Genomic DNA, 144,179 nt, shown 5'->3' with positions numbered 1-144,179 from the left:
ATTCTCCAGATCTGGCCCCAGCGACTGTTTCCTGTTCTCACGAAGAGGTGATCGCTGAAACTGAGGCCTACTTTGAAGCAAAGAATAAATCATACTACAGAAATGGTATCGAAAAGTTGAAGAGTCGCTATTTAATCAGTGTATTACCCTTGAGGGGAATTATGTTGAATACAAAAAACTAATTTTGCCAAAAAAATGTGTTTTACTGTGGTAGGCCGGGGACTTTTCAATTGACCTGTTAAGCAGCGATTTACAATTAATAAAAACAAGCAAAGCGTTAAAACAATGTTTGCCCGTTTATAACTTGTATTTATAATAACTATTTGGAAGAATTTTGTAAATTTTGTAACTGAACTACTTTTGTAAGCTAATTCGCTCTTTTTAAATAGAATAAAATGAGAACATTAAACATTAAACAATATATATATATATATATATATATATATATATATATATATATATATATATATATATATATATATGTGTGTGTGTGTGTGTGTGTGTGTATGTATGTATATAATAGAAAATAAATGAAGGAACTTATTTGTGTGCATTTTGAAATACGTAATTTAGCAGTTCCAGTAAATCGTCAAGACAAGAAAAATCCGAAACGACCGTAGAAGAGCGAGAGACGCGGAGAGGGAGGTAGAAGAAGCGGACAAGAAAAAAGAAGCGGTTCGAGAATCCGCAATGGACTTGTCGATAGAGACATAATGCAACGCACAAACCGAACGAATGCCTTTGATTTTTCCTTGGCCATAATTGATCGGTAATTATTTAGTTGTCAAGATGAAACAATGCCCTACGGAATGCGCGCGACATTTATAAATAATTTTATGCGGCAAAACATCGGCGTTCGCCGACGTGAGACTAATATCAACATTTCGGGGGCAATAATTAAAGCGGTTCGCTCGATAAGCTCGAAGCTCGAGCTTGGACCACTTAATAAAAATTCTTTTCGGAAGCTGTGGACCGGTCCCCTCGTTTTTTCCCTCGGCCGTGTAAATGATGGGGGGACGCAAGACGCCGAGTTCGTAGATCTTCTTTTTGTGAGTTATTTGGCCATTTGTATCATCAATCTCGTGCATCGGGCTGCAGTCACGCTGATAATTGACGTTTTTTTTGGCCTGAACCTCTGCGAATGTTCGCTTGTCGTGATAGCGTTGGCAGTACTTGACCATTCGATGATGAAAAAGATCTTGATTAAACCTGATTTAGTATTACAGTCACTATTTAAGAAAACCTACTGTAGTGTTGTAACGTAGTCTATATAAAATCTGAGATTCCTTAATCTAACATCGTGTAAGACGGGTGAGAGATAAATACGTCACTATGCACTTTCCAAATTAAAATAAAATTATATTTTACGCGAGTTAGAGTGACTTATTTCTCTACAATCCTAGTGTGCGCTGTCCAATGGTTTTAGTGCTTATATTTTAATTAATTTTTTAAAAGTTAAAATATGAAATAACTTAATGGATGCATTTAATTTTAAGGTTACCATATAGTTCTTCATTACTTACGTAGTGATAAGCACTGGTAATTAATCGATGAGTTCTGTTCTAACAGTGTAGGTTTACTAGTCAATTGGATGAGTTAGTACAGGAGGAAAACACTAATCCTGTACCAGAAATAAAACCATTATTATTCCCTGTTGAATACCTGCAATAAGTTATTAACAAGTATTATGATCAACAAAACCTAATCAAATGTAATTGTAACTTTTACCTTTTCCCATCAATTTTTGTCGTCTTTATACTTTTTTTGTTACTGTCTTGCTGTGTCCCGATGAACCATTTTGAAATACCCAAGTTTCATCAACATATACAAATTCAAATAATTTATCTTCATTGATCTTATCGTATGCCTTAAAAATTGAATTATATTAATGCAATGTCTGGAAGACCTCTTCGACTGTTATCTTTACACCTTTTAAATCCTATGCCCTATAAGACTGTATGGAGGGATGTCTCCTCATATCCCTCAAAAAGCTGCATGTCCCTAACTCTTTTATGTATACTTTCTAACTGTTTTATGAAATAATTTTATTAAATTATGTTAATATCTATAAAATAGTTTTTGTACTCATTGTTCTTATACATTTCGTATATTTGATCTGGAATAGAGCCAATATCAAGATGGTCCAGGTTTCTTGGTTGAATCTAAAGTACTGTTATTCATTTTGTAAGTGATATTATTCACAGTACCTACACTAATATTCAGCTCAGAAGCACCATGCTAAAAAACATATTCAATAAAATTGTAGCAACTTATAATATTAAATATCTTCAATAATTACCTCTCTAGTTGTATTTACGGGCAAAATAACCTATTAAAGGCGCAATCAGTTTGTGGCAATGATTATCTATTGTTTTCCGCGCTTTCAAACAAAGTGATATGATACATTACGGAGCAATTTAAAATTTATCAAAATAATCAAATCGCTTAAATAACGTTTGACGGTTTATAACCCATACTAATTATAACTAATATTCATCGTCCAGTTGTCATACGTATGAAAAATTCTTGAAAACAATAGTGATAAGAGGATATAACTCTAACCTATAAACTATTGGGGCAGTATAATTAACTGTAGTTCTTCGATGTAGTATAATGTTAACTCAGAACTAAAACTCAGAGTTGATGCGGCAACATTGCGACGTTTTCACAAATTTCGATGACGCATATAAAAATAAACTTTAAATAGACTAATATATATTGGTATCTAAAACAAGAATAAATTCGTTTCGAAAAACATCAAAAAATCGAAAACTACTTTTTCCCCAACCCATTGTGTAAATGTGTAATTTGTCCCATATTTCAGAATTTTTGATTTTTTTTTGTGGTAATCCGTGATGTCGTACATTTAATCACATATAGCTAAATCAGCTGGTCATAATCGACGCGTATAACAATTAGCCATCTGCATGAATATTATCGTGACCCATATTTGATCAGGTGCTGGCTACGCCGTCGCCGTACCACCAAGAGAATCTGGCTCAGTTACGTAATACGGTCGGAAGGGAGAACGAAAAAAGTAAAAATAAACGCGGCATTTAATAAAACTTTTTTAATTGGTAATTTTTCATATATATATTTTGCCCGGTGGTGTGGCGGCCATGTGTCGCTTTACGAGATTTTAATTACTGAATGGGAAATGTGCCGAGACGTGTAAAATTCTTATCTCATCAACAGCTGATAGGTAACATTTGCATAAAATCTGATATTGGTCTTCAGAACGTTGTAGTAAGGACATAGCGAGGAATCGTTCCAATTTATATTTTTTTGTCATAGTATTCGTTAAACTGTAGACCCTGTGAATTGAATATTAACCGAATTTGCTTAAAAACACGTTCATAAACGTTAAAATTAGCTTTGAAAACTATCGACTGAAAATAGTCGAAATAGTCGATAGTTGTAAAACAGACGAAACAGTCCATAGTCAAAGAACTAGCCACTGAAAATAGTAATTGCGCTTCGACTGTTGTTTCAATACGTGATATTAAACGAAGATGTACGAATTCCTGCCATTATAAATTTTGAGAAAGGAATGGACGGGGCTAATAACTTGGATCCGGTAACTTTAAATTAAATTAAATAAGCAGTGTTAATTAATATTATAATTTAGTCTTACTATGAATTTATGAAAAAAGAAAGGAATGATTATCCCAAATACGTTTCATGGTATTTAATTTTAATATTTGGAAAGTAATGAAGACATTATAAATGTAATTGTCTGTTATATTTTATAGAATGAGGATATTTGTTCCAACCGTACCATGAATGAGACGGAGATGTATGTATTCCTTCTCTTACTTATTTATTATTTTCTTGTATTTTTAATGGCCATGGAAATAAATTGTCAAATGTTAAAAAAGAGTTTTCCTATCAGAAAATTAATTTATTAGAAATATTTAATATGTTGAAGGTTCTCAGATCAAAATTCAAAATCTCGCTCGGGCAACCTTCGACAATTAACGCAAAACTAATTGAGGTCGGAAAAAATACGAAACAAAACCAGAGGCAAAAAAAACTGACGAGAGTTAAATTAGGGCTTCTAGCAAAGAGACGCGTATAAATCAGGCTGCAAGTCGACATGTAGGACGAAAATTAATTAGTCAGGAACGGAGGAATTGGCCGCCGGCCGCAGAATAGATCATACCAAGTGCGAGTTTTAATTACCGAATTACAAAACGACTGGCTTCTTGGTGCGTGGGTTTCAACGCGCGCCCGGCTACACCAAAACGACGTATCTGGTTCGGCCTTCTCGAATAAATCACCACGCTTTTTACAAAGGAACGACCTGCGTCTATTGTAGAAGATTATTCCGTATCGTTACATTTAAAATTACTTTGTTTCGCCTTTTATCTATGGTCTAATTTAAGGTGACACTGATTCAAGCAAAGTTGTTTCGCTTATTCTCTTACTAGCTCTAAAGTCTATTTTATTTTATTTCCTGGCGTGATATCACAACTAATCAGAATATATTGTCAATTAAATTTAACATGGTCCCTTCTTTTTTAAAATTGGTACGTGGTACAACTGCTTCGATTTGGCAATAAATGTATATACCAAAAACAAAAGCAACAATATTTGGAATAGCTGCTGACGATGTAGTTATTATGGTCAATGATATACTTCCACCTAGCACTACAGCAAAAGTTTATTTGGCAGTTAACAAATCTGGATCAAAAATGGATTTGAAACCGGAAAATAGAGCTTGATTGCTCGAAATCGCTCCATGTTAACGAAATGCCTTTGCATTCGTCGAAATGGTATGCAACGGACTATTATCTCTGGAAAGTAACAAAAAAAATTAAAAACCTCAACAACATAATCCACCCATTGAAACTGACAACAATACCTGGGCTAGGAATAGTACCCGTACCCGTCTGAAATATCCGTAACACAAGAATATAACTTAGTTGACGTTCTTAACGCTCCCTTTCAAATGGATCTGCCACATGAGAAATTTACTGTTAAGGAAGTAAAGCAAACAATACATAAAAAATCTATTCTAAAAGAGGTCCTGGTTTTGAAGTAATAACTGGAGAATCTTAAAAGAGCCATCAGAAAAGTGCATCAAATTAATAGCATTCATATTTAATGTCATATTAAGACTTAATTACTTTCCTAGCACTTGGAAAGTGGCTCAAATCATGATGATTCTTAAACCTGGAAAAATCGGAAGCCGTCTCCTTTTATCGTCCTATAAGCCTGTTACCTGAGACTCGAGATAATGGCAGAGGAGAAAAATATTATTCCAGACCAACAATTTGGCTTCCGTAATAAATACTTAACAATAAAATAAATACATAGATCTGTCAAGTAAATTAACAAAATCTTGAACAATAAAAAATATTGCTCCACTTCTTAATATCTCTCAGGATTTCAACAAGGTGTGGCACACTCGACTGCATGTTAAATTTAAAAAGTTTTTGCCCCATACGCACGTTCAACTGCTGAAATTGTACCTCACAGATCGACATTTTATTGTCAAACAGGGTGACGAATACACTGACCTACACCTAATATATTCGGAAGTTCCGCAGGGCAGTGTTCTTGGCCCATTGCTATATCTATTGTATACATCATACGAGCATCCAATATCAGCCACAAGAAACCTCCAACTTCATCTTAACAAACTCGAATTGTGGTTGAAAATGTGGCGTATCAAAGCAAATGAGACATAATCTACCTATGAGACATTCACCCTTTGTAGAAGAACATGTCCCTTAAACTAAACTAAGCCAAATATATTGGCTGCTAGGGCGTAAAACTAAATTATCACTAGATAACAATTGGACTTATGGTATTGAACTGTGGGGTACTACTAGCAAATCTAACATAGATATCCTCCAGAGGTTTCAGAATAAGGTGTTGCGAGTCATCGTCGATGCCCCATATTTCGTGTCCAACAAACTGATTCAGCGCGATATCTCCATTGAACCCAGAATGAGTGTGATTCGAAGTGTTAGCGCGAAGTGCTCTGAAAGACTATCCAATGCATCCCAATGCGCTCGCCAAACAGTTAAATGTACGCGATGACAGTGAAGTGCGCAGCCTTAAACGCAAACTACCGAATAAACTAGAATAGTTATTAGAATAAGTTAGGATGTACTTTAAAATAAGTTGGAATGGTATCTAGAATAAGATTTAGATTACAATAGATCACTTACTGAAGTGTCTTTCTACATGCCAGAATAGTAGTGCCAGAAAGTAACCAACGAATCGCCAGGACCTCGTAATGTAGTGGATTTATGAAGTTGTTCAAGATTTCAAGTTGGTATTAAAAATGAAGGGCTCCAAAATGTATTTATATAATAACAATTTGTTGTGTCTAATTTGAAATTCTATCATCGTGGTATCTAAGAATAGGAGAATAATGATGGTATGAATCGGTAGGAGATGAATAGGAGTACAAAATAGTTCTTCAGTCAAACATAAAATGCTTTTATGGGGTAATAACTCCTAGAGAATATGATAGAGTAAGGTTTGTTTAGCAATTTTCCCATATTTGTGTAACAACAAAAATCTTCTTCAAATGGAATTATAAAGTTTGTCTTTATATGTACTTAAAAAAATACGCTACCAGTTAATTACAGTTTTTAAAATTATGGAGACAGTTCCACAGCATTAACAAAAAGGAACAAGTGATCCACCCTACATAACTCTCATGTCTTACTAGATTAGTTAATTTATGATATATCGGACTATATATTATTTCTACACAAACTTGTTTCAAGTGAAAGAAAGAAAGTTTAACACTTGCTACCTCTATGATATTTTCACTTTCACCGGTAAGTCGAATAAGATAAAATATACTCGCGTAACGTTGAGAAAATGTTAAACATAGAATGTATCTGGACCGAGGCTTAACCTGAAAGAGACAGATACTAATAAGCGTAATTAACTTGGGCATCAACTGAACCATATGTTTTTGGCTTATGGGGCGTAAATCTAAAATCACCTTATCTAACAAAATATAGCTTTCAGTCAATACGTCAATTCTTAGGCCTATATGGAACAAATCCAACATAGCCATCAAACAGAGACTTCAAAATTAAGTGATACTGGCCATCGTTGATGTCCTATAATACGCTAGTAACTAACTAATTGAGATTCAAAGAGCCAGCGTAAAGTATTGTCATTTTATAATTAACTTTTATATATTTTATAATTATAACATTGGGCAGATTGTGGAAAGCTAAGGGAATGATAAAAACTTTCACTTTTTATATCCAAATTAATTGAAATATAAGTTATAGTTATAAGTTATAGTTTTTATACAAATTGTTCTATTATCTGTGTCTGAAACCTATAAAAAAATATTTATCTCTAAATTTACCCGAAATTTACCTAATTTATTATACCAAAGAATAAAATCGAAGTAAAAAAATCCGTCGTTCGTGTAGCAAGGCCAAAAAAAACGCTCGAAGTAATTAGCATGTGTTCAATTACCTCGGTACAGCAGCAGATGTCGTTGAACAAGTAAACATTTCCTCGATATGTTGCAGGAGCATGGTGGACGCAGGGGGGCGGTAGTACTTTCGGTAATAATGTTATAATTTTAAATGAGAATTTTTTTCCTTGATTCACTTTAAAGGTACAGGTGCACTTTGAGCGTATCGACAAGGCGAATTTTGATTTTTTGCCGCTGATAAATTATTGCGTGCGATGGCGGCGTATGATTCCGCCGATTTCTTTATTGACCATCTGCCGGTCCCGGCTTACCTATGGTATTTCTTGACCTATGCTACGACGTCTGGCGACGTGTTCAACGACTACACGGGAGGACGGACGGCTTTCCGTTAAAAGCGAATCTGATTCTTATGCAAATGGGATTTAAATATAACTTTGGGTGTCGTTGCTGTTTGTTGTTGTTCGATATTTAGCCAGGACATTTTCCTGTTCTCTCCAAGGGGTTTTATTAAATATTATATGATCTGGTGGACTTCGTATCACCTATAGTTTGTCCAATAAAATAGTGAACTCACGTCATTTAAATTCATGACGTCAAAATGTCCCAAAGTTTTGATAATTTCGGCTCTGATATGGCAAAGTTCTAATATAACTAAAATAATGGAACCAAAATGTTATCAATAATAATTTATTTTAATTATTATTGATAACATTATTATATATTCACTTTAACCTTTTTAATCAACTACTGAAATGGCTGATATGTGATTGGGTGAGTACTGTATAATCCCCAAATATTTTTGTATTTATTATTTCTCAGAATGAACTTTTTTGTATTTGGTGGAGTTCCGGTATTGCTAGATTATTTTGACCACAATTATGATAAGAGTTCCACATACATTGAAGACAAAGACCTGGTGAAACTTGACCAATTGCCTCCCGAGCTTATGTGTTTTCTTAATTTTTGTAATAATATAGTTTTTTCTTTTTTTAAGACCTAAGTTAATGAAGCAATTTAAAGTTATGTAATTATTTGCCTTTATCAATTAATCCCGTTCCTCCCAGATTTCGACGCAAACTTGCTCTTAAGCTATGCTGCGTCGTGTGACGACGTTTCCACGAAGTACATCGTAGGATGAATCTGATTCTTATGCAAATGGGATTTAAATATAACTTTGGGTGTCGTTGCTGTATGTTGTTGTTCGATATTTAGCCAGGACATTTTCCTGTTCTCTCCAAGGGGTTTTATTAACTATTATATGATCCAGTGGACTTCGTATCACCTATAGTTTGTAAAATAAAATAGTGAACTCACGTCATCCAAATTCATGACGTCAAAATGTCCCAAAGTTTTGATAATTTCGGCTCTGATATGGCAAAGTTCTAATATAACTAAAATAATGGAACCAAAATGTTATCAATAATAATTTATTTTAATTATTATTGATAACATTATTGTATATTCTCTTTAACCTTTTTAATCAGCTACTAAAATGGTTGATACGTGATTGGGTGAGCACTGTATAATCCCCAAATATTTTTGTATTTATTATTTCTCAGAATGAACTTTTTCGTATTTGGTGGAGTTCCAGTATTGCTAGATTATTTTGACCACAATTATGATAAGAGTTCCACATACATTGAAGCTACACTGTTGACAAAGTCCTTGTGAAACTTGACCAATTGCCTCCCAAGCTTATGTGTTTTCTTAATTTTTGTAATAATATAGTTTTTTCGTTTTTTTTAAGACCTAAGTTAATGGAGCAATTTAAAGTTATGAAATTATTTGCCTTTATCAATGAATCCCGTTCCTCCCAGATTTCAAGGTAAACTTGCTCTTAAGATATGCTGCGTCGTGTGACGACGTTTCCAAGAAGTACATCGTAGGATGAATCTGATTCTTATGCAAATGGTAATTAAATATAACTTTGGGTGTCGTTGCTGTATGTTGTTGTTCGATATTTAGCCAGGACATTTTCCTGTTCTCTGCAAGGGGTTTTATTAAATATTATATGATCTGGTGGACTTCGTATCACCTATAGTTTGTCCAATAAAATAGTGAACTTATGTCATCTAAGTTCATGACGTCAAAATGTCCCAAAGTTTTGATAATTTCGGCTCTGATATGGTAAAGTTCTAATATAACTAAAATAATGGAACCAAAATGTTATCAATAATAATTTATTTTAATTATTATTGATAACATTATTATATATTCACTTTAACCTTTTTAATCAACTACTGAAATGGCTGATATGTGATTGGGTGAGCACTGTATAATCCCCAAATATTTTTGTATTTATTATTTCTCAGAATGAACTTTTTCGTATTTGGTGGAGTTCCAGTATTGCTAGATTATTTTGACCATAATTTTGATAAGAGTTCCACATACATTGAAGCTACACTGTTGACAAAGTCCTGGTGAAACGACCAATTGCCTCGCAAGCTTATGTGTTTTCTTAATTTTTGTAATAATATAGTTTTTTCGGTTTTTTTTAAGACCTAAGTTAATGACGCAATTTAAAGTTAAGAAATTATTTGCCTTTATCAATTAATCCCGTCCCTCCCAGATTTCGAGGCAAACTTGCTCTTAAGCTATGCTGCGTCGTGTGACGACGTTTCCAAGAAGTACATCGTAGGATTTCCGTTAAAAGCGAATCTGATTCTTATGCAAATGGTAATTAAATATAACTTTGGGTGTCGTTGCTGTTTGTTGTTGTTCGATATTTAGCCAGGATATTTTTCTGTTCTCTCCAAGGGGTTTTATTAAATATTATATGATATGGTGGACTTGGTATCACCTATAGTTTGTCCAATAAAATAGTGAACTCACGTCATTTAAATTCATGACGTCAAAATGTCCCAAAGTTTTGATAATTTCGGCTCTGATATGGCAAAGTTCTAATATAACTAAAATAATGGAACCAAAATGTTATCAATAATAATTTATTTTAATTATTATTGATAACATTATTATATATTCTCTTTAACCTTTTTAATCAGCTACTAAAATGGTTGATATGTGATTGGGTGAGCACTGTATAATCCCCAAATATTTTTGTGTTTATTATTTTTCAGAATGAACTTTTTGTATTTGGTGGGGTTGCAGTATCCGTATATTCTTGCTAGATTATTTTGACCCCAATTATAATAAGATGTCCACATTCATTGAAGACAAAGTCCTGGTGAAACTTGACCAATTGCCTCTCAAGCTTATGTGTTTTCTCAATTTTTGTGATAATATAGTTTTTTCGTTTTTGTTAGACCTAAGTTAGTGAAGCAATTTAAAGTTATGAAATTATTTGCCTTTATCAATTAATTCCGTTCCTCCCAGATTTCGAGGCAAACTTGTTCTTAAGCTATGCTGCGTCGCTTGACGACGTTTCCAGCAAGTACACCGCAGGACGAATCTAATTCTTATGCAAATCGGATTTAAATTTAACTTTATTTGTCATTGCTATTTATTATTATTAGCATTATTATTATTATTGTTATAGATGTCGTTAGAGCTGAAAGAACATCGACTAAAGTGCACGCAAATAGGCGATTTATATTTTATTTACACCTAAGGAAATCGACAGACGGGAAGGAGAGTAGATTCGTTTTGGTACGCTGGCGAATAAACGGTGGCATTTCGAATAAAAATCTCGATATTTTATAAAAACTAGAGAGGTGGCGTGAGAATATTTCACATCGGGGCCTTATCGAACCGCGTATATATAAGAATTTCACGGATAATTAACTGTGATTGGATTTGAAACGGCAATTTCCAAAGCCATTGTTTGTTTCAGAATCGTCCATTGAACCAATATATTTCAGTTTCGACTGAAATGAATATTCTCAAAATACAAAACGTTTCCTTCTTCTGATTTTCTGCGGGTTATCCAGTGGCTTTTTGGCGTCCATGTTGCTGTGATTTAATAAAATTATTCAGTTTCCTCCCACCCTAATTCCAATATTGTGTCGAGCGCGCGTTATCCTGGACAATAATCGCACGTCGTGCTGGAATGCTCCTCCGTTTCGAGCGATAAGCGTGTTTCACGTGTGTTTTCAGAAGGTTAGGAAGGTAGTATGCATCATTAATGGTATGTTGGGTGCGCAGGTAATCGGCGTACAGCACGCCCCGCCGGTCCCAGAACATCGTACACAGAACCTTACCCCCGGACCTGGTTGTATTCGCTTTGACTGGCGCCCCTTCCTCCTTCTTCCTCCTCTCTTTAGACGACATATTGCTTTCGGGATTGTAATATTGTACCCATGTCTCGTTTGTAGCGAAGATTCCCGTTAAAAAACCGCCCCACTCCACCTCGTATCGCATCAGCAAGCGGCGACACACTTTCAACCGCGTAAATATTTGCACGAAGTTCAACAGTAACCCATCGCGCCGTTATTTTGCTATATTGAAGGTGTTCGTGGATGGCAGACCCTACACTTCCAATACTGGTGCCGAGTTCAGCCGAAATGTCTTGAAAATTCATCCTACGGTCCTCCAAAATGAGTTGTTTTACGCAACGAATGTTGTCTGGTATGATGCTGGTTCGCGATCATCCTTGACGGTTTCGCAGCCATCCTTGACTGAATTGACCCATTTAAACACGGCATCACTCAATACTGAACTGATTTCGCAAGCGCAGAAAATGTTCCGTCTTTTTAACGCCTTTCCACAATAAGAAACGAACAACAATAGGTGGCGCTTCGGCGATTGGCACTTGACGCTCAGTTATGGGCGTAGCACGCGCGTAAAACATGCGCTTCCAACGAAAACTATGCCAGACTATTCGTAAGGGACCCAGCTATCACATACCGAAACCACGAGCTTCAAAACATACATGCGCGCCATCTACAGCGTTTGTCTTCATCATATTTGAACCACCCTCGTATATGATGATAGAAAGTATTAATAATATTTTTTCAGATTTTCGAGACTACTGTACTACCTTAATTTAGGTAATGTTTTAGTTAATTATTATTTAATATAGCAATACAAAAAAGTGACACTAATAAGTTATTTATTTTTATTCTATTTTGCAACGGTTTTAAACTTTGGTTTCTACTATGGTTTCTACTTATTCTACGGTAAACACTAACATCTGTGTCGTTGTTTCTAATGTATACCAGGTTTTACTAATAACTTCACTGAACTAGGTCAAAAAGTTTTACTTCCTTCTGACTAAGCCATCGTTATCTAGAAGCTAGAGAATCTCAATATTGATATGATAATCGACGTTTCGTTCATGTCTTTGAGTATAGTCTTTGATAATGTGTTTGAGAGTGTCTACCTTCAGGCTCTTAAGCAGATTATCGTTAGGAATGTACCTAGTGTCGACAATACCTCGCAAAAGCTTGTTTTGGAATGGTTTATACGATAATTCTATTGCTTTGGATGGTATAACGCCAGGGTTGAACACCATAAGTCCACACTTGCTTGAAAACTTGTTGGTACAGCAAAAGCTTATTAAATACTAACTGAATGTCCTAGTTCTGAATACCTAATAACCACTACATTTCTTTACACGTCAGCTTGAAATTGTTGACAACATGTGTAGTTGAGTTTAACTTCAAAGGCTATGTCAAGATATTTTGATGTATTTCTGGTATACTGGCAATTTTGCTTTAAACATTTTTCTGTCCAACATTGTATTTTGGCAATAGCTGTTTGTAACTTGGACGAATATTGAACCACAAAATGAGACATAACAGGTTAATTGAAAAGTCTTCGGCCTGGCACATAGATGGTGCTACTAGAATTAAATCCATATGTTTTCAGTTAGCCCTAACCCTCAAAAGATACCTGTATAGATTTGACAGCTGTGATCATTAGTTTGTGAATTATAGCAAATTTATAAAAAGGAATGTCGCGTGTTGATAAAATATTGCTTTCTGAAGGGAAAAAATACAATTGAAGCAAAAAACCAGACACTGTCCCAGGAAAACCAACCACAAAATGATATTGAATGACCGTAAATTGAAATTGAACAAAATAGCAGACACTCTATAGATATCAACTGAACGTGTACATCATGTCATTCACGAATATTTGGGTATGAGATTTCAATTTACGGTCATTCAAAATCATTTTATGGATTTTTTAAATGTTTTCGTCGGTAACAACATCTTTTGGGCATCCACAGCGTTCACCGTCTTCGGTGCTCATTTCACCACGTCTAAACTTGGCATACCAATAGTTGATGATCATTTTTACTGGGGCAGTGTCCGGAAACTCGGCATCTAGCCAAGTTTTTGTTTCAACTGTATTTTTTCCACCAAAAAGTAATATTTTATCAACACGCGAAATTCCTGTTTATCCATTTTTTCACGATAACAAAAGTTGCTTCACTCAAAATGCTACAGTTCACAAACTAATGATGCGACAGCTGTCAAACGTATACACGTATCTTTTGAGGGTTAGGGCTAACTAAAAATTTATGGATTTAATTCTAGTAGCGCCATCTATGTATCAGGCCGGGGACATATCAGATGACCTGTTACTTATTGTAGATTAATAAAAAAAAATATTGGTGTTTCGAATATGTTTCAATAAACATTTTCTTCTAAATAATTGCAAATAAATATAAAACAAAACAATATTTATGAAAACTATGGGAGCTGAATAGCGATGTTTAGCATAAAAGAAGCATTAAGCTGAAGGTCCGTGAGAGATTATAGACGTTCGAGTCGACCAACTGAAGACGAACAGAAATTAAGTCGTCCGCATATCGACGAAAATCGCACTAAAACTCTCGAAATGAAGTAAAATCATCTTTAGAATCCCACACGAGCTATGTAAAACACGACTGGGAGTGGTATTGTCTGATTCCAAAGGCGTATAGTAGCTGGATTTACTACGACACTGAATACCTGTAGGAAGATAACACTAAATGTACAAGAATGAATCGCTTTGGCTATAAAATACGCTGTCTACGGATATGGATCGGTCACTAGGTACTGTCTTGTGACTTAATAAGAACATTTTCGCGACTGAAGAATTATTGGAGGCGAATATATTTCATTATACGCGGACGTGCGTACATGATCATACAGTAACATTAAATATTGTCTCTAGCTTAGCAGGTCTAGTTATTAAGGTGGTCTAAAATTTTAATTTGCTATTATTTGTAATTAGTCCCATGGCTGTTTTTAACTTTTTAAACCTAATTTAAATCATTACAATTTTTAATTATATACATATTTTTTCATACCTCGGTCGAAAGTACGTACTTTCGTTTCTAATAACAGGGAAGAAAGTTAAACATTTACTCCCTGTGAGAAGTAACCCCGCGCCCTTTATAACGACGGGTGGAAAGAATTTTTTATGCATTAAAAATCATCGTGGTCCGGAGATTCGGCTAATTTTGGAACTATTCGTATATTCGTCGGCGCAAGCAGAAATGTTAAAAGTCGATGTTGTCAAATTTACAGCTAGGCTATTTGCTTTATGAATGCATTTTATCTTAGAAAAATAATATATTTAACAAGACTTTCTGACATTAACTTTTATATTATGTTTTGAAATAATAATAATAATAATAGAATAGATACGTTTGTTTTAGTATTTAGTAAAATATATAGTATTTCCCTTAGATTTGGCAATACTGCATGGTATTGCAAGCCAAGCGTTTCTCAAAAGAAATGGCGATGTACGATGTATTGCTTTGATTAAACGTTGGGCATTTATTTGTTTTACTATTAAAGCTTTTGATATGGCATTTTTAAAACTATATTATGATGTTCTTTTTTACATAAAAAGAAGGCCTTTTAGTTTAACATTTCAGCGTTTTAATTGGATTAAAAATATGGAGGGTCGAAGGTAGGTTTAGTTTCAGTTGTTACAAATAGACTAAATTTATTAAATAATTTAAATTTTGCAGCGAAAGTAAATTAATATGTCAAGTTTGTAATATGACATACTTAGTAGCAAGAGAAAGAAAGATTTCACCATGAGCTTGCTGCACAACTAAAGCCGATAATAAGAAGGATCATCTGCCTTTTCTGTGTCTCCAGTTTAATGATTTTAGTATCCATACATACTGAATTTCGGCAGCATCTTCGTCGGATCCATAATATAGATGTTAAATAATCTAATCTATATTTTAAGAATTTGTAAGGTTTTGATAGTTGGGAGCCACAGGACGATAAAGAACAAAAATATTGCTTAAAGTATTTCTTAGAAAGCAAGAAGTCAAGAAGGTTATATACCACTGTATAAGAAGTTATCATCAAGGTAGTATTTTTCATAAAACTATTGATATGATTATTATCTTACAAATAAATTTTAGGTAGGGTACGATAAGTCAAGAAGTTTTACAGGTAAGAAATTAATTTAAGTTTATCTATAAAAGTTTTTTTTGTTAAGAATGTTATAATATTCAATATTGAAGCAAATACAATTATCCAATATGAATCCCAGAATAATATTCAACAATTAAATTTTGACAAGGTAATGGGGAATTATATATTTAAGTAATTTCAATTAATCATCCAGTTTATAGGCTTTGCAGAAGTGCAGGAAAATATTGCATACCATTAATCCTGAAATGGTAGCTATTTAGAAAAGAATTATACTTGTTACAGCTGTATGATTTGTTGATAAGGGAAAGCAATCTGCCAAAATATCAAAGAAGAGAAAATCAGGTTTAATCAGAAATAAAAGAAAATAGTTGTGTATATATATATATACTGAAACAAAACACAAAATAATAACATCATTGTGTTTTTAGGTACTTGAGTCATTGATTTCATTAATTATGGTGATGTTGGACTTTGAAAAACCGTGCAGAGACACCTGAGTTCGAGTTTTTTTTCTATTATTCTATGGGTTAAACCGAAGTTATTACATTTCAAATCGCTTTCTCATCCGCCTGTTCTCTAGATCTGATCACCAAAGATTATTGCAATTTTACAGGCCTGGAAAACATGGTCAATTCAAAGTTTTTTAAGTAATGCGTCATGGATATTTGTGACGTCGAAACATTGTAATGTTGCCGCATCAATTTCTGAGTTTTAGTTCAGCTTGGCTTTGAGATAGAAGAAAATTCTAAACTAAATACAATAATTGAACAAAAGTGTTATCAAATATAATTTATTTTAACATTATAGTATATCTAAGAACTGCAGTTAATTATAAACCCAAAATAATTTATACGTAAGAGTTAAACCTCTTTTCACCATTGCTTTCAAGAATTTTGCATACGTCTGACAGCTGGTTGCCGTCCGGTTGTCAGATGTACGCTAAATTATTCAAAATATTAATTATAATTACTCAATGTTATAAACCGGCAAACATTATTTTAGCCCTTTGATTATTTTGATAAATTCCGTCGTTTTTTGATAAATAAATAAGTCGCTCCGTAATATATCATATTACTTTGTTTGAAAATGCCGAAAACAATAGATATTCAGGGTCACAAATTGATTGCTTTAATAGGTTATTTTGAAAAGGAACGAGATAATGGAGGTCCCCTTTTGCCAATAAATTCCGTTAGAGAGGTAATTATTGATGATAGTAAATAATATAAGTCCATACAATTTTATTGAAACTGTTTTTAGCGGGTTGCTGCTGCGCTAAATATTTGTGTGGGTACTGTCAATAACATCGCTTACAAAATGAAGAATAATACGTTAGATTTACCTAAGAAAACCGGTCTACATACAAAGTGGTTAACGAATCTTGACCATCCTCATATTGGCTTTATTCGAGACCAAATGTACGAAATGTATAAGAGCAGTAAGTATACAAATTGTTTTAACGATATAAACATAATTTTATAAAATTATTTTAGAGAAAATGTCTGTCTGAAAAGTGTAAATAAAAGAATTAGGGACGTGCAGCTTTTTGAGGGATGTAAGATATCCTTTCATACACTTACAGGGCATAGGATGTAAAGATAACTCTGGGAGAGGTTTAATGGAACTTCCAAACATTACCTTAAACAGAATTCGTTTTTCAAAGGCATAAAATAAGACGAAGGAAGATTTGAAGAAACGGTATTTGAATTTGTGTATCTTGATGAAACTTGAATACAACATTATTTGAAAATGGTTCATTGTGGTTCTTTTGGCATGACAGTAACAAAAAGAGTGTAAAGACAACAAAAATTGATAGAAAAAGGTTAAAATTATTACAGCATTCGATTAGGTTTTGTTGGTCATTATATTTATCAATTATTAATTGCAGATATATTGCTGGTCGAGAAGGATATTCCATCAAAAACTGTTATGGTGGTGTGTTATGGATTAAGTGTTAAACTAGATATGTGGAAGGAAGCATTGTAAACCATAACACCTTCGGTTTGTACCTACCCGATAAAACATACAGAGGAAATAATTGATAAATGTTGGAATCGTGAATATGTTTTAGACATATTAGAAATTAACAGTTTAGTGATTAAATAGGACAGTGAGTCGGAAAGTGAAAATTACTGAAGGAAACTTTCAGGATCTGTGATAATGCTGAGAAATGCTTGAAATTCCTGAGACAGGGTGATGAGAGTGGAAACAACTAAAGGTATGCACATAATTAATTGAATATAACTGTAGAAAATGGTATTGTAGGGCCTGAAAAATGTGTTGCACAGATATGATTGTAATTGTTCAAAATTAAAACATGGGAATTAGATTAGAACGTATGAGAAGAGAACGAGTATCGTTTTGTAGATATGGTTGATGCCTTACATATATTTCAGTGATTAATTTTATGAAGAATGGTGTACACAGATAGGAGCAGGAGAAATAAAATATATAGTGATACCAAGATGACTTGACAAGTAAACACACCGTCGAAGGAAACGAGAACTAAACGTATAAAGGTACTCAATATATATATGTAAACAAAACAAATCTAACATAGAAACTATTATACAGGTGTTCTTAATTGTAGTTTTAAGTCCTTCGATAATATATGTATTAGATGTACTATAATGTTAAAATAACTATAACGTTTTATAACACTTTTGTTCAATTATTTTATTTATATTAGAATTTTCTTGTATGTCAAAGCCAAACTGAACTAAAACTCAGAGTTGATGCGGCAACATTGCAATGTTTCGACGTCATAAATATTCATGACGCTGTACAAAAAAAAATCTAAATAAACTATATTTTTGGGGTTCAAAAACAAATTATTTTACAAAATTAAGTTCGAATGAATGCAGCATCACTGTTTGTATATAACTTGTTGAACTGAAAATGTCTTATTAAGTTGTAAGTTAAATTAAAACATTATCAACGTGTTAGGGTTATTTATGCACCCAATAACACCCGAGCAGATAATAAGATAAATCTTAATAGGGCGAGTTCGAAAAATCGACATCGGCCATTATATAGTTAAACCCAAGTTAAACATCGATACCCTTAAGAGAGAATCGACGGTTAAACTGAAATATGTTGTCCGAGAATGCCGAGAAAAAGTGATAAAAACCCGTCGAAAAACAATATATAAAGGAGCTTTTAATTTAGATAAAAATCTGTCGTCGCGCCGTATCGAAAGTCGAACGCCACCCGAGCTCACTCTCTCTCTCTCTCGCTCCCCGGCCGATCATCGCGCTCGCTCCGTCGCGTTCGTTGCTCCATCGCAGGCTATTCCAAATAAATTAGGAAACGGATCTCATTATAGAGCGGTATAATGGGCGTTGGTAGCGATTCGAAAAAAGCAGAAACGGTCTCCTGTACTGACCCCCATAAACGATAAATCTTTTTATGTAGATTATCCGGTTTTTTTTCTCTCCCGTTCCGAACCTTTTTATTATCGGACATTAAGGGCTTTAGGTGTGTGTGTTACTAAAATACGTTTTGTTTGGATGCGATTTAAATTGGAATTGTTAATTCATCGACGACAGTTTTGTGTCTCTATTATCGATTTAATACGGCTTGTTTATGTCGCTGGCTTTCGGAGGGTCGTTCTTGGAGGATGGGTAATCGAGGTGTTGAAGTCTCTGTCGCTTCCCATTCATTCTCGTCTTTTTTAATTTCTATTTTTTCTTTTATTGGTATGAGCATAAATCCAATTTGTACACGTACCAAATATAAATCATCGGCTCATTTTATTTTGTGTTTTTATCAAGAAGGAAATTGCTACAAGAAAGTTCTGCGGAATATTATTTTGCCATATTGCCAAATCAGGTACATATATATTTGTTTTGTATAAATTAATATACATATATGTATATGGCATGTAAAAATCACTTCATTAAGTGATTCTGTATAAAATACTATCTTAATTAATTAGTCTTATTTTAAAGCTTATTCTAAAGTCTATATATGTTAAATAATCAGATCAGATAGTATAGACGTTTTAGTCTATGCACTTCACTCATATTTAGCTTACATTAGATTACATTGGGTTGAATTTTACTCGTTATAGATTCTAAAGGTATCATTTCATTTGAAACATAGTACGTACCCCATCATCGCGGTACCCCATAGTTGGATTCCATATGGCCAAATAGGCTTACCTTGTTATCTAATGATAACTAGGGTTTACACCCGATGAGCCAATACATCACTACATAGTATAAAACAAAGTCGCCTTTTCTGTCCCTATATCCCTATGTGCGCTTAAATCTTTAAAACTACGCAACGGATTTTGATGAGGTTTTTTTTCAATAGAGTGATTCAAGAGGAAGGTTTATATGTATAATACATGCATAATATACTAAGGCACCATTGTTAATTTTAGAGGTTTCTAATGTGATGTCGTAAATTAACCTATTTTTTTAGGATTATTTAGCAATTAGCAAATACGCTGCCTAACCCTACGAGTTAGATCAAATTAATGTACTACAGTATTGTACACCATAAAAAGGTCTACAAAAAAGTCCGCGATGGTATATGTTTATCTTTTAGGGATAACCCACATTAACCATTTTTATTGTTTACTTTTTACGTGAGAAAATGGCTTATTTACGAAGCTATTTTAAGCAATACGGCATTAATCCTTATCGAATTAAGTACCTTAAATACAGTGTGCAATTAATATAGATCAATATGGTTCCTTACAGCATGTAAATCAAACAAATATTTCCGGTGATATTACAAATTTAAAATTTGCGTTTAAAAATGTGTAATGTAATAAAAATTGTATGAATTTAGATATTCCAAAGATAGCAGGAAATCTTCATAGTAAGTATAGGGGAAGAGGAATTGTTTTACTCCAAATTTAATGCGTGCAGGCCAAGGGCAGTAATGAATGAACCAAAAATACTGGATCGATTTTAATCATGTTTTCATTGAGTGACATAGGCATATATATTTTATGCCCGTGCAAAGTCGGGGCGGGCCGCTATGTTTTTATATACAACGTTCATATTTTTTCTGTAGTGTATTTAATTTAGTATCAGCATTGCACCCGTGCGAAGCCGGGGCGGGTCGCTAGTTTAATATAATTTAAATTCAAGTTGTTTTCGTTTAGCGAGCATGTGCTTGTTCTAGGTTAGGCGTCCACTTAAATGCGTACCAAGATGTTTAACATCCTATGCTTGGGGGAGTTGACAATGGCCGATGTCGATTTTTATTGGTATGAGCATAAATTCAATTTGTACACGTACCAAATATGAATCATCGGCTCATTTTATTTTGTGTTTTTATCAAGAAGGAAATTGCTACATGAGAGTTCTGCCGAATATTATTTTGCCATATTGCCACATATGTATATATGTATTTGTTATGTATAAATTATATACATATATATATATATATATATATATATATATATATATATATATATATAATTATGGCATGTAAAAATCACTTCATTAAGTGATTCTGTATTAAATACTGTCTTAATTAATTAGTCTTATTTTAAAGCTTATTCTAAAGTCTATATATGTCAAATAATCAGATCAGATAGTATAGACGTTTTAGTCTATGCACTTCACTCATATTTAGCTTACATTAGATTACATTGGGTTGAATTTTACTCGTTATAGATTCTAGAGGTATCATTTCATTTGAAACATAGTACGTACCCCATCATCGCGGTACCCCATAGTTGGATTCCATATGACCAAATAGGCTTACCTTGTTATCTAATGATTACTAGGATTTGCGCCCGATGAGCCAATATATTTGATATAATTTAAGTCCAAGTTGTTTTCGTTTAGCGAGTATTTGCTTCTTTCAGGTAAGGCGTCCGCTTAAATGCGTAACAAGATATTTAACATCCTATGCTTGGGGGTGTTGACAGTGATCGATATTCACTTTTAGACATGTCCTTCTCCGCAGAGTGAAAGTTATATGGGTGGATTTTGTTTCATTAGCTTTAATGCATCATGTTTTCAACCATAGTTTTATCTGCTCCAGGTGGGTTTGTAGGTTCATTGATGCTGGGACTGGATCTTCATAAGATACTAACATTGCTGTACCACATACTACCACACTAGTTATTAGGACGCCTATAGCGTATGGGCAATACGGGGCATGTTATGAATATTCTAAGAATAAGTGATAAAATATCCTCTGGACCCAAAAAAGAGAACCTGGGATGAATATATCAGAGAGATGCTGCAGAAAAGGGGAAAACAATTGATGGAGTTTGAAAGAAAAATGAAACAATATTTCAAGAGTAATATTTTAGTTTTATTTATTGTAATACAGCTACACTTAATGTATGTACCATATATTAACGAAAATGTTTATTCAATATATTATATTTTAATACCACGAAGTACATATATAACAACAACATTTTATTAAAATTGAAAAAAATATTTAGTTTTAACTAGTTTTTACTATAAAAAAACTAGTTGTATTATGAGAACTGTAATTTATGTACATTCAAGCCAATATATAATACATAATATTTATTGTTTTAAATTTATAATAATATAATTTAATACTGATATTATGACTTAAGTAAGAACATAAAATCCTGCATTAATTATGTGGAATTTAACATATTTGCTTAATGATTATTTACGAACTAATAGATATAATCATTCCAAATTACTACTGACTATATTGCCTTATATGAACCTATTCTTGTTTGATTTCAATATAAATAACTTACCTGAGTAAATTTGACATCCTATATATGTTTTAATGTATTTTCATATTCTCTTCTCTTCTGTGTCAAGATTACCAGAAGGATGAAGATTTAATTTCATTTCATTTTCATGATTACTTCCTTCAAAATCTCCAATTGTCCCAAATATCAATATCAATTTTAATGTTATGGAATGCGTGTAACCAATAATTATGTATGCCAATATAAAGCACCTCGAGTGATATATACCCGCACTCCTACTTCAAGAAGCTCACTTTTATCTAAAATAGAATGAATGATGACCTGAATGAAATATGACCAAATGCTTGTTCAAATTGCATTGACAATATTTACAATTAAGTAACTATTTAAAAATTAAATTACGCAAATTCCTATTATATCCCCATTGTTAAATTTTCTTGTTATTTATAAATGTTGGTTTACTTAGTCAAATTAATATTAATATTATTTATTATTGGTCATTCAATGTAATAATAGTAGGCCAAATTGGCCCTCTAGGCCAAAAAAAACCTAAAAGTATTCTATCAATATGTTGCCATGTATTATTTACTCAAGTTCTAATGTAAAGAAATGGCACAGCACTAGTTCTAAATCTCATAATGTAGACTTAACTTAATGATAAATTAAGTTAGCTTGCGCAGTACCCTCTTTACATAGAGCTTTATCATACCCAAATATTCGTGAATGATATGATGTACACGTTCAGTTGATATCTTTAGGGTGTCTTCTATTTCATTCAGTTTCAATTTACGGTGGTTCAAAATCATTTTCTGGATTTTTTTAACGTTTTCGTCGGTAACAACCTGTTTTGGGCTTCCAATGTGTTCACCGTCTTCGGTGCTCATTTCACCACGTCTAAACTTAGCATACCAATCCTTGATAGTTGATTTTCCTGGGGAAATGTCCGGAAACTCGACGTCAAGCCAAGTTTTTGCGTTAACTGTCAACTGTATTCTTTTCCTTCAAAAAGCGATATTTGATGAACACGCGAAATACTTTTTTATCCATTTTTTACAATAACAAAAGTTGCCTCACTGAAAATGCTATAATTTACAATATAATGATTCAACAGCTGTCAAATGTATACACGAATCTTTTGAAGGCTAGTACTATCTAAAAAACATATGGATTGAATTTTAGTAGCGCCATCTATGTGACTTTTCAATTGACTCAATAAAATAAAACACATTAATCATTTCAGTTTGGTTTATTTTCAATAATCATTGCGTAACATTTCATTTCCTAATACTTAAACCTAAACTTAAAATATACAAAAATTTACGGATTCTCCAATAAAGAGGGGGACAGGGAGGGATCAATAAATATCAAGGACGCGTCCGAAACAAGGAAAAGAATGTAATAAATTAAATAAATCTACCTAACGCTTTATCATGCAGTATACGTATAAACAAAAGTACGGTAAAATTCTCCCTTTTCTTTTATCTAACACAAGACCCTTGAAAGTAAATGATAACGCTTAAAGAGCAAACAGTACACAACAGAACAGACAGGTACTATAGTAAGCATCGTAGACTTTTAACAGAAACATAAGGAACGAGTTTAGAACATGTACAAGTTAATTTACATCGATATCGCCAAGTACTTCGCGCACCTTTGTTTAAACTGTCCGGTAACAACGACGCGAAACACTCATTAAACACTTGAAAACGACAAAGACAACGAGGTTCTGACGCTACACTATTCCCTATCGTGCATTGTCAGCTGCAAGGGCTGCGTGTTCTCTCTGGGACTGGCATCGACGACCTCCACAGGGCTGCAGGAACGTCTCAGTTGGTCCTCGTCAACGTCCGACTCGTCGTTGACGTTAATCTCTTCGTCCGAATCGGAATCGTACTCGTGTAGCTTATGCAGATGGTCATGGTTGAGGAGTGAGTTCGGTACCAAGGCTTTAAAAGCACTGTAACATAAAAAAACGTTAATTAATAATTGACGTGACGATAAAAACACTCGACAACTCACCTATTTTCTCCTCCCATTTGGAGCAAGAGTTGGGAAGCCGTCGGACCTCCGGTTAATGGCGAAGTAAGGGGAGATCCAGGGTCGGAACCTTTGTAATGAGGCGAGGGCGTCAGTCGAGCCCCGAACAACGAGCTGCCGCCGGCCCCCTGATGTGGGGGAGGTCCGTTGGGAGACGACTGTTTCAGCAGGTTCATCCGCTGGTGGCGACGCCATTTTGCCCGTCTGTTGGAAAACCAAACCTGTATTAATAACACGAACGAAATTAGTCTAGGTATCTGGAAAAAGTCGGTTTTAATTTGTGTAAATGTTTATCAATATTTCCAGATGTTCAGTCAAAACATTTATTTATAACATGCTTTATTTAGATTATGTTACATTGAGTGCGTTATATAATAATTAAAAGGCGCCTGTGATATTGCTACGTTATTTTATATGAAACTCTGTTCATTTTGCTTTGCGGCGAAATGACGAAAACATAATTATATCACTTGACGGATGCCTAATTCCTCAAACAGAAATAGCCTAATACCTCGGAATATACCTCGGTAAAAAGCAAAGTATATGAGGCTCAAAGACAAGCAACTGGACTGGTCAGTCGGTTTATCAGGTCAGTCAAAGAGAGTGGTTTATCAGTCAATCATAAAGCCAATTTGGACACATGCGTTGCAAATATGGGATTGCACCAAGGCATCAAACCAACTAGTAATCCAACGTACCCAAAACAAAGTTCTACGATTAATTATCCATGCTTATTATCGCTACGTAACCAACGAAGAGCTGCACGATAACCTAGAAATCAAATGGATACACGAAGTGATCCAAGATTTCGCCTTAAGTCATGAAATAAGGTTGCTAAATCACAGCGACATGGAAGCAATAGAGCGAACCAAACTACACGAACTTGTTTAGTGTCTTAACTTTAGCTTAAGGAGATTAATTTTATTATAATTTCGGATCTACATACTGATATTATAATCCCGTACTCGTCTTGCTTGTATATTAGCGCAAGTACAACAGAACAGTAGTAATAAATTAATTGGTGAATTAAGATTGTACTAATCATATCTAATGTACGATGTAATTAATAAAAAAAATATAAGTAAGTTGTTGACAATGTACAATGCAATTTCTTATTACAATTGGTAAAAAATATAGCTGTAAATTTTTTTCTATATCATCTGATGATTATATCATCATCATCATCAACCAATAGCCAGCGTTCAGGGAGACTACTACTTATCACTACTACTTCACTCTATTTCCCAATCATTACTCTGCTGTTAGTACCGCAGGACGAATATTCTGCACTCAATATCATTACAGCTAGCTGAACCCGAGCTGTTCTAGCTTGAGGAATTGTCAGTTTCCTATTTTTAGATCGCTCGCCTTGATTTGGATCCTTGGCTTTTTCGGAACTCTTTGCTGGGTCTTCGCTAAAAGTTCGTCAACTTCTGTGAGGAATTCGTTCACCATTCGTTCGACGGACATAACCAAATTATTGTAATCTATGTCTCTGGATTTGCTCCTGAATTGTGTACTGATTGTGAGATCTTAAATGAAAGACTTTATTTCTAAAACGATATCGAAGTAAAACATGTTAAATTTACCTTCAGAAATGCATATAAAAACTTCAACCTTACAGATATCAGACTCTAAGATTGTCCAAGACTCGTGGCCATACATAATTGGATTGGCAGGTGTTCGAAAGAGAGGATTTTAGTTTTGTCTAGTAATATTTCCTCTCTTCTACATGCAAAAAATCCTACAGATTGGTCCATTTGGGTTATTAATACTGATTTATCTTTATCTTTACTGATCCCAAGTACTTGAGCTTCTGCGCTTGTATTAACTAATTCTCCTATTGAGATTTACAAGAACTGGTGATAAATTAGTTGTCAATACTTTGATTATGACTCTATAGTGTGAATTATATTAAGAGAAATGTTAGTCAGTGAACATGAGATCTGTCAAGCAGTTTATAATACGACATTGAACGCTCTGTCTGATTTTAAAGCTTTTCGCTTAATTTCATTCTCTAATATGCTGAAAGATAGTGAAGAGACATCTCTTTTATGAACACCGGCTTGGATGTCAAATGAATTCTCTCACTTTATATCCCCTATACATTTTTATATACTTTATATTTACCATATATAACTATACTTTATTCTATCATTTTGTCTATTAAGATCTGATAATAAGAGGCTGAATTAATATGATTCTCATTAGTTCCTATTAATGGTCTAACCGAACTAGATTTGACCTTTTAGGAACTGGACATAAACTTGGATTTACCCGATGTTTTGGAATTTAGGTACTGAATATTTCTGAAACTGAATCTCACCAACTATAAAAGTAAACACAATATCATATAATGCAATACAATGCTATAGGATGTTCGCTCAATCTATAAATATTATCTACAATAGACAAAAACTGAAATTATTAACCTAACGCACTTTTTCTGAGTGGTGAAATGTTCAGCAATGCTTAAATAAATAATGAAGGTATAAAGAATAATGGAAAAATATAATTGCAACTTTAGCAACATAAAATCGTAGAAACTGATACCTACTAAAGAATGTCATTATTTTGGTTTTACTTGACTGTTATATAACAAATTAAAAAATAACATATATAAAAAATATAACAAATTATATAACACACATACATCAAATGTTTGATATATTAACTTTTCATAATAATATCTTATTAATGTCATATCAATTACATAACATTAATTTTGATAAATAGTTTGAAATCAACAAGTTTATCTTTAATGTTGAGAAGAATAAGTTCAACAACAAGACTCGCCGAGTCAAATCCTGCGGTAGAGCGACGAATAATAGTTTGAAGAATTCGGAGTCAATGTTTTCACAGATTTTTAAAGTTACAACATAGATCATCACAAGCTTCAAGGTTAGTTCATGTCTATTACAACTCACTTTATTGCTCATGGATATATATCTAGTTATGTTAACACTGTCGAATAGCAGTAGATCTACTAAACTCAGTAGTAAGTAGCAGTTAGCCCATTATCGATTAGTCTATAACCAGAACTGTATATCTGTCATTACACAAAAATTACAATTGCCATATGTGTATTGCCACAAAACTTAAATTTTATTCTGTGTCAATTTACCATTCACTACTCAATTATCTTTGAAAAGAAAAGGCACAAAAATTTTGATTTAAAATACCACCGACACTTATTGCCACTGTTGGAATTTAAACTTATTATTGTTGTAATAGAAAAATGTCTTTTATGTTACTTGTTCCCACATTTTTAAACCTTTGATATATTATGTTATTGAATAAGAGTGTATATATAGTATGAATTACTTTATAGTATAGTCATATTTATGCACTCTAATTTTGATTGACAGCTGCTTCTTAGCCTCTTATATTTATTCGGGTTCACATTAGGATACTCATACATCATCATATTGATATGAATTGTTACGCAAAACTCATATAATAATTTTCCAATATCACAAAAAATCTGTCTTTCATGCACACAACAGTTCTTCGTACATGAATTTGATATTCAAAACACAAAGAACCAATAAGCAGACTGAAATAAAAATTTTCATTTAAATTCTTCGAACATATCGTATATTGCAATAGCAATTAAGAATAGCGAATAGCTTGAATGAATTAGCGAATAGTTTATAGCAAATTGTTTATGTTTAGTTCAATTCTGCTACAAATATTTGGATTCATTTATTTTCTAATTGTATCTTAACCTTTCCTTGGCTAATCCATGATTCTATTTATTGAAGGCTATTGAAACAAAATCAAATCATTTCCTGGTTAATTTTATAATAGCCAAAAATAATTGACAATAGAATTAAATTTAATTAGAAGGTCTTAAAAAATAATCTAGATCGTCTTTTTTTTTGGTATATTGATGTACATTAGCAAAACTATTTATCAATCAATACGTTAAAGTAACAACTGCCAACTGTTAAGTTACATTCAAAATTTTAAAACAAATATTATTTTTTCTTCAATTCTTATTTTGGTCCAAACAAAATTCTACAATGAATAGCAATTTCAAAATAAAAGACACAAAAGTCTTGAATTTAAATATGATTTACTTACCTTTAGTTCTAACTACTAATATGCCTATTTGTTGTTCCTTGTGTTATGTCGAAATTATTATCGAAACATAATAGTTCCCTATTTTATGTTATATTATGTTGTTTAATAAGTACGCGAAATGAAATAGATATGAAATTTATTAATTTAATAGTTTGAAAATAATTTATAAACAATATAATTTTCTCGTCACTTGAAACTTTACTTTTTTAAAGAATTATACACTCTAATTTACATCTAATTTTGAATTCGAAATTCGAGTCATTTGAATCATGATCGTATACTCAAATACTATATGATAATGTTAAAATGTTAGTATATAAATACTATAGTTAAAACAAAAGTTCTGTTTCGAACGCTTATTTTGTAAGCTATGAGCATATTTGTAGGCCTGATGTCTTTTGAATGCGATGCTTAGACAAATTTCACAGGTTTCTCCGTAAGATCGCTTTAGAAATGAATAGAGCCTCAGATTATCGGTCAAATGAAAGGTGAACGAATCCCTTCCAAGCTTTGGTGAAAACGAACTTTTGGTGTAAGACGAAGAGGAGAGCTCCGAAAAAGACATCGACACCTGGTGCGAGATTTAGTGAAAAATATGCGAAATCCTGCTGCAACAACATTGTATTGGTTGAGATGAAGAGACACTTCTCGAGGACTGGCTATCGAATGATGATGATAATGATATGATAGACATTTCTAACATTTCTAATATCTGTTGTCACAATCACAAACAAACTAATTTTTTTCTTAACCTAATGAAAGGTGAAATACTAAAATGTCATTGAATTTGTATTTCTACTATTGGCGAAGAGGTGAGAGGTAAATTTCATATTTGGTTTCATTTGTTTCTAGAATGTATCTTTGACCAACTCTTGGCTGATCCATGATTACAATTATTCACAGGAATTGTAACGAAACTAAATTATTTCCTGGTTAACATTATAATAACAAAAAAAATATAAAAAGAGAATTAAATTAGTTTGAAGGTCTTAAAAAATAATCTAAATTGTCTTTTTTCTTCGCTACATTGATGGGTTCTTTTGAATAAAATAAGCTTCACTCCATTACAGCACGTAGCACATTGTAGATTAATTAGTTCATCAAAAAAAAAAAGTGTATCTAAGCAATATACCAAAGTAACAATTGTCATCTATCAAGTTACTTTACTAACGCTTATTACGATTGTCTGAAATCATATATTTTAGTTGAATTTAAAAGTTGTCGTTTCTATGTCTTGGAAATATACTTTTTTATATATTTTTAACCATTTTGTATAATTTCAAAGTACCGAAACATAACGTTTTCTTATACTATGTGGTACAGTAACTACGTGTGGAAGATAGTAACCTATTAATTTGTTAATTTGGAGGTAATTCTTCAACACACTTATTTTCGCGTCATTAAATACTGATGTCAACAAGTTCTTTATCAATTTATATATTTTTTTTTTTACTTCTTGGCGTCTTATTTTGATTCAGAGTCATGATAGTACACCCAAATACTATAATTAAGCAAAAGTCTGCCTGTTTCAAGACACTATCTTAGTAATCCTGTAAGTTGTAGGCATATATCTAAGCTTGTTGTTTTCAAATGCGACATTAAACGCAAATTCTACAAGCTTCTCTAAAAGTTCGAATTAAAAATCAAGTCATTCGTTAAAATGGGATAATAAATGTATAGTTGAGGAACGGGTTTCGAGACTCTAATAATTTGTTGAATCAAAGTTGAACGAATTACTTACGAAAATTACGAAGACTCTTACGAAAATTACCTTTTTTGTGTAATACGCAGTCAAAAGCTCCGAAACGGACATGAATCATGAACATAGAAAGCAATTTGAAAGAGAGGAGACTAATATTGTCCTCCGAAACGGACATGAATCAAGAACATAGAAAGCAATTTGAAAGAGAGGAGACTAATATTGTCCAAGGCCAATCGACAACTGTGGCGAGATTTGACGAAGAATGTTCGAAATCCTGCGGCAGCAAGAACATCGTGTTGGTTGAGATGAAGACAATCTTCTCGAGAGCCGGCTTTTATTAATGACGATGATGACATGATAGAATTTTGATGTTGAATGTCGTTGATAAAGTACAATCAATTATTCACATATTATATATTCTGCTACCATCTACAACCATCAAAAAACGAATAAACCTTAACATCAGTGAAAGTTACTAATACTAAAATGGAATCAAATTTCATATTATTTAATGTATTCACATCTATTCATTGTTTATGTAGTTATATTTGGAATCGTTTATTTCTAGAATGTATATGTGACAAACTCTTAACTGATCCATGATTTTAATTATTCAAGGGCATTGTAACGAAACTAAACTATTTCCTGGTTAATTTTATAATAGTAAATTTTATCGGAAATCGATTTCTCGTAGAAATCCGAGGAGTTATTCTATATTTTCTCTTGTTAAGGCATTTCTAAAATTTTAGAGCCCATACATAGCTCTAATCTGGGTAAGCCGTGGACAATCCTTCTATATGTGGTAGATTGGAGTGAGCAGGTGGTCTCGAAATCATCAAGTGACCGTGCGTTTGATTCGTGACGATGATGATATGATAGAATTTCGATGTTGAATATCGTTGGTAAAGTACGATCCATTATTCACATATTATATATTCTGTTACCATATACAAAACTTTAATAACAAATAAACCGAAAATCAGTGAAAGTTAAAATACTAAAAATTTCTATTATATTAGTATAAGTAATAGTAACTTCTAATAATATTCATTTCTTTCATATTAATTAATTTCTTCACATTCATTCATTGTTTTCGTATTTACAGTTGGCATCATTTGTTTCTAGAATGTATATGTGTATCCATGATTTTAATTATTCAAAGGAATTTCCAGGAATTGTAAGGAATTTCCTGGTTCATTTTATGATAGTAAATTTTATCGAAAATCGATTTCTCGTAGAAATCCGAGTAGTTATTCTATATTTTCTCTTGTTAAGGCATTTCTAAAATTTTAGAGCCCATACATAGCTCTAATCTGAGTAAGCCGTGGACAATCCTTCTATATGTGGTAGATTGGAGTGAGCAGGTGGTCTCGAAATCATCAAGTGACCGTGCGTTTGATTCATGACTATGATGATATGATAGAATTTCGATGTTGAATGTCGTTGGTAAAGTACGATACATTATTCACATATTATATATTCTGTTACCATATACAAACCTTTAATAACAAATAAACCGAAAATCAGTGAAAGTTAAAATACTAAAAATTTCTATTATATTAGTATAAGTAATAGTAACTTCTAATAATATTCATTTCTTTCATATTAATTAATTTCTTCACATTCATTCATTGTTTTCGTATTTACAGTTGGAATCATTTGTTTCTAGAATGTATATGTGTACCCATGATTTTAATTATTCAAAGGAATTTCCAGGAAGTGTAAGGAATTTCCTGGTTCATTTTATAATAACGAAAAAAGTTGACAATAGAATTAAATTAAGTTAAAAGGTCTTAAAAAATAATCAAAATCGTCTTTTTTCTTCGCCACATTGATGGGTTCTTTTGTATAAAATCTGCAACACTCGGTTACGGGAACTAACACGCATAGCAACATCCGTTAAATTGCAGGGAATTGTTCGGGCAAAGTTCCCAATTATAGACCAGGGTTTTTTCCTTGGTGCGCCGGTACAAAGATTAATTGCATTAAACAAATGAAAGCGCAGGGTTCATTGAAAATTCGTTCCAATAAACAAACAAAAAATCGACGCTAAACAATGGCTTCCGCCCGTCCCCCATTACGATTCCTCGAACTTTTGTGTTTGTGTGTGTGTGTGTGTGTGTGTCTAGGCAATTAATCGATTCATTAAACCCATATCGCGTTTTTAGCTGCATCATTCGGCTTTAAAATGGCGCCGGCTTCGCGATCTCAAGGTGATTTCTGATTGATGCTCGAACACGTACCTGAACTCTAGCCTCCGACAGCGAAGTTTTCGACGCCAGCCGTTCCCTGGTCGAGACGCAGGGATAGTGACTCTTCTCAAACTCCTTCTCCAGCTCCTCCAGTTGATCGGGACTGAAGGTGGTCCTGTTTCTTCTGCAAACATAAGTAATAAATGAGAATAGTTGAGATTTAAGGATAAACAATGATGATTTACCTAAATTTTGGTTGTTCCGAGCTATCCAAACTGGAATCGTCTTTGTCCAGACCGCCAGGAGGCGAGTTTAGTACACTGGGGTCGGGGTGCGGGGAGGTGCTTGAAGAGGGGCTACCACCTATAACAGAGGGATTTGTAGAACTGGCTGGTTGAAAGCCTAAAGGACCTGGAAAACAAACAGTTCGGTCGATGATTTTCGAGATTTGTCGGTGATGGTGAACTTACCGTTCGGCCACAAGGGGGAGTGCCAGGGGAAAGCTGCCGCCGCCGCGTAGGGATGAGGAGGATACAGTCCGTATCCTGCCGCTCGAGCGAATTCAGCCGCCGCTCTTTCCGCCGCTCTATTCCTCAGGATTCGATTAATACTACTCACTGAAGGCGCCGTAGCATTCGTGCATACTCCTGCAACAATATTTCGTTCATCGTAACCAACAACAGCGAGAATTTCATTTTAAATACGAGAAAATATTTTCGTTAACATGCTTCATGTCTTATACGATATGCGAAGGAAAAAAAATAATTAAATTTAATATAAATCCAATTTACTGACACTAAATCGCATTTTGCAACGAGCTAGGCTCACGACACATACAACAAACGCAAACCAATGAACTTCATGGCAAATACGGCTTCAAGAACACACTTTTTGTTTCAGGCTTTTTTTTTAAATAAACATATATAAAATTTGATTATAATTTAATCGAATATTTAAGAGTCCAGCTTGTGGAAAATTGAGGAAGTAAATAGGATATTAAATCCTGAGATACTACTACTTAAAAAAATCATCACGGCAGTCAATATCTTTATGGCTTACAAAATTAAAACCTTTTGCTGCGTATAAAATTAAATATTTTTATTAAGACATAAGGGTCTATCAAAATAGATGAATAATGTAATTTAAAAAAAAATGCAAGGTTATTTACAAAAAATAATTATATATAATATAATAAATAATTTATATATATTTATATAGAGTAAAATAAATTAGTCTACCATAGTGTTATTACATTAAGTTGATGCTATATTTTCCATATGTTTGAGATATATTCGTACAATGTTGCATTAAATGAAGTACTGAGTTTGCGAAATTGTACAGAAATATATTTAGTATTTTCAATTTTCCTAAAGTAAACTTAAAAAATTTTGTTATGATATAACTATAACTTTGTTATGATAAAAATAGACACAAATACAAGGCTCTATCTAGACAGCACATATTAGCACCCATACCGAATTGGTAATGGTTATTTGGTCAGTAACACTTATCTTAGCATAGGCTAGATTATCTCTTACACAAGCTTATCTTAGATAGGCTAGAGTCTGTCTATATTTTCTCTTTTTAAGGGAGTTATAAAATTTTACAGCCCACACATAGCTCTAACCTGGGTGATCCGTGGATCGTCATTCGGTATGTGATTGTCACAGTGAGCAAGCGGGCTCGAAGTCATCAAGTGATCGTGCGATATACGAAGTGACCCAATCTCAGTCGATTGAGAGCTACGGCCTGGTGATGAAGGGAAGGAACGCGAAGAGAGGAGAAAAAATCATCTTTAATCTCAAAGAGCCTGTTTTGATTGGCCTCCTGGGTCCAACGACGCTGTACGTTCTGGATGCAATTGAGGTGGGGAAGGGGAGTCTTATTTCCCGGTATGCCAACATGAGAATGGATCGTCAGTAAACTTGTCCTGTAGCCATTCAAATAGAGGGTACGGACGATTAACAGTGAGGTAGCGACCAGGGGATTGCTGAAGGATTAGCAACTCCTTGAAGGATTGTCTTGTGATATAAGATAAAGCTTTATCATTTATCGCGAAGAATTCAGCTGTCAATATTGAACCATGTTCAAGGAGTTTAACACGTAATGACCACACCACCAATACACCAATGACGCCAGGGTAAGAGTGGAGAAGTTCACAGAATTTGGACCGACTAAGGTAAGGACAGTGTAAAAAAGATTCTTATTATATTAAACTTACAAAATTTCCTACAAAATATGTTATATGAATTTTAAAATATACGAAATATAGTATTAAGTTATTAAGGGTATTTTATAAATGTCGTTAATAGTAATGGAGCCGGTATAAAGTTAAAATATTTATTATCATGTAACTACTGCGATGATCAATTTCTTTTATTACATATCACATTAGATATGTTTAGTAAAGTCTTAATACACAAATTATTTTATTACTCTTGTTCTGTTTTACTTGAATCAGTAAACAAAACGCATGCAAAATAAGTGCAAGATAGAAACATCATACCGAATTTCGTATACCCGAAGAAATACCAATTTTTCTCCAATACATCTATTAGCTCATAACACTATAATGGTATAAGAAGAATAAAGAAGAACTCAATATTAAATTTAGTGTAATATATTAGCATTTGAAATTCTGCCATGTCAACATTCAATAAAGTATTGTTGTATAAACAAATTCTTAAACCCAAATGGGCACATGGTCTCCTGGTAGTTCCAAGGAGAGCAATATGAACATAATCCAGTGATTTCAGAGCAAGTATTGGAAAGTAGTACTTCAGAAGCAGTATACAAATTTGAAAATGTACACTATTAATCAGATCATTAAAAAACTAGCCCAGAGTGATGATCAAAATGATATGATGTTTGAACCAAAGCAGAGTACAGTGCTAGTATATACGTCAATAGTAATACAAGTAAGTGAACCTAAGAAATATCAATGTAAAAATCTATACTTTTATAGTAATTTCGAATTATATAATATTGCTCATTGAACAAAAATACGTTCAGACTGTAATTTTCACTAATATCAGTGATATAATCACTGATAATATTAAAAAGTTGCGTCTAAATACATTTTACAAAAACAAGTTAATTTGATTATATTATGTAGAAATACGGATCATTGAATTTCGTCAATTGCTTTTTGAAGCTTGCTGTAGGAAAATTCTATTGATTTTGATTTTTAGATAATTCAATATTGGAAAATAATGGAGATCTAAAACTGTAGATAGGAGATCAGTATAAATTGATTTAGTTATTGACCAAAAGTAAATTAATATCAGTATTTTATTAATTATTAACCAAGACGAGAGAGTTACATTTGACTTCTTATCTACAACGAACTTGCATATAAAAAAAAATAGCAACAATGTGACGATGATATTTGTTGAGCCCGATTGAGAGAAAGGTAGACAGACGTTCAGTATCAACGTTTGCATATATTTAAAGTATCCACTTGTATGTATCACTTGTCGGTGGCAAAGAATAAATTTACAAAGACGTATAGTTCTTTGAGAGCTCTTCAGTGCAAGAACACTCTACCATTTACTTTGTTGGAAATAACGCTTATTTTTTTTACAACTCAGTGGGTACAAAAATTACGTAAAAAACTTGTTATCATGGATAGATTTTATCATGGAAATATATTAATAGATAAATAAGACCGAAACTAATGTCATTTAATGGTTTATATATTGTTGACGATATGAAGATATATTAGTAATGTCTTGAAATATCACCTATTAAAAATAATTTAAATTTTTGAATAAGGATCAAAGCTCAATTAATTTTTTTGGAAATATTTATGATATTTCATCCATTTACAATTTATATTTTTACATTTTTTGCTTAAAATCTGCTACTGTATAAAAACGAATAATTCTATATTAAAATGTTCATCTATGATATAAAACATTGCCTCCATGTTTTAGATACCCTTTAATTTTTTGCTGTTATTATTAACCAACGATGATAAATTAAAGTTCTTCGATCAATTACCAATGTTTATCGCTTCATACCATCGAAGTATTCCAAATCAAATTAATTTATGAAGTTATCCACGATTTCGTCTTAAAACATGGATTAAGAGGTAGAAGATAGCTACTGAAAAAAAAAGATTGAAGGGAACAAAATCACATGAACTTGTATACTTTAGTCTTAACCTTAGCTTCAGTAGATTAATTTAATTTTAATTTGGAAAATACATACTGACTTATTTATCACGCATTCATCTTTATTTTATATAGCAGAAAATACGAGAGAATAGCAATAAATTTATTGTATTGAATGATCGTAAGATGTATACGAAAAAAGACTCAACAAACAAAAGTAACAATATTCCATTCTAATTTTTTCTTAATATCCAAGATATATTTGGAAAGGATCTACATCTCAATCACCAAGTTGAGATTCGTAGCATACTAAGCTCAATCATATTTCTGATTGTTACCAGTTGATTCTAAGCTCATCAATAATTACTAGTTAGATCCACACTTCCAGAGCTAAATAAGAGTTATCTAATAAAATATCCCTTCTTGGAAAAAAGCACATACTTTGAATAATATTTCCCCATTGCAGATATAAGCATCGCACTAAATCTAATAACTATAAATGTATCATGTGTTCATCATTATCAAGGATCCCGTATATGGCCAAAATATTTTTATTGTGAAAAATGTATCTCAAGAATTATGGAACCTATTAGATTTATCTGTGATGGCTACCATCAAAATAGCAACAAACTGTGGAATAAACTAGCGCATATTTAAATCTGTTTTGAATTCTTCAAGTATGATAAAACAAATAATCATTTTTATGCGTTAAATCTTACTGTTAAATTTGATGGTCTGAAAAATCAGTTTTCAATATACATTGCTTCTGACCTCTTGTTTTAAAAAATTTGCTGCCGAATCATATCAAAACTTATGGTGATGCATATACATGACATCCAAATTGTCGGTTTTGGTTTCAGTGAGTTTTTTAAATGCACGTCACTATAGTAGATAAAGTGGTTTAATTCTTTTTAGTTTATGACCTTTTCTAGTTTTATTCAAGAATTGTATTACTTCGATATTGACATGACAATGAGTTCAGTTTCTTCATGTTTCTTTGCAATTCTCTTAATATCCTGAGTTACAGTCAGTACTTAAAGGTCTCGGTGTAAGTAATCAGTTTTGTAGTATATATAGATATGTATATGTATATATATATATATATATATATATATATATATATATATATTGTTATATTATTTATTATTTATTATGTTGAATATTATTTATTGTTATTGGTGCTCGTACGGTCTGATTATAAGTGAACTGCACATGCACAGCAAATGAAGCATGGTAATATTTTCTATTCGCCCTATATCAAATGTGTAGAGAAGCTTTAGCTTGCTTTATTATAGAGCAGGATTTCTCTTGTTTAACTCTAAACATTCTAGCTCTGCTGTAAGATTTTAATAGTCCAGTGTGTTGTTTCGGTAACATTTTCTATAGTTTTTAAACATGGCCATCGTGACATTACTTATCAAAGTTTGTGATACATCTAGGAATATAGTGTTGACAAAATATTGATATTTGAAGTGAAACAATACAGTAGAAGCAAAAATTTGGCTTGATGCCGAGTTTCCGGGCACTGCCCCAGGAAAATCCACCATCAAGAATTGGTATACTAAGTTTAGACGTGGTGAAATGAGCACCGAAGACGGCGAATGCAGTGGACGCCCAAAAGAAGTTGTTACCGACGAAAACATTAAAAAAATTATCAAAATGGTTTTGAATGACCGCAAATTGAAATTGAATAAAATAGCAGACACTGTAAAAATATTGACTGAACCTGTACATCATATCATTCACGAATATTTGGGTATGAGAAAACTCTGTGTAAAATGGGTGCCGCGCGAGCTCACTTTTGACCAAAAACAACGGAGTGTTGATGATTCGGAGCAGTGTTTGAATATGATCAAGCGTAATAAACCTGAGTTTTTGCATTGCTATGTGACAGTGGTTGAAACATGGCTCCATCATTTCACTCCGAAGTCCAATCGACAGTCATCCGAGTCGAATGCACACGATGAACCCGCTCCAAAGCGTGGAACAGTCACTGGCAAGGTTATGGCGTCTATATTTTGGGATGCGCATGGAATAATTTTCATTGACTACCTTGAAAAATGAAGGACCGTCAACAGCGACTATTACATAGCGTTATTGGACCGTTTGAAGGCCGTAACCGCCGCATTTGTAGAGAAAGAAAGTGCTGCTTCACCAAGACAATGCACCGTGTTACAAGTCAGTGAAGACGATAGCAAAAGTCCATAAATTGGGCTTCTAATAGCTTCCTCATTCACCGTATTATTCAGATCTGTCCCCCATAGACTATTTCCTGTTCTCAGATCTCGAGAGAATGCTCGCTGGGAAGAAATGTTCGTCGAATGAAGATGGTGATCGCCGAAACTGAGGCCTATTTTGATGCAAAGCACAAATCGTACTACCAAAATGGTATCGAAAATTTGGAGGGTCGCTATAATCAGTGTATCAACCTTGAACGGAATTATGTTGAATAAAAAAAAGTAATTTTGCCAAAAAAATGTGTACTTATGGTAGGTTTTACTATGGTAGACTATCAAATCTTTTATTTTCTTGATTTTTAATAGTTGGCCATCCTGTACATAAGGCGCCTGTCGTATCACCACCGTACAGTGGTCGATATTAGACCAAACGAGTAAAACGCGAAACAAGAACGTGAATTCCTTGATGGTAAATGTCGAAACGAACAGCCGGATAAAGAATTATAATTATAAATCCGACGTCGGCTGAAAAATGGTCGATTTTTTCCCCCGTTGAGTCTGTCGTCTTGATATTTAAGCAAATTTAATTAGTGCGAATGTTGGCGAACGCTGCGGAGCCGGTAAAAAGGCTGAAATTTACGAGGGATACAAATTGAGCACGTCGCCATTAAATGCCGGCGAATGTTTAATAAAATCGAAATAAACTGACCGGTTAACGCACCTAAATGGTCGAGAAACGACTGGTTCAATTAGACAAATCGACGTCAATTATACGGATATGTAGCGCGTACAAATGACTGCGTTTCTTCGAATTAACTTATTTACGTATCGATATTTAATTTGGGTACTCGTAGCGGTGCCGAAAGTTCGCCGCGACGGATTAACCGTTGGCGGTCTCGAAATGCGTACCCCCGCCGTTACCGATGGAGGAAACGTTCCCTAATAGACGACCATTACGAGGAAATTGTTCGTATCGGGTTGATCGGAGCGGACCTCTTCGGATAATGACCGAAATTGGTCGGGTAATCGGTCGAGCGACGGATCCTTGCGTGTGGAGACACCTTCAGGTCCGTTTTAAAGACGGTGGCGTTGCCGATGGCGTAAACCCCCATGTCCGTCTTTCGGAGCCATAGTGGCACGGTTGTTTGTTGTCGGTATAAGATTTTGGTTAAATTTCAATTCTCCAAATCTGTTATAACATCGTTTTACATAATTTTTTATCCATAATATTTTTTCCATAACAGGCCAATTGAAAAGTCCCCGGCCTACCATAGTAAAACACATTTTTTTGGCAAAATTAGTCTTTTTATTCAATATAATTCCCTTCAAGGGTGATACACTGATTATAGCGACCCTCTAACTTTTCGTATCGTAACATAATCTAAAGACTGTTCTGACTTATTCTAGAGATTACTATGTCTCACTCAATGTCCGTTAACCAATTCGTATGGTAGTCTACGTTTGAGCCTACGCACTTCACTGTCATCGCGCACGTTTAACTGCTTGGTCTTTCAGAGCACTTTGCACTCACACTTCATATCACACTCGTTATGGGTTCTAAGGTGATATCGCGCTGAATAAGTTTGTTGGAGACGTAACATGAGGTATTGACGATGACTCGCAACACTTTATTCTGGAACCACTCCAGGGTATCAATTTTTCAGATTTTCGAGTAGTACCCCACAGTTTATAGGTTTAAGTATTGACTTATACAACCTTATTATCTAAGGATAATTTAGATTTACGTCCTATCAGCCAATACATTTGATTTAGTTTAAACCCAAGCTGCTTACGTTTTGACCCTATATAACTTTTCCGTGTTAAATGTCGATCAAAATGCGTTCCCAGATATTTAACTTGAGCGACAAGGTCTTCGACAAAGGGTGGATGTTGCAAGATGTTTTCAACTACAGCTTGATTTTGTTAAGATGAGAGGTTTCTTGGGGCTGATATTGGATCCTTGTATGATGATAATACTGCTGTATCGTCAGCATATCTTGCAACAGTAGCTTTTTTTTGAAGCTGTATAAAAGAGCTATAACAATGGATCGAGGATTCTGCCTTGCGGAAGACCTGAATATTGGATGTAGTTCAGTGTATTCGTCGCCCTGTTTCGCAATAAAATGTCTGTCTGTGTGGTGTGATTTGAGTAATTGACAGTGCGTATTGATCAAAAGGTTTCTCAATTTAACATGCAGTCCATTGTACCGCACCTTTTCGAAGGCTTGAGGCATATCGAGAGTACAATTGCCTAATCTATATATTTGAATCTATATCTAAGTTGATGATCTGGGATAATATCTCTCTCTACTTTGATTATTTTAAGTCTTTTATGAATAGTTTTTCAAAAATTTTAGATATCTCTAAACATTGAGTGTAGTTAAATATAATTTATATTTTAAACTTTTTGAGAAAAAATTAGTGAAGAGAGCAAGAGAATTATTTGTTGCCAACGTAACATAATACTACGTACTGCTAAATAATTGAAACGACTCCGACCAAGTAATGAAAACCGGACTGGGTTTAACCGAAAGGGAGTAGTTACAATAGCCCGGCGTTTTGGGGCAGGAATGGTCGAAAATTGTTCAATAATATGCGGGGAGAAGACCGGTCATCCCTGACAATAAGCGGCCGACTTAAACATTGTCATTTGGGCGTCGATTCTCCAAACTCTGCGGTTTATTACGGGTCGCAAAAAGTGTTTCTGTTCACACGATGCGGTTTTTCGGGCGCACATGGCTCAGTCACGATCGGACCCCTTTTACATTCCACGTCAAATTGCTGAAATTGTTGGGTTACGACACGTATATCGAAATGCAACTGAAAAAAACTGCCTTTAAGAACGCATAATGGGCTCGCGCAGTCCCTCGTTATTCGTACTTGGAAGTTGTTGAACTTTCAACAATAATTGTATGAAAAAATAGTTTCGAAATAAAAGTTACAACCATCGCAAAGCTTTAAGGATATAATATACAGAATTTCGTAAAACATAAAATGGTGAGACAACTTTTTTTTGATAGCATCTTTATTAGATATGCTTAGTGCTATATTTCATTTGTACTTGGATTAATTCACAAGCAAGACGAGTGCGATATAAATACATCAATATGTATTCCGTAATTATAAAATTATAATTACTTAAGCTATAGTTTACACTAATGGTATGCACTTTATATAAGTTGGTGTAGTTTGGTTCGCTTCAATCTTCTGATATCCTGCGCATTGTCCAGTAGTTGTATTGCTTCCACGTTACTATGATTTAGTAATATTATTTCGTGTTTTAAGGCGAAATCTTGGATAAGTTCGCAAATCCATTTGATTTCCAGGTCATCGTGCAGTTCTTCGTTGGTTACGTAGCGATATATATTGGTAATTAATCGAAGAACTTTGTTTTGACAGCATTGAATGACTAGTTGATTTGAATTTTTAGTACAAATCAATATCTTTGATTTTAGTTGAAAGTATCTTCCGACTAACCAGTATAGTTGTTTTATTTTGGTTTTTATTTAACATGCTATTATGGCGAGGCAATAACTAACTAATAAATATAAGGAAAATTACACAGGGTGAGGTATGTGTTAGATTTTTTTAACAATAGTATTGTAATTAATATATCCAAAGTTTTAAAAATATTTTGTTACAGTCGCTTCCATCATCATTTCACAACAGTGTGGAATAAATATACTGACAAATATTTCGTTTAATGTTAAGTTTATTAATTGATGTTGAGATATTAATTTAAACGAAAATTAATAGTAATTCTTGTATACCTCATACAAGTTAGTATGGTTTGGTTTGTTTCAATCTTCTGATCTCCTGCAAGTTTTCCAATAGTTGTATTGATGCTGTGATTTATTAGTCTTCGCTCATGTTTTAGGATGAAATCTTCGATAACATTATAAATGCGTTTGATTTCTGAGCCATCGTGCAGTTCGAATCGAACTATTTTTTTGTATTGACCCATATTTGGACTCCATAGGTCCAAATGGTTTTATTATTGACTTATAAATAAATCTTAATAAAATTTCTGTGTTTTTGCCAAAACTCAAAATTGACATGGAAAGATTGCAAACAATTAAATTGTTGTATATTCCAATCACCAGTCCATTTATGGATCTTCTTCATTGTCTTTTGTAGTTTTACTCTGATGTAAATTGTAAATATTCCAAGTACTGTTTCTTCTGTTTTTAGGATAACGGCAAAGTAGGGCTAATGCAGGAATGGTCTCAAAACATTGTTCTATGGAACTACAAGCAAAAAATAGGCTTGACTGTAAGAATGCCCTTTTATGCGACAATTGGCTCAAATTGGCTGTATGTCAGTCACAAATGCCATATCAGATCAAGCGAATTTAAAACGTCCAAGAATATCACAGGCTAGTATTCCTTTTATTCTAGCACTTTTTACAGCTCTTACTCTAGAAATCTGTTATAATTTTATTTACATTTTTACGTTTTGATAGTAATTTCTTATATAATTTATTGTTTGCAATTTTTATTGTTATACTCAAAATATAATTTCCGGTTATCCAGGCGATAACTAGCTAACTGTTACATTTAAATTATTTACATACATTAAATACATTATATAAATACATAATTTACATATCACTAATCACTAATTATGAATTGTACATTACGAAACATATTATGTTATATGAATTAAATGCAAGTCTATCAAAAAACACAAACACATTTTATATACTTCAGATTTGGTCTTGTTATGGCTAAACACCTAAGGAACCTAATAACATATTTCATATGATCCTTTACACTGACAACCCTACAAATTCCATGGAAGGCAAAGCGACTCAAAACTGAGAATTACCGATATTAATTTTGTGCAAATGGTTAAGAACCAGAACCTCTCTGTAAGCAATCATTGTGTGGATAAATAACTTTTTAATGAACTAAATTAAATGAATAATTTGTTCGGTATCTAATATGAACTTAAAGTTTTGTTTCATAAAATAGCTGTTTCCTATAATTGAATTTTATTTTTAATAAAGTATATTCATTCTGTCATATATGTGCAAATATGGAGGGTGATACAAATAGAAATGAAAAGCTGCAGTTAATTAACTTATATTAAAAATTGTGCTTAATAAAAGATGCTATCGTAAATGAATTACAGTACTTTATATGATCATTATCAAATTATATCGACGATGTACTGATAGTATTATATATTGAAATAATCAAAAAATTACTCTAAGAAAAGTTCAAAGTTTGGAATTATTGAGGGCCAAATAATATGAAATCCATGCAATATAGAACATGTTGCTGCATGAACAGCAACACGGCTTCCGTGTTAATAACGCAATGTTCAATGTATTACACGGTTATACAGGAGCAATTAGTGAAAAGTGTACGCAGGGTGAACTTTTCAGTTTTGATCATTTCAGAACAGTTCAGAACAGACAGATCATGTAAAAAGAAGTAGAACAAAAGGAAGGAAAACCTGAAGATAGTAGATAAGATTCTGCCGAAACGTCGTCAAAATATGAAAGATCCATTTCAGATACAAACACAGATAGAAGCCCAGAATACTACTTCAAAAACATTTAACACATACACAGATAAATATATATATATATATATATATATATATATATATATATATATATATATATATATATATTACCACATCGAACAAAAAGCCGTAACGTATGTTTTGATTGTTTCGGAATACGGACGGTCATCTATCTTTGACGTCCCAATGTGGGCAAGCTTTAATATGATTGAAAACCAATATTTATCACCATGAAACATTCCTAATTATAAGCGGCGGGATTTATGAGCTCTCTGTCAATGCGGAGGTCTTCTTATAAATTTTCGTTGATTAATGATACGAGTTTATATAGCAAATTAATGGTATTTAGGATGGATTCCACACAATACACCTTTGTAACGTTCGGACGATATATGGAGCTTCATTCTTCAGCGCGCCCAAATGGCTTTTGATTTTTCAACAGGGCATACGCCGTGGGTCGTTCGATTTCGACTGAATTTGTCATTTTTGTTTAATCATTTTCTCGAGAGCGCTTGATATTATACTAATGGCGTCATTATTACGTCTGTTCGGGAATCATTCACCTTTTATGATGATGTTTCATCCGTCCAGATGTTATGGCCATCATACAACACTACTTCACAAACAAAAAAAGACAAAATATATTTTAGTGACTCATAATATTAAATTTAATAACACAAACTGATCATGAAAAAACATTTAATTTAATTTAATATACGCGTAATAGTGGAATTTGCATTTTAACTGTTAATTTTGATAACTAATTGGAATTATTGGGTGATAATTTGGGAATTAAATCTGATAATTAAAAAATAATTCACCAATTAATTATTTAAATATGTCTGAATTCAACTTTATAGTAAATTAATTTACCGAAGTTATCAGTTAGTTTATTATATATCTTATTAGTTATAGTTAATTATAACAGAAGTAAAGTTAGGTAATAAACTGGGGTTGTTCTTCGTTGTAATGTTTGATATTCTTATATAGAGACAACTATAAACTGCTGAAGTTTTTGTTATCTTACCCATTACGCTAACAAACCGAGTGAACTGATTTATAGAAATTCCTTTTGTCATGGTGCGTAAAGATTAGTTCCTCATGTCATGATAAATCACATGATATTTTTTGGAATTAATTCAGGTCTCAATATTTAAAATTAAAAGTACTAGTTGTACGTACACATCTGTATGTGACTTTTATATCATGCTCAAGTGAAAGCTGGGATACTATGAGAATGAAAATTCATGGCGAATTGAATGATGTTATATTGTAACCTGAAAAAATGAATGGTAGCGTAGGATTTTGCTATTTAGGATGACAAAAAATGACTAATTTATCTTTGTACATATTTATTCATTGTTGGATTGACAATATCTAATCACTGGAGAAATCCAACCATAAATTATATTTAAGTATTTCTAACAAATTGTCTTTATATCTAAACAATAGGGCTTTCAGTTATAATTGTTGTTAAAGCAATAATATTTATATACATTTCCAATATTAAATACTAATTATAGTATATGTTTGAGACTTTAAATACATCAAAAGAATATGTTAGAAATATTTTGAGAAATTGGTGCATTAGAAAGACTTGTTCATATATAAAATTGATGAAGGTCTTGCTAAAGCACAATAAAGAGAAATACAGGTACGATAACTTTACTCACCTCGACACTCCAGAAGAAAAATGACAAACTATATCAGAAGAGTTGAGATACTTCTTTATGGTATTCTTAATTACTGTTTTGTTGGATGTGTGATGGATACGGGATGTTTTTTATTAAACATTGTTGTTAAAGTTATTGCATTGCATATGTTATTGTATTATTGCACATTGGATGCTGATATTAAATTGAAAACTTTGTTGTTTCTTCTTAGAAACTTATTTTTCTTAACATCTTAACGTCATGTTCAATTAGTGTATTAGATAACAAAATTGCAGCATTTATAGCCGTATAGTTTAAAGAATAGAGATACGGCAAAGGCCACTTAAACTACAGCTCCATAAAAAACGCAGAGAAAGAAAAAATGTTAGAATATTGTTTTAAAAATAGTAAATAAACTGAATTTATTGGTCTAAATTTTGACCTAAGATCAAATATATTGGCTTAAAAGTTAATTGCAAAGCCCATTTGGTTTTATGAGGTGTAAATATTAAGTTGCACTTAAACGTCAAAGGTGCTGGTAATCAATGTGACGCTGCTAAAACTGCCTTCCTGCTAATTCGTTATCAAAAGGATCCACGATATTATCCAAAATTTCGCCATAAAACATGAGATATTTTTTTTGTTTTGTCCTAAATCCAAGCAGTGGGATGTATGATACATACTTGGTCGCGGGGACTTGCCCTAGAGTGACAAGTTGAACAGGATTATGTGGGACTGACTCTGGACTTACCAATACACTAAGGCGCCCCATAGCTACTACATTAAATTTGGGGATATGGCACCCGTTAATCGGGCAGCCGTTATTGGGCTGGAAGACCCGGCGTAATAAGCGATAATGAAACTAACTATTGATTCGCGAACTTGAGTTAACAAACGACTGGATACTATCGTATGGGGGTAAAAGTTATGACTGCAGCGACGGATGTTTCAGTCTGGTAAAAGGGGGAGGTTAGAGTTGTTGTTTGTGGAATGATTGAGATATGAAGTGATTTATTTCTGGAGTGTCAGTTTCCCTATGAATTTGATTATTTTTGACAAACCATGGAGCGTTTTTTGGAAAACTTGAAGCCGTCACCTGGTTGGGTGTAACAAAATTTAGGTAGACATTAGATCTGTAGAGGAGTACGAGCCGAATTAACATCTTACAAAATAATCATTTGATGGATATGGGAAGTCTGGTAGAAAGGCAGATCAGAGAAGATAGCAGGTTTGCTATCTCCGAACCTTTCTGGATTGCTTTATGGATTTGGGAATGCTAACCGAACCGTGGGTAAAATATAAAAAAGTTTACTAAAGCTCAACAACGTGGAAGACAGCACAAAAGGAAATCCGAAGATTGAAGCTAACCAATTCACAAGAAATTGTGTAAAGTGTATAAATATTTCTATGGTCTTCAGCTTAAGTTACACTAGTGTAATTTTAATTAGAAAAATACATACTGATATATTTATCCCGCACTAGCCTTGCTGTTGTATTGATGCAAGTACAATAGAATAATTAGAAGTAAATTAATTTTTAAATTAAAGTTATGCTAAATATATCTAACAAAAAGCGTAATTTTTTTAAATACTGTTAGAAGATTTATTCGTACCGTTTAACTTCCAAATGAATGGTCAAACTATTGCAGTAGGACTCTTTTTCTATTTTCAGTTACCTAGCGTCTTCATTTAATATTCAGGTGAGAGCATTACTTGATACACCAAATTTTAATTTATTCGGACGAATAAATGAATACCAGTATTGCATCTCCAACATTATATATTCAGAAATATATTTTTTTTAATGAAATATTAATTTTTATAACATTAAAAATTAAATAATACAATGTGATTAAAAAATAACTTTTTTATCGCATCAGTTACAGTAAAAAGAAAGTCTTACCTTCTGATATCAGTCTCTCTCGAATCTCCCAGGCGAATATTGTCGGATTTTCTCTTTTGTATTGCTCGATTTTCGATACTACAGCAGGCGTAGCCACCTTCGGTTTGCTACCCCCTATCAGGCCAGGTGGTCTTAACGTTCCTGCAACAAAATGTACGAATTCATGTCCGATCGCAATACATTCGACGTAAAACTACACTAATTAAGTTAGCGGAAACAAGACGTAAATACGCCTAATTATTATTAAAATATGTACCGTGTTTTCAAAATTCCAGCCCTAGTCTAATTTTTTCCATGTTACTACTTTACAAGTGACGAGATATATTGCCCAATTACCACAAACACTGACAGGAAACTGTCGTTTAACAACTGCCACTCACCTAACAAGACGCGAGATCGTAACACAGTCGTTAATTAAGCTAAAAAGATATTTATTTGTTTCATTTTTGTTCGCCGGCTAGAGGACACAATATGTCCGAGATGGTAACGATAAAGGTTCGATTTCAAGCCGAGGATTCATATCTCGAATAGTTTGTATTTAACGGAGATAATTTCGAATCATTAACGGGCTTTTATTGGATAAAGGTATCCGCCATCTTAAATTATACGCTGTATAACAGGAAATTAATACATTTTTGTGTGAAACAGATTGCGATAGGTCCGTTAGGCAACAATTCATCGAGTATACAGAGTACGTTAATATAATACAACAATAATGGAGCCGATCATTCAGAAAACCGTCGGTATTTAACTTGAAACTAAATGTGTGATTAAGAAATAATGAGACGTATATAAAATATAATGCTTTTTCGCTCACAGCATTGATTTTTAGCTCATCCAGAATTCAACTCATACATATTTATGTGATATAACAGGTCTTTTGAAAAATCCCCGACCTGACATATAGATGGCGCTACTACAATTAAATCCATATGTTTTTAGTTAGCTCTAACCGTGAAAAGATGGGTGTATAAATTTGACAGCAGTCGGATCACTAGTTTGCGAATTATAGCATTTCGGGTTAAGCAACTGTTGTTATTGTGAAAAAAATGGTTAAAAAGGAATTTCGCGTATTTATAAAATATTTCTTTCTAAAGGGAAGAAATACAGTTGAAGCAAATAATTGGCTTGATGCCGAGTTTCCGGACACTGCCCCAGGAAAATCAACCATCAAGGATTGGTATGCTAAGTTTAGACGTGGCGAAATGAGCACCGAAGACGGTGAACGCAGTGGACGCACAAAAGAGGTTGTTACCGACGAAGACATTTAAAAAATACACAAAATGATTTTGAGTGACCGTAAATTGAAACTGAATGAAGTAGCAGAAACTCTCAAGATATGAACTGAACGTGTCCATGATGTACACGAATGTATCATTCACGAAGTATTTGGGTATGAGAAAGCTCTGTGCAAAAGTGGGTGCCGCGTGGACTCACTTTTGACCAAAAACAACGACGAGTTGATGATTCCGGGCAGTGTTTGTAGATTATCAAACGTGATAAACCAGAGTTCTTGCATCGATATGTGACAACGGATGAAACATGGCTCCATCATTTCCCCTGAAGTCCAATTGACAGTCATCCGAGTGGACTGCACACGATGAACCCGCTCCAAAGCGTGGGAAAAAGCAACAATCGGCTGGCAAGGTTATGGCATCTGTATTTTGGGATGCGCATGTAATAATTTTCATTGACTACCTTGAAAAAGGAAGGAGCATCAACGGCGACAATTACATAGCGTTATTGGACCGTTTGAAGGACGAAATCGCTGAAAAACGGCTACATTTGAAGAAAAAGAAAGTGCTGCTTCACCAAGACAATGCACCGTGTCATAAGTATTCTCCAGATCTGGCCCCCTGTGTCTATTTCCTGTTTTCAGATCTTAAAAGAATGCTCGTCGGGAACAAATTTTCGTCGAATCAAGAGGTGATCTCCGAAACTCAGGCCTATTTTGAAGCAAAGGACATATCGTACTACAAAAATGATATCGAAAATTTGGAGGGTCGTTATAATCAGTGTAACACTCTTGAAGGGAATTATGTTGAATAAAAAAAAATTGCCAATAAAAATGTGTTTTACTATTCCGGCCGGAGACTTTTCAATTGTCTTGTTAGTTCTGTCGGATTACTGACAACGCTCTAATTTCAAAAAACAGCTATGTGGAGTTGGTCTTTAAGATAAAAGATAAAGACTTAATCAAAGAAAGCTTTAATGCAGCTACAGAAATAGAATTCATTAACTGTTTCGAATATAGAAGCATATTTATTCTATCTAATTTAAGGAAATGAAAGTAATTAAGAATAATAACTATTATATATTTTTTACAGAGTTATAATATTAGGCTTCAAATAAATAATGTTCTTATTTATAGATCATTTTCGCCATTTTTGCTTATATGTATTCTGATAATTGTATTGTCTCTTTAAAAAATGCGTTTTTTGAAAAATTGGTATAATTTATATTAAATAAAACATTTTTCATTTTCTACAATTTTTTTCCTTATTTCAGGAATTATGTTGCTTTGACCAATCACCGTTTCGTTTTGGCACTTCCTCAATATTTTGTAGCCATGTAAAAGACACTATATCTGGCCGGATTTGTGGTACTTCTCACTTTCCCTGCAATATGTGACCAAGCGTTCCCATACAAATGATGACTTTGTGTCCGAATTCAAGTTGTTCCATTAAAGTAGATAGACTTCATTAGTACTTTCAATGGGTTCATCATACATACCATATGCACAACAAGATTTTGTGTCTATGAATATTCAGGTTCGGTGTCTATGTAGATATTGGAATCATCCATAACGCTTTACGTTTGGAGTTGTCTTTACCGAGAAATTTGGCTGTCTTTCTGGTTAACCCTGGTGGTAGCTCTATTTTTTTCTTCTTTTTGAGTCTTATTTCAACCATACTTAATAGAAAATGTTATTTTATACAGATATTGTCAAAACTATCATATTTGACAGTTGTTTACATCCATACCTCGCAAACACTTGCTCATAATACACGTAAATATCGTGTAAGTACCATGTATCAATTAACGCAAAAAGTCTTTCTTGAAATGGTAATTTTAATAGAATAAAATCAAATATATAAGGTCATTCGAGATGGTAAAAATATATTGATGAACGATTGCTCCTTTAAAATCAATCGTGAACCTGTTGTATTCCAAACCCAAAATACAAGCTGTACTGTGATGGCTCCACTTCAGCTTATTTTTGTTAATTTTTCATGACAAAACAAATCGGCTCCAACCTATCGAGCTTCTTTTAATGCTCCACGCTAGTGCTGGAAGTTTATAGGTTAGAGTTATAATCTCCTATCACTATTGTTTTCACGAATTTTGCATACGTCTGACACCCGGACGACTTTAACAGGCTCATTCGTTTACTTGTTGGAACTAATCAGACAGCATTCTCTCTCTTTTCAATTAGAATATATATTTCTATAAACGATATAATAAGTTTAGAGAAACAGCATTTCAAATAGTTAAATAATAATAATTTTCAACTATTAAATTTATTATTCGATTAAACAAATCATTTATAATTATACCCATCAAAATATATCAAACAAATTTCAATTACATAATTCAAAATTAAACAACAGTACTTTATGAAATTCATACGTCTATTTTAATAGTAGTAAGAATTTAATTTTAAAAATATTTAAGTAGCTCCCGATTTGGAATAACGGAATACATTAGAGATAATCAATATTCGTTTAATTAATAACTCAATTCAATTAATTAGTCATGGGCTATTTATTGTTGAAAAGTAAATAATTACTTTAAATTTAATAAATAAAAAAATAATAGCTTTTTGGCGCAAGGTACACTACAAGGCTAAATTGAAAGGTGAAGATAAGACGATCTAAATTAAAAAGACATATCAATAAAAGCAGAATGCGTTTAGCGTCACAATAAATCTAATTTAATTCATTTTCAGTTACTATTTTACATATAAATAATTGGTAATATATAAACGATACACATGCCAAGAAACTGATAAATATGTAGTGGCTTATATGTAACCAGTTGCCCCCTATATTGTTATATATTATATTATATTATATATATATATATATATATATATATATATATATATATATATATATATATATATATATATATATATATATATATATATATATATATATATATATATATATATTTAAAACACGTAGCACACATTTTGGCTCTTCGGGTTTGGAATACCAACATATATTGTTATATATTGGTGTAAACTTGGTGTACCACGATGATCCTGAATCAAAACAAAAGATTAATAACTAGTATGAACCTTATACCTACCGGGGTCGAAGTACTCCGGTCCAGAAAGAGACCCAAAAGGTTTTAGCATCAATTTTCTGAGACCTTTTTTTGATAGTGGGTTACTAGCGGCCTGATAAATAATAAAATCAGATTACTTCTGAAATAAGGAATCACCAGACAGAAAAATGTGTCGGTTGTAGTTGAAGATGTGATGTCATTAATAAATATTGATTAAATAATGAATGAAATTGAATTATTTAAAAGAAATCAAATCATTATAAAATTATTTATAGGAAAAAAATAAGTTAAATCAAGAAAAAAGCCCTTGTCGACATTACACAACTGGGGTTCCTTAATTCTCGATGGTATCGGTGACAAAATTAACTTGTCGCCTTCACAGGGCATGAATTATAACAAATTAAAGTAATTTTAACATGCTTGTAACCTTTAAGCTTGCCGCTCGCTCCGTGTGTTCAACATTCAACGTCAGGTGCGACATAGTTGATAACATCTTAGAAAGGGTACGGGTTAATTATAAACGCAAAAGGTTTGTCAGTTTTTTATTTAATTCCTGTTAATTTTACGCGAATTTTTTTTTGATTATATAACTACCGTTTAGTGATACTATCGGTATGTGGAATTTTGTACACTTTTAAGAGAAAATCTCAGGAATCGAATGTGTTCAAGTTAATAATTGTTAATTTAAAATTAGTGGGTATATATCTCTTCATACATTTAAGACTGAACGTTTTGTTAACGGTTGGTTACTGCTCTCGTTTATTTATCAATCATGCAATGAAACAGCTTTGAATCGAATGCTTATTTACAGCTGAGATGAAATTATCACCGCACTCACATTACCATTTTCGATTATCACTTATTTGCACCAATTATTAATATTCTAAGAACTGAGGCGACTCAGTTTGAAAGTACGTGTTATTTTTCCAATATGCGATTTAAATACTGCCAAAGTAAAACAAACATTAAGAGCCTATTTTCTCATATTGAATATTTGAACGCTTATCACACTGTATTGGTACACACCAGCTCGGATCTTCTATGAATTTGACAAATCATTTCTTCCAGTTAATAATTACGATTTGTATTAGATAAACACTATATGCGATGAATGATACCGGCGGGGACAATAACTTTTTGTTGTTGTTTAGTTAGATCATTTATCAAAAATCACCTAGGCTAGTTAGCGGACGCTGAGGACTGAAGCGCTTCTTATTTTCAATCAAATTTTTATTTCTTTATTCCTGTATTTCCTCATGCACCTTTACTTGGCCTACCCGTTGTAATATTAAATAAAATAACTGCGTAATTTATTGACCAAAAAGGGGAAAATAATATATTGTTAACAAAAAAATTGAACCGATTTAAATAAATAAGTAAATCACTAAAAATTAAAAAATAATCAAAGTTAGATTTTTAACACAAAAAAAACATTTTTAAAATAAAATGTGTACATAGTAATAGCTGTAATAACTAAATAAAAATAATCAAAACCTTATTTAACTTACCTATTACACGTATACAAAATAATAATATAATTTTGAGACATATACAAAATATTAAATTACCAACAATAGAAATTTAAATTAATATAAATGTTTGGGTTCGGCACCGACTTCAAAGTAGTCAATTGATAGTAGTTAAAATAATACTGTAAATAGGTTTAGGTAGGTATTTAGCTAAATTTTGTGTATATAGTAGAATATAAAATACGTGTAATAGGTAAGTTAAATAAGGTTTTTGATTAGTTAAATTTTTTTATTAAAAATATTTTTTATTGAAAGGAAAAATGTTCATTAATAATATAAACATTTAAAGTGAAAATAGTTTGGCTTAATATTTAGTTTTTTGTTGGGGTAGATGTTTGATTATTCTATTTTAAAGACATTTCCGTAAACAACTTTATAGCTTGTTTTCTGATATATCTTTAAGATCCGATGACAGTTCTTAGTAGTTAAACATAGGTAATGGTAATAAGTATTAGTCATAAGATGCCGTAATAAGCTTTAGTCTGACGATAAGCATGCAGCAGACACTACCACGTGCTATTAGGAATTAGTATCTTCCTATCTGCTTTAAATCGTAGTATAACGCGCATTTAGAAAATGCATTTTTTACAATTAAGTAAATTACAATTATATTCAGATTAAAATATGTTGTCATTAAAGGCCACATATTCTGTAAATTAATTAAATGTTATGGGTCTCAAAAAAGGCACACCCTCATTGACATCATCGCAACGGTGCTAGTAATCTGAATCAAAAAAATTAAAAAACTGATATCGCACAAAAGTTTTTTGCCAAACTGCGGCTATACATTTCTTATATTTTTTTTTATATTTCCGTACTATTAAAAACATTTGTTGTAGCTTTACTTTGTACGAGAGAAGAATATAAGAAATAGAGAAGGCTCACACCTAATTTCAAATAAATCGGTTCAAAATCCTCTTAAGAGCATATTCTTCAAGGGTTAAGCTTTGAACGTATGATTTTTTTTTAATTTGTTGAATAAAACACCCCCTTAATAAATCAGTATTGTTCTTCTAGATTGAATGATGTGAGAATGCTGAAGATAACGTTGAAATCTGTCAGTGTTAAAACCAGTGAATGGCAGCGCAGAAGAATGTCGTCTCTGTTAAAGTCTAACAAGAACACTTCAGGAGATATAATTGGTAAATAATACCAGAGAAAACCAGTGAAGATTAAGTTTCTGTTAGGGCGAAGACTTTTTTAGAAAATTTGTCACGCTAGCCATGAAAGAACCAGTTAGTGAATCGAACGGGACGGTCGAGCGTCTCTCTCTGTCGGTACCGCGACGCCTCCGACCAATCCGCCCGAGACGGACAAGGAGACGCTGAAGCAATCTTATTTGAGCAGCGATTTTGAATGGTAGACTGTGCCGGTGGACGTAACAAAAATGCATGTCGTGCCATGTTACGGATATCACACCAAACAGACAATAAATTAAATTGTCCGACGCTATTATGGTTCTTGTTTTACCTGATTGATTTTTTTCGGGGCTACGACTTCGATATAACGAAACGATTTTGGTATTTACAGTTCCCGATTCGGAAGCTAATTAATTCGTTCTCTTTCTCTAATACTCTAATAATAGTTTTGGGATCACAAAAAACTTTAAATTCGACTAGAACGCGGTTTACATTTATTTAATGAGATGTATTGTTACGTATACGTATTAATAATGATGAAAAATGTGTAAAAGTGAGTTAGCAGAAGAATTTTTGATTTGGTGAGGTTATGCATGATTTTACTCCCGTGTAAATAAAATAATGTTTCTAGCCCATAAATTATTATTGATTAAGAACCAACATGAAATCAGTTGTAGAAAGTTAGCGGTTAACTTTGCCCATAAAATTAAAAAAGAGATGTTAATAGTTGTAAACAACAATTGTAAACTATTAACATTGACGAAAATGTTTGAACATTAGTATCGATGTATTAGAAGCGGCCACTTATTATTGTCAACGAAGAGTTTAGCGAACCACAAAAAGATTAAGATTAAACGTAAGGAACGTTTACTTAAGTGTGATAATTCTTCTTTAAGCTGCAGCGAATGGATAAAATAATATAAACACCTAATATATGCAAAATATTTATATATTAATAAGATGTTAAGTCACTATTTGTTGGTCTGAACATTGTGCTCACACAGGAAGATATTTGACATGGTCCTTTAACCAAGACTACTTCTTTTGGCTGTATGTATGGAAGGATTATCACCTTGGAATATGACATGAGAACTTCATCATTGAGAAAGTTGAGATATTCATTCGCAGTAGTCCGGCTAGTGATGTGAATGAATGAAGGGCTGATTGACCTCCCACATGCTTTACTCCCCCACGCCTCATTGTTTACGAGCGTAGTCTTTAGGTGGTGTTTTATGTGTAGATTGATCTTCATTTTACATAATGTTTATGTAATTATTTGTTTCTTAATAAAGAAAATCAGCAGCGAAGACATTACGTGTCTGAGGTATGAATTATAAGTAAAATATTATAATTTAGTAATAGTAATTTTGTATATTGCTATAAGCCAAAAGAATGTTTATATCAAATAATATGAAAAAGAGTTTATCTGAAAAATATAGTAAAGGTAGGAATGAAAAATGGTCATATTTATACACGTTTATAGTTAGAAATTTATTATAAAAGTATAAACAATAGATAAATGTTAGATCCTATATGTTATTTTAGGTTATTTTATGTTTACATTAGTTTTCAGTGAGTTTATAAACATATTTATTAATTAGTAGAGAAAATCAGCAGTAGATAATATGAAAATACGTCTATAAGGTATGAATTATTAGAAATGCATACGTGTCGTATTGTTTCCAAGGAAGCAATGTTGCCAACATGCAACAAGATGTACTGGTGTTTATACCATGTACGTTACATGGTGTTAATATTATTTAGCATATACCCTGTAGTACAATTCACCACAATCATTTATAAATCTACAAAAAATTATGCTATACCTTCTCATTATAATCAGCAAGTAAATATTTCTAAATTATATGAAATAAATCTAATATAATTCAATTTAATTTAACAATATATGGTATAAACTAAATAAGTTATTAATTTTTAATAAGATGTTTATATTATTTTTATTAGCCTCTTATTCGTTAATAATAATATGTGAGGACAATATACAGAAAGCTTAATTATGAAAAATGGGATGTATTTTATGGATTGTATATTAGAAAAACGTTTTTGATGGAATTTGAGCATTGTCTCTTTTTTTCAATAATGTTTACTTTCGCAAATTTTTGGATTATAATACTAATGTGAATTTATTATTTTGCTAGCTCGGAGGTTATCTACAAAATTTATTTAGGATCATTATAATGGTGACTATGATAAACCAAACTCTTTCTTATTATCCATTTATTCATTAGTGTGAATATATAGAAAAATCTCTTAAGTACTAAAATACATGTTTAATATTAAAAGCTGTATAAGGTTTACGACAACTATTATAAATAAAATGTATGGTTGTGTTATTAGATAAAACATTTATTAGCATAAATTAATTATAATAATATAAGTTATTGTTATTAAAATGATAATGATTATCCTCTTTCTCTGATATTAAATGATAAATAATTATTGATAATTAATTACATAATAGAGCTCATGAATATTAATATCACAAATATGTATAGCTATTTAATATTAAATATTGATAGCATAAAAGATTTAAACAATTTTTGAATTAAGATTTACTATTTCAATAAGTTTTGTGCGAGAAAATTGAGAATTTACAAAAATTAACTAAAATTATAAAATTAATGGTTTCAATATAATTATTTTTCAAATTTCATGCTTTTCAGTCTTCAAACATTCTAAATATCTTATCAAAATAATGAAATCAAAATAATAGCTTTGAGCAATATTTTTGGGTTTGGGGAACAGCCAACACAAGACGAAGCAAATAGAAATAATCTCAAAGAACCAGTAGTGTGTGGAAAAGCATATTATTGCCATGAAAACGCCATGATTTATAGGATCATAACTCCGGCTTATAGAAACGAGCAGCTTCACGATCACACTGAAATAATATTATTCTTGTATGCACAATTAAATAGCTATTTTCTTTGATTTGAAAACCGAGAAGACTAACCGAAGATCGTCGATGAGTTTAAAGTACACCGTCGGTAATTAGGTATGGTAATAACAAATATGGAACTGAAAACGTATCACTCGGTAGAAAAGAAGAGACAGGCGCTGCTCTACATGTTCGGATGGAGAACAAACAGCGGAAATCGCAGCTAAAACGTTGCAAAGCGGTATATAATCGCCATAATAACCGGTTATTACTTGTAATAATTCATACTCGGATCTGTGAAACGATCTGATATCGTTTTGCATTTTTTAAGGCACTGATGACTGTGGCCGTTCAGTTCTTTGTCTTGATTATCGTTCAGCACACATATACATACACACACAAGCGCGAAACGTACCGTTCTTCCTTTAACCAAACCCCGGTCCTCCTTCATCGCCGAGTCTATATCGGATCTACCTGGGGCCACTCTAAAAGTTCCAACCTCAAATATGACTTCAATTGTATTGACTTATTTTATTTTACGTTTTGTATGCTCTTAATTTTAAGCTCTAATTTTATCAATTTATATATTCTTGTTCTTGGATGGAATACACTGGTATGGTGTAACATCTAGTATGATGCAGTTGTTTCAATTTACGAGGTTATTTCAGAAAAAAAAATTTTTGAAAAATACTGCAATATATTTCTGAATATAGCTGAACGATGACAATCTGATGAACATTTTATTTTGTTATTACTGATTACTTCTTTACTATCTTAATCTTCAAGTTTTAAAGAAAAATAAATTATTGAGTAATGTGTATGCCAAATATCAGTATATACTGACATATATATTTCTATATTCATATATATATATGTATTCTCTCTTCATTTTTTACAATATATTTTTTTTCTTGATTTGTAGTACCTGATCTAAGATACTATTTGATTTTAAATTTTTTAAAGTTACATTTTACATTAATTATAAATCTAATTTATTACCGTTGGTCTGTTGTACTTGCAGAGATATACAAGCACGACGAATGGAATAGATACATGAGTATGTATTCCCAAACTTAAAATTAAATTAGACTACTTTAGCTAAAGTTAAGAATAAGCATTTCTACAATATAAAAGTCCATATGGTTTAGGTCACTTCAATCTTTTGATTTCCTGCGTTTTGTCCAGTAACTGTATTGCTTCTACGTTGCTGTGATTTAGCAATATTATTTCATGTTCTCATTTATTCATTATTCCATTTGATTTCGGAATCATAGAGCTTCGTTGGTTACGATAATCATTGGTAATTAATCTAACAACTATATTTTGCCACCGTTGGATTATTAGTTGGTTTGATGTTTTAGTGCAACCCCATGTTATATCACATAAGTCCAAATTGAATTTAGGGAGACAATAATGCAGCTGCAATCACAATATGTTGCATTACATAAATTGCAAACATCATAAAATAATCGCCATTTAATTTTTTAGGGTTAATTACGGAAATACATTTGTTATTTGTTAACAATGGGATTTCAAATATATAAGCATATTATCTGATATATTCAACTACATCAGGAATAAATCAATACTTACAAAATTACCATCGATTTCACTACAATTCAATTTCACTCCAATATTTTGACTGTTTCTGTATTTCTCGTATACAGTGATGGACCAACGTGTAATCCATAGGTATGATGACCAGATTTGGCTTCCTTATATCACGAAATCTATAACTGAACACCCGTAATATCGCTCCATTGAAATATTCGACTAAAACACAATGTACAACATACATGTTTCAATGTCTCTTAACTTCAATTCGTTCAAGACTCATGTTTTGATTAAACTATTGATGGATGGGAAATTTTTGGAAAAATTGGAAATTGTTGCTTGTATTATTCCAATAATTGCGCATATTCTTCTTGCGTTTGGCACACTGATTATCATCGATTAATGAGTTCAAATCTTCTCTTTAATTTTTTATTGAATGTCCAGAACGCCCTTTGTCTTCGGTGTCTTCAGCCTTTCAAACACTGAAACTTGTATTCACGTGTTGAAATCGATGAGTTGTGATTACCATAAGCTTCAGAAGGCTCAATGACCTTCAGCCACTTTTTTCTTTAAAATGAAGCAAAGACATAAAACACTTCCACAAATGGGATTAACTGGATTCGAAACTTGGAGAAACTCTGAGAAGCTAAGGCATGAGTGTCTTACAAAAGTACTCAATATGATTTACTACATTGTATCGCCATCTGTTACAAATTTTTTGAATTAATTTATTGGTCTAATGTTGCGAAGCTATTCGATGGGTCATCCACCCGAAAGGGTCACAGCCACAAAAGTTTGTGAGGAGCCACCATGTCAAATGTTAAAGAGTTTTTCTTTCAAATAATACGATTAAATTATTCAATTTGTTTGGATGGAACCATTCTTTGAAGTTTGTAGTTAATCACTGGGGAATATTGTCCTCGAATTACCTTCAACCAATCATTGTTCTACAAACAGGAGTTAAAAATAATTTCGTTAATTGAGATCCAGTGGAGTACGAGTCAATTTATCGGAAAGAAACGCAGCAAAGCAATTATTACCGAGAAAGTATTATAAACAATTTACGAGGACAAAAATATCCAGCCGTAGAAAATATTTAGTCGAAAATTGCGGCTCGGTTACTCCGCGGGAAATTATAGAGGATCCTAGAGTGGCTATCGATCGATTGAATTACAAATCCCAATAGCATTTTAATGTGATATGATAATTCCAGTTATTAGCAGGCGAGCACGGCGGCCATTTTGTCCGCCGCGAACCTTGGAGATATCGTTTCAAATGGTAGGGCGGCCTTTTGTTTGACCATCGGATATAATATCGAAGTATTAACGCTTTTGTCCGTCTATTGATCAGTACCGTGTTGAATTTTTAACGGGCCGGTTTCAGGTGGCAGTTCTAAATTGAACTGGGAAACGCCATTACCTCGTACACATGTCTCGTTTATTATCGTTGTTTTTATCTTTATAACGTCCTATCAATTACGTGTCGACGTAATACGTTTCATCTTCAACACGGACACGGTATAAAACGCGTCTGAATCAATTGGATTATATCACGCTAATTTATAACCTCACTTTTAATACATGGATTCGGTAGGCAAAAGGGAAAAATAGTTTTAAAAAATAAACGAAATAAATATTATATTAAATTCATTTTGTCAAAATTATATACTACTGTTAGAGAATATAATAATCCTATTGAAGTACGACGCAAAAAAGGGTTTTTATTTTACCGTTTTTATTTCAAATTATTATTCAAATATTCAACATATTCAAAAACTAGTCTCCTTTAGGTACAAAACATAAGGTAATTAGTATTAGAGATTCAAATAATTTACTTCGTTTTTATGGTATTGAGTTATTTGTTATAAGTTGATCACAATAACCTTACATATAACAGGTCAATTGAAAAGCCCCGGCCTACCATAGTAAAATACATTTTTTTGGCAAAATTAGTTTTTTTTATTCAACATAATTCCCTTCAAGGGTGATGCACTGATTATAGCGACCCTCCTACTTTTCGATACCATTTTTGTAGTACGATTTGTTCTTTGCTTCAAAATAGGCCTCAGTTTCGATGATCACCTATTCATTCGACGAAAATTTCTTCCCAGCGAACATTCTTTCGAGATCTGAGAACAGGAAATAGTTGCTGGGGCCAGACCTGGAGAATACGGTGGATGAGGAAGCAATTAGAAGCCCATTTCATGGATTTTTGTTACGGAGCATAGTCTTGGTGAAGCAACACGTTTTTTTTTTCTTCAAATACAGACGTTTTTCGGCAATTTCGTCCTTCAAACGGTCCAATAACGCTATGTAATAGTCGCTTTTGATGGTCCTTTCTTTCCAAGGTAGTCAATGAAAATTATTGCCAGCCGACTGTTGCGCTGTCCCACGCTTTGGAGCGGGTTTATCGTGTGCAGTCCACTCGGATGACTGTCGATTGGGCTTCGGAGTGAAATGATGGAGCCATGGTTCATCCATTGTCATATATCGACGCAAAAACTCGGGTTTATTACGCTGGATTATCTTCAAACAATGCTCGAAATCTTCAAGCCGTCGTTGCACAGAGCTTTCTCATACCCAAATATTTCATTCAATTTCAATTTACGGTCATTCAAAATAATTTTGTGGATTTTTTAATGATTTCCTCGGTAACAACCTCTTTTGGGCGTCCACTGCATTCACCGTCTTCGGTGGTCATTTCACCACGTCTAAATTTAGAATACCAATCTTTAATGGTTGATTTTCCAGGGGCAGTGTCCGGAAACTCTGCAACAAGCCAAGTTTTTGCTTCAACTGTATTTTTTCCCTTCAAAAAGCAATATTTTATCAATACGCGAAATTCCTTTTTAACCATTTTTTTCACAATAACAAAAGTTGCTTCACTCAAAATGCTATAATTCACAAACTAATGAGTATGACGATTTCACAAATAAAAGAGTCAAGGACAAGCCACTATATATAAAACAGTAAGTAGTCCCGTATGGAAATACAGCTAAATATCTTGGCAAGACCCTCGATGTTAAACTGAGTTGAAAGCCACTATGTTAATAATTCTGAAGCTAAAGAACAAAAATTTTTTGGTTATTAGGTAGATATTTATCTTGTCGTATATAATCATATTTTGCTTTATCAACTAAGTCTTGAATTTAGGGTGAACTTCAGGCGTTCAACATTGGGGTTGTACCACCTATTGCTTATACGAATATTCCAAAACAAGGTACTGAGTACATTCGTAGCGGCAATCGTTATAAGGACCGGATAATAGAAACTGTCGATAACATTATCAAGAAGTATGCCTAAGGATATGAACAGAGGCTTCATAAGCACACAAAGTTGAGGTACCATAGCTCCTAGAAGATGATGGCTTAATCATAAGATTAAAGGGAGAATCCTTTCATTTAGTTCAGTGAAGTTATAAGTAAAATTCAGTGCATATTCAAAACAGTTACATAGGTGTTAAGCCCATAGTGTCTGTCGTAGAATAAACACTTTTTAATTTTAAAATCGTAGCAAATTGGAATAACAACAAATAGCTTATTAGTGTAAATTTACTCGATTGATATAATAAATTTTATATTTTTTATTTTAAATACAATTAATCAAAGCAAAGCATATATTTAGCTCTGATTGGTTCTAACATCATTAACTTTAGTATGATAATATAAGGTAACAATTGATAATTTTCCCTTAAACAACGGTTTGATAGATTATCATCGGGCGACAGTATATCGTCCGAAAACAAAAGACTCCTATCGAACACGTGGCCGGACATCTGCTCCTCCTTGCATTATTCAAAAAGTCGATTTTTTTCGCGGTGGTACGATCGACGGTGGTCCCGATCGATGCGAATCGAATAGACCGCCACGGCAAGCTGTTCGATACGTACGGATACGTGTAAAAGAACCGTATTTGATGGCGATAAGATCGACGATTGAAACTGCCGCGAGCCGTGGCCTGATTTAAAATTATGATTCACTACGTCGAGGGTGTGGAAACGCCAATTTCTTTAATAATGGTTGCTTTTTTCTCGACCGGGTATCGGGTTCGGATCGATTTCCGTTTCGCACAACAGGTGAAGTGCTGGCGCATATTATTTGAATCATCATTATTTGTTATATTCATAGTTCTTTAATAGAGCGCGGAATGTTGATGTTATAATAACCGATATCATTACTATTTCCATATTTGTTATAATATTTCATTTCTATATATAATAATACTTACTATAAATAGCTAGATTAATTTGTAGATGAAATTAATATGTACTGATAATTAATAAGCATTCTAATTCAGCATTAACTGATTGTAGCTTTTCAGCTGATTCAGTATTGTTATCTCCAATGGTTAGGATTGAACTGTTTTATGCATATGTAGTAACAATATTTTCATTAAATACAACGAGGGCCAAAGTGTAGAGTACCATTTTGATTACCTCCAACTTGGCTCAAAGGAAAGATAAGTAAGTTTGATTTTCATAAAAGGTTTATTTGGTTTTTACGTTTTTTCGTTGTGATTGAAAAACTAGGTGCTAAATGGTCACCGCGATTCGCTATGCAACTTTCGGCTCTTTTTAAGGCCTTTTTCATGACATCCTGCAACATCTGAGGCTGAATTTCTTTCAATTTCCTGACGAATATTGTCTTTAAGATGTTGAATTTGGGGCCTATTAACATAAGCTTTTGATTTCAAAAAAAAACCCATAAGAAAAAGACTGTTGCTGTTGAATCCGGAGATCTGGCTGGCGATGCTAAATCGCCATTTCGCGAAATTAGCCTTCGTGGAAAACGTCATTCAATAATTCAATTGTTGAACCAGCTGTGTGCGCTGTGGCCCGTAGTCTTGCTGAAACCATATGTCCTCTAGTCCTTGCTCTTCTATTTCAGGCACAATATTTCGAATCATGTCTTGGTACTGTTCAGGAATAACAGTAACTGCAACACCTTTGGTCATTTAAAAAGAATTCGGGACCAATGATGTTTTCAGTATACACCACACCACACACCATATACACCCACACCATACAGTGGTTTTTAGTGGATGCAATGATGTTTCATGAATTAATTGACCATTCTGTGTTCACCAAAACCAACTGTTCTGTTTATTAACGTGGCCACTGAGGAGAAACTGGGCTTCATCGCTCATTATAAATGTAAACGAAAAATCTTCACCAGGTAGCCTTAGGATTGCATTACTGTAATTAACTCGTTGATCAGGATGTCTCGGTGGCAATATCTGGACTAATTGAATATGGTACGGAAACATTTTTAAATCAGTTTTCGAAATTCGCCTTAAACCATGCAGAAATATGTAACTAAGCATTACTAACATTAACTCAGCGTTACGAAGCGTCCGTTGTTTTGGTGGTAATAACTGTGTTTTGTGAGGCACTGGACAATTTGGATTTTCTTACGCAATTTTCGCTGAGTGGCAATAATGGAACGATTATTTTCAATAAATATTGTCACTATTTCTGCTCATTATTATGTCGTATATTTATTCATAATAAAATTTAAACGTCTACACAACACAATGGTTAAAGCAACACTGAGCTAAACGTCACAGCGGAACTTTTGCCCCATGTGTTATAAGGAAGTTTCGAGTGTAAAACACATAAAGAATTTGTCTTAATACACTTCCCGTTGGCAGACCTGCTTATATTTCCGTTAACTCTGAACAGGCAACGTCTTGTTTAACGCTAAAGTATTGGTCAGTTATATATGCCTTTTTGAATATTTGTCAGTAGGGAATATTTCAATATTATGCTTTAAATACTTATACTAAACTTTATCGAGAGCTTGAGCAACATCTAAAAATATTGCAGAACGAATTTAATTTTCTTCTAGTGACTTTGCTATGCCATTGATGCTTCTGTTAATCAGAACAAGGGTGGAATGTTACTTCCTGAAACCAAATTGATAATCCGGAATAAGATGATGATGATGTTTCCTCAACTGTTGATTTTATACTATTCAATAGGATTTGTTAAAATAATTTGGACACTGTTGGCAATAGTGATATTGATCGGCATAACGGTATCCAAATGATATACAGAACACAATATTTTAACTGTTTAGTAATTGAAAATAGTAAATAGTCATATAATAGTCTATTTAAAATATAAATTACAAAATGCACCTAGGTGTTAAGTCATTTATATAGAATAGAACTAATCTAGCCCTGGAAATGTCTATATTAACACTTGAGTTTTAAATATAATATCAGAGAAATAGACCCTTATTGGGGGATAAATAAAACCTGCTAAAAGACCTTCTACAATTCTTGATGAGTACAAATTTATATTGTATTGCATGAACGCAATTTATATTTGGATGTCGATCAAGAATAGCAAACCATTTGGTTTTATCGTTTAGTCAACTTTAAAGTTTGATATACTTAAGGCTCGGCATTTTGCTTATGAAAGCTATCGAGTGTTTTTCAGAATGCACCCATTAATAACATCACGAAATGTATTTATATTCAAATGTATTTTGAATCCATAAATATTTGAAATACAAACTAGAAAATAATTCACGTCAAGTAGTTGAAATTCCAACTACAAGTAACATTTTTAAGGAGTAATTTTAATAATTTAAATTTTAAATCATTGAAACAGCATTAGAGTCATGATGGGACGGCACCAACATAAGATCCATAAGTGTTTCATCGTGACTAAGTGACTATGTTCACGTTGGAACCATCAAAGGGCTGGAGGCATAAAAGAGAAAGAAACATTATTTATTTAAATGTAAAAACGAAACAAAAGTGTAGTTTTACAGGATGTGGGAGTTCAAATATATTATATTATTTTCCAAGGAACCTGCTTTAGCACAGAAGTGGTTTTTAAAAGTAAAAAATGATAAACTTAAGGAAGGAAGCAGAACATTTTTTTCAAATGAAGTAAATTGAGATTTTAAAACTGAAAATGATGATATTTTTCTCCACAAATTCTTTTGAAACAGCTGAATCTGTACCTTCAACTTCAGACAAGTAGGAACCAGGTAGGAAAACACCAAAATATCCAAGAACTGAGTGTATTGTGGCTATTGAGAATAATTATGTGTGGTTTGTGTTAGGAGAGGAATTACTAGAAGCTTCAAGAGGCTATTTTTCATATATGTTCATACCAAATGCAGTAGAAATTGTTTACATATATTATACTTAATGTTTTAAAGAATAAAAATGTCAGTATTTTCCCTTTTAAAAATATATTACTGGCCTAATGAAACATTTTCCATATTTGCTAAATGCCATGTTATTTAATTGTTTTTAATTCATTTTGTATTCAAATGTCAAATAGTGTTTATAAAGTTCTTTTATTGAAATAAAAAATTTGAATTTCCCGCTATAAATATTTCCGCTTGACACGCTCTCTGGTGTACCCTGAATGAAAAGTTTTTATATAGGGAATCCAATATTAAAGCATCGAATTTAACTATTTGGTGTGCGTGTTTTGTTTGTTTGATTTGTTTATTTGATGCTTTATCACTACTAGCAGGTATCGCCGATCAAAACCAAATATAAACAATTAAAAAGTGGAAATCAAAAATAAAAAGTATCAATAATTCTGTTAAATAATCAATGAGATAAGCTTATATTAATAATTATATCCAAAAAACAATTTGAAGAATGAAAAATGCATAAAATTTCAATGAACATAAGTAGTGAATCATTTAAATTAAACAAATAAGAATTCCAACTAATTTTAAGTTGAGAACTAAACACTAAAAAACTCTATATAATTAAAAAAATCAATTAATCAAAATAAACAATCATTATATAGAGTTACGGGGCGAATACCATCAACCTCAACACAAAATCGCACTTGCTGCGAAGAAACAATAACACACCACACAAAAAGTATGAACAATCGGGTTCAAATCAATTTTTAAAACTTATTCAAGCCAATTCCTTCCTACTATTGGTCGGCCGCATAGTCGACCTGTCATCAAGCCGTCCATAAATCATTACACAGGCCTAATAAATTAGCTAGGAAGCAGTTTTTTACCTTCAAAGGCCACGGAATACAATTCATTTTACTCCCATTTCGGTGCGTTATATATTTAGTGAGGGGAAAAGCGACCGACACACTTGGTTTTCTTTCGGGTTAGTTGGTAGAAAATGGCCGCCATTCAACGGCGGTTTATTCAATATTTGCCAGTCGAAAGGGAATAGATTTCCTGTCGATTTTCTTTTAAAACGTGGGCCTTTGTCCTTGGATCAATATTATTTTTATCGTTGGTAATGTACACAGAAATGTGTGTTAAACGATTAACAGTTTCTGAAAAAGGACGATCAACTTTGGTCTAACAAAAATTGTAAGATACAGTTCAAGATAAGTTTAATTTCGATACTGACAATGCCTCTTCATTTAACACACAGATATTTTTTTCTGAATTACTTCTTACATTCGATATGCTTAGTACAATCTTAATACACAAATATATTTATTACTACTGTTGTCTTATACTTGCATTAATATACAAACAATTAAAATAAAACTAATCTACTTAAGCTAAACTTAAAAATACACTTCAAAAATACACTACATTTCGTGTGGTTTGGTTCGCTTCATTCTTCTGATTTCTTGCGTTTGTCTAGTAATGCTTCCGTGATGCTGTGATTTAGCAATATTATTTCATGCTTTAGGCCGAAATCTTGGATCACTTCGTGTATTCATTTTATTCCGAGATCATGCTGCAATTCTTCGTTGGTTACGTAGCTATAAGCCTTGGTAATTATTCGTAGCACTTTGTTTTGGGTGCGTTGGATTACTAGTTGGTTTGATGTTTTAGTACGACCCCATATTTGCACCTCATAGGTCCAAATAGGCTTTAAGATTGACTGATAAAGCAATCTCTTTGATTTTAGATCAAGTTGATAACATCTTTCGACTAACCAGTACAGTTGCTTGACTTTGAGTCTAATTAGCTCTGCTTCTTGTCTCACATGATGTTTCTAGTTTAATCTACCATCGAGATATATTCCGAGCTGATTTTGCTTGAAGACTCGGGCAACCATCAAGTGATATAATTAAGTTTTTGTCATTTCGCCGCAACACAAAATTAACATGTACAGATTTGAAACTATTACGCTGTATTTTCCAGTCTCTAGTCCATTTGTAGATCATGTCGACCGCTACTTGTACTTGTTCTATAGCCTTAGATAAAGATACATCTTTTGCTGTTATAAATGTGTCAACTGACAGATAATAATGGATGATATCCGTTATGAATCTCAAAACCATAGCATCAATAGCTATAAGGATTCTCTTGCATATGTACAATAAACCTATTTATTCATTAATTATTCAATATTTAACATGAATTGAAACATTTTTCAAAAAATTTTACTTAATGGTGATATTCTATCCTGAGCAAGTATTTTTGATTGGTATAAATGGTCTAAAGAAGGTAGAAAATGATCGGGTTGTTCTTCAAATTCTATCTATAATAATAATGCCTATCAAGGATTTGGTGCCTAAGAATTGGAGCCCTCTTATTTTCTGGCAATAGCATTCAACTTTTGCGATAAAAATAATTCTATTAGTACCCATTAAAATATAATTTCTAACGTAAAGTCATCAAATACACCATTAAGAGAGTTGAGAGATGAATTTACAACCAATCCGGAAACTGGCGAGCAATTAAGAAATCGCTAATTCCAGAGAAGAGTCATTGATATTGACATCTTATCAGAATATTTATGGCCATAAAATCTTGCTGTGCACATGGTGGAACTAGTAAAGTGTAGTTTATTAAGAGCTGCTATAATCCAGCACTAACGAGCAACAGGCGCAAAGTCTTCCTCTTGCATGGCAATGCTCAGGCAGACATTACCTAATTCTAACCACACTACCCGGATATACCAGAACATCGGATTGTTGAGATCGATCCAGCATTGCTTGGCCAGTACAGGATTTCGAAAAGCTGAATAAAGCTAACATTGATCGAAAATTGGATCGCTGACAACTGCTGCTTTCAGAATATGCTAGAAGAATTGTTAAAAGAAACTGCAGGTGATAATGGGCAAAAAGGAATCCAAATGTTACGAAGAGTTCAGAACATAAACTCAGATTATTAAAGAAAATTAAGGCTAGAAATTATGAATCAAAAGAGATGGACAATTTAAAACAGATTATATCTATGGATAATTTGATCAGAAAATAGAAATAAAGAGATGGGATATACATACGTAATAAATAACATACCAATAAGACAATAACATCAGGCCCATAACTTGACTTAAAGCTTTACAACAGATGGTACTACCACAGAAGGAACCTCATTTACAGGCAACAGCAACACTTTTCAGTGTGTGCCAACAAAGTGCTAATAAAAAAAAATTTCAGAGCCTTGAAAATATCTGAATCTGCACTGAGTAAATCGCATTTGCGGGAATTTTCACTTTTTTGCTTTAATTTAAAGAAAAAAGCAGCTGAAGTTCATCGAATGTCGTGAACATGCGCAAGAAATAGCCAGAATACGAGCAAACGCACAACAATGTTATTCCTCAGCATGACAACCACTTGTTACAACACCGACGAAAACATACTTGGAAACATTAAAATGGCAATTGCTGCTCCACCTGCCATATTTTCCAGAGTTTGGTCATTCTGATACCAAAAAGTCAATTAATGGATAACCTCAAAATATACATGGTCCTTTCGAGATGATATCTATGAACTGCCTGAAAGTTAGGAAAATGTAGCAGTTATCGATGAAAAATACTTTGAATAATATATATAATTATAAATAAATAAAGAAAATAGTTATATAACCTATATACTACACGTATCTTATTTTCTACTATATACATACCATTTAACTTAATTTTTACCTACCATTTAGCTTATATTTTACTTACTTTTTGCTTATTTAACCTATATACTACGTGTATTTTATTTTCTACTATATACACACCATTAAGCTTAATTTTTACCTACCATTTAGCTTATTTTTTACTTACTTTTTGCTTATTTAAGCTATATACTACGTGTATTTTATTTTCTACTATATACACACCATTTAGGTTAATTTTTACTTACCATTTAGCTTAATTTTTACCTACCATTTAGCTTATTTTTTACTAACTACTAATTTAAAACTATTAATTTAAACGAACAATTTAAAAGTCGGGACAGTTCCTAAATAATACATAAATAATAATAAAATTGAGTGACGTATACACAAAAATAAAAAAATTACTATTTTATATATTTACTATAAATTTAAATTGTTGCTTGGCATTGCAAAAAAATCTTTAACGCTCACTTGAAGGCCAATAGTACGTGGTAACAAAAAGTGTCAGAAAACTTAGAAACAGTACTAAGAACAATACTGAAGAATCTTAAAACACACGCTAGAACCAAGGATATACTCCAGAAATAATTCCAAATTAGAATGTGTTATGAAATAGAGATAATGAGAAAATATACATAATAAGAAATATCAAACAGCAGATAATAAAAGGGTTCTGGACTTGTGTTGAGAAACATTGTAATTAAAACAACACGATAAATGCCAAAAGAAAAATGAAAAAAAGTTCAAAATCGAGATATGAATAAGCGAAAATCAATTGCGGAAGAAAGTTAAAGAAAGGAAAATGTTAAACTGAAAAATGCATCAGAATGAAAATGTTTCACTTCAAAATATCTAAAAAGTTTTTTTCAAAGTAGTACCTGTTAATGGGGTAATAGCCATTCATTCATTTATTTCCTCCTACAGTGCAACAATCAAACAATTAACAAGGAAAAGCCAGCGAAGGTGCCATAAAGTTATCAGAAATGCACCTTAAATGTATATGTTGTAATTATTTGGTGCTAGCGGTGTAAATATTTCAAGGTTTCTTCTGTAATAAGAACACGAAAACACATTTATACTATTAAAGCAGAACGTACAACATAATTGTGAAGATAATAAGTTAATTTTTTTCCTGTAATGTCGCGTGTGTGCTAAAAAAATCTCCTTTTTCCTTTAGGACAATTAACGTTAATTTGGTCGTGTTACAAACATCCAATGCAGACTGCATAAAATTCCATTGAAATGCGCTTGTTCGTCTTTATTTGTTTTCGCCGCTGTTTTTTTTTTGTTTCACTGATAATTTATATAAATACACGTTTTCGTTCAACCTGCCATTGTACGGAGACCGTTAATATCAGGACAAACCGCTTTTGTCACGAATTTAATTCATTTAAATCGATTCGAGTGGATGATTTTGAGTGATTATATCAAACGGTTGGTAAAAAACAGTTGGTTTGATGTCGAGCTACTGTTATTTCGACTGTTCGGTGCCATTGTAATTGTTCAATTTATGTTTAGTGGCTTTCGAAATCAGAGAGATCAACGAAATAATGGTAGTTTGAATAAATTCTTGCTGGTTTCCGAAATAGCATAGCTGTATTTAAGATCATAATATATCTGTAGTTCAGTTTTAAAAATAAGATTTGACCTTTTATCCTGTGTACTGAGAAAGACAGGATGTAAATTTGTCTCAAAAGAAGTTAATTAAAAGGTTTTAATACTAAAAAAAAAGAAGAACTGAGCGTATATCTGATAATATTGCAAACAAGAATCGTTATATACTAGTTTATGTTTATTTATATGATATTGTTATTAGACAATATAATCTAAATTTAACGTGACTATGTCAAGAATCTCTTTTAATTAATTATACAATCATAATCATGTTTCATATCAAAAAGGCGTCAGCAAACGAAATAAAAGCCTATAGACCTAAATCACTGCTACCAGTAATATCAAAGGTTTCTGAAAAACTTCTGTTGAAAAGAATAAAACCGATCATACAGAGAAAAAACCTAATACCAACACACCAGTTTGGGTTTATTAACAGGCAATCAACAATTAACCAGGTCCACAGAATAACAAATGTTATTGAAAAAGCCTACGCAAGTAAAAAAGTATGCTCAGCTATATTTTTAGATGTAGCACAAGCTTTCGATAAGGCTTGGCATGAAGGCCTCATTCATAAACTACAGAAAATGCTACCAAAACAACACATGGAACTATTAAAATCATACATTATAACCAGAATGTTTAGAATCAAACAAGAAGAAGCTTACTCTACAATAAAAGAATCTAAAGCAGGTTTACCAAGGAAGTGCACTGGGACCAATGCTTTATCTACTCTACACTTGCGATATACCACAAACGGAAAATATTACGATGGCTACTGCTGATGATACTGCGATTATAGCTGTCGGAGATAATAGTGAAGAAGCCTCACGAAAATTACAACAGGCAAGTGACAATATAAATAATTGGACACAAGCTTGGAAAATAAGAATTAATGTAAGTAAATCTGTACATGTGCAGTTCACCTATAAACAGACCGTACAAGCACCAATAACTATAAATAATAATACTATCATTCGATATAGCAACAAAGCTAAATATCTCGGAATGAATCTCGATGCATAACTTCGCTGGAAGGAACATATAAAGAAGAAAAGAAAAGAACTGGAATTGAAATATAGAAAAATGTACTGGCTAATTGGAAGAAAAACACAATAATCAGTACATAATAAATTGCTATTATATAAGCAAATATTGAAACCTATATCGACATACGGAGCTCAATTATGGGAATGTTCTGCAAAGAGTAACATAAATAAAATCCAAATTTTTCAGAACAAAGTCCTGAGAGGTATTGTGGGTGCACCCAAATACTATAGGACTGATTATCTACATCGAGACTTTCAGATATCCACAGTCAGTCAAGAAATCAAGAGTATTGCAAGGGGGCATGAGGAAACACTCCATTCTCACACGAACGTTGAAATATTACAACTATTGGATACAACCAGAACAGGACACAGACTCAAAAGAATCAAACCATCTGATCTTGTGTAGTGTTATGTAGTGAGGTGCATATATTAAAAAATTCAGCGGTGACATGTATAGATATTATTTCACCAGAGATTGAGATAGGGCCGATGGGGCCTCCTAGTTATATACCTAGATTTAAGTTATCATAAAGACAAATTGTAGGTTAGACGGAAACGATATTAATTAAATAAAAATAATAAAAAAAAACATGATATCTGGTGAAGTCGAAATAGGTCACAAAAATTGTTTTTGCCCAAAAACTGGTAGTAATGTATAATAAGGATGCCGAACCTCAGAGATGTTCTATATCATTATATTAGAGATAATTGTAAGATTTATTAAAATTTTTATATAACTTTTTTCTAAATATATTTTAGTCTCCTTTTACCAACTATGGGTTTATCTGGACTGAACCTACAGTTTAACGCCGGTTCCGAAGTTATTAAGCCAACCGACTGGCGAGTGACTAACTTTATAAATCATCTCAGAAGACATCCGGTCTTACCCAGTCTGGTTACTTGTGTGACTGGGATCATTTTCCTTGTCGGATGTTACACTCTTGCTTAGGACAATCACAAATATAAATTTACGACTGTTCCCCAGTAGGATTCGAACCTGCGGCTATCGCGACAGTAGGAAGACCGTCCTATAGCCTCTACCACTGCGCCACCAAGCCGGCTTATATAACTTTTGGTATTTCAACTCCAGTTTTTTCCTCCTTTCTCCTTCAGTGAAATTTTATACCTAGTTTCATTGCGAGATATTTAGCGTTGTTACCACCATATGTGCGATGATGAGGAATTGATGAAGAATTGTTCGTTGTTGTTGATATTTGTGCGGCCATCACCTCTTCATTCGACGAAAATGTCTTCCCATCGAGCATTCTTTTGAGATCTGAAAACGGAAAATAGCGGTGCTGGCAGATTTGGAGAATACGGCGGATGAGGAAGTAATTCGAAGCCCAAATCATGGTTCATTGCTGTTGATAGTCGTTGCTTTATCAAGCTAGTTAATGAAAATTATTCCATGCGCATGCCAAAATACAGACGCCATAACCTTGCCAGCCGACTCTTGCGTTTTCCCACGCTTTAGAGCGGGTTCATCGTGTGCAGTTGACTCAGATGACTATCGATTGGACTTCGGAGAACTCGGGTCTATTACGCTTGATAATCTTCAAACACTGCTCCGAATCATCAACTCGTCGTTATTTTTGGTTAAAAGTGAGCTCGCGTGCCACCCACTTTGCACAGAGCTTTCTCATACCCAAATATTCGTGAATGATTTGATGTACACGTTCAGTTGATATCTTTAGAGTATCTGTTGTTTCATTCAATTTCAATTTACGGTCATTAAAAATCATTTTGTGGATTTTTTAAATGTTTTCGTCGATACAACCTCTTTTGGGCGACCACTGCGTTCACTATCTTCGGTGCTCATTTCACCACGTCTAAACTTAGCATATCAATTCTTGATGGTTGATTTTCCTGGTACATTCGCCGAAAACTCGGCATCAAAACAAGCTTCAACTGTATTTTTTCCCTTCAAAAAGCAATATTTTATCAACACTTGAAATTCCTTTTTATCCATTTTTTTTCACAAAAGTTGCTTCACTCCAAATTCTATAATTTAAAAGCTAATGATCCCTCAGCTGCCAAATTTATACATGCATCTTTAGAGGATTAGGGCTAAGTAAAAAACATATAGTTTTAATTCTGGCGGCGCCATCTATGTGGCAGACCGGGGAATTTTCAATTGACCTCTTAAAAGTCATAGATTTATTGTAACTTTCGAATTATTTCCTCGCTGTTGTGTTAGAGCAAGAACTTGTCAATAGTCAGCAAATGTAGCGACCGTTATATTTTCCATTTGTAGTATAACAAGTAAGTAAAGAACGCACACCAATCACTTAAATGGTCAGCGAATGCTTCCACATTTTATTAACTATTGAGTGTCCAATTTCCACGTATGCCTCTTATAGTTTGATTGTATGGACATGATCGGTATATTCGATATAGACGTATCGCTTCCTTGTTAACCAGTATATATGGTTAATTTTCAATATTTCTCAGTCTTTATCTCAGTCTTTGCATCAGATTGTTTAAAATATTTTTATATTCTGGTGTTATTTCTAATGTTTAAAATTTAATGGTTCAGCTGTCCTAAAGCGTACATTTAGTTGAATTCAATTATTCAATTTTTAATCAAGCTTCATGATCCCAATTAAAAGAATAACAAAAATGGTATAACAGTGAGGGATATTTTTAAAATTGAGATTTAACTAAATTAAGACCTACGCCGTAAGATAGATTGACCGTTCCCCGTAGATGATGCCGTGACATACTAGGACTGCCGGTCGAAGAAAAAAGGCCTCCAAAGGCCGGTAGTCTCGAGTCCGACAAGTTTAACGCAACAATAAAAATCAGTCAAAGTGATTTGTTTCTGATTCGGTATTAAGGCAAAGTAGTAAAACGTACCCGGACGGTCTTTGGGCCTTTTAGGGAAAATTTCTCGAGCGCACCGATGAATATTTAGTGGCACTGAGGCGGCCTTTTTTCCGGCTGCGACTCGGCCGACGTGCGCCGCTACCGTCTTACCAAAATCTCCTGAGTACGCGCGGCATCGCCGCGATTCGAAACGTCGCCGGTGTCGTTTTTTCCTGTAGTTTTACTGCGTCGACGATCGTTGGTTCTTTCGTTGTCCGTTCGAGTAATTAGATGTCGATTTAAGGAATTTACAATAAACGGCAATGGAACGGGAGTTTCTTATTCTCGTACTCGTACGTAGGACGGTAACACGAGAGATGAAGCTTACATACAGCCAAAGCTTATTTAATTAACCCCTTAACATTAAACAGTAGAAAAAAAGATGTTCAGTTCAAAAAATTCAGTAATACATCTTTACAAACACAAATTTATAACTAACCAAACGAATTAAAAAAATTCGTAAAGAACGACAATATTAAGGTAATAACATCGATGATTTTTTTATGTTTCGACAACATATATTTAACATTTATAAGAAGAAACATCGGGTTAGACAAAAAGCACAACAGATCAGACTCAAAATCAAAGAACTCTACTGGTAAGTCGGAACATATTCCCACCTTGACCTCAAAAGAGATTCGTTTATCAGTCTGTCATGAAGCCTATTTGGACTTCTTCTTTCAGGAGGTCAAATATGGGGTTGCACTAAATTATCAAATTTTACTTGATATTAATTTAATTTTTTTTCGATTAATTACTAATGTTTATCGAGGAACGTTTACCAACGAGGAACTACACGATGCGCTCGAATTAATATAGCTAATGGACCACACACAATAAATCAGAAAAATTAAGCAAACCACACCACAGTGTGTAAGTAGTTTAATTTACTTTTAATTTAGGAATTACACTTATTTATCTATACCGCATTTGTCCAGCTCGCATATTGATGCAAATTCAACTGATCAATAGTAATAAATTAACTCTATAATTTAAGATTGTATTAAGCATACCTAATGTAGATCGTAATTTTAAAAAATATTACATAAAATAAAACATCGATAAATAGAAAACAAAATAATATACTGATAATATTGAAGAATATCGACATCCAAATCATTAACGGAGAATCTTTTGGTTCATATAAAAATATATTTTATAAATTAACTAACATTTAAATAAATTTCAAACGGTTTTGCACTACTTTCTCATCTTTGAATAATCAGGAAAATATTGAAAGAGATGAGAGAAATATGTCTATACAGATTGGCAAATAATATGGAATAATGTAGTAAGATGCAGTAACATAATTTAAATGCTTAAATGTATTCAAACAGGTGCAATCCATCTTTTTTCATATTGTAAAACATCAGGCAAATTTTCATTGGTTCTTCACCCTCAAAATTTAGTCTAGGCCTGTTCAGGGTCATCAACTTAGCTAATAAAAATATTCCTTTTCTATAACTGAACTCCAAACATCCACTTTTAGAGAAATAAGTTTTTACATATATCGGTTCTTCTCAATAATGGTTCTTTTTTTTACTTCATAATTTCAAGAGTCTAATTCATTGTTCTTATATCTTCATATAAATGATAGATAAACCAAGGTTGAAATAAAACTAGTTAGAAAATATTTTTCCATAAAAATATTAAACAAACTATAAATCAGTTTACATTTAAATAATTCTTGTTGTTTTGTTTTAATAAATTTGCTGGCCAAGCTCATTAAAAGTAAAAATATCATATCAAATCATTTCAACATCACAGTTTCATTGTCTTTCAAGCAAAATAGAGCTTTCTGTAGCATACAGTGATTGACAACGGTAAGTGAACCTCAATAATCCCAAATACAAAAATCATGGATTAGTCCATGGGAACCATCCACCTCGAAATCACACAATATATAATGAAATCATCAAGGTATAGTATATTACAAGCTGTTAATATCAAATGAAACTGTTGATGCAGTTGTTGGTATATACAAATTAAATATATTGCTTATGAAGTAAAGAGGTATGTTCAGCTATATTCTTAGATGTAGCACAAGCCTTCGATAAAGTATGACATGACGACCTTGTTCATAAGCTACAGAAAATGTTACCGAAACAACACACTAAACTATTAAAGTCTTACATTACAACCAGAATGTTTAGCCATTGCCATTCTCGGTTTCGGAAACAATTGCAAAAAGTCAGAAGTGGAGTTAGAATATTGGAAAATGTATTGCTTAATTGGAATAAAATCAGAGTTATTAGTGCATAATAAATTGCAATTGTATAAGCAAGAATTGCACCTATATGGACATGCGGATTTGAATTATGGGGATGTTCTTTTAAAAATAAAATAAATTCAATGAAGCTACCTGGAAAAAAATCCTGAGAGGTGTTGTAGATGTATTGATATACTATTCTACATCCAGACCTTCAGATACCTCTTGTCACCTAGGAAATCAAGAGGATTGCAAGGAGATATGAGGAAAGACTCCATTCTTATGTCAATATCGAAGTAATATAACTATTGGATAATACCAGAACAGGACCATTGGATCTTGTGTAGTATAACGTAGTGATGTGCATATAAAAGTCCTCTTAGATATGTATCTAGATTTAAATTATTATAAAGACAAATTGTAAGATAGCTCTTGTATGACCATGGCCATACGTTCTAAAAATTTTTAAGGATAGTACAGTTTCGAAATTCTGAAGAAGTCTGAACATAGACCTGTCGATGAATTCGTGTCAAATTAATATCATCCTTTCGACACGGTATTGTCATGTTCCAAAAATATGAGGGAAAGTTACTGAAACTGTTAGAATATATTCTTAATAAAAAGCTCTTTAAAGGGAAAATAATCATAATTCCTGCAAACACCTAAAAAACAAAGCTGTCATCTAACATTAACTTCTAACATGGCGTAAGTAGTATTAAATATATTACCATCCCTGTCTCTGTCAACTTTCCCTTACTGTATATGTTACGAATTGTGGCTATACAAATAGAAACAATAAATTAAGTAGTTAAACAACAAGCAGATCTAATTTAAATCATATTCTTAAAAAATTTGCTCCGTACGTGTGTGCTTGTAACACGCGTTTATTTTCATGTCTCCCAGATAGAGAATGTGGGCTATTTGCAAATAATACGCCCGTCGAACCATTCTCTCGTGTTATGCGCGAGCAACTGTAACCAATTCGCCTTCAGGTCGACATGTAACGACGAATAACGAAAATCGCGAGACAATAAAAAAATCCTAGTAGGAAAGTGACGGATAAGTGAGTGAGAGGAGGCGGCGGAGGGTCGTCGGGTTCTGGAGCTAACCGGAGCTATGGCGACGACTCCTTCGGTCTCACGCAACATCGCTGGGCGCCCATGGGCAGGCCAATTTTCCTAATACGACTAATTTAGTTGTGAGCGGTTATTTTGACCGTTGTCAATATCGTGTGGATTGTTATATACGCAGTGAAGCCTGCGGTTAAAATACTACAACACGCTACATGAAACTCGGACGATAATCGGCTTCCTAACAACGTACGGCACTCAAAGAAAACACAACAAATATATACAATAAAACAACAAGCTAAAATAAAATAGTAGTACGAATAGAATATCTCGTTCATATAAATTATAACAATGCAACTCATCTAACCAAATTTGTGATTGCGCCTAAGAATAATTATATATGATTAGTAAAAACTAAGCTTACAAATAAGTTTATTTCTATATTTCTGTTTTAGAGCGGGTTAATCATGTGCATTTCACTCGGATGACTATCGGTTGGACTTCGGAGTGAAATGATGGAGCCATGTTTCATCCATTGTCACATGTCGACGTATAAACTCGGATTTATTACGCTTGATTATCTTTAAACACTGCTCCGAATCATCAACTCGTCGTTGTTTTGGTCAAACGTGAGCTCACGCGGCACCAAACTTTGTACAGAGCTTTCTCATACCCAAATATTCGTGAATGATATAATGTACACGGTGAGTTGATATCTTTAGAGTGTCTGCTATTTCATTCAATTTCAATTTACGGTCATTCAAAATAATTTTGTGGATTTTTAAAATGTTTTCGTCGCTCCTTTGAGTGTCCACTGCGTTAACCGTTTTCGGTGCTCATTTTTCCAGTATACCAATCCTTGATGGTTGATTTTCCTGGGGCAGAGTCCCGAAACTCGGCATCGACCCAAGTTTTTGCTTCAACTTTATTTTTTCCCTTTAAAAAGCAACATTTTATCAACACTGAAAATTCCTTTTCATCAATTTTTTTCACAATTTAAAGATTGCTTCACTCAAAATGCTATAATTCACAAACTAATAATCCGACACCTGTCAAATTTATACACGCATCTTTTGAGGGTTGAGGGCAACTAAAAAACTTTTATTTTAGCATGGATTTAATTTTAGTAGCGCCATCTATGTATTAGGCCGGTGACTTTTCAATTGCCCTGTTATATGATGGTCACTATTTATATTTCAGGGACAAAAAAAAAAACAAATAGTTAAGCTGCGAATGAATTTTTATTGTTTTTCAAAGTACTCGCCACAATGATCGATACACTTTTGCATACGATTAAACCAATTTTCAAAGCATTTATTACAGATTAGTTTATTCTTCACGGATGGGAAAAAAAGAAGTCATTGGGTGCCAAATCCGGGCTGTACGACAGATGACCCATCAATTCGATATTTTGAGTGCTCAAATAGTCTCTTGTTTGAGCCGAATTGTGAGAGCTCCTATTGTCATGATGAAGAATAATCCGGCGTCTCTTGTTTGTTTTCCTTATTTCACCGAAGACTTCTAGCAAACAAATGGTTGTGTACCAATCAGTATTTACTTTTCTACGATCCTCTAGAGGCACTTTTGCAATATGACAATTTTTCCCAAAGAATTTTTTTGGCCACCATTTTTTTTGAATTTCTTCGTGCGCAAACAGTTTTGTTGGATTTGGTTCATTTTGGAATACCCATACAGTCGACTGCTAATTACTTTTGGGTTCATACGAATATATTCATGATTCCTCACCTGTCACTGTTTTATAAACGTCTTTCGAAGCAGCGCGATTAGATTTCTTAAGCATTTCTTTGCACCAATCGACACTAGCCTTTTTTGAGCGATTGTCAAATTGTGTGGGATCCAACGCGAATATAACTTTCGCACAGATAATTGTTCATGTAAAATCTCATATATGATGGTAAGACTAATGCTTAGGAATGCCTCAATCTTACAATAGGTGACATGACGGTCTTGCTTAACCATTTCGCACACAGCATCGATGTTTTCTGGCACAACAACCGATTATGGACGACCTTCACGAAGCTCGTCGGACAGCGAATTACGATCACGATTGAATTCGCTAAACCAGCGTTACATGCTAGTTTTTGATGGAGCTTCATCACCAAAAGTCAAACTAAGTTGCTTGATGCACTCTTGTTGCACGAAAATCGTAAAAAATCATCGCACGAAAATGTTGATTCAGTTCCATTTTTTGGCGAGACGAAACTTTCAACTAAATATAAAATAAACAAATAGCGTCCGTGCGACAAAATGTTCGTCAAATCGTCAAAAATGTCAAACTTTACGATGGAACCGTCAGACAACAGTATTGCCGATTTCCGAAATATAAATGGTGACCCTCGTATACCTAGATTTAAGTTATGGTAAAGATACATTGTAGGTCGGTAACAATGTTATAAATACATAAAAACAACTTTGATTTTAAAGAGATTTATTTTTTAGTGTGCCTTAGTGTATGCGCTAACGAACTGACTTAGAACCGTGCAAATCATCGTATGTGTGTGTGTACGACACGCAAATATGAAACGATTTTATTCGACGGTATTCCGATTTAAAGCCCGTAAAGAACGAAAAGATTCGAGCGAGAGGGGAAAAAAGCGCCGCATAAATCGTCATCGGATCGCGTTCGTCCACCGACCGCAAGATGCCGTATTTGGTTGTGCGAGCGCCGAACTTTATGGCATAAAGGCCGACGCGAAATAAAACGAACGATAATCGATCGTCGTCGGATTTAATATCGATCTGTATCAGAGCGCGCCCGAGATATTAATCTACCATCGCCGATAGCTAATTAGCGGCGGCCACAAATCGAAGGATTACGTCCAAATCCTATCATTTATGACGATTTATCGTCGTAAATTCCCGCAACTGGGACCGTGGCTTTTCACCAACAATTAGCCGCCGATTTATGGTACCTTTTTTCGGGTGCCGTGCCGTGGACGATAGCAGCGCGCGTACGTCCGAACCACGGTCCGCGGCATTTACATATCGATACCGGGCATACCGGATCCCTATCGCCCGGTTTATTAGCGCTCAAACTCAAACCAACTCAACTGCCACGGGCGGGTCCCGAACGCCGTTCGCATAAAAACCAGTCGATTTGTCTTGTTTCTTTTTCATTTTTTCGATAGAATATTTCTTAAAACTTAAACTTAGTAAGTATTTCTCATTAGATAATATATACCTTTTCTTCCGTATAGGTCCAATAGATATATTTGGAGAAAATATTGGCTAGACTCCCTAGAAAATATTATACTTTCATAAAACCTTTGACTATTAAAATTTCATTATATTTTGCACATAATTTCGTTTCATATCCTTTATTTTTTTTCAGAACAAAGTCCTGAGAGGTATTGTGGGTGCACCCAAATACTATAGGACTGATTACCTATATCGAGACCTTCAGATACCCACAGTCAGTCAAGAAATCAAGAGAATTGCAAGGGGGCATGAGGAAAGACACCATTCTCATACTAAAATTGAAATATTGCAACTTTTGGATACCACCAAAACAGGACACAGTCACAAAAGAAACAAACCATCTGATCCTGTGTAGTGTTGTGTAGTGAGGTGCATATATTAAAAAATTCAGCAGTGACATGTATAAACATTATTTCACCAGAGACTGAGATAGGGCCCATGGGTCCTCCTAGTTATATACCTAGATTTAAGTTTGAATAAGGACAAATTGTAGATTAGACGGAAACGACTAGTAACAATGTGTTAATTAAATAATAAAAAAAATATGCTTTATTTTTGCTTTTCCCTATTTTAAGCCTCTTTATATTTGTTTACTGGTCTCTATGAATACATTAAAGTTATAATTCATGACTCAGTAATTTAATTATTTTTAAGATTAATTGTTTCGGATAAACCCTAAATTATTATTCTATAAATATCTTTAATTTTGAAATAACATTTTATACTATTACTGACCATAATTGTGATTGCGCTAATGAACTAAATATGCTATAAGTGCTCAAGAGTGATAAGAAATTTGGCTTATCAAAGTGTCTCCTCTTTTGTTCTGTGATATATAAAAAACCAAGTTAAGTATTTTTCATTAGATACCGTTTTCCTTTTTTTCCGCATAGGCCCAATGGATATATTTGGAGAAAATATTGACTCGACTCCCTAGAAAATATTATACTGCCATAAAATCTTTAACTATTAAAATTGTATTGTATTTTGCACATAATTTCGTTTTATATCCCTTACTTTTGCTTTTCCTTACATACTCCCTATTTTAAGCCTCTTTACATTTATTTGACATCATGACTCAGTGATATATTAATAATATCAGTGATACTATTCTATAAATCTCTTTAATTTTGAAATAACATTTTATGCTATTAGGTTTTGAAGAAACATTTCCGACCATAATTGTGAGGAAATGTTGAAAACAAAAAGATGTGATGTGAGAAAAACAGTGACGGATGTCTTTATAATGTAAACTACAGTAGACAATTCATTTTTTTAACAAAGTGTTGAAAAACCTGTCGAATTGTCTCGATTCTCTTTAATTTTTCAGCAGAATATTTCTTAAAAGTGAGTTGCTTGTCGTCCGTAAACATTAAGATAGAAATGATGGTGATGAAAACATGGTTGCCAAACATTGTTCGCAATAATTAAATTACAGTCAATTGATTTTTTGTGGTTTTTGCTTTTGGCTTTTAAATGAAATATGTTCATGGTGTTGGTAAATAGAAAGTTTATAAAATATGTAGTAAAAAATACTACATTTAGCAAAATGAATATATATATATATATATATATATATATATATATATATATATATATATATGGTGTCATTAGGTCGTTCTATCTTAATGTTTACGGACGCTTTATATATGCTGTCATTAGGCTCTGTTTATTGAATTTCTCAGTATGTTAACAGAAAAAAGAGAAGGAGGCAAGCTATCAGAGAAAAGAGAAAATTAAAGGAAAACGGCAGTTTTATCCAACAACATACCTTCTTCTAACTTTCCTTATTTTGTTCCTTTTAGGACGACCTATTTATGTCCACTTTCTACAGTAACTTTCAGCTGATGCTGTCCATCCAACAGTCGATCGTTCTGATTCAAGCATACAGTAGTACATCTATGTATTTTCTATTCTCATATTATTTTTATGAAACTGGAACAATTACCGACTTGAGTGCCTCAGCCTGCAGAATCATCAATATTTTTAGGTTAGATAACTTGGCTTCACCTACATATTAATAAACGATATTGTTTTGAACACAAATATAGTTCTCATAAAACATAAATTAATTCAATTTACATAATATGTTAACTGAAAATATGAAAAACATCATACAGTTAATATGAAAAATGTTAATAAATTAGGATTATAATTATTAAACCGAATATAAGATGTATTTAAAAAATATATAAGGATTTTGTTGAATTCAATTTCTAAAATTCTCTTTAAAAAACTTTTACAATTCAGTCATATCAATTAGCTCAAAACGATGTACTGAGTTTATGAAAAACTACAAATTTGATCAGTTAAACAGCTATGAGATAATATTAGTTTAAATCTTGATGAAAAAGTCTCCATTAACGTCTCGTTGTTGCTATTTCCCCCTCACAATGTTTTTTAGACAAAATCACGATAGATCAAAGAGTGAGAGAAACCTAGGAAAAAATAAGAGACGGTAGACGATCGACTACATAATAGGGTACGAGAGAAAGAAAGAGAGAGGCGAAAAAAATCCATCGGATGTCCATAAAACGAAATTCAATACTTCTTAAATGCTGCCAGTTTTTATCGGAGACCGTTCGGGCCGCGGCCAATTTAAAAAGAGGCATTTTAAAGTGTGTTTTGAATTTATAAACACGCAGGGAGACAGCAGGCCGTCCTGAATGAACCTGAGGCCGCTCGTCGATATTTATTGTCGTTTAGACGTCTTTGCGATCCGGGAAAAAAGCTCCTCGTGTGTTTTCGTCGACGTATTTTAACCGATAGGTATCGATGTTGAATTCTGACGAAGAAGTGTCCAGTTGTCAGTTAAAAAACGATATTATTCATCGTATGTTTATTTAGTTAAAAATAACAAAGGATATAAAAATTAATCTGCTTTAACCCCACCTGAAAAGACCACTTAATAGCTGATGCTTGATACTGATGCAGAGTTTTATATAGAGAGTAAAATTTAGAGACGTTGAATTAGGGGAAGTTAAATAGGCACAATCGTAACTATGTTCTTACTACGCGTCTTGGTCACCAGAGGGTCGGTGATATAAAAGATACAAAATTATTGTGTACCTAAAAGTGAATAAAAATCCAGCGCTAGTCCAGAAATGGTTTTTAAAAGTAATGATAAACTTAAAGAAAATTGTTATGGTGGCCTATAAGTACAGGAAGGTTTGTTCTTTATATTTCCAATTTTATTGTAATGTAATTCTAATACCAAGACATGATTCGAAATTTTCTTGTATCTGAAATGGAAGAGCAAGGACTAGAGGACATGTGATTTAAGCAAGATGGGGCCACAGCACACACAGCTCGTTTAATAAGTCAATTATTGAACGATGTTCTCAACGAAAACTAATTTCGCGAATTGGCGATTTAGCAAATCAGCCAGATCTCCGGATTTAACAGCACCAGACTTTTTCTTATGGGGTTTTTCAAAATCAAAAGTTTATGTGAATAAGTCCAAACGATTCAACATCTTAAAGACAATATTCGTCAAGAAATGGAAGAAATTCAGCCACACATGTTTCAGGATGTCATGAAAAATGTCAGCATTTAGCCTAAATAATTTTTCAATCATAACGAAAAAAATATGTAAAGATCAAATAAACTTTATGTGAAACCAAACTTACTTTATCTTTTCTTTGAGCAAAGTTATAGGCAATCAAAATGGTAGCTGGGCTTTTGCCGCACGTTCTCTTTAAATATTTTATTAAAATTCTTTTTTAAAACTCTATAAACACTATAAATATCTCTCTTTTGAACACTCTAAATGTCTCTGTTGTGCCGTGATTTTTGTTAGTTCAGATATGTTTAACGATTCTCTCAAAGATTAGAAACATCGAACAGAACATTTGTTTTATATCTTGCATTGTAAGTTTCGTGTACCAACTGGTCGAAATTATTACAGAAGTTTTACGAAAACTAGATTAAATGAAAAACATATTCATATAAGTGCTATAATGCGTTCAAAATAGATTAAAATGTGCTGGAAAATGTACCTTGATTTTAATATTTTGCGCTTAAGGCTTTGATTAAAATTCAGATGGTAAATAAAGTATATTATGTGAACAAAATGCGGATACTTCAACATTCCATCGCCAGTGGTATAATTAGGAATGAATTTTAGACCAAAAATTTAAATAAAACCACTGAACAACTGTTGTATTTACATGATATTGGTTCCTACCGTCTAGTTTCTCCCTCCAAAACTCAAATATCCACTTCGAGAAATCTGTTTCAATTACGAAACATCTGAACTCCCAATAGTGAAAAAAGTTAATTAGAATTGAACTTTTATGAAGAGCAGTCATCCTTACAATAAAATAATAAAGTAATAAAAATAACGAATGATAATTTTCAATATACTTGAAAGATGAAGACGAGAAGATATAGTGACAAACGATGACCAATATATTCAATAAAACAGAAAGTTCCGCTCTTTCGTAACATATGCCCAATTTTTTCGGATACACAAGAAGGAATATAAAAAATTTCTACCCCCCTACCAGACTACTGGAAAAAAGTATAATTAAAACCTTGAATTTTGAAAAAATAAATGGCTTCTAAACTAATTCGCGAACTTTACAATATAATATCGTAAATTTATGATAGGCAAACATGATCACTCATTTAAAAGCTTTCATAACTTTTTTGGAATTCCGTGGAAACAAGTAGAAAAAAATTAAAGCACCAACCAAAACCACTAAAAGCGTATACTATGCGGAATCGATGAGAAAAAAATATTTGGTTGAAGTAGAACGTCATTTTTATATCGACGATTTCCACGAATCAACCACAAAAAGAACTACTGCCTTGTGACTGTTAAATTTTACGCAAGATTGCCCCACACTGTTCCTGGTCTGTTATCGAATAATCATACACCAGTCAACTATTGAAAAGGAAACTTAAATGTTACCTGCCCCGGTAAAGAGTCTTTTACATTAGGATTTGAACATTAACGAGCGAAATGACTGTGATAAGGCTAACGAAGCATCAAGCCGTCTTTGCCATTGCCAATTGTCGTACGTCTAACCCATGATTTATATGGTAACCTCATCAGTGCTCATAGTTTAATTTCCAAGAAGCGTTTAATCGTTGGTGGTTCGTGATGTCCTCATTCTAATATTTAGAGAACGTGTATCCTCGTATTTATTTTTTATTTTTTTATGAAATTGTCACAGTCATTAGAAAGGGTTTTTTTAATTCAATATTAAATATACAAAAGCGCTATGTTGATAGTTTAAGATAGTTGATGATAACCAAATCACATTTTATTAACCAACTAATCAAAACAAAAAAAATATCTCTATCGACCGACAACTGTTCACTGGGAGCTACCACATGTAATTAAAGGCTCTCCCGGTGATTTATCAGACATACAAATGGTATTTCGGTGCGCGTATGGAAGACAGGACAACACAAAAAAACTCACCCAGTAATTTGGTGACGGCGCCCTGTTGGGTCAGCATGTGTTGGGCCAAGTCGTAGTGCCGCAGGCCGAACCGGGACAACTCCAGGAAACGTTGCTGCGTAACGAGGGAGGCGAGGGGATGGCCGGGTGGTACGGTAGCGCCGCCGTAGAGCTCGCGTAGTGCCGCCGGTCCCAGGGACGACTGTATCGTTGCGGAAACGTTGGGACCCGCGGGAGTAGGCACCGAATTTTGGCTGGGTAATGATGCAGATGTTGCCACTGAAATATAAAAGAAGTAATTAAATAATCATTAAATATTAATCTGCAAGTTTAATTTTCTTAAACAAGTGTGACAATACCGCTGTAGTCAAATTTGGATAGTATTTGCATTACTTGCAACTAAAATACGTAATTGAAACACATATACATATTTGTATTTGTAAGTTACTGACTTATTAAAAATATAATTTATAATTCGTATTTCAAATACCTGACACTGATGTATTTTGTAATTAGTTTTTTAAATACTTATGGCTTCCAAATAATTCCAGTTGAATATAAATACACTTAGGGAACTTACTAAAGGGTTAATTCTACAGAAAATAATGTTCGATAGCTTTCATAAGTAAAATAGTAACCGCAAATTAAGAGGTCAATTGAAAAGTCTCCGGTCCCAGGAAAAGTTAAATGCATATGTTTTTTGGTTAGTCCAAACCCTCAAAAGATGCGTGTATAAATTTAACAGGTGTCGGATCACTAGTTTGTGAATTATATCATTTTGAGTAAAGCAACTTTTCTTATTGTGAAAAAAATGGATAAAAAGGAAATTCGCGTGTTGATAAAATATTGCTTTTTGAAGGGAAAAACAGTTGAAGCAAAAACTTGGCTTGATGCCGAGTTTCCGGGCACTGCCCCACGAAAACCAACCATCAAGGATTGGTATTCTAAGTTTAGGCGTGATGAAATGAGCACCGAAGACGGTGAACGCAGTTGACGATCAAAAGAGGTTGTTACGGACGAAAACATTTAAAAAATCCGAGTGGATTGCACACGATCCGTCTGCTCCAAAGCGTGGGAAAACGCAACAGTCGGCTAGCAAGATTTTGGCGTCTATATTTTGGGATGCACGTGGAAAAATTTTCATTGACTACCTTGAAAAAGGAAGCACCATCAACAGCGTTATTTGACCGTTCGAAGGACGAAATCGCCGAAAAACGGCCACATTTGAAGAAAAAGAAAGTGCGGCTTCACCAAGATAAACGGTGCATTATCACAAGTCAGTGAAAACGATGGCAAAATTCGTGAATTGGGCTTCGAATTGCTTCTTCATCTGCCGTATTCTCCAGATCTGGCCCCCAGCGACTATTTCCTGTTCTCAGATCTGAAAAGAATACTTGCTGGGAAGAAGTTTTCGTCGAATGAAGTCAAATCGTACTACAGAAATGGTATCAAAAAGTTGGAGGGTCTCTGTAATCAGTGTATTACCCTTGAAGAGAATTATGTTGAATAAAAAAAACTAATTTTGCCAAAAAAATATGTTTTACTATGGTAGGCCGGGGACTTTTCAATTGACCTGTTATGTCAATCTTTGTGCCGACGTTTTTTGTTAAATGGCCATGTTTTATTGTTTGCTTTTTATACGTCTGAATATTTACCTTTATTTAAGACAGCGTTATAATCTACGGAAATTATCCTTTGATAACAAGGTTTTGCTGTATAAGTCAATACTAAGGTCCATTTGGAACTATGGTATTGAACTGTGCGATACTACTAGGAAATCTAACATAGTTATTCTTCAAATGTTTCAGAATAAAGTGTTTCAGGCCACCATCGATGTGCCATATTACCTCCCCAACAATGTAATTCTGCGCGATTCCTTTGGAACTCATAACCAGTGTGGTTTAAAGTGATAGTGCAAAGTACTCTAAAATGGGGATGCAGAAACTTATATTAACTTATATATATTTTCAAAAAACAAATGTTTTTTTAACATTATAAAAAACCTTGTAATTATTACTACTGAATCTTTTAAAATGGTACTTCAGCTTTGACGGTTTATTAAAAATAACTCTATTTTTTTAAATATGTAGAGAATATTAATATATTTTGGGCCGATATATCGATATTTTTAAGCTATCTAGAAGACTTGCTAAACAGTTAACATACTGCCATTCTAAGTGATTAATAGACCCATGGGGTGAGATATAATAAACTCTATAATAAGTTAGAATAGTCTCTAGAATAAGATTTAGATTGTAAGTTTGTGCAGCAGGTCACTTACTGAAGCGATCTTCTAGATATCAGCATGGCTATATTGTATAACCGAAATCATAAAAATTACTTTTTTCCCACGGTCAGATTGTTGACGTTCTAAAAGATTAACAACAAAAGCAATATAATCTATTAGCCTACATACAAGTTACATTTAGGGACTATTTATTAAACCACAGAAAAGGGCTTGTAGGAAAGCACATTTGTTCATCTCGAAATCAATCGGTCAAATCCCCGTTCATTTACGAGAAAAAGATTCAAATAACGTTAGAGTTCGAACTTGATAACAATACAAATTTTAACTAAATGGTCATATACTAAAAAAACGTCAATGTGGCTGCGTTAGAATACCGTGAAAATTTTACATTTTTATTTACTAGCACGCGTCTCTGTCTGAGAAAGAAATTCACAATTAGGTGTCTTTCTTTCTCCAACAATATTAACGAATCGGGCTGTCGAAAAAGGTAGTAGATCCAACCTTCCGAATCATCAGACCCTGGGTAAGATTAACACTTTCTCAACCATTAGCTAGAATGTCTGAAGAAACCCTTTGAGGCATTTATACTAATTCCTACAACTATAGATTACATTCAAGTCACTAATTGTAACTATGAAAAACACCTGTTACAGCTGTTAATCCTACCAAATACAGAAATTGCGTAGGCTTTCTTGCCAGTTCTTGTAATGAATCTGCTTTATGTAGCTTTGTAGTTATTTAATTGAGTTCGTACGGCATCCAGCATTACCGCTGAACTATTTATAACATTGTCTAAAAGTCGTGAAACTTGCTGTACAGTAAGTTTTTATTTGTTATTATTTTTTGGTTTTCAGGTTTAATCCCTATTGATCTAAATATCTCAAATACAATGTTCGATGAAAATTATAATCTTTTCGACATTTTGCATTGTCGAATGAAAGGTGAACAAATTCCTCACATAATTTTGGACAGAAGGTCGCGTCTTCTTTCTTTGCGTCTTCTCGCGTAGCCGCAAAAAGGCATGGACGAAAGTGATATACAATGCGAAATATAAGAAACCAATTCTGTCATAATTAAGAAGAAAGAATATTCGAAGCTACACACGAACAGCAACAGCAAAGAAGCAGGACGTAATAATTTTACAAAAAAAAATACACAGAAATAGGCTTTTGATATAGTCAATGTCATATAATTTGAATTAAAAAAATACCAAACTTAATTTACATGATTTTTAAACAATTACTCAGCACAATCACAATTCCAAAGTACTATTTATTATAAGATGGTACTATTTAAAAAAACTATTAATTACACATGTTTGACGAACCAATAAATAAGCTTCAACCTGCTATAATTTATTATATATAGCCGTTAATTTGTAGTAAATTAATTTAATCGACCAAAACTGTATAAATCCTTCACCCAAAAACCTAACTCTATTGAGTCACCGTATACAGTATTGACTATATCCGAAAAATAGCAAGGTATCGTAAATCTTACTAGGACACACATGGTTTAAAATGCGTTAATTGGCAGTTAAAAGAAGAATTTCCACTGTTACTACAATAGGTAATAAATAATTGTAATGCTGAAATCAAACTGTTATTTGTGTATTTGTTACTGACTTAAGTGTTCGTCTTAGGATAGTTATTCTAATAAGATTATGTGATAAAACAAGAGATAAGACCAAGAACGTTTATAAATAGAAACAGTTGAAGAGATATTATCTACAAAATCACTCTAACATACAAATTTTTAATTCCAGTTTCTTATAAAATCTTGAAGAACATCCAAGAAGTTATTTAAACTTATACTAAAAATAAAAATCACCAAGAAGCATATGAAACCAATATTAAGGAAACTAATAGATGTATACAAGGAAACGACCGTCACAAAATGCTACACAATTGCAGGAACTCAGTTTAAAAAGAACGAGAAGGATTTCGTTGTCTCATAGAATGAAACTTATAAAGTGAAAATGTGAAATTATAAGCTTTTTTAATGGAAAATATCTTGAATATGAATAATTTTTGAAGAAAAATGGATATGTATCTCTACCAATTATTTTTAGTTCTCAAAGAAAAGATAGCGTTTATTACAGAATACTTTTAGTTCTTTTGAAAATATTATCTAACGCCCTCCCAAATTCAAATATCAGGAATTTGTTATAAACTGTTTAATACATATTATAGTCTATTCAAACTTACTTTGTGCATACGTCATCTGAATTTGTGACGTGAAAATGTCGCAATATTGCAATTATCTCTGAGTTTTAGTTCAGTTTGGTTTTGATATACATCAAAATTCTAGTTTAAATAAAATAATGAAACAAAAATATTATCAAATATAATTTATTTTAACACTGTAGTACATCTGAAAACTACAGTTAATTACGCTGCCACAATAGTTTATAGGTTAGAGTTATAAGCTGTTATCAATTTTACTTTCAAGAATTTTATATCCGTGTGACAAAAAGGACGACTTCGACAGGCTCATTCCTTTACGTGTTTGAACTAATCATTATGTCTCTTTTTAACGAGAATAAAATGAGAAGAAAAATATTGTCTAATTCTGAAATGAATATATAAATTGGGACAGGCAATACATTAAATATCTTGATGACGTATGCACAAAACAACTTTGAATGGACTATACATACTATATAATATATTTTTTAAGCGTATTGATATAACCAAAGCGCCATCTATGTATTGTACCAGGATTAACACAGTTCAGTTCAGTTTGAAAGATCCTTCCTGATAACTGAAACTAGTTATAGCTCTTGAAAATTCAATAAGTTCTAGATGAAAAATGAGTTTTGATATAATATGGGCCTATTCTAGTTTATAAATTTATAGAAAATATCGATTTTTTCATATTTTAAACATTTACATATTAACATTTGAATTATTTTCGGAGATATAACAGTTTTAGACTGCATCTAAACGGCGAAATTTAAAAACGAATATTTAAACGCGTCTTCTGGAAACAATTTTTTTTTAATACGGTTAATATGATACCTCAAGTTCTGCTCAACCGATTCCAGTGAAATTTGACGTGAACCTTCTCTATACATTCTTCTAACGTATCAAAGTAAAACTGCAACAAAATTAGCCGGTTTTGCAATTAAAATATTTGGATAATTCTATTCGTAACTAAGCAAAAAAAATATTTGATTTTGTATATATAATATTCAAGCCATTGAAATGCCTATGGGTTTGTTCCTCGACTGAGCAAGGAAAAAGACGCTAATGAGTTATTAGAGGACTTAAAAGAACTCGTATGCGCCAGGAGTGTTTTATATATCATTACAGTCAGAAAAAGACTGACATAGGATAAATAATTTTGCACCATTTTAATATCAGTAGGTGTTTACAAACCATTTGCATAAAATAGTAGTTACACATTCATATACAGAGACATTTATCACGATTATTAACACATTTTTTCCATAAACAAGCACCTGTACAGTCCACCCGATGCAAGAAAATGTACTGGATAGACTGTCGCATACAAATGAATCTGTTATGGCGATATTAGGAATGAAGCCCTCCATATTTGTACCGTTGTAAAGTCGAGGAGGATACGCTCGTAAATCTGAACCCGTAAAAACCGACACAATCCAACTTTTAAGACGCCCGATGACAGATTAGTTCGGTGTTGATCGCACCTATATATGTTTGCATCGATATAACCTCCAATACGAATCGGTACCGATGAAGAATGGCCCTAGCCTCGACTCGGAAGAGTGATAACCGTGCTTCGGTGCTTAATCGCGCGACGTCAAGCCCGGCAAATACGGAGGACGTCAACTCGAAAACTACCAAATACGAAAAGCGCTCTCGCGCTTTTCACCGGTTATATTTTATATCGTTGCGACGTCTACATAGTAAAACAATTAAAATAATTTCACCTGTATTAATTAATATCAGGACTATAAAAGGAATAAATCAAGTGAAACCAGTCCGCTTTATGAGCGTAATTGCCAGCGAAATCCGACTGAAACCCACTAGCTTGCGCCCCATAAATATTAATATTAAAAATCATCGATACTGAACTTTAATCAAAGAGAAAAAAAACGGAAAGCAATTTCATTAAACCATATAATTGATTTATGACATTTAATTTGCATTTCTTCGTTTTATATTCTATATTTCATATCATAAATGTATATATCTAAAATCGATAAGGCATTTTATAGTCAGATAACTTTAAAATCGTCAATTCTGACAATATTATAACTTTACATAACAGCACTAGACTTATTTAAAATGACATGTTTTGTTAATAGGATATAACTAATATAATAGCATCAAGCTTTCAATGTAAGAAATGCATATAGAAAAATATATAAATTTATACAAAAATTTACGAAATGTTCATAAGAAACTTATATTGCAAATTAAAGCATATTGGGTTTTGAGGTGGTTAAAAAACATCTATTAAACTAATGTTTCTTTCAAAATTGGATGATATCTTCGCCAAAAATACTATTACAACTAAATGCAATGATCAATTTATCACAGATATATTATATTACATTCGCGTATTGGACACTTTTTACTCTTTTCCTCCTCATGGAACATATGTCCGTCGGTCTACCACATTTTAACTAAATGCAAGAACTTATTAACCATTAGAGGAAGATATGGCTTATGTGATTTGTCGGAGAATGTTCTTCTTCCTCGTATTTATTGTGAAATATAATTTTTGTATTTATTAATCTAATTATTTATTTATTTTTAATTTATCTAAAGTTTATTTATTGTTTTACTCTTTATGTCATTTTTGTCGTAGCCTTTACCCTTTTACACCTCGGATGCTAACCTATTGAGAACTTATCTCTGACAGTTATTTTAAATATTGCCTTTGTTGGTTGTAACCTCTTGGTTTTAGTTACATTCCTCAGGTTTATACAGAGAGACTCCCAAAAACTTCTAATGGAATATCTCACTATTCATTGTTCTGGTATTAATCTTAACCTATAGCTGACTGAATACCAATTATATGTTTTATGTATTGATTGCTTGTCTACAGTTCCCCAATATTAACTTATCATGTTTTAATCTTATATTGCTACACTTTTCATTATCCATTATTTCAACACAATACCCAAAAACATTTTTTGCCTAATACAGAAATATATTACCACTTCAAGCCAATTCGTGGATAAGTTCCATTTCATTCAAGATTTGTACAGCAGCTGTTGTTATTTTGGAAATAGTTATGTAGATGTATGAGGTATAATGTAAGACGGATAGTGACATAAGTATTTTTTATAATATGTATTTATTTAAATATTTTATTATTTAAATATTTATTAAACAGCGGACAGGGAAAAAGTACTATTTTTAAATAATTTTTTTTTCTTAATATTTTAAATCTCCTTTTAACCAATGAGGGTTTATCTGGACTGGACCTACAATATAAATTTACGACCATACCCCAGCAGGATTCGAACCAGCGACTATCCCAACAGTGGGAGGACCGTTATGTCGCCTTTACCACTGCGCCAACCAAGCCGGCTTAAATAATATTAATCGCTTAACTTACGCTACTATATTTTGGTTGGTTGCATGTATTTTGCAAAATATTTTTTATAACTTTCACCCATATTGCTGGCAACATACTGATACCGGTTCGACACAACTATGTTGGTTTGACAAGGATCCAATCATCGATTCTTCAGTATTTCGAAACTGCGTGCCAGCCAAACTACGCTGCGTTGATCCGAATAAATGGTAATCAGAGAGTTGTACGTCTGGATCTATGTGTATCCCTTCCAACTCTTGTAACATGTGTTCAAGTATTGTCATGCCAGAGGATAATTTGCGTTTATTACTATTGCTATTTCTGGTCAAGTTTATATTAATATGTCACTCAATTTGTTCAGATTGCGTCGATAGAAAACTACAGTAACGGTTTCATTTAACCTTAGATCTCCAAGACATCATAGCCGGTTATAGCACGTCAGAGAAAACTGTTTCTATCTCGGAAGAAAATATATCTTTTAAACTATGAAACCGCGATATTGAAACGATTCAACATTTTATTTTCAGTTAATTTGTTTGAATTCGCGTAAACCTTCAGATATAGTTGATTTATCAACAGGTAGAATATCTGATTTTCATTCAATAACTCTTGCATGCTGTTATTTGTTATTGATGCCGAAGGCCGTAGAAAAAGTACAAGTAGCAGTCAATCAGATCTACAAATGGACTAGAGACTGGAAGATATAGCTTAATACCTGCAAATCTATCCATGTTAATTTTGCGTTGAGGCGAAATTATATCACTTGACAAGTGTCCAACTCTTCAATCAGAATCAGCTAAATACCTCGGAATATATCTCGATTCTAGGGTAAACTAGAAAAATCATGTTAGTCAATAAACAGAGCAGATTAGACTCAAAGTCAAGCAACTTTACTGGTTTGTCGGAAGATACTCTCAACTTGACACAAAATTAAAGAGATTGATTTATCAGTCAATCATAAAGCCAATTTGGGAGGTGCAAATATGAAGTTGCACTTAAACATCAAACAAACTGGTAATCCAACGCTTTTTGCTAATTACCAATTACCAAAATCAAATGGATATGAGATTTCGGCATAAAATATGAAATAAAATTGCTAAATCATAGCAACGTGGAAGCCATACAGCTACTGGTTAATACACAGGAAATCAGAAGATTGAAGCGAACCAAACCACACGAATTTGTTTAATGTATAAGTGTATTCTTAACTTAAGCTTAAGTAGTTTAATTTTATTTTAATTTGGGTAATGCATACTGATCTAATAATCACGTACTCGCCTTACTTTAAGAATAATGCAAGTACAACAGAACAGTAGTAATAAATTAGTTTGTAAATTATTGATTGTACTAAGCATATTTGATGTAAGATGTAATTAATAAAAAAAATTGATATCGAATCACCACTTTTAAATAACCAAGAGCGAACCCCAAACCAACAATTGGAATATGAAGGAGCAGCATCACCAATAATATTGATAATTTTTATTATTTTGATTATTTTTACATTGATATCTTGCATTCTTGCACCAAAATATTTCAAAATAAATATATATACTTAAAATATAATTCTAATGATAAGGACTTATTTGATTTGTATAAAATTTGTTGTCGTGACTACTTTGTTTTGACTTTTTCTATTAGTAAGGAAGTGTTACAAATTAACAAGTTTACATCCTATTATAGCCCGTGTTAATATATAACGGTATTTAATCGTAACAACGGGCCGTGCTTCTTCACCAGAAGCAGACGGACGTCGTCACGACCGAACCTATTTAATTAAATTATACATTTTAAGGTTACGAAACAATTTCGGTACAATGCGCGCTATAAGCTACCTTACAATTCGATTACATCTATCGCTAACCGACCCAGCGAGCAAACAACCCACCTCCCAGAATTATTGATTTATTCGTATTAAAATGAAAAAATGGCGATTCATTCCGATCAGTTTCTCCTTTCAATCGGGACTATTCAATAGCTCCAACAACTAATTCCACGCCGAAAACGTATCACAAAATCAATTTTTATTGCACAATTTTAGGACTGACAAATACGGTCGTCCGATGTAGTGTGCGCCCGCGGCCCGGCGACCGAAGATAATTAATTTTTTTTGTATCCATCAGAAGGCGATAGAAAAAATCTATTAGACCAAATTTAATTAACACTTTCTGTTGATGGTAAAATCGGTCGTTACTTCTAGGAGACGTTCTGGCCAACGATACCTCTCATTATATCGATTGGTTTTTAATTGATGTTATTGTTGGAGTAATTTACATCGTTTGGATGGGTCGGTTTTGGGCATTCAAATATGCAGTAAGTGTATTTGTTTTTGGTTAACGACACTGTAGTCCATTCAAAAGAGTAGTGACGCACGCCATCAATATGTGGCTGTCGAGAGTTGTAAATTCGTTTTACTCTCAGACAATATTTTTCTCATTTCGTTCTATTTAAAAAGAGATAGAATGCTGTTAGAGAAATTCGAACATATAACCGAAGAGCTCGAAAGAGCCTGCAAAAGTTGTCCGTTTGTCAAACGTCTGCAAAATTATTCAAAATATTATAGTTACGGATTATAAACCGGCAAACGTTGTTTTAAGGCTTTATTTTAATAAATTTTAAATCGCCGCGGTTTTTATTGAAAATATTTTTAGCATATTGCAGCTGTACTGAAAATTAGTGCGGGCACGGTCACTAAAAGATCTCAAAAAATAAAAAACAATATAACCTTGAATTCACCAAAAATAAACAGTTTTTATGTGAAATGGTTGACGAATCAATATCAGCTTGATAGCTGTATCAGAGATCAAATATACGAAATGTACAGAAACAGTAAGTAGTTTTTACAATCAAAATATAATTTAATACAATTACTTAATTACTCTCTAAAATTTTCTGGAAAGTATCCATAAAAAACTGACAGAGTTACAGAGTTGCAGCTATTTGAGCGTTGGAGAACATCTCTTCCTATACTGTTAGGTAACATAGAATTTAAGTGGTGTAAAGATAACCTACCAAAGAGTTTAATGTAAGTTTCAGACACTGTTTTGAAAGAATGCAATTTCGAAAAACATCTAACAAAATTAAGGAATAATTATTATATCAATTTGTATATTTAGATGAAACATGGATATTTCAAAATGGTATATTGTACAGAGTCGCTTTCTGGGGTATTGGAAGTTTGCTTTTTCTGCAAAGGCGGTTTGGATTTGAGCTGACCATTGGAACCTATGGTCTAATTGAAGACCGAGGTAGGACACTTTCTGAAGCCAGGATGTTTTGCAGCTCTTGGTTTTCAATCAACTGCTTCTCATTACCATCAAAGTCCCTCATTTTAAATAGCTGAAACCAAAACTAACAATCAGGATATAAAGGTGCAGCATAACTATACATTTCTAAAAGTGCTCGATGGGCTTCGGTAGCAGATCTCTTCAAATATATCAAACAACAAAATTAATGAATGTCGAAAATTCAAACTTGTGTATGTTCCATACTTAGCGTCTGTATAGACTGAATAACTCAATAATGCTAAACGAAAAACTATTATTTTATGAAGAGATACGTAGAAACCATTAAATTTAACAGTCAGGTTAGATTTTTAACGGTTATTTATATTATTACTTATTATAATCATATTCATCAAAATATATCGCTGGTCAAAATACATGGAGACATTTAATATTACCATGAGTACAAATTAGTACCATCCGTTTTTTATCAGTAATTGAGCAGATTAATAAAGAGGATTATTTGGATTTTATTCAGAACATAGTCAAATAGTGTCTTACTCAAAGTACATTAGAATTAGTTCATGTTTGAAATTTTTTGAAGTCATTCGTTCTTACTAAATCGTTCGTTCGAAATAAATAACAATTAAAAAGAACAACGACTTCAAATATATTCAATAAAGTGAAATATTTCATTAGAGGACCGTTACGATTTTCATAAATATCTCTATGACATCCCAAACGTTGTCATCAGCCTTCGCATGTTTTTAGCTGTTCGATATCTTCAACATTAAATTCCTTTTTTTAATATTTTCAAATAAATCTCAATAAATTATCTTAGTTTAATCAGAGTTCGTTCTTTCAATGCTTATCAACTAGAAATGACACCTAGTTGAAGAAAGCTCCCGTAAATGATATTTATTCAGTACAAAATGTTGTTTTATTTTAATGAATAAAAGATATATATTGATACATTATCGTCAATATTTCAAGATTATATTAGTAACAGATTTATGATATGTATTCTGTGTGTCCACTAAATAACATCATAGTCACAGGTCATTTGTCTTTTTTATAAACTACTCGAATATTAATACTCGAAAAATATATAGTATCCAAATAGTTAAGAAATGATAGTGAACAAATTATAAAACACCTAAAAAGAAAATGAACAATTCTAATGAACAACAGTTTTTAACCTAAATTAATTAATTATTTGCAATTAATTATCAGGACTTAATGAACAATTTATGTTGATATAGAGAAAATCTTAATTTAATACAGTACGTTTTTATGTCTTTTGCCAGAAATGTTTGTTGTTAATTATGCTATTATATCTCAGAAAGATACACACGTTTATGAATGCTGCACTTGAGCAATTTATGTTATATTATAATATGGATGATATTATATATACATTATAGTTTAGAAATATTATTACGAGTTATTTTATATTACAATAAGTAATATATAGTAGTCAACAAAGTCATTTCTATTGGTTAATATAATATATGGTTTTTAAACTACAAAATGCATCAACAGATAAAGTTAGCCAACGAATTGAATAAAGTAATACTTTACAGATAATATTCGGCTGCAGGTTAAACCTGTTGATGTAAAAGGTCTTTTCAAACATTTTAGAAAAATGTTTACTTATTAGAATCAGTTTTAAAATTTTAATCTATAAGAGTGGATAAATATTTATACAGATAATTATATAACTTTTACCATATTACATTTGCAGGAACTTTTCGAAAAAAACGGAATTGAAAATTATGATATACTTTTCAAAACATGTAATAACAATAGTCCATGGATAAAATGTTCGCGTGAATAAACTCAAATAGAACAAACCTATCTTCCCAGATATCTAAGAGTTGTAATGTTTACATTGGACCTGAGTATTTACAGATTAACATAGACAAAATATATTTTCAATTAATTAGTTTAGTTTCAAGATGGACAATTTCAATGACAATAGTAATGGTATTCCTAAATTTCTTAAGTTTATTAACGGTGTCTTCAAAAATTTGCTCTACTGATAGAAATGATATTATTTCAACACCAAATATATCAACAGAATAACGTTACAACTAAAAGTAGCGGTCCCATTAATATAAACTAATCTAACTCAGAAAATAATATCGATATATAAACATCAATCTCTTAAAATTTATCGACAAAAGGTCCTCAAAAATTAAATATATTTATAATTAAAGTAGTTACATATTACTACATTCATCAGTAAAATAATATTTTTTTCGGTCCTGTGTTTGTTTTAAAATTTAACAAAATATACACAATTATATTTTACTGATAAACCGAAAACATTGAACCTAAAGCAAAACATTAAATCATGAATTTAATATTAAATAGTAAACGAAAATATCGCTAAAAATGATGTTAATCCAATCAATTAACAAAAGACTTAAACTAAACTTAATAAAAACTTGTTATTTTAGGTAATAGTCCTAAATCAAAAACAGTATCATAAATAGTAAACGATAGTTATGAATTAATCGAATAAAAACAGTAATATAGATAGAAATAAAAGAACAAAATCATTTCTTAAACACCAAATAAATAAAAGCGTTATAGAAAAGGAAATGATCATGCAATAAATACTTAAATTATTTAATTTTGTTAGTATACAGTAAGGTAATTATTTAGTATTAAGTTTCATTTCTTCTATAAATTTTTGATACCAAGACAATAAAGCATTTGCACATTGTTCTTTTTGATTAATTGTTTTATTATTAGCTTTTTATCTAACTTGAAAGATCTTAAATTAATTTAGGATTCTAACCCATTATTTCAAGTTTCAGATATTTTATGTTTTGTTTTTTTTTCAGTATTCAGTTAAAAGCTGTTTTTGATAAAATTATTTGTTAGTATATCTTGGTGGTTCCAAAGATTTAACGTAGTTGTGCGATGTTCTTGTTAGTTAAACGCTATTTCACCTTCATTCTTGTTGTTTTATATCGACAATACGAATGGGTGATCATAAACTCGGCCATATTGGATAACCAGTCACTGTAGGTGAGACAAATGTTGGGTATTAATTTTCCCCCAACCGACAAGGAGCACACCAATCAATCGATTGTCTCTGATAGTCGTATACAATCTTGCGCGTTTATAAATCGTCTAATATCAACTACATTTTACGTTTTCAGCACCGTTTGCTATTCTGCCTCAACTAAATTTTCTTAATAACAGTTGTTTTGTTAGTATTTGAACACAATTTATATCGTCAGCGATTAATAAAGTGTCCCAAATAGTCGAAAAACTTACCCGTGGGACTTAACAAAACCCCCGACGACAAAACTTTAAATATACACAATTATATTTTGCTGATAAACCGAAAATATTGAGCCTAAAGCAAAACATGAAATGATAAATTTAATATGAAATATTAAACGAAAAAATCGTTAAAAGTTATGTTAATCGAACCAATTAACTTTTAAATTATATATTTTATAATACATATTTAATAAAACAGAAACCAAAACAAAAGCCTTAAACTATACTTTATAAAAACATGTTAATTTATGTAATAATCCTAAATCAAAAACCGTATCATAATTCAAAACAACGAATTATAAAAACATAACTCTAGTAAAAAATCATAATTTCTTAAACACCAAATAAATAAAAACGTTATAGAAAAGGAAATGATCATGCAATAAATAATAATAATAGTATTAAGTTTCATTTCTTCTATAAAATTTTGATACTAAGACAATACCAAAGATTTGCACATTGCTCTTTTTGATTATGTGTTATATTACTAGCTTTTTATATAATTTGAAAGATCTTAAATTAATTTAGGATTCTAACCCATTATTTCAAGTTTCAGTTATTTTATGTTTTGTTTTTTTTTTCAGTATTCAGTTAAAAGCTTTTTTTGATAAAATTATTTGTTAGTGTATCTTGGTGATGCCAAAGATTTAACGTAGTTGTGCGATGTTCTTGTTGGTTAGACGCTATTTCACCTTTATTCTTGTTGTTTTATATCGACAATACGAATGGGTAATCATAAACTCGGCCATATTGTATAACCAGTCACTGTAGGTGAGACAAATGTTGGATATTAAGTTCCCCCAACCGACAAGGAGCACACCAATCAATCGATTGTCTCCGATAGTCGTGTATCATCTTACGCGTTTCGAAATCGTCTAATATCAACTATATTTTACGTTTTCAGTACCATTTGCGGTTCTGCTTCAACTAGTTTTCATAATAACCGTTGTCTTGTTTGTATTTGAACTCAATTTATATCGTCAGTGATTAATAACGTGTCCCAAACAGTCAAAAAACTTACCCGTGGGACTTAAGGAAACCCCCGACGACAATACGTTAGGGGCGGTGTTAGGTACGGGCAATCCCACAGGATCCATCTTCCAATTGACGATTCCCGACCGTCCCGGTGGTACCGGACAGCAGCCCGACAGTGTGGCAACGCTGGAAAAGTCGTTCCCGCTCGACAGAGTGTTCCCGTTGGATATCAACATGTTTTCAGTCAACTAGAATATCTCGGACCGGATATATCACTCCCATTTAAACCTGAAATTGAAGAGAACTCATCAAAAATAACCCAATCCCGATGGGAATAAACATTGCCTCCACAAATATTGGTCAGAAACGGGTGGCTTTTGTCTCTGGCCAATAAATAATTCAGTAAACGGAAATTAGGGGTCTTCCTGGACCCTGCTGGTCGATATCAAACGGTTCGTCCACGAGACGGCAGGGTGTCTTTTTTTAGACCCCTATAATTTGGCTTTTAATCAATAGGGAGAGTTTACAATTAGTTCCCTAACCAATTGAGGCTACTTTCGGTAGAAAAACAAATGAATTCATCAATAAATTAATCACGTTCAACCAATAGATATTATATATATATATATATATATATATATATATATATATATATATATATATATATGAAAATTATATATAACAATATATGTATAGTACTGATTATACTACTACTGATACATTTGATGAAAATTGTTGTTATTGAAAATTAATATTAAACTGGATATCCTCATTAAATTCAGCAAGTACAGGGAAGGGTTTTTGAATCGTGTAAGATAGCGTCGTATCTTAATTAAATACATCGTTGTTGTCCAATTAGTGAGTGTCCAACAGAATGAATTAGTTAAATATTCGTCGTACATTCATCATCAAAAGCTCTACTGGCCGTGTTATCATGTCTTTTTTAGCAACTTAAGCAGATACCAAAGGAGAATTTGTATTAAAATGGCAGTGGTAAAAGATCTTCCTGCATAAGATGAGAGTTTAAGCACTAATTCCATCCGAAATGTGTAATTTCCTCTTTATCGCAGGAAAGAGGTTTCATAGATAATTAAAGGCAAATGAGGAATCCCTTCTCTTTTTTGAGATCAATACATGACACAAATGATACATTACAATTCAAATGAGGATTTCAATCAAATGTGAATTTGAAGCTTTTGTATAAATGCATCTTAGGGCAACTTTTACACAAATATATGAACAAATAGTACACACCAATAAAGTGGAAATAAATAATATTTTAATATTCAAGTATATCAAGCATCTTCGGTAAAATGGGAAATATTCTATTAGCTATTAGCTATTATTCCATGTAATTGTTTCAGTAATACTTATTAAACTTATTCTACTTCTTTGGCAAAAACCCCATCAAGTACTATACTACACGATTTCGAATACAAACATCTAAAATACGAAAATAACTCCCAGTTTATTATTATTCAAGAATGTTGAAAAGCATATTAAAATAATTTATTTTATTAACTTTCGATTTTCAACTAGTTGGAATATTTACTACATTGGATTGAGATAAATAATAACTAAAATAGTTTCCCAATTTAATTTACGGTATTAATCCATTATTAAAAAGTCCACAGAGAGTTTGAAAATTATAAGAAAGGAAATATAATATTGTATTTTTGTTGTGTAATTCAAATTTAATTTAAATTAGTTTTGTGTTACATAATTAAAAAGAATATAAGCAATTCGGTTCCAACAAAATAAATCAAGATTATTTATTTAAAATACTAATTCACATAATATAAACAAGATATAAATTAAATTACTTCTACATTGATATATATAATTAGTGATATAAATGATTTAGTTTCCTCAAAAATTAGTTATGTGTTGCTGTTGATTCTTTTACGTTAAACTGTGTTTTAGGAAAAAAACTATTAATTAGTCAAAATAACAGATTAACTAACGCTTCTCCACGAACTGGGATACAAATTAGTAATATCAAAATGTATTTACATTATTTAAACAAGGATTATTTCCGCATTTTTGATTGATTATTTTATATGCATGAAAGTTTATAATTAAACTGAATTCTTCTTTATGCTTTTGCTAATTAGTCTATAAAATGTGTTTTTCTTATAAAAACACACACATTAAAACATAATACTAGTTGTAGAAAACAGATTTATATTAATTCTCGGACATTTCAAGTTTTACTTTTAGGAAATTTTTTAAAAGTTTCAAAATTTGAAGTAAAAATATTTTTCATTGAAAAAAATTATTTATATATATTGTATTTATTGAATATATTTAGTATATATATATATATATATATATATATATATATATATATATATATATATATATATATATATATATATACTAAATATATTAAGTATTCCGTAGAATATATCAGTTAGATATTTTTTATGTTAAACTGTTATTTTTGTATTTCATTTCACTCTTCTTATATTCAGCAATATTTTGTCCTCTTTCTTTCAACCTTCCTTGCTTTTGGGCCTTTAACAATATTTAAAAATAATCATATATTTTCTAGTAGCAACTAATTTTCATTGTCAGATGGCAATAATTTGAAACTATACTTTCTGAAATATTTATTTTGATATGTATATTTGACATTAATATTAAAGCCATTAAAGTAAAAACATTAATATGATTAATAGGATATTTTAAAGTAACTGTAGTACTGTAAACTTCTATACTATGCTACAAGAACAAGTCCAAACATAGTTTTTAAAATATAATCGAGTTTTTGTAATTCTATACTACATTATTTTACAATAGTGCAATAATATATAAATTCATAAATATTACTATAACAAATTGACTCAAATTTTGATTAATACCGGGGAATATTTGCAAATAAATAAATAATATACAGTATACTTGAACTTATTTAAACTATTACACTTTTGTTTTGTAGTTCATTTCATTATTTGTATAATTTACCAATATTTTAATGCACCTTTCTTTGCTTTTGAACTATTAATAATATTTCAAAATTGACAAATATTTTCAAGTAACTTAATGCTTTTCAGCAAAAAGCGACTCATTTTCTTAACCAATTTGCAATAATTTGAATATATATTTTTAAAATATATATTTTGATATGTAAATTTGACATTAATGTTGTAAGTAATAAAGCTGTTAAAACCACTAGGAAGCTTTGTTTGTAAAGTGTAATATAGTAAAAATAGTCTACTCTAACAATTTAAAAACAAAAAACATAGTATTTTTATATGAATAGAATATTACTAGAAGTCATATATGAATTCGAATATATAACGAACATAAAACTGACGTATACAGTTAAAACACTGGGGAATATTTGTAAATAAATAAAAAATCTATGTGTCTATAGTATATATTTCACTTAGCAGTTTTTAATTTAAAACTGTTATATTTTTATTTTGTAGTTTTACTTCATTATTCATGAATATGTTAATACAATGCTCTATGCTTTGTATAAATACAAGCATGTTCAAATAATATTTCGAAACAACTATATATTTTCTGATATCTTAATGCTTTTTATTTATAAAAGTTACGTCCTGTTTTCTTTGAAATGTAATAATTTGAAAGTATATTTATAAAATATTTATTTTTAGAAATAAATATGACAAGAAAGAGTACCAAAATCACTCACTGTGTTTGTCGAATAACTCGGGTTATGGTAATGGAGAGTAAGGAAGTCACAAGCACTAATAACGAAAATGTGTACGATTCTACTGGCTACTGTGATACTCACTCGCTGGTATCGATGACGCGTACCAATACAGCAGAACAGAAACGTGGACCGTCGATCCGGCACACGGAAATTCCCAGTCCCGATCACACAGCGACCCGCACCGGTTCGAATCCCCGCGTCGGACCCAGACCGCCAAGACGTCACCGTCAACACCGAAACTAACTTTACGCCGTCGTCCGTGCGTACGTGTACGAGTGTGTTTGTGTGTGTGTGTGTTACCCCGGAAACGGATCAAAGCCTACCGCGCTTTAAAATGCTCACAGGTAGCGAGCATAACACCGAATGACTACCTTTCTCTACAGGTGAAAAAGGAGGTAAAACTCACCTCAGATCGAGCAGGCGGTTGGCTACGTCGACCCGTTGAGGGGCAGGCTTAGGCCGACGCCAAGCCCACTCGATCCGCTTCCACTTGACCGCGAGTACGGGTGGGGGAAACCGTCAATATACTCCGTCCAGGGGGGGGCGAAGGGAGGTCGCGGACGGTCGTAGGAACGTCCAGATCATTGATAACTAGAAAAGTTGTAGGGATTTATCGACGTATTCGGCGGCTTCTTGCTCCTATTTAAGCGATATCCATTCCAGAAGGTGTTTAGGACATTTTTGTGACGCGTTTATCTACGTTATCGGCGTCGGTGTACATTTCTCTTGTAGGTGTGCGTGGATTGTTATCGGAGGGGGCCCTGTGGCGGCCTCAGGACGAGGAACGAGGTGTTAAGGGACGAGCTACGCGTTTTCACTTCCATTCGAGATAAGGCTATCTGCCTAATTAAATTCGCCCGACTCGTAAATCTCGGTTGTTAGAATCCGGTCGGGCCGTCTTATCATTAGACGGTAATAATGTCGATTAATTTGCTCAATAAAAACAAACAATTCACGCCTATCCGCGATAAAATATTGTAATGGGCGGGGATGAACTAGCTATCATACACTGAACATCGTAAAAGTGTATCAGGAGTCATTTGGTTACTATTATGACACAGGATGTATTAACACATATTGAAATGGCATTTATAACGTGTCGAAAGAAGGATATTGAGGTTTAGCAGTCGTGCACTCATCGATCCATATATGCACTTCTTCAATAGTTTGAAACATCTCAAATATGAAAAATGGTAGTCAGATGGCGCTATGTCTGGTTAGAACGCTGGGTGCGCCAGAACTCTTACGACATCTGTTTCATTCTACTAGTGGTCTTTTTTGCAACCATACATTATTGTAGACTCTGTAACATACATATCTGAAGTAACATTTCATTCAATAGCACCATATTCACAGTAAGGCTTTATGGACATGAAAAGATCAATTCGATGCCGGTTTTGAGAGCTCTCTTGTTAGCTAACCCATGATTTTTTATGCTTAGAATAGTCGTGGTAGATCCACTTTTCATTTGACTCTCTCCTATGGGATATTTCCCATTACATGTATATACAAGTATTTGGGTCTATTACAGCATCTACAGTTTATTCAACTTTTAAGCTGCCTAAAAGTTCTTTGAGTATTTGGAAGGGGTTTTTATGTTTCGATTTATAATCGTCGACCCTTTTTTTGCCCATTTTTTATCTAAAGGGTTCAATTACTAAAACCAAAACTGACAAGTTTTTGGTAAAGGAGTAGTTCCTAATCATCACAGTAAGTTTTTCAAAATGTTTGATGGGCTTCGACAGCAGATTTAATGAAATCAATCAACAAATATAAGGAATGTCAAAAATACAAATTTCGATTGTTTCATGGTTAGCTTATAATGATATATGTGTATAGCACATATACCAAATAAATTAATAAACACTATTTTATGCAAAGAAATGCCAATCGGAATTCATCGAAATTAATGATTACCTCAAGTTGTTTAACAGTTGATTACATAAAAATTTCGGATCTAGTTTCATACATAGTTATGACTAATCAAAATACATGCAAGCACCCAACATTAACTTAAGAGATGTTGTCATTGTTCAATAAAAGAACCTCTATTTGGTAATTTCGAATGCTATAGAAATAAAATTCGTCAATAATCAATTTTATTTGTTCAACACAAGCTCCATTAGCTTCAAGACTCTGAGAATCTTCCTGCTGGCTGAAAATAACTAGAAATAGGAAGGCGTTAAATTTGGAGAATAATGTAGATGTTGCAGAACTCGTACTTACAATGTTTGTCTTTGAATTTTGTCACTAAACCATTTTTTATTATACCAGGAACATGCCTCGAGAATGTTATATCCAGCTACTTTAAAATAATATATGAACAATGTAATTTTACGGTATTATCATTTTATAGTTAATCAATCCATGAAATATTTTCTACAATCCTAGAAAAGCGATAATATGTCTACCATAGGATAACGATTAGTTTCATTAAATAACAGGAGTTATACGAAGTTGCAATAGCAAATCGTTCAGCGTTCCTATTATATATTAAATTTTCGAGCTATTCTGATGGATGCTAGTCTTCTAAAGTGGCGGCTAATCTTTCATTGTATGAAAGAATACTCAGAAACGGCCAAAGAGCAGAAAGAAAATGTTTCAAAAGGGGGAAATCCACAATATATGAAAATATCATCATTGCGACTTTCGTTAGTCCTAAGATAATATGAGAAATAGGTCTCATATATTAACGGTACTGAAATTAAAATAGAATTTCAAAGGTCACAATCCAAGGTAAGGTTCCAGGCCTTTTTTGTCCTATTTTGTAGTTAAGCCTCTCTCAAAGTGTGTGTTGTCTGTAGTGATAAGAGCTAATACAAATACCAGTATCAGAATTGGTTAGTTCGTCTTCGTTTCTAAAATTTCCATGTTAAAAATGAAATTCTCAAACATATCTTACGATATTATTACACAGTTAACATTACGCTATTTACATGAGATTACGTGTGCTTGAATTTACAGCGATAAATAACTTTTTTAATTGAATGTTCATGTTCAATAACCACAATGTGAGAAAATGTGAGAAAAAACCCTGATGAAAGATACAGTCATAGAGAAAAAAGGCTGCTAAGTGCTTCCAATTTTACGGAAAGAAATTTTACTAACTCGACTTGGTGACGGAGTGAAAATTGAGAGAACTTGGCTGGAAACTACTGATACATCCATGCACTTTGCTACCATTTGTTCTATAAAACGCTCATGATGGTATTAATTTGGCTTCAAAACAGACTTGCAAATATTATGGTATGATCAGAAAATTGGCAAGATATGGCAACATATATCATTCATTCTTGTTTAAAATATATATGAATAAAGTCACTATGAAAAACATAAAAACGGCGCAGTAATTTGACAGATTTGACAGATTATAAAGGAAATTTATATTCGCGAAAGTAAAATCATTTTTTAAAAACATAGTAGTTGATTTTTAAATTGGTATAGTCTTAATTATTATCCGGTTTTGTAACTGCAATAATTTAGGCTACCGGGCAATCCTAACAATCCTGCATCAGTCGCGTGTTCGAATCCCGAGGGCATGGATGTACTTTATGTTTGTGATTGCAATTGTAATTTCATATAGGCAACAGTGTAAAATCCGACAAGGAATGGTTAGATCGGATATCTTCTGGAACAGTATCTGAGTTGGTTACTGAACAGTCGGTAAGCTTAATACCTCAGACCCTGGTTCGGAACTCACTGAATAAACCTTAATTAATTCATCACAATAATCCCCCTAAAACAAAGGAATCAATCCCAAAGAAACTAAGCAGATGGTAGCTAAAAATCGAATAGTACAAAAGAATGGCAACAAAATAGCAACACCTGGACCAAAAAATGGGATAAACAATATAACACAACGAACAAAACACATTCCCCGGTAGTTGATGATTCGTATGATGATTCCGAAACATGGGAATCCACCAAATGAAGTAAAATCCTTTTGACCAATTTAGCTACTATCAATAATATCCAATGTGTTGAAAAATTCCTGTTAAAATGGTTAAAACCAATTATATATTGAAAAAATCTAATACCTGTAAAATAATTTGGTATAATGAGCATTTAACAACTGACCACGTAGACAGTATCATAGACATTATTAAAAAAACCAACAAAGTGAAAAAACGAAAAAGTTTGCTTAAATTCTTTGACGTAGCGCAAACCTTCGATAAAATTTCATAAGAATTTCTTAACATTCCACAATATTATTTAACAAGAAAATATCTCAACAACGAAAGAAACAAAAGCAGGTATATTGCAAGGCAATGTTTTGGATTCTGTTCTTTCTACTCCTCTATATAAGTGACATCTTACAAATAAATAATGTTACTATATATATATATATATATATATATATATATATATATATATATATATATAAATTTTAATCATTCGACAACCATCAATCCGAACCAAAAACATATTTTTTTAATTAAAACTCTTAAAATATTTTAAAACATAACCATAATATGATTTAAAAAAAATAATTTATAACTAACAAAAAAAGGTTCTCAGATCATTCAGCTAACTTAAATCCGTCCGACAGATGACTCTAGAAAACCAATGTTCAAAAGTTATTATATTACAGGAAGTACATCAACTAAATCACTAGCAAATCGATACGAATTACTTCATCAACACGAACCGTTTTAAAATCGAAAATTTACACTCGGCTGCGCCACGAAAAAAGCTCTGCTTAAAATCTGCCGAAGGTACACATACATTTAAAATGAATTAAATCATTCGCGTTCGAATCGTGTGGCGTCGCCTACAAAAAAATAAAGAGTCGTAATAAAAACGGTCAAGTTTCATTTTCCCATATCGTTAAAAATTAATCCTAAACGATTCCACCATTAAGAATTGTCTACGTGTATTTCAAACATCCATCCATCAAATAATAGGCGTCATATCCAATTCAATTTATTTGAAAACTGAAAAAACAATCCGGTGCGTTTAGGAGAAGACGCTCGGCCCGCTAGGAGCCATCCGTCTTTCATTTATCAGTATTTGCTTTTTAATGAAGTCTGCTGGTCTATTACCGTCTTCCTTTTGTAATGTCTAATATAGACACTATTTTATTCTTTTGACTATTTACCATCATACATATTCTTTACATATAAGTACATTTAATCCTGGTTTTTCTAAGTCTCTCTAGTATATGTTTTGTTAACTAAGTCTAGTTAACTTAGTTTATTTTACCCATTTCATGACTGTAATCTCGCATATATTTACAATTTATATTAATGTCATTAAAAATTATAATTAAAAAAATTATATATATAATTTTATTTTTCCAACGAGGGTTTATCTGGACTGGACCTACAGTTTAATATGGTCCTCCAACCAAGGTCCTCGGCACTAACCCTACCGACTACCGAGTGACCAACTTAGAAATCATCCCACAAGACATCCGGTCTTATCCAGCCTGGTTACTGGAGTGACTGGGATCAATTTCCTGTCGGATTTTGCATCACCTAAGGACATTCACAAAGGTTAAGCAACCACAATAAAAAATTTACGACCATTCCCCAGCAGCATTCGAACCCGCGACTATCGCAATAGTAGATGGACCGTCCTATTGCCTTTACCACTGCACCAACCAAGCCGGCAAGACATAAAATATATATAAATTATTTTTATTTGTTAATTTAAATATAAAATATAATTTTAAATAGTGTATTTGAGATATGAATATTATTTTAACTATTTTATTAGAAATACTAATTACAGAATACAGTCACTTGTTAGTTTATGTAAATAGAATATAACCAATCCCGTCTAACCTATTAATGAGTAAAATATGAACTTCCTCTCATGAACACTATATTCTTAAATGTACCATGAGGCAAAGAAATTTTGTTGGGGAAATAATAAAACCCGCTAAAGAATACAATCTTTATATAGGTTTATACTGATGAACTCACAGCGTTCAAGAATTTTTGCTTTTATCGTTTAGGTAGCTGACTGACTCTTACTGTATGAGGAGTCTTACTCTTACGAAGTTGACTTATAGTCTATCCAAGAAAGTTTTTAACATACGTCATCTAAATTTGTGACGACAAAACGTCGCAATATTATCATATCATCTCTGAGTTTTAGTTCACTTCGCTTTTGACATGCAACAAAATCATAATCTAAATAAAATAATTAATCAAAAAAACTCTTATTGTGTTTGATTATATCTACATTAAACTCCATTCCATACCACCTATGAATTAGAGTTATAGACGCAGTTTTTATGTAGCCGTATCCTCTGAAGTCCTAATCCACTTAATTGACAGTTATATATCCAAGTAATGTATTTTACTTTCATTAGAGAGCATATTTATCTTTTACGTTTAGTTCTTTTATCATTCAGTACAGTGTTTCCTTGTAAAGACATTTTGATATCGCTCTATTTATCCTTAGTTTGTTCTGTTAATATTTGTATACCTCTTTCTTGATAAAACTAGATTCAATTACTACATTCTCCTTAATGCGTTTACCATATCTGCAAAACTGTTGCTATTTTTTCTCTTTTGACACATTTTAAACAAATGCTCATATATATTCTGAACAATTACACACATATCCGTGCACATAAATTCTTTACACTCTACAACAACATTTCCCACAGTTATCATATATTAATTATATACTCACCTTTACTTGTTTCCACTCTCATCACTCTATGTTAGAAGTTGGAAGCATTAATTCATATCATATTCTGAAAGCTTCATTCAAGTGAATTACTAAGCTATTAATTTCCAATCTATCTAACATATATTGAGAATTCCATTATTTGTCAATTTCTTCTTCATTGTGTCCGATCAAGTTCATCTAAACCGAAGGTGTTATTAACCATTTCAATTTCCAATATACAATATATCTGCAATGAATTATTAATAAATATTATGACCAATAAAGCCTAATCAATTGTTATTCCAACGTTTATGTTTTCCTTCAACTGTTGTTGTCATAACACTATTTTTATTATCTTCTTGCCATGAGTGATCATCGGATATATTGGTCCCATTCCGAAATAGCCTGATGCTTTTAAAAGTTGAATTATTTTAAAAGCAATATCCGAAAGTTTCATTAGACCTCTTCGATACATTTAAGACTAACACTTTCTTTTGAAATAATTGTATTAAATTATGTTTGTATTGAAAAACTACTCACTGTTTTTATAAATATCGTATATTCATTCTCTAATAAAGCTAACTCCAAGCTGATCTTGATTCACCTTCCAGTTTTTCGTCACCCCCTCGTCACGAATTTTTGTCGGTGAATTCAAGATTATAATTTTCATTTTCTGAGATATTTCAGTGACCGTGTGCATACTAATATTCAGTGTAGCTGCAACACCATAAGAAATATTTTCAATAAAAATCGCAAACAAATTATTATTTAACAGTAAAAATGCTTACATCTCTAATGAATTTTACTGGCAAGAGGGGCCTCCATTATCTAGTTCCTATTCCAAGTAACTGATTAAAGGCACAATGTTTTCTATTTGGTTTCGAAATTTTCAATCAGAGTAATAATAAGTAGAGATTTGAAATTTATCAAAACAAGCAAAGCATTAGAACAACGTTTGTCGATTTATAAACTCTTATCACTGTTGTTTTGAGAATTTTGCATACGTTTGACAACCGAATGACTTTGGCAGGCTAGTTCGATTGCACGTTCGAAGTTATCAGATAATATTGTGTCTCTTTTTAGCTAGAATAAAATGAAAAGGAAAATGTTATCTGATTCCAAGAAGAATTTTCAAATTGCCACAGACATTAAACATCTTGATGACGTATGTTCAAAACTTCTTTGGATAGACTTACACATTTTTGATGTCTGGTTCCTGTAGGAAATGTCAATCAAATCGTCTTTCTAGGCTCTTTTTCTTTTAGTTATGGTGCAGTAACAGTAAAATGCATCAAATTGCAGTCCTGAATATTTTACACATATTCCCTGCATTCACTCCAAAGTCGCCATCGTCCAGCCTAGCAGACGTATATGAGGAATGATTCAATCATCCACAGTGACATTGGTAGTAATAAAATTAATTCATACACTGAAGTTTCGTAAAAATAGCCAATTAAGAATGAAAATGACAACAAACAAGACACTTAACAACTTGGTGGACAGTATACATGCAGTGTTGTCTACATACCGCCCATTAATAAGATTTCTAAATGTATTTATGATCGAATGTATTTTGAAAGCTTAAGTATTTGACTTACCAACTACAAAATACCTCAGCATCAAGTATTTAAGACACTAATAACAAATTACATTTTAAAGAAGTATTTGAAATACAAATACCAAATATGTATTTGAATTTTAATTATGTATTTTAATTACAAGTAATTCAAATACTATCCAACCTTGTCTATGGGTAAGTTTTTCTAATAAAATGCGAACTGGGTAAATTTGGCTGAATTTGAGATACTTTACAAATACAAAATTATACCAAGTTGGAGATCAATACAACTTAAACCAGAGCATCAGACGAGGTTTGGGTTGATGTCGTTATCTTTGCAGATCGTTTCTTATATTAACTCCCATCACGTGAACGTTTTCTTAAAGTATAAATCGATAAACGTGAACATATGAAGCCAAGTAATTGCCAATCATTTAATGGCCAGCTTATGAATGTCTCATTACGATGAAACAGAATGGCTTAAATATTAGTCACAAATATCTGCAATATTCAGAATTTGAACCACTTAACAGTGTCCTTACTGGGATGATTACTAAATTAACTGACTGAGGTGATATTACAGATAGTTTATGAATAAATACTTATTTTTACCAACTTTTAAATATTTATGATTCAAAAAATGTTACATGTTTATTTCGGGAATTGGCCAACAACCTTTTCTCATCTTTCGAGCAATATGCGGATTCCACGTCTATAAAATTCTTCTTCTTTGAAGGTGATCTTTGAAGAATGGACATACTTTTCGATATCATCAAAATAACGAAACTGCTCGTCAGTTAGACAATTTGATATTGACCTAAATTAAATGATAATCCCAAGGAGCAATATACCGAGAATACGGCGGGTAGCGTGGGTTGCTCAATTTTATATTTTCAATATAAGTTTTAACCTCTTGAGTTATAAGCAGACGAACATTGGCATGTAACAAGATTACTCTGTCCTACCTTACTTGGTATATTGGCGGTTTTTTCTTTAAACAGCTTTTTTTTTCCTTTTTTTAAGGTCTAGCTCAAGCTCAATAGTGTCTATTTATTCCCATCTTCGGTAAATTTACCATGTGTAAACTGATTTACTTACTGCTTATATACTTGCCAATATACTTCTTTTTAAATCATATTCAATAATTTTCATCGTTGGATAATAGATTGTTGAGTAACGTTTAATAAGTTCTTAATATGTTTGGTATCAATTTTTGTTCAGCAAATCTGATTCTCTGAATGTACCCTAATGTGAATCTGAATTCTCCCGGTTGTTCACTATCTTCCCTACGAAAATAACTAGATCTATACCTCTAAAACCGTTCCAGATAGGTTTGTTCATTCATACATTCATCACAGTACGTTTTTGTTATCGTTCATCGTACTTTAGCCGCAGTTTTTTTGCGATTAAAAGTAAAAAGTAAAGTTAGTTGGACTAACAATTGGCCCTATTTACTTACTTAAATGTATATAACAATGTGTCTAATAAGTAAATATAATGCTGAGGAATTGACGACCACTGACGAACATGTTGAACCTTCGATTTTTTGTAAAACAGCGAGTTTCAATTTGTACCCTTAATATTTCCTTTTCGGCCTGTTAGTTAGGAAGTTAGGAACACCTGTTGCCTGACTATGATTTAATTATGAAGCTAATGAGCTTTTTAAAAGTCTTGATTAACTTAAAAAAGATGTATTAACTTTATCTTCACTTTTTTCTGGCAAGAATGTAGCCGCTTTTTTTGAATCATCAAGAAATTTAGAGGTTTGAGATCAAGAGATTTAGATCATATGAATACATGATTGACTATTTTATTGGATATTTCTGAAGTATCTTGCATGTCTTGCGTTTGACTGACAAAATAATGAACAATTTGACTTAGCACTACTCGCAATATTGGCCTAAACAGGCCCAGTAATGTAGAATAGAATTATCTATTCTAATCATTGACAACAAACAACAACAATATCCCATTCTGAACGAAAGACACCTTAAAAACGCTAGTGATTTTGTTCAGTTATTCATCTAAGAGGTAGCCTAACATGAGACTTCTTGAAATTCATTATCATATCACAAAATAACTTTGAAATTCTAGTACATCATATTCACACCCTTTATATGATATATCTCATCTGATACAGCATGCACTGATCGTTTTATTCTAAGAGCTCGATCATTTCAATCAGGACTACGAATGTGCAAGTTGTGATATACATATAATTAAATAGTTAAAAGATCCGCGTGAGAAATAAGCAACTATAGTGATGGATCTAAAAGATTACCAATACAGGGTGTCACACTCGTTAAAGGCTGTAACTCGTTTAATATAAAAAAGATACATCATTATATTGTGATGAAACGTAGCTGAAAAAAAAACATTTAATTGTTTCGGATGTTAGTGCTTAACTATTTTGTACACAATCTGTTAAGACTTTTAATTTTGACTTTGATTGTTTTCCCAATATATATGAATATATGTGTAACAATGTATGACCATCGCTAAAAATATAATTGATGAAACATGTTAAAAATAAGTCTTTCTATAAGATCATTAACAAGTAGTTTGTTGTATATCGATGACTCCTTTTAAATTAAATTATACATAGACAAATTATATATTTATAAAAAATTATAAATATATATAATATGACATAATTGTTAAGAAATGTTATAAGAGTATCTAGTCAAAGCCAGTCATTAAAAACGATTAAATTGGTGACCTTTACCAAATGTTAAACTCTACAGAAGCAACAAAACAAAAACAAATTAAGTTTCATTTGAACCGACTATTAATTGTATGTAATTTGGCTCGTAAATTATCCCGATCGAATTCAAGCGAACCAACATCGGTATACCAGTAAACTTCTTCGTTCTCGAAGCCAATTTGAAGTTCCCATGGGCCTAATTAGTACTGAAATGTACCGGTTGCTTTTTTCATTGAACGGGCTAAATACACATAACTACTGAACACGGAATGGCATTGCTTATATTCTTTGAAAGGAAAAAAGGATTGTACTCACGCGAAAGCATACCAATACTTTTCTATACAACAGTAAAAAGAGGTACTTATGTTTTTACCGGTACTTATTCTAAAGTTTTTTTATTATAAAAAGCAATAAAGGCATTGAACATTACAAATAAATTCATTACAATTTTTTTCACAAACTTTTCTATTCCAGATGCTAATTTTTAATATTCCAGCATATGATTACCGATCAATATTTCACTGACTTGTTTTTTCAATATTGGAATATCAACCATATAAGTCATATTACATTGAATTAAATGCTATAAAGTATTAATAACTTTTCAATATATAATCCTAAATTATTTTAATTGATTTCCTGGTGTAATCTTACCCCAGAACTCCATAATATGTCCAAATAGCCACTTAGAGCAACTTACAATGAAATTCGAATAGTTATATTTTCCGATTTTATTACACAAATGGTCATATATACCTCTATATATTTCGAAATTCTAATCATATTTATAATGCTACTCTTGCTTATGCATTCGATGAAAGTATCTACAACAGAACAATAATAATTACTTAAGTTGCAAATTAAAGGTGTATTAAACACATCTATTGTAATATGTAATAAAACATGTGCATTGTGACATATTATGTATAAAGTGTATGCAAGATATGAACATTGTAATCCTACAAAATCAGAAATAATTGAATTATTTCGTATGTGGTACAACATCCGGTACCATTTTGTTAAAAAGACGTATGAAATATGAAATGAACTATGCTAGAACAATGAAAACACATTATTCTATCATGTAGTGATCCAATTTTATTAACGCCAAAACTGCCAGCTGCCTATTTATCCGTAATTTTTGAGATACCATTTATAATCATTGAGAAATGTATACAAGTCTATAGCCGAATTATTCACATAATGTACCAACATTCAAAGACTATGATTTCTGTTAAACTTTACTTCTAATATTATATATATATATATATATATATATATATATCCCATCGAAAAAAAAAACATAATACTTTTCTCAGATAGCTAAAACGGTGAGCTGAAAACCTTTAAATTATATCAATTTCTTAATGAATGTGCTCACAAGTCATCTAAATTAAGAATAAATGCAAGAAGTGTGAAGAACCAACTTTAATTACTTTTTTTTAATGAAATCAAGAACTAATGGAAACTATAGAATTAAACAATACCATACTGTATATTTTGTAGGATATTTTGATAGAACTCAATTTATTATTATTTACATTTCATAATACGTTTAAAGAAGAAAGATTGAGCAAACTTTAAGAGGTTTCAGTAATGATGATCAGTGTCAAAATTAAATGAAACAAGCTGTATATAAGATATTAGCGAAATGTTACAATACTATCTGATACGTCCATGTATATTTATGTAAAATATAGAACTTTATTGTAATTCTCACCATAGCACAGATATAATACGGTTAGTGATCGAGCAATGCTGTACATATATGTGGTTAAATTTGAACGATAGCCTAGGTTATAATGATTTTAAGGGCAACAGTCAATAGTGACTTATTAGCATAAACTTACGACTTTAAAAAACATCACGAGAAAAGCCTAGAAGTCTTAGACGGCTCGATTTTGAGCAATTGGCAATACATTACCTTTGAATCTACATCCATTTTGTTCAGTTTGGGCCAAAAAAGAATCGGGTATTATCAATTTGTATTGCTCGTCTTTGAAGCAATGAAAAAGTATGAATCAATAACACCGCATAACTTTTCGACTTTTGTAAATGCATTGCCTTTGTAGCTGGCGAACGTATTGAAAGTTGATATCGGTCCATATGTGGCCTTTATACTTATTAGCAGAGCCAATATTGGGGTCCTATTAAACACTAATTTTGATAATAAAGCTTTATGGTTTTGACTCTCATACCTTGACTCACATATTATATCATATAACATCTATCTATCCAAACTGGCCTATAGTATTCAGCTTTAGAGAAAATACCTATTTTATGACAGCTGATAAGCTATTTAATTATTAATTTTTAAAAAATACTTTGACAAACTGTATATAACAATTGATATACAGTATTGATACTATACTGAAACAAATCCTGTAGAAACTGGTTCTTTCGACACTCCATCACCATATTCCCAAACGGATTGGAAAAAGTTTTATAAAATAATATATTTTTTAATATATATTGTAATAATTTTCCTCAGAAAAAGTCTTTTTTAAGTGAAAAAATCTGAAATCAGAATACATGCAAGCACCTAGTTCTTTGTTAGACCAATATATAGTCTACTCAAAGTTTTTTAGTAATGTGTCATTAATATTTGTGACGTCGAAACATTGCAATGTTGCTGCATCAACTCTGAGTTTTAGTTCAGTTTGGCTTTGACAACCACAAAATTCTATTCTAAATAAAATAATTGAATAAGATATAATGTTATCAAATATAATTTATTTTAACATTATAGTACAGCTAATATAAATCATTTCCAGCATTGTACAGGATTATCACATATCCTGAAAGTTTCCTTCAGTCACTTTCACTTTCCGACTCACTGTCCAACTCAATCACTAAACTGTTAATTTCTAATCTGTCTTAAACATGTTCACGACTTCACCATTTATCAATTACTTCCTCTGCATGTCTTATCGTGTTCATCCAAACTGAAGGTGTTATGGTTGACAATGCACATAGCCAAACAGTTTTTGATGGAATATCGTCCTTCTCGACCAGCAATATAACTGCAATTAATTATTAATAAATATAATAACCAATAAATCTTAATCGAATGCTATTGAAACTTTTACCTTTTGCCGTCAATTTTTGTTGTCTTTTGTGTCACTTTTTTGTTACTGTCTTGCCAAGAGTGCCACAATGAACCATTTTGAAATATTCAAGTTTCATCAAGATACACAAATTCAAATAGTTTATATTCCTTGGTCTTATTTTATGCCATTAAAAATTGAATTCTTTTCAAGGCAATGTCTGGAAGTTCCATTAAACCACTCCAAGAGTTATCTTTACACTATTTGAAGTGTAAGTAAGAGTGAAATGCTGCATGTTCCTAACTCTTTTATGTATACTTTTTAGAGAGACAATTTTCTCTAAATTAATTTTATTAAATAATGTTTATATTGATAAAATAGTTTGAGTACCTATTGTTCTTATACATTTCGTATATTTAGCTTCGAATAGAGCCAATATCAAGATAGTCAAGATTCGTCAACCACTTTGTTTCTAGACGGGTTTTCTTGGCCGAATCTAACGTATTATTGTTCATTTTGTAAGGGATGCAACTCACAGTACCTACACTAATATTTAGAGCGACAGCAACCCTCTAAAAACATTTTCAATAAAATTGTGGGGACTTATATTATTTAATATCATTAATAATTAGCTCTCTAACGGAATTTACCAACAAAAAGAGGCCTCCATTATCTAGTTCCTTTTCGAAATAACCTATTGAAGCCCCAATAAATTTCTGACCCTGAATATCTATTGTTTTCGGCATTTTCAAGCAAAGCAATATGATATATTACGGAACGACTTAAAATTTATCAAAATAATCAAAGGATTAAAATAATGTTTGCCGGTTTATAACCTGTGGTAATTATAAACTAGTATTTTGAATAAGTGAAAGCTGTCAGACGTCTGCAGAATTATTGGAAGCAATAGTGATAAGAGGTTTTAATTCTTACCTATAAAATATTGTGGCTGTATAATTAATTGTAGTTTTTAGATATACTGTAATGTTAAAATAAATTATATTTGATAACATTTTTGTTCGATTATTTTATTTAGATTAGAATTTTTTTATATCAAAGCCAAACTGAACTAAAACTCAGGGTTAATGCGGCAACACTGCAATGTCTCGACGTCACAAATATCCATGACGTACCACTTAAAAAAACATTACCTCACTATATATCTGTTTATAATAATACTCGTAATTACAAGAAATATCCATGAGTATTCATTTAAAGTTTGTCACAGTATTATAATTAAAGAGATAAAATATGTTTTACGCAATTATTGTTAAAAGAAACAAAACAACAATATCATATTGTAACTAATTTACATTTAATCTTATGTTCGACCATCCATTGAAAATCCATAATCATTCTTAAATTTAAACAAAATAATATAATTATCTGACTTGATATAAGCTTATCTGAGTCATTTGTACTCAACCTCCGTCGATCATTGATCTCTATCGATCGTCAATCAATCCCGAACCCGAACTACGGCCCATCAAAACGATCCACATGGAAACGTACGCAGCCAACAACTTTGTGGCAATAGCAATTATGACACCTCCGACACTAATTTCTATAACGCCTCGTGAAACGGCGAGAATCGCGCGCCTATTGGCCGGAGCTTTGGCCGATCCCGCCCACCGGAGCTTTCCGTAGGTGGGAGTGGGCGCGCGGCGGCCACGCCTACCGCTCCGCGACGAGCTTTCGCGCCCGAAAAGCGAGCGTGCGTCGGTAGGAGCGACGCGATTTTCGGCGAACAAAAAACCCGATCGGGATTATTATATTATCGAAAGCAGTGCATGTTTGTTTGGGATTTATAACTAGTTCTGGTTATTTTCTGGTCCGGCGACCAGAAGAATGGACGATTTTTCGTGTTTCGTTTTTTTTTCTCGTTTTTCACGCCATCACCTTCAATTCACGTTTCATCCATCTAGGACCAGATGAAGATCTCTTTAGCGCTCGTTCCTGAACTTGTTTTTTTTTCGTTCTCGTTATTCGGAGGTTCATTGTTTTACACTTAAAATATTATATAATTTATATAACTTTTTTCGTAATAATGGCCTTTCGTTGATTCGTTTTTTTATAAATTTCAATAACCCGGCAAATATAAATAATAAAAATACTTAAGCACAGTTACAAATCTTATAGATTTTAACTGTTCTTTCACGGATATTATCAAAGAAAACATAATAAAAAGATAATAACTATTAAAGTTAAAACAAAAAATTATATATTCACTGGTCCAATAAATCATATTTTAAACATTAACAAATTTCTTCATATAAATCTTTACTAGCACAATTTTAATATTCTGTCTTTTATGAGTTAAAATAGATTTAATTTACAAATTTTGATGGAAAATATACTTTCAATTAATGACAATAAGTTATATAATTTTGGCAAAATATCATCACTATCGGACTAAAGAATTTGTATCTTGGCAACACTGCTGTCGTATAAATAATGCGTCGCATATTTACTGCTCAGTATGTATACAAAGTCTTGTAGGTTATATTTCAGTATATTAAACGTTTTTTTCTGTGATGGTTAGAACAAGCTATCGATGAAATGTGTGATCCCTCAGACTTATGTGTGTGTGTTAATGTTCCTTTGTCTATTCCCTGCAATTCAAGAAAATATTGAAGCTATTGAATAATCATACTATATAGCCATAGTTTATTTTTTTAAGTACCTTTTTAAACCATAGTTTCATAGATTTCACAATTAAATTGTCTAGGAATAACATCAACGAACTGATGCATCATATAAAACAGCTCTTATCATGATCTTCAGGTAAACATTAAAAACCAAATCATCTCTGAATCAATCTTAAATCTCCAGAACTGAGTCAGTATACTCATGAGAATGAGTGAAGTTTTTGTGTTAGTTAAATAACAGTTTCAGTGATAAGGAATTAACATAACAAAAATATTTTTACAGTTTTACAAAATAGGCAATATTCAGCAAAAGGTCCTGAAGGTTTTGTGTAATTTAATTTAAGCTATAAGGGTTTCAAAACATGGAAAAGCTATCCAAAAGAATGACAAAATAAAATAAAGGAACCAGGAACACTTATTCATATTTCTACAAATTAGTTCATCGAACAAGAATTAATTTAAAAATAAAATGCTACTAGTAAAGCTAATAACATCTCCAATAATAAAAATTCCAATAAAAATAGAATTCCGACAGAAATAAATAATTAGTGTTACAACTTATAAGTTATAAATAAAACAATTAAAAAGCTTTCAATAAAAAGGTCTATGAAAACCAGTCTCACCCAAACTAATGGTTAATAAAAAGTGAAAAATAAACAAAATGGTGGCGTACTCCTACTGTTGCGATAGCCGCGGGTTCGAATCCTGCTCGGGCATGGTCGTAAATTTATGTTTGTGATTGTTTAAAATTTGTGAATGTTCTAGGCAAGAGTGTAAAATCCGACAAAGAAAATGATCCCAGTCACGCCAGTAACCAGGCTGGGTAAGACCAGATGTCTTCTGGGATGATTTCTAAAATTGGTCACTCGCCAGTCGGTAGGCTTATTAATGCTGAGGACCGTGGTTCGGAGCTCACGTTAAACTTTATGCCCAGTCCAGATAAACTGAGTGGGCTAACGACGTAACTATTTGATAAAGCTTTCTGAATTCCATTTGTTGAATATTTTACAATTGATGAAACATGAAACATAAATAATATCATCCTTAAATTAGGATATTAATATTATTTTCAAATACATTCAAGTTCAGTTCCAACCTTCGTAGGGTGAAGACGTATTTTCAATACGGTCCAAGCTATAAAAAGATACCGTTCTTTAAAAAAACCCAGTATTTTACGGTTATTTAATTGAGTGTTAAAAACGCATAACAGATGCGGCTATCCGTCTCTCAGTGGACCTAAAGTGTAGTGAATACGTGTTTACGTGACCAGACAAAAGGTCTGCATCTCATTTTTATTAGTGTTTAAAATTATTTCATCTTATTTTACAACAGTCCTTTTGAAATTCATTTATAGTATTTATAGTAAAAAACTAGTGCTAAAATAACGTAAGTGAAAAATGAAGTGCGTGAAATAAACAATGTATTTATTTTATTTTTTTTATCATCTGGAAGTAAATTAAATAAAATATTAAAATATTAAAAAATGGCAAACCATAGCGATTCAACCAAATCACCTGCACACTTTGATATAAGATTAGAACAAACAGCAATAACGCAAACTCCACCATCAGAATGGACTTCAGTCATTAACAAAAAACGATTGAGAAGTCCAGAAGAAGAAATCGCGAGGAAACAAACAAGAATCAGTGACTATTGGTTGCAGAAACCGATAGAGACAAAAAACAGTTTTAGCAACCTGTCGGAAGAAATTGAAGAGAACATACAACCAAGCCCTGAAAAAGTTGTTCCCAAACCACCACCAATAACAGTCTATAAGGTAGGAATAATAAAAAACATCCATGACTTATTGAAAACCATTACTACGAACTACACAATTAAAACAGTGAGCTATGAAACAATTAAAATCCAATTGTTCGAAGCGGATCACTTTAAAGTTCTTATAAAAGAATTAGATGAAAGAAACACCCAATACCATACATTCAGGCCAAAATCCGAGAGAACATTTAAATTCGTATTAAAAGGATTACATCACGGGACGGACTTTAACACCATCAAGGTAGCACTAGCTGAAAAAGGCCACGAGGTCGTAAATATTCACAATATACGACATCACACGACAAAAAAACCTCTGCCTATGTTTTATATAGACATAAAACCTAATGGAAATAATAAGGCGGTGTATGAAATCACCAAATTGGAAAATAATATTATTAAATGCGAACCACCACATATAAAAAGAATTATACCACAATGCACAAGATGTCAAGCGCACGGGCACACAAAGACTTACTGTCGCAAATCATATAGATGCGTAAAATGTGCAGGAGAACATAAGACAGGAGATTGTACTCGTAAAGTTCGCGATGAAAAAGTGAAATGTGTTAACTGTAATGGAAATCATCCAGCGAACTACAAGGGTTGCGCAGTTCACAAGCAACTACAACAGAAACTCTATCCTGCCTTAAGGGAAAAAAGGCATCAACAAAAACAATCCACTACTACCAATCTACCACTACCCACCAGAACAAGTCAACCAGACATAACTTATGCCCAAATAGTTGAAAATGGTTCAGCACAAAAACTAGAGACAATATCTCAACCTACTGAAACTAGCAACATCTCAAAATTAGAAAATATGATGGCTAAACTAATGGATCAAATGAGTACGATGCTTGGTCTACTCACAACCGTCGTAAGCAAACTTGCCTAATGCCTGAAACCAGTAGTTACAAAATCGCCGTCTGGAATGCCAATGGGCTCCAACAACACGCCAGGGAACTAAAAATGTTCGTAAATGAACAAAATATTGACATTATGATGGTTTCCGAAACACACTTTACGGACAAGAATTATCTGAAAGTTCCTAAATATAAGATTTATCATACAAATCACCCTGATGATAAAGCACATGGAGGTACAGCCATAATAATTCGAGATGATATAAAGCATTTCGAAAAAGAAAAATTCCGCAAAGACTACCTGCAAGCCACCAGTATAACCATAGAGGAAGCCCATGGACCATTAACAATTTCTGCGATTTATTGCCCACCCAAACATAACAACAAGGCAGAACAATTTCAAGAATTCTTCAGTACGCTAGGTAATAGATTTATAGCAGGAGGAGATTATAATGCAAAACATTAAATGTGGGGTTCAAGAATAATAACCTCAAAAGGTAGAGAACTGCTCAAAGCCATAAGGAAAGATAACTTACAATATATCTCTACTGGTGAACCAACATATTGGCCTTCAGACAGAAATAAAAAACCAGATACAATAGATTTCTGTATTACAAAAAATATTGATCCAAAAAAGTGTCATGCAGAATTATGTTTCGACCTGTCTTCTGATCATTCACCAATAATAGTAACACTTTTTTCAAAAATTACAATCAAAGATAAACCCTCTTCTCTGTGCAATAATAAAACTAACTTGTTCTCATTTAGAGAAAACTTAGACCAAAATATCTCTCTAAACTTACCGTTACAAACTGAAATGGATATAGAAATAGCAGCAATAAATCTTACAAAAAATATACAGGAGGCAGCATATTCCGCGACTCCCAACAGTGAAACATTTCCAAGAAAAAATACACATATATCATGTACAATACAGAAAAAGATAGCAGAAAAAAGAAAGTTACGACGAAATTGGCAACAGCAAAGGACTGAAGAGAATAAAAGAAAATTTAATAGGGCCATAAAAGAGCTGAGAGATCTAATTCAAATTGAACAAAACCAAGGCATTCAAGAATACCTAGAAAACTTGACATCAACTGAGGCTACAGACTATTCGTTGTGGAAAGCAACAAAAAAGCTTAGGAGATCCCAGCAGCATAACCCACCTATTAAAACAAGCGAAAATAATTGGGCGAGAAGCAATAAAGAGAAGGCCGACATTTTCTCAAAACACTTAAAGAATGTTTTTAAACCTTTCCAGTCTCAGCTACATAAAGATGACGAAAATAAAATTACTAGCTTTCTAGATTCGCCATTTCAAATGGATTTACCGCACGAGAAATTAACGGTCAAAAAAGTTAAACATACAATAATGAGAGAGATTAATATTAAAAAAGCTCCTGGTTATGACTTAATTACTGGCAAAATTTTAAAAGAACTATCAGAAAAGGCTATAAAACTATTAACATATATATTTAATGCTATGCTACGAATTAATTATTTCCCTAGTATCTGGAAAGTAGCTAAAATATTAATGATACTTAAACCAGGAAAAATACCAGAAGATGTGACCTCCTACCGACCTATAAGTTTATTACCAATAATCTCGAAAGTTTTCGAGAAATTATACATAAAAAAACTAAACTGTATAATAGAAAAAAGAAAAATTATTCCAGAACATCAGTTTGGCTTTCGCAATAAGCATGGGACTATAGAACAAGTGCATAGACTTGTAAACCAAATAAACGCTGACCTAAATGCCAAAAGATATTGTTCGGCTGCTTTCCTAGACATATCTCAGGCTTTTGACAAAGTATGGCATACGGGCTTGCAGGTTAAACTAAAGAAACTTCTCCCTCATCCGGACTATCAGCTATTAAAATCGTATCTCACTGACAGACATTTTATTGTAAATCAAGGCGATGAACATACCGAATTAAATCCCATATATTCAGGAGTTCCGCAAGGTAGTGTACTGGGTCCAGTACTGTATCTTCTGTATACGGCTGATCTGCCCACCACAAAAATAACTACTGTGGCAACATATGCAGACGATACAGCAATCTTAGCATCCCATGAAGATCCAGTCACAGCATCAATAAACCTACAAACCCACCTGGATCAAATACAATTATGGTTGAAGACATGGCGCATTAAAGCCAATGAATCAAAATCCACGCATATAACGTTTACCCTGCGTAGAAGAACATGTCCACCAGTAAATATCAATCATCGTCAACTCCCCCAAGCAGAGCATGTTAAATATCTTGGTATGCATTTAGATCGACGCCTAACCTGGAAAAAGCACATACTCTCTAAACGGAAACAACTAGGACTAAAATTATATCAAATGTATTGGCTCATTGGGCGCAAATCCAAGTTATCATTAGATAACAAGGTATTGCTGTATGAGTCTATACTCAAGCCCATTTGGACATATGGAATTCAACTATGGGGTACCGCTAGCAAATCTAATATATCCATCATTCAACGGTTCCAAAATAAGGTGTTGCGTGCCATTGTTGATGCTCCGTACTATATTTCAAATAAAGTGATACAACGCGATATTCCTCTAGAACCTATAACGAGTGTAATCCAACGTGTTTGTGTGAAGTACTTCGAAAGAGTGTCGGTGCATCCCAATGTACTCGCTAATCAGCTAAATATGCGACGTGATAGTGAAGTGCGTAGACTAAAACGTTTAACACCACCTGATCTGATTACTGGACATATGTAGAGTTTAGAATAAGCATTAGAATAAGTCTAATTAATTAAGATAATATTTTATACAGAAGATTGCTTATTGAAGTGATTTTCTACATGCCATGTATATATAATATAAACAGAAGAAATACTTATTGCCAATAGGGCAGATTGTGGACTTACGAAGAGTAATAAAAAAAAAAAAAAAAATACATTCAAATGAAGCAAGTGGAAATCAATTCAACCATAATCTCTCAATCACCGTTTTTATTTAATTTCCAATGCCTATTGCTACCATTTCAATTCATTGTGGTTTCTTCAAGCTGCAGATTCTTTCAGTGTTTTCGATGAGTATTTCAAAATGGCAACCAGAATTTTAATATTTACTTCATTAGCTTCATCAAACATATAACACCTCATTGAAGAAATATACAGAGTGACAAATTACACGATTTACATTGATAAAGAAAAATTTTGACGAATGAGGTAAAAATCAGATTATTTTTATAGTGAAAAATTCTCTTTGAAACAAGTATTAAAAATTAGTGATAAATGCTATGGAGACGACGTCAGTGACACTAAACACTCTGGTTATCCAAAATCAGCAATTATTGTGGAAAGCAAGCAAAGTTGTTGAAGAACAGTTTGTGAAATTATGGGATCGAATGGTAATGTGTATAATTTACCAAAAAAATTGGCCAAAAATGAATTACAAAGAGCCATCAGCTGAGTGGATAAAAGAAGGAAAAGTCGAGAGAAGTGAGAGAAGACAAAAAAGTAGAATATCTATAACCACTGCATTACAGGTATTTGTAAAAATCGTATAATATATATATATATATATATAGGAAACATAAAATTACATATTGAATGAGGACGCTTTTAAGTCCACAATAAATAAAAGCAGAAGGTTAGATGATATGTAATTAAATAGGCATTGGAAACAGATGGGGCATATGAAGAGAAAGAACAGTAATTGTTAGGGTTTGGTCGACGATACCGCTTATTAAAAGCTGTTCCGTCTCCGTAAGCTGCCATATTTTTCTTCTCCTTCAACGACAGAAAGTTCAATGGGTCCACCAATGGAAACGCGTAAACGAAATAAAAGGGACACAACCTTCGAACCAGGATCGAGCCACTTCATTACTAGGTAAGGAAAAATGTCGAGGAACTTTTACTATATTGCGGCATCGATATATTTTCCCTGCAACAGCGAAATTACTGGCAATTACTCCGCAGTTTATGACTCCATAATAGGCAAAGCGATTTCTTGATACAACGAACTGATTTATACCACCCACCCCCCGCCCAGAACCACCCTTAGAATGGCTGCGCCATGACTGGAAATCTCATAAATATGGAAATTAAATGTGATATGCTTATCGGCTCTGCTCGGATCGAGCAGTTTCCTCTTTTACCGACACGCACGATCATAACCGACTTATTTCGTCTATTCTGGCCCCCCATACGGACTTTCTTGCGGTGAATTTCCTATTTTTGACAAAAAAATATGGATTGGTTTGGTTTTTATATTTTAACGGAGAACAATGAAAACATTCTAAATAATGCAATACATGAATAATAAACTTTAAGGAATTTGCAGGTCAATTGAAAAGTCCCCGGCCTGACACATAGACGGCGCTACTAAAATTAAATCCATACCCTTTTAGCCATAACCCTCAAAAGATGCGTGTATAAATTTGACAGCTGTCGGATCATTAGTTAAGCAACTTTTGTTACTGTGGAAAAAATGGATAGAAAGGAATTTCACGTGTTGATAACATATTGCTTTTTGAAGGGAAAAAATACAGTTGATGCAAAAACTTGGCTCGATGGCGAGTTTCCGAACACTGACTCAGGAAGATCAACCATTAAGGATTGGTATGCTATGTTTAAACGTGGTGAAATGAGCACCGAAAACGGTGAACGCAGTGGACGCCCAAAAGAGGTTATTACGGACGTAAACATTAAAAAAATCCACAACATGGTTTTGAACGACCGTAAATTGAAACTGAATGAAATAGCAGACACTATAAAGATATCAACTGAACGTGTACAATAATATTTAAATAAAAAACAATTTAATTTCTGAAATAAATTTATCAAATAAAAATCAATGAACGAAATAAATATAATCTGTAAAACTGCAAATTATAAAAATAAAAAATATAAATATTATCATAAATAAAGAACTTGGAACAAAACAAATCTCTTCTGTTTTTTCCCTTCTTCATATTTGTTTAGAGCCATCAATTTAATAGGATCGTTATTATAGTTCTGGCTTTTTGTTTACTTACACTGAAACCAAACTTTGAGACTTGTTCTGTTAAAATGCAGTTTACCTATTTTATCCAAAAGTATAAGGTGTTTATTATTTTTGATATTCTACCTGGAAGATCATTAAATAGTGTGCAATTAAAAGGTTTTAAATTTACATTTTTTTAAAGATGTTATATTATCAACGTGGAAATATCATGAGATAATATAAAAAAGATAGCTCAAAGAACGACTGAGGGCATAATAAAATAATTGTCTATGGCATGTTATATTGGCTTGCCTCGTTTGTTCATATAGCAACATCTGCAATTGAAGGTATAAAGTCAAGTTGAGAATTATTCCACTTCACAATTTCCTAAAGACGAAGGAGATAAAAAAGTTAAGTTATGAGCTCTTGAAATAATTTGTTAAACCTACTAGCGGAAAGATCCATGAACTTTAATAGACTAAAAAAAAATCCGAATTATCTTCCTTAAGTAACCTTAAGGCAATATATTTATTCGGATAATTGCACTTTTTTTTCTTTAATGAAATGAACCACCTCAAAGCGTATTACATTTTTAATTTACTTTAACAAATTTGTTCTTACTTAAGCAATAACATTTTAACACTATTTAGTTCCTGAATCGCTTTTCATCAAATTTCCTAGAGTATTGAACTCTGGTTAATCCTCTCTTGAAAGGTCTGCATTCAGGAGCTATTGTTTTAGTGGTGTTTCAACTATTAAATAATTGATCCAAGAATAAAAGTATTGTGTAGCTTCTTTCGAAAAGAGATTAATTTCTAAAATTAGAATATAAATATTTGTTATTTTATATAACGTGCGTCAACTTACAACCACAAAACACGCTCTAACGATTGGACATTTTTTTGATGGTTAGTCCAGTCAGTTTGGGATTTCTAATATTATCAACCATTTTTTAAAGACAGCTAAATACTTATTCCAGGTAAAACGATTCTGCATTTCTGTTCTATCTGTGCATCCGGGCACACAATACTTTATAGATTGAAAATTCACAATTGTTATTGTACTACCGTCTTATAAATACTAATGAACTAATAGCCTAATTTCTAAACGTTCCAAAATGCACTGCTCCTTAGGTTAGGCACACTGAGAATGTCGTCAGAAACAAATAAACAATAGAGGCGCTATAGAGACGAAGTGAACCAATTGCATCCCGTCGCTACTCATAACATAGCGATTAAAACAAGTAATAAGTTAAAAGTAGCGACATCTACAAGTTGGACGTCCTGAAATATTTCCCAAAAACAGTCTGCGTGGAAAGCGAAACTCAATGAACGAAGAGATAATAGGAGCTGTAAAAACGTATTTTGACAACATTCGCAATTTCCACTTTGGTGATGGAGAATATGTAGAGATAGAGTAACAACATTTCCCAAAAATTTCCTATAAAGTTAAATCTCTACTTCTCTATGATTACAGAGTACAAAATGGTTAAATTAAATTGTTACAACATTCAAAACAGTCTGCGTGCAAAGCGAACCTCATTGAACGAAGAGATCAACATTCGCAATTTCCACTTTGGTGATGGAGAATATCTAGAGATAAATTTCCTATAAAGTCAAATCTGTATTTATCTATGATTACAGAGCAGCTTGAAAAAAAAATTCAAAAAGCTATGGGGATCAACTAATTACTTACTGTTAGATTAAATTGTTACAACAACAACCATATTCATAATTTTCATATTTCAAAACAGTCTGCGTGGAAAGCGAACCTCATTGAACGAAGAGATAATAGGAACTGTGGATACGTATTTTGACAATATTCGCAATTCCCACTTTGGTGATGGAGAATATGTAGAAATAACTGCATCAATGTAAATGTATTCAATGAGCTTATATCGAATAATAACATCTATCAATAACATATGTCAAACCATAATAAAATATTTTTTATAAAACGATCGGACTTATTAACGACAAACCATATTAATGTAGTGATAGAAGCATCTGTAAACGAACATAACATGGATGGAATCAGTAATTATTTTCTTCGCCAATTTTCTTTAGATATGGTAACCGCTTCTATTACCATCTAATATTCAATTCATTCAAACCGAGAATGCGTAAGGCTAAAAACCAGTAAAGCTAATTACCCCTTATATGTTACCACAAAGAGCTTTGAGCCGTCAAATTACTTAATACTTCAGTCCAAGGAAAAAAATGTCTTTAAAGTAATAAGATCTGAAATACAGATAACCGATGGACGTGGAAGTTTTTAAATACTAACGATAATGACTTCGTAAATATCTTATATTAATATTTATTAGGTTTAGGAAGCGGTTCGTTGGTTGTCGAATAAAAGCGTACAAAAAATTTTTAATTAATATTCACGCCGTACAAAAGCGGTTATTGTTATTGTTTCTTCCGTGGTATCATATCCAGTACGCCGGCGTCGAAAGAACTAAGAAATTGCTGGAGAATAAGTCGGATTTCTAGGTGGTCGTCATGTCTACGATTTACTAATTTTAATTCAAGAGTTGTTCTTGATCTCTGTAGAGAAAATATCAGCATTTGTAGTTTAAGTCCTAACAGATGAAAGTCTTGAAAGTCTGCCCAATAGGCAATAAGTATTTCTTATATTATATATACATGGTATGTAGAAAATCGCTTCATTAAGTGATTTCCTGTATAAAATACTATCTTAATTAATTAGTCTTATTGTAAAGCTTATTTTAAAGTCTATATATGACCAATAATCAGACCAGATGGTGTTAAACCGACTCCGAAAAAGGAGGAGGTTTTATATTCGGATGTATATTTTTTAATGTATATTCGCCGATTTCCCTGTCAGTTGTGGGCTGATTTTCAAAATTATTTTTTTATTCGAAAGAGTGAACTTCCTAGGTGGTCCCATTTGAATCAAATCAGGATCTGTTGGGAGTACGGGGGAAATCGAGGGAAACTCCTAAATTTCAAAGGCAAGTACAATGTTTTCACATATTTTTTATCTATAATAATCAGATATATGTGTATAAATAGATGAATAGAATAATAAATAGAAAGAATAATAGAAAATAGATTTGAGATTTTGCTTTAAAACATGAAAGAAGATTACTAAATCATACTAACGTGGAAGCAATACAACCACTGGATAATATCAGAAGATTGAAGCGAACCAAATCATACGAACTTATATAAAGGGTATACCTTTAGTGTAAACTATACCCTAAGTTATTATAATTTTATAATTGAGGAATACATATTGATGTAATTATCTCGCACTCGTGTTGCTTATGGATTAATCCAAGTACAACAGAATTGTATTAATAAATTAATTTATAATTCACATTGTACTAAGAATGTCTAATAAGGATGTTATGAAAAAAAATGCTTCAGTGAGATGACTCGTACTGTTAGTGAGGCTTCAACTTGAAGTTGATTACAAATGTACCCGGTAGGAGTAATACATAATAACACCATATGTTGTAAATTCTTTAAAATTATTTTATAAATATCAATATTACATACTGATAATGATATTAATTTTCGATTAAAAAATATATTACGTCGCAATGTTCCCTCAGCAACTTTGAGTTTTAGTAAATTTTGGCTCTGACATATAACAAAATTTTAATTTACATAAAATAATTGAACAAATATTCTATTAAATATAATTTATTTTAACATTATAGTACATCAAATGCGTTTGCTGTCGAAGAACATAAAACTACAATTAATTTTACAGCCACAATAATTTACAGGTTAGAGTTGTTTTATTATATATACATTGAGCTTTTTTCCACATTAGTATCGGTAGGACTCTAGGCGTGCTTTTGTACGTAGTCGTATCCCCCAAAGTCCTAATCCACATAATTAACAATTGTATATCGGAGTAATGTATTTTACTTTCATTAGATAGCATATATATGCTTTACGCTTAGTTCTTATTCCTTTCGATGCAATGTATCCTGGTAAAATCATTATGATAATACTATATTTATCTTTAGTTTATCCTATTACTATCTGTATACATCTTTCTTGATAAAACTACATTCCCCTTAATGCATTTGCCATATCGGCAAAAGAGTTAGTGTTATTTCTCTCCTCATACATGTTAACCAAACGTTCATGTATATTCTGAACAATAACATACATGCTCTTTATTAGTTATTACAAAGCTTTAGCTTTCACGTCCTATAATACAATTCCCCTACAACTAAAGTATATTAATTGTATACTGACCTTTAGTGGTTTCCTCTTTCATCACCCTGTTTTGGTAATCGTTAGTATTGAATCATAAACCAACATTCATAAGGTTTTATTCAATCACTGTCAATACATCACTTTCAGAAACACTAATCAAAGGAATAACTAAGCTATTTATTTCCAATATATCAAAAACTTGCTCAAGATTCTACCATTTGTCAATTTCTTTTTCAATGTGTCTGACCGAGCTCATTCAAACCGAAGGTGCTATTTTCAACAATGCCTCTTTTCATAAATCCAGACAGTTCTGGTTTGAATATCCTCCTAGACCTGAATATTTATTGTAATAGTTCTTTGCAATACCCCGTATCAACTCAATTGGATTAAAAATGCAGTGATAGGGAGAAAGACGTAATACTCTGTGGCCATAACATTCAGTAATCTGATCTACTATGTATCTTTTCTCAAGCTAATTTATTAAAAAGTAAATTGCATAAAATGCATTTAAATATTTCAATTATATTTACCGAGTAACAATTTGAAATAGTTCATTCTTTAACATGATTTCCTCGAAACTTATTTTATGTACTTTAAGCCATTGCTTAATTGTAGCCTTTGTTGATGAACTTGTTGGGATTTTTTCCATATATATATATCCTCCAAACCTCAAAGTTCTAATCCATAGTTATTCTAATATTTACCTTTTTCCATCAACTTTTGTTGTCTTTACACTATATTTATTATCATTTTGCCATGAGCAACCCAATGTACCATTCTGAAATATTCATGTCTCATTTAAATATATAAATTGATATATTTCTTCCTTGATTTTGTTATATTTTTTTAAAAATTGTATTCTTTTACAAGCATTCTCTGCAAGTTCCATTAAAGCCTTTCGTGGGTTATCTTTACACCACTTAAATCCTATATTATCCAACAATGTATGAACGGATGTTCTATATCTCTCAAACAGCTGTATATCTTTTGGATTTTTATGGAAACTTTCCAGACTAACAATTTTCTCTGAAATAATTGTATTAAATTATGTTTTTATTGAAAAAACTACTTACTGTTTTATACATTTCGTATATTTGATTTCTGAAAAACCAAGCTAATCTTGAATCGTCACCTGTTTCGCATACGGTTTCTTTTTGGCAAATTTAAGGTTATATTGTTTTTTTTTAAATGTTTTAGTGACTGTGTCCGTACTAATATACAGTACAACTGCAAGACGCAAAAAAACATTTTCAATAAAAACCGCGGCGAGTTAAAACAACGTTTGCCGGTTTATAATCCGAAATTATAATACTTTGAACAATTTTCAGACGTTTGGCAAACGGACAACTTTTGCAGGCTCATTTCGTTACATGTTCGAACTTCTCTAACAGCATTCTATCGCTTTTTAAATAGAATAAAATCGCAAGGACAATATTGTCTGACTGTAAAACGAATTTACAACTTTAGACAGACATTTTGAATTGACTATATTTTTGTTCCTTGTATTGTAATTATAAAATACGTGGCTTATAGATACAAAGAGAACTGACCGGAAAAGTTACCTGTGGGAATTCAGTGGAAATTTCCGATAAAACAAGTTACTCGGAGTTATAGGACGTACAATTAAGTCGCCCTGGTTTATCTCTATCGTTTCTTTCGGCCGCAAACAATCCGAATGGTGTGTCCGTCGACGCCACGACTGCATTCCGCGCATTACCTACTGTGATTCCGTCTTCAGAACGTGATTTATGCAGCTTCAATTCGTTCGTCGATTAGGTCCAATGTTTTTCGACGGGGCCTTATCGCGGCATGACACCGCAGTTGACACCCTCGACATCGTCGACATTTTCTCTCAACTCGTCCAGTACCTGATTAGGCCTTCTTCACAATAAAACGGTCACTCGAGCCTACATCCACAATCCAATCAGTTGGAATTTATTTATTTATTTTTTATTATTATTTATTATAGCAATTTAGTATGTTAACACTAATAAGCTATTGGTTGTCATCCTAATTTACGAGGGTGGTTCAAATATGATCGAGACAAATACTATAACACGTTTATTTACTATTGAAAAAATTTACAAAAATGTACAGTTTTTGTAGGCATTTTCACTCACTAGTTACGCACTTTGTTCATCTTTCCGGAAGTTTTTTGATGCCGATATCGAAGAATTCCTTGGGTAACTCGTGCGCACTAACTCATCTACCTCGTCGTCGGTGTTAAATCTTTGACCTCCGAGAGCTTTTTTCAGCGGTCCATACATGTGGTAGTCACAGGGTGATAAATCCGGACTCTATGGGGGTATTTCAGTACCGCATACCGTAATTCTGCTATTCTATCGAGTGTGAGACGCGCGGTATGATATGAATGGCGGAATTCTCTTCCGTTTCGAGCAATAGGCAGGTTTAACGTATGTTTTCAGAGGGTTAGAGTAACATGCAGCTTTAACGTTGGGTGCGCAACCGGTCCCAGAACACAGTACATAGAATCTTACCTCCAGGACCTGGTTGTCTTCGCTTTGACTTGCGCCCCTTCCTCCTTCTTCCTCCACTCTTTAGACGACATCTTGCTTTCGATAGTGTAATAGTGTACTCGTACCGCGTCAGCAAGGGGTGACAAACTGCCGACCGCGTAAATATTTACACGAAGTTTAACAATTTAGGAACTCATCTTGCCGTTATTTTGCGGTATTGAAGGTGTTTGTGGATGATGGACTCTACACTACCAATATTGATGCCGAGTTCAGCCGAAATGCCTCGAACATTCATCCTATGGTCCTCCAAAATGAGCTGTTCTACGCGGCGAATGTTGTCTGGTATGATGCTGGTTCGCGGTCGACGATCATGCGGCTCATTCTCGACGGTTTCGCGACCATTCTTGAAAGCTTTGGTCTTAACATTTAAACACGGCAGTATTTCCCTACTCAGGCACTCACTACCTAACTGACAATAAGTTCGCAAACGGCGGTCAGAAATATTTCCATCTTTAGCACGCGCGTTAAACCTTCCCACACTAAAAAACGAATGACAATAAGTTGGTAAGCGACCCAGCTACGGCGGTCGGCCACGACCTTCAAAACATAAATGTGCGCCATCTACAGCGTTTGTCTCCATCATATTTGAACCACCCTCGTATTTCTTTTCATCATAATATACGATGGTTTTAAAATTACGAAGCACTTATTATTATCCTATTTAGTGTTCACTGAGTTTTACTAATAACAACACTGATCTAAATTAAATGGTTTTACTCTCTTTAATCTTCTGACCATAAAACATTTTTATCCAGGAGCTGGAGCTGGCTCTATCTATGTCATAGGTCATAGTCCTTAATAGCTTAATACCTACAGTTTCTACGTTCAGGTCCTTATGCAGATTTTCATTACGAATGTACTACGGAGCACAAACAATACCTCGCAGTACCTTGCTTTGGAATTTTAAAATAATATTTCAATTGCTTTAGTCTGTATAACCCCAGAAATTAATACGATAAGTCCACACTGGTTTCAAGACTTGTTGCTGAAGCGAAAATGTATTACATACTGACAGGGTTGAATAACTTGGTAACTGGTATATATTTTATAATTCAGCTAGAGTTTTTCGTTCTTAACATGCGGATTCTACCGGAGTTTAGCTTCAAGAGTCATGCATAGATATTTGGCTGTTATTTTGTACAGGACTACTTGTTTATATATACTGGCTTGTTCTTAATTTCTTTGGTTGGGGAAATCAATATGTAATAATTTATTTTTATTCATTTTGATACGCCATTTTATTTATGATTATAAATATTCACTTACAAGAAAACTGTGCTAACTTAGGGAGTCATTATTATCTATGTTAACTGTTAAATTGATTATTTAAAATGGCTAAAATTTTAACTAACATATTAAATTTATACAAACATCTGTATCATCATCAAACCTTCAATTCTCAATTCTCAATCTTCAGTTTTCAACCACTGCACTGCTGCATATAAGACCACTGCATGATATTCAACATCCCTACAACTTCAGTGGAGTCAATCGCAACAACATTGGACAGTATAAAAATAAATGTCTAGATGGTAGCTAAACTTTGGTGAGATAAAAAATGAAGAGGCCTCATCTTCTAATAAAAATATATCCATCATCAGTATCTTCATTCATAACTCGGAGTGGTTGTTTACTTATCAACCTAAACGCTGCTATAACTGCCTTGTAGAACATGATCTTGACCTTGATGCTTTTGGTATTTTTCTGAGCTGTGTGTTCTAGAAGAAACGTTAGTTTATTTGAAGAATCAATTTACATTTCATTCAACAGACGATGTTAATGAAACAATTTAACTGTGCATTGATTGTCGTATATTGGACTAACAACTTTAATTCTTATGTAATCACAGCGAGAAACATGTAGAATTTGACTTAAGAATCTTATTTCAAAGACTTCAAGCTTACAGATGTCAAGCTATAATAGTATCCAAGCCTCAAAGCCATACAGAAGAACATACATTATAAAGTGACGTATTTTAGACTTGATGGTAATATTTCTTCTCTTCTACACAAACACACACCTCCTTAAAGAAGTAAAAGGTCATGGAGCGTGGACAACTCGGCTGATATTGAGTAGTAGAAACTACGTTCATTTCAGTATTACTTCTAATCAAATCTAATTATCCATTATCTTCTAAACATCTAATTATTACTCATTCCTAATACTTGAACTACTACACTTGCTCTAACTAGACCCCCATGAGATTTACAGTAACAGAAAATCCGTCAGTAGTCAATGCTTGTACAACAGTCTTTCTTCATTACAAACCATATCGTGAATACTTCTAAAATGCTCAACATCTGTAAATTACCAATAATCTAATAATTCAAGAATATTTTTTGTTTGTTTTTGTTGCAATTTATTAAAATACAAAGCGTTTGTATTATCTGGGGCATATTAATTAGATTAAAAGTTTTTACAAAATTTGTGACAAACATATATGATTTAAGTTTCAATGAAATAATAAATTATTAAATGGCCGGCTTGGCGGCGCAGTGGTAAAGATGACAGGACGGTCCACCTACTATTGCGATAGTCGCGGGTTTGAATCCTGCTGGGGCATGGTCGCCAATTTATATCTGTGATTGTTTAATATTTGTGACTGTCCTAGAAAAGAGTGCAAAATCCGACAAGGAAAATGATGCCAGTCACGCCAGTAACTAGGCTGGGTAAGACCGGATGACTTTTGGGATACTTAACGAGGACCGCAGTTCAAAGCTGCGGTTCAGAGTCCTCGTTAAACTGTAGGTCCAATCCAAACAAACCCCTAGTTGGTAAAAGGAGACATTAAAATATATTTTTAAAAAAAGATTAAATATATCGATATTTTTTATGTTTTTATATAGAACAAACAAAAGGCAATGAGTCCAGAAACAGTAGCCATTTGTTGAAAGGATGATCAAAAATGTCGATGTATTTATATAAAATATCGAGATGTGTATATCAGAATCACATATTTCTTTCTATTCTTTATTTAATGTTTGAGCCCAGTAAGTACCATAAGAAGATTATTTCCTATACTTGTTAATTTAATTGGGTTATTGGCAGGTGTTTCAAAAACTTCAGAACATCTAAATATTATGTATTATATAATTATACATATTTATTATTATATATGCTATAACTTGAAATGGATAAGAACAATCTAGAAGAAAATATACATCAAGCAATTCAACAGTATGACAATAATATAATTTTTTAAATACGCGAAAACTTATATGAAGACCCTTAAATGAGAAGTCACAAGAAGACATTGCTCCATCCGACACCACTGTTTCTTGAATATGGAGTAATTGTGCTGGCGAGCGGCACTTCAATGCACACAAAGAAGCCAAAAAATTGATTTGGGTTAATTCTTAGATTGCTGCGCTATAAAATCACAATAAAATTTGCATACAAAACCCGAAGGATGTCTGAAAATCGGAAAAAGTTGCAACTACGATATTAATCAAGTGTTAATTATCTTATCAAGGCACAGTGTCTAAATGTAGATCATTGAAAATAACCTGGAAGATTGATTCTTTCTTGACTGAACATGATAGAATTTTTTACTTAGCATAATAGTCTCAATTAGAATTAGTTTGAAGAGAAAACTAACGCAATCAACTGTTTCTATAAAACTATATTGCGCTCTGGTAGCTTTCTGAGATAAATTACCAAAGCTTATAGATACGTAATCAAACGAATAGCTGACCTCGAACTTAAATGGATTAACGAAATTATCTTCAACATGAAATAAGGTTATATATAGTCTATTCAAAGTTTATTTGTATATGCGTAATGAAGATGTTTATCGTCCAGTTATCAGACGTCCAGTTATATTACGAATATCATTTTACAAGATGTCCCAACGAATATTTTTTCTAATTAAAATATTGTGTTAATCTATACTTCTCTCCTAAAAATATATTGAATACCGACGACTTTGGTCGATGGAATAAGCCGATGTCACCATCGAAACCCCAGTGTGGAATGGGCTTAATGGTTTGTCAGTGACGACTCTATTAGTCTGCCTACTTTCCGTGATTTTATGGTCCTGCTCCCTCGATTTGGTCAACTTATCTCGGCGGTTTAACGATCCGAGATGGTGTTAAAAACGAAATAATTAGGGGACCGGAGGCGAGGCCTGAATATAATTGTGTCTCTGGGATTCTTCGTCGTCCTTTTCGTGGACGGCGTCATCGTTTACGATTTGGTTTTGTTTTAAATCCGGTGCGGTTCATTGATAAATCTTTGGGGCCCGGTCTCTGGCCGACCCGCATAGGGATGCGCGTAACCAGTTAATTAACACTCGCACTAATTTGGTTAAGTGATCTCGACGATATTACCGTCCGAAGAATAATTGAATATAATATCGATTAGAAACGTTAAAATTATCATAACACTAATATGTTTGCATAAATTGATAGAACAAGTTAACTGGAATAAAAATATTTGCTTCAATTTAGAGATCATTATATAAAGAGAAAACTTATAACCAACACATCATTTTGGGCTTATTAACAAACATTCAACACTTGATCAAGCGTATAAAATAACAGATATCACTGAAAAAGCCTATGAAGATAAAAAGTTACTATGCTTTATTGCCAAAAAGTGGAAACTTGATACAATGTGTTTTATTCAAAATATTATCCACCGATAGCCGCTAGCTTTTCTTCATCAATCTTTGAGGAAATTTATGGATTGCATCCCGAAAAAACGATGTATTTTCCATGAAACCTATTTTTGGTGTCTTCACGAGAAAATAAAAAACTGCTAGTAAAGATCATGACGCATATCTCGCAAGTATCTCAAGTATTAATCAGGAGGAACAAGGTTTGAAGTATATAGCGGGCAAAGTAGCACTTCTTATTTTAATGTTTTATAGCAAACCCAGTTAATGGTTTCTCTAGTATACAACACCAAGCTGGTTCCATAAAATAGAGAGCATCAGCTTGGGTCCATAGATATGCGGCATTTCCGTCGATGTTGATGCATGACCTGGTGATTCCTATGATTTTTCCCTTTGGATTTTTACAGGGGATCCACTTTTCCTCGCCAATAATAATAACATACAATTATCATTTCCGATTTTGCCTTTGAAGCAGTATATCACACATGACCAAACACCTTTCAAAGTCCCTCGGCCTCCATTCATATGAAATAAAATATACAAGCTATTGGATCATTTCCATGTATTTCAAGGGATTGAAAATTCTTGTGTTATTCCCAATAATTATGCATATTCTTCTTGCGTTTTACACGAACTATCATTGAGTAATGTTTTCAAATTTTCTATCCAGAACGTTCTTTTTCTTCGGTATCAAAATCACCTCTGTTAAAAGGTATTCACACGTTGAAATCGATGAAGAATGGTTGCTGTGAATTTCACGTCACATGGAATTCGATGAAGTATTAAAATGTTTGTGCAGCAATATTCTTATGTTAAAATACTACTAAATCGCCGGAATGTTTATAGTCAAACAAGAAAGAGCTAACTCTACAATAAAAGAGGCTAAAGTGAGGTAAGGTGTGCCACAAGGAAGTGTAATAACAAATTTTTAACCTTCACTTGCTTATGTGATATAACTCAGAAGGCAACTCAAAAGTTGGAAATAATGAATTGTTATGAAGAAAAGAACAGAAGTGTGGGGTTGAAGTATAGGAAAATGTACTGGTTAATTGGAAGACAATCACAATTAGCAGTACATAATATAGTACTGTTATACAAGCAAACATTAGAAGATATATAGACCTACAAAATTCAATTATGCATTGTAAATATAGTACAACACGTACAAAAAAGCATAGTAAGTGCCCTTCGTTACTATTTGAAATATTTTCTATCACTTGTTCCATTAGTTTTGCCGAGAATCACAACTTTTATGAATATATCTAACATATTAATATTATATATAACTATTACCATATCCCGGATACACACACAGATAACAAATTATATTCTACAGAAATAAATCAACAAATACATTTTTTCCTACAGTATTTTATTAAACTCAAAACTGTTTTCATTTATTCTCTAATAAAATAAATTAAAATCTAATAAATTGAATTAAGTACGGTTATGCTGTGTACGAGCAGAGCCAGGTGAATGAAAGACGGCTCAATTATTTGTATAATTGAACCTTTTAATCGTATTCTATGGATTTTTTCTGTGTATTATTAATCTATATTTGTCAATAACAGGTTAATGCCCTCGTTGTGTTCGCCATTTAAATATTTGTAATTATATGTTACACGAAAATATGTAATCTGATATTAGTTTTATAACATTGCAATGGTCAGTCACATACGGATCTCCTCTTTCGGAGACCTAGCTTGCATTTTTTTTCTAGAAAATCAGGTATCAGGATAATGCCAGTTTAACTATGCATGTATAACTATTAACTGTATAAATATTCCTAATAAACCAGGAAGGATGCATTGTCATTATGCGTCATGGAATGGCTAGCTTTTGCTTCTATAGATTCTTCTGGAGATGACATACTTTGATCGTGATGACCAAATAAGATACCTAATTGATCCTCCTTAAATATTCAACAACTGATCTTGTGTTAAATTATCATACACTAGCTATATAAGTTTGAGACACTTAAAAAAATAGATTTTGAGAGAAATTAAAAATTGGATATATCCGAACAAAATAATGAGTTATAGTACATTATTTATTTAAAAAGTAAATGTCGAATAAACAAATATTGACATAATTGTTACAAAGAAACGAAACATGGATAACAACATTTTATATACAGTATGTTTTATGAAACCAATATAAATTTATTGTGTAGAAATTAATGCAGTTAATTAAGATGTTTTTACTATTCCATCATAATAAATCAATACATATCGCTTTATAAACTAATAGAAAAATGTCATGCCAC

The 144,179-nt window shown here is 32.6% G+C and overlaps 1 protein-coding gene across 4 annotated transcripts; it reads right to left on the bottom strand.

The window, feature by feature from the left end:
- Positions 1-23,970: 23,970 nt before the first annotated feature.
- On the bottom strand, positions 23,971-106,611 carry Eyg (eyegone). 4 transcript variants are annotated; one of them, XM_076395172.1, is made up of 9 exons: positions 106,473-106,611; positions 102,753-102,994; positions 87,449-87,706; positions 47,777-47,917; positions 32,869-33,045; positions 32,644-32,809; positions 32,450-32,582; positions 24,401-24,639; positions 23,971-24,338 (listed from the first exon to the last, which is right to left on the bottom strand). In XM_076395172.1, the coding sequence occupies exons 2-9, from the start codon at positions 102,940-102,942 to the stop codon at positions 24,119-24,121; spliced, it is 1,524 nt and encodes a 507-aa protein (XP_076251287.1). In that variant the 5' UTR covers positions 102,943-102,994; positions 106,473-106,611; the 3' UTR covers positions 23,971-24,118. The 4 variants fall into 4 exon arrangements, with proteins under 4 accessions (XP_076251287.1, XP_076251289.1, XP_076251288.1 ...); XM_076395174.1 differs by having other exon boundaries at positions 32,644-32,761; XM_076395173.1 differs by having other exon boundaries at positions 106,371-106,509.
- Positions 106,612-144,179: the final 37,568 nt, after the last annotated feature.

Source organism: Rhynchophorus ferrugineus, unplaced genomic scaffold (genome assembly GCF_030347505.1).
Source record: "Rhynchophorus ferrugineus isolate W39M unplaced genomic scaffold, kcgeb_rfMv2 rfM2, whole genome shotgun sequence".
Taxonomy (NCBI): Eukaryota; Metazoa; Arthropoda; class Insecta; order Coleoptera; family Curculionidae; genus Rhynchophorus; species Rhynchophorus ferrugineus.
This window is presented reverse-complemented; position numbering and strand designations above follow the sequence as displayed.

What these genes read in the sequence shown, in the direction of transcription:
- Eyg (XM_076395172.1), bottom strand. Translation starts at nt 102,942, where the DNA reads ATGTTGATATCCAACGGGAACACTCTGTCGAGCGGGAACGACTTTTCC. An exon ending in CGCCGTCACCAAATTACTGG is followed by an intron (nt 47,918 to 87,448) that starts GTGAGTTTTTTT and finishes ATTTTGTTGCAG; the next exon opens with GAACGTTAAGACCACCTGGC. An exon ending in TGTCGGAGGCTAGAGTTCAG is followed by an intron (nt 24,640 to 32,449) that starts GTACGTGTTCGA and finishes TTATTAATACAG; the next exon opens with GTTTGGTTTTCCAACAGACG.